Genomic DNA, 141528 nt, shown 5'->3' with positions numbered 1-141528 from the left:
CATGCGTTGGTCCCGAGAACGTTTCGCCCGAAATATGATTGCTCCCGAAATTCCTGCGCACATCGCAGACCGGAGACGAATGCGCACATGCACTGCATCTGCCCGGTCGGCACTTATCGTAATGATCCCGTGCTGGAAAATGGTTATTCAATGTTAGTGTTTAAGTTTTGCGCTGTTCGCGCAAGAGTTATCCTTTCTCTTCCCGCCACCCACTCCTCGTGTGCTCCTTTCTTTCCACTGCCACGAAATTGCCACACTGCATCTCGCTCCACAGTGACGAAGGTACACATTATAACAAGGGGAAGACCTTTGACGCGGGATTTTATGCTTGTTTTTTTTTTTTGTGTGTGCTGTTATTTGAAACTTTCGACACGCAATCGCGAGATGCCTCGATGGCCGGAGAGGAAAATGAAAAAGACGCAAACGCACAGGTCAGCACACTCTGACCGACCCAATAAAGGAGCAGCAGAGGAAAAAAAGCGCCCGAACGAGAAAGAGTTTGAACGAAAAAGGCTCTCGCACACGATGAAGAGAAAGAGAGAGAAGAGAGAGAGATAGAGAAAGAGAGAGCTAACAACAGTAAGAGCAAAAAAAAAAGCAGAACACCCTTAGGAAACGGAACAATTTCCTTTCACCTTCATGTCGGTAAACCAACATACCGTGGCAGCAAGTTAGCTTTCGTTCTGTTCCCCTTCTGTGACCACCACATACACACTTCACTAGCAGAGTAGTATGAAAGGGTCCGGGAGGCATTGGTCAGTCCCTGCTGTTCGGTGGAGTTACACAAAAAAAAATACAGAAAACAAAAAACCACTACCTACCGGACTGTTAGACACTCCTCATCCGATCCGGGCGGGGGGCCCTCAATGAGGAGATGATGTGCCAGCCCCGGGCGGGTGGGGTGTCTTTCCATCTTGTCGGCCACTTTTGGGAGCAGAACGAAACCACCGAAAAGCCCGCGATCGCTACGAGCGAGGTATCATCCCTGAGCGTTTGATTCATCAAACGTTCAGCGCAAATCTGGCCGGGCGCGCGAGAGCTTTTTTTTTTTTGTGTGTTTGTTACCGAGGTGAATGGTAGTAGTGGTGGTCGCTGCTTTTGCTGTGCGTTCCCGCGCGCAGTTCGCGCTCTTATTACGCGGGGTCTTGCGCGTCTTTGTTGTGTATTTGAAGTTTCATCTCTTACTGTTTGCCATTCCTGCGAGGGGGCTGTTTTTTTTCTTCTTGTCGGAAACACTGAATTCCTTAATTTGCCGCTAATTTTTGTTTCTCTGCCAGCCTTTCACACTCTTCGCTAGCTGCCGCGCAGCCGCCACTGCTTTTCCCCTCTGCTTGGGGCGTTTGTACGCTCCTCCGGTTTGCTGATATTTACGCGTTTTACTCTTCAGTCCTGCTGTAGCGATTTTGAGACTGTCTGCTTTCGTCGCATACAGGCGCAGTGATTCGCGTTAGCGCAAATTCGGATGTAGTGAACAGCACAGCAACACAGGGCGACAGGGTAACAGTTTTTACAGAAATATGCAAAGTTTCGATACACTATCGGTAACAAGGGTGTTGAGATACAGAGTTTTCCGAATCAAATTCCAATGTTTATAGCATTTTTCATTGCTTGCGAGATGTTTTTCGACAGCTGTCAAATGTTGTTATTGTATCACAAAGATTTTTCAGTACTTCCACATGATTTTCAATGGCTCAAGCTGGCTTGAGTTGGACAGTTCTTTGTATTGTGTTGAAAATCATGTGTAAAACTGAAATTTTACTATGTCGCAAATACACCATTTGACAGCTGTCGAAAAACATCTTGGAGGCGGTGAATAATTACAGGATTTTCCAAGTCACTTTCGATTGAACATATAGTTTAACATGATTGCAAAAAGTTACTGATCCACATCGCTCTGATATAGTCATTTCCTTCATAATATTTTTTAATTTCCTCAGCATGATTTTCAACACTTCAACTGTCAACATATGATGCGATCTAGCTTCAAACTCCGGTGAAAAAACGATGGCAGCAGCCCATTGAAGTGTTGAAAATAATGATGAAGAAATTAAAAGTTATTGTGATGAAAATGAAATGTCCGATCGATGTGGAATAACATTTTGCACGCGGTGAGTAACAATGTTTACATTCGAAACTGACTTGGAAAACTCTGTAGTGATATGCACATTCGAAAGTGACTCGGAAACTCCAAGTGACTTGGAAAATATTGTTTTATTCCTTCACCATGATTTTCAACATTTCAACAGTCAACGGATTATGAGATCCAGCTCAAACTCCGGCAAAAAAACGATGGCAATAGACCGTTGAAGTGTTGAAAATCATACTGAAGAAATTAAAATATATATTGTGATGGTAATGTCGTATCAAAGTGATGTGGAATAACATTTTGCACGTGACGAAAAAAAAAGTTCACATTTGAAAGCGACTTGGAAAACCCTGTACATTATTTAATTCATCGGATTTTTTCATGAAATATATTTAAAAAAAAATCCTTCTTATAAATTGGGAAATTATCTCCCAAGATGGGGCCGGCCCAGTAATACATTCATCAACATCGCACGATGTAACAAATCCTGCCGATAAAGGATTCAAATCAAGTATCGATGTAAAGCGTCCCATGCGCGCAAAACTTACAGGGTTCCTCTAGCCAGCTCAATATCGGAAAGGAACAATTTAATCGCTTAAAATACATTTCAACAATTAAAGTGGAAACTCTTATGATCTGTCATTAGTTGATCGATATACGCACGACATTCATTTGACAATGTTGAATAGGGATCTTACGGATTGGAAATGAAGCTTACAGTGTTGAGCTGATTAGAAAAACACTACAACTAAAAGCGTTAAGAAAAAAGATACTCAAAAAGATACTTGGCGGTGGCATGACTTGTTGCTGGAGCCAAAAGGACGAGGTGGAAAAAGAAAACCTCTTGCCTGGTATTTGGCCGACTACCCAGTGTGTACTCCTGCCCTGTAAGACAGTCGCTTATGTTTGGGCCAATGGGCTGTAACAAACACGCTTGATGAAAGAAGGTTGCCCGCTCGTTGCCTCTCGAAATCGCCCCAGCCCTGTTTACCGTGCACCGTGTGTACTGTCTACTACCCCATACCGAATATGTTATCGTTGTACCTGTGTATGCATATTGTCTTGTATTCGCGAAATGCACAGTTTAGCAAATTGAGTGCTTTCACACATGCACACACCTTCGCAAGTCCCCCTACCCATCCGCACGCTGTTGGTTGTGATGTTTATGCTTTTAATGTCGCAAATAAATTAAAGGCTCCCCAAGTGACCCCCCCCCCCAACCCCCCTCAACGGCCGACCTGCCTGGCTGCACCACAAGCACAATGCATCGCGCGCTCTGTAAGCGACGAACGTTTTCAAGTAAGCAGCCAAGAGCATCACACACCACACCACTGCTTAACATGACAATGAATTATTTCCTTCTCTAGGAAAGTAACGGTGAAACGCAGCGTCGCGAGATGACATTACATTCCGCGCATACCGCGCTCTCGTGGCGTTTATCATTCCTCGAGCTTGGAGCTGATGAAATTTGCAAAAAAAAAGAAAAGAAATGAAAAAAAAACATCCGCAAATAAAGACTCGGTCCTCACAGGAAGCATAATATGTTTTGTTGTTGTTGTTGTTGTTGTTGTTGTTGTTGTTGGCAAAGACAAAAAAACCGTATGTCCGCACACAGGGCACGGGTTTGGAGCGAGGCGGAGGCTGTGTTGGGGTCGGGGAGCGAGACGAAACTGACACAGCTGAGCTTTCCCTTTGCGCGGTACCTTTCCGCGGAGCAGAATGCTGTGTACATTGGCCGTTTGCCGGTTTCGATGTTCTAGCCCGAAGAGAGAAAGGCCTGCAGTCAACCGCAAGAAGATGCATTACCCCACCACCACCACCCCCGTCAGCACCGTGTCAGCCGCGCATGCTGCGTCAAGCGGGGCCAAGCAAATACGATACAAACATTCGACAACTTTCAAAACAGGTCGACGCATTTGGTAAAATGGTGGTATGTGTGTTATGTTATTGATTTTTCCCTCCCATGTCTCCGGCTTGTTCTTTTTCTTGTGCTTTCTCTTCTTCTTCTTCTTCCTCTTCTTCTTCTACTTCTTCCTCTTCTTTGATGACCCTGTTCCCTGTTCCAGCCCTGCACACACGTGCAACGTTATGCGCGTTCCCTTACTAAATCTCCATGTTCCCGTCCCGTCGTGCTGCATCTGCACCGTAGTTACGGAGGATTGGTAGCGATGGAAGGGCGGAGGGGGAGGTGGGGAGGTAGTTGGTAGGAGTTCGCGATTGGTGCGAAGACGCTGGCCGCTGGCCCGCCGCTCCCCACCGCCATTGAAGCTGACCGAACCCGAAACAGGAAGTGAGTTATTTATTGATTGAAACAGAAGAAGTGGAAGAAGAAGCTTTTTCCCTTTTTTTTATTTTGGAACGATTGGGAGGGTAAGGGGTGAAAAAAGTTTAAGCGTGCGCTTTAACGAGCCTGCCAAGGCGCAGGGCGTAAGGCGCAGGGAAAGTGGTGGAAAGTATATACACAAAGATACGGGGAAGCCTACGGGAAACCGGCCGCGCACCGCGTGTTATTGGCCTCTCCGCTCCCTTGCCGTCATTTTTTTTTTACAATCAACGTCACGGGCAGGCCGCCCATCGGGCTCATCGATCGATAGGGCCCGGGCATTGATAGAACGATCGTTTGACACCCGCGGGCCCCGTGCAATAAAAAAAAAAAAACAAACCTCGAGGGCAACCCGAGGATGGGATGCAAAGGGACGCTTCGAACCGGGCCAAGGGTTCGGCCATAGCCATCCATTCGAACCGACAGTTTGCTCTTGTGCAAAGTTTCGCATGAAAAGAAAAGAAAAAAGAGAGAGAGAGAGAGAGAGAGAGAGAGATAAAAGCTATGACATTCCTTGGATTGGGTCAAACAAAATGATGACACCAGCACTCTAGCACTGGCACTGGCTATGCAACACATACAGTCACGTACATACACACACACAATGTCCACAATGCGCCAGCGATCGCCAGGGATTAATACAGCTCGTCCTCCAGCGTTCGTTTCGAGCTCGAGCTTTCCCCTTAACCTTACCCGCGGGAATGCCATTTGCCCAGGGCCGGGGCCAGTACGCGCAGATGACTTAGCAACAGTGCGCACAAAAGGCACACGGGAGCACTGGCTCCGTGCCATACCATCTATCCTACCCCACGTGGCCTTTCCTTCTCCCCATCCCTCCATCCCGCCCCCAACCAGATGCAACACACTTGCCGGGTCGTGCTGGTTACTTTTCTTTTCCGCCTTTTCCCTCATTTATGTGTCACATATACACACACACACAGACACAGACGCCGGTCACAAAAAGGAAAACCGTGCCAGAGTTCCTGCGCTGCTATGTGCGCTGCCTTCCGTGCGACCCATCCGGTGGCGTATTGCGCGTATTGACCCTTGCCGGCCAATGGGGCGACGAAAGTGGGTTAAGGTCTGGATGACAATCGGCGGCCACTCGGCGATTTAATGGCTCGCGGGGTCCACTCGCGACTCGACCTGTACCCGTCCGCTTAGGGGGGGCATCAAACGCCCCCGCGCGCTGCCAAACCGCGGTGATCCGCCTGACCCGATGTCACGCGACGCAAACAACACATACGTGCGCCGACTCATTTTGTGGAATTTCTCGTTCGCTTGGCATCCAATTAAAAAAAAAAAAAAAAAAAAACAACCAGGCAGCGAAAGAATCGGTTGAAGAAAGCCACACAAACAAAAAAACATATGTACGAAGGTTTCCCGCTTCTTTGCGTACTTTGCCACCCTTCCCTGCCCTGTACGGCCCTGTGCGGATTCCGTGGCGTAGGGGCAAACGGGGTAAAATGAGCACCATTATTTCACAGCAAGGATTGTTGGCACGATATAGGTCACATGTAATTTGACAGGCGAATTGGAATATTTACAATTATTTACAAACATCGAGCTGTCATGTCCCATGAGCACGAATAGGTAGAAAGAATCGCAGCAGATGACGCCACAGTACAACAACAGATAAGATAAAAATATGAGACATATATATATATGACCAAGATTAGGGCTAATTAGGATAAAGTTCAGCAGCGGTCACTGAAAGGGTCAACCAAGTTCATTGCCAAACAGCTGATCTGGAACAGGGCGCCATCGCGAAACGCAGTTAGTTGCAAATTAGAACGCGGAAAGAAAGCACCAATTTTAAAACTGCTTGAATAAACAACAGTTTTAAAATTATCTTAACCATTTGCGACTCAGCTAATCGAGTGCTACACACGTAGCAACAAGGATAAATTGTAAGGCTCAAAATGTATTCATTGTAGTGTACAATGAATACCGTGTAAGTTTTAAAACACGTAATAAAAAAAATAACCAAGAAAAATACAAAATAAGATTCCGTAGCATATTGATATAGTTTTTATCACTTCGAAAATAAGCTTTAAGCAATCTCACAGGGATGCTTGGAAGTTTTGCATGATGTATTTTTAACACTAAGTTTACGGAACCCGTCAATTTGACGAAATTGAAATAATAAAAATACCTTTTGTTTAATCTTGATTTATTCTTTTCGTAAATTTATCATAATATATTATGAGTTTGTAGCATTTGTTTTATTTTCATAGATTTTCAAATACATATGTGGCATACCTATCTCTATAGAAACCGTCATATTGACGGGTGGGTAGATTATATTTAGTTTGTTTAGTTAAGTTGTAACATTTTTTAATCAAAAGTAAATGTAGGAATGAAAGAGCACTATAAACCACTTATAATTATAAAAAATCTCGATAAATGTTTAAAATAAAGTGGCCTCAAACATAATTGAAAAAATAACAACTATTACAATAAATTAGCAGTGTGCAGATTTAAAACCAACAAATGTGAAACGATTCATTATTTTTATAAAATAGGGGTTTTTATGATTTTAACCAATCTAAGTATTTTTATCCACCCGTCAAATTGACGTGTGTCCGTAGATATAGGTATAGAAGAGACGGCCGTAAACCTAATGTTAAATATATGGTATTTCTATACAATTTGTTTGGAAGAAAGCAAGGCAATTGAATGCTTATTTTTTAAAAACAACAAACAACATAAAAATGTTTTACGTGGAGCAAAATAGGTGAGGCTATGGTGTAGTATTTGTCGGCACAATAATGCTAACAGGCGCAGCTTGAAAAGAATCGATTTCGTCGATTGAATCGTGTAAAAAAGGGTTGTATTTTTAATAAAACATTTTTGGAAAAATTTAAATGGCTTTCCTGAACAGCAAAACAAAAGAAAGGAAGAGAATACATTGCACGAAACGAATCCAAAGACTTTGAACATAACCTTTTTCTTCTTCTATCTTGTCGAGAAAGGTTATATCCTCCTATGTTCGTTCAAACCTATGTTTGTAACTCCCATATTTAGAGGCTTACTTCCTCATTTAAAGACGCCCACTATCGAGAGTCATATGTCTGAACATAACCTAAGCGCTGTTGCTGTTGTGGCAATATACCCTAGTGTTTTGACGTTTCACGTTTTGTTTACGTATCAAAGCCCATATAGTATACATATAGCATGCATGCCTAAGGAATTGACGATTGAAAGTAGGTAGAAGAAGTCTCGGTTTGAAAGTTCTCTCGTTCGGTACGTTTGTTAGCATTTTGTAACGGATGCTGCATCCGATTCATGAATTTTGGAGTATAATAAGTAAAAATAGTCGCCTAATTAACACCCCGTTCACTTCAAACTTGTGTGCGTGCGTATAGAAATGAACGAGGCAACTGTCAAATCCAGGATCTTTGTATTAGTGCAAAAAAGTGATATGCATCGACCTGTATCCTACATAGCCTTCGTTACATATGCCTATTTTGTTCCGCGTGTCAAAATAGCATCACGTTGATATTTCAACTATTTTTACACTTTTTTATATGTTTTCGTTACTTTCAGAATATTTTGCAATTTTAATCCATAGATAAATGATGGAACCATGTAATAATGTAAGAATAATTGTGTTCTGTGGAAAATTTAAAGGAATATTCATTAAACCGCTTAACATGCTCATTTTGCCCCGCGTACCCCTATCAACCACATGTTGCTTGTAGCGCGCTGGGCTACGAACGATTCGCTCAAACAGACCGCTACCGCGTTGGGGTTGAATGATTCTTTCCGTCAAACGCAAGGGGGATGGTGGGAGCGATAGAGGAGGTTTTGAGGAGTCTGCACAGATTCATCCAGAATATCGGCTAAACCGACTGATTTCACGCTAGGCGAAGCACGGCCTGCCAGCAAGACGTTTGCTGGGGAGATTTTTCTTTTTTGCCAAAACGCAAACAAACCCAAACATCACCCCCTCCCGGTTGCTTTTAGGCCGTCCTCTAAGGCCGCCCTGGCTTCTTCCTGACATGGCCGGATCGTTCCAGGAATGCCCGGATTGTCGTTTTGGAGTTAATTTCCCTCCAAACGCTGGATTCGGGCGAAAAGGGGTCCCGCAAAGCGATCGGCTCCATCTTCAAAAGCCATTCCGATTTAAGAAAGCAAAAAAACGTCTTGTCCAAACACAGACGGGCAAACTTGTCAGCCGGATTAAATTAAATATGAAACGTTCCCAGCCGAGTCCCCCAACCGCTCCCGGTGCAACTAATTAAACCCGATACATAAACATTGACGACGCCTCAAGCTCGTACTCGGACGGGCGGGCCGATGGGATGCCGCCTGATCAGTGATCGGTCCTCGGTCGGTAAGAGCAGCAGCATTGTACCGCTATATTTGCTCATCTTCATTCACTTGGCGATGCGTGTACTTGGCAGCCAGCGCAGGGCAGGCCAGCCGGGGCACCTTGTATCGTGGCGCTCGTATCGGTTGATCGGTGTCCCGAATGGCGTCTCTGTCGCCAATCGCCGTCATCGCTCGATCTTCCTGCCCGTCCAAAACGATTTAGATTCGGTTGGGAACGGGGCGCGAGAAAACGGGTCGGTTGCGGTACTGGGATGTGAAGGGGACGCGTGCTTTCAAAACATATCATGTTCATTCGACACACTTGTATGCGTATGCTGTGTTTGCTGCCATTATAAGAAGCGACTGGATTAAGCGATCGATTTGATGCCCCTTGGACAGGGCAGGGACTTGCCAGGCGCTTTGCTGGAGATTATACGTTACAAATGCACCTCTCTGGGGGTGGTGCCTTTTGGGCTCGTCCAGGCGGCATTGTGCCATTTAGGAATACTTTCCGTCTGGATGACCTTGTCGGATGGTGTAGCTGCCACGGAAAGGAAATATAATGATGCCGCCCTAAATACCATTCAAAACCCCATTTTCTGCTGCATGCTATTTATAGCACACACACACAAAGACACGCTGTACTGGCCTGATTTTTTTCTTACAAATTATTTACTCTTCAAATGTCTGACAGGTTTCTGTGGCGCCGTGACACGTGCATTTGACCCCGTACCAGTGGCAAAATGTCACGCTTGCACCATTACGACAGGACAACAGTGATTTAGCCGAGTAGTTCACTAGCGTTTGCAGGGGCCGTGACACTTGGTAGTGAGCCGTAAAGCAAAAAAAAAAAACGCATTTGCCCTGGAACTCCCATACCATCGTGTCGCTCGTGTCGGGCTGGACGGCCAGTTGGAGCCGGGGGCCGTAAGTAACGGGAATCGATCGATCCGTTCGTTCGTTTGTCCGCTCGTTAAGGTCGTTCGTTCTCATCCGTTTGCATCGATTCCGGGAGACGCCTGATCCGATCAGATCCGATCCGTTGCCCATTCCGTTCGTCACGTAATTAACTACGGCTCGATCGTAGCAACTGGGCGTTGCTTTTCTTTGCTTTTTGGAGGTGGCTGATGGGAGTGGTTGGGGGAGAAACAAGTAAAATGATGCACCACGATGATACCAGCCGAGAAATTCCGCCTGGCCGCTGGCCGGTTTTAATAGTTTAAGCATTTCGGAAGACAGCCCTCCCCCTCTGCTGCTCCATTTTAGGCGTAAATCCTACGTATGTGCGTGGCGTTTCGGTCGCCTATTTGGAACACATTTTCGTGGCTTCCTGTCGGGAAGATAGAGTTTTTATGTTGTCCATTACGCTGTGCGTCAGTTGTTTGTTGCAACGCAAACTAGGTCCATGGCAGTGAGGTCCGAATAGGAACGCATAACACTAAATCATCACTACACGTGACACTGGTTCGGTGTTTCATTCATTCGTTTAATTTGAATTATGTTTTAATGTTCGTCGCGCTTTTCTCAGCAGGTTGGCTTCGTCTTTTGCTATCTGCACTATAACATTCAATGATTGTTTTGCTTTTAAACTTTTTGCGTTAATAACCTTTCTTTTTCCTTTTTGTTTTTGTATTGTTAAAAGCCCTAAATTTCCTCAATTGACATTCATCAGCAGCTCTCTTAGCTAGTCAGAAATTAATCTCCTTTTAACGACAATTATGATAATGTGAGTGCGCGTGTCTTTGTGTATGGACGGGTGTTCCCGAAATAGACTTGATTTGTCCTGGTTTACGGTTACCCGCAGAACCTGTTTGGAGGCTGTCCCATCTTGAACTATATCTAACCGTATAACACCTCTCACCCAACCCCATCCCCTTAACCGTTTCCCGATGATACTGATGCTGCTGATGCTGCTGCGGTGGAATCTTCTCTGGTGCGCATCACGCTGGAAAAAGCGCATCTGCAAGCTATTTTTAGACTGGAGCACACATTTGAAATTCCAGGGCGCCGCCGCCACCGCCAGCCCCCCCTCTAGGGATTCGAACAAGGGTGCAGGATGCAGAATACGACGATGCGCGCGCGCACGCGCAATCAGGGTGACAGCCGACACGGCAACCCTTTACTTCGACACACGCTAGCACACGGAAAGGGTAAGCTTTTCTGCTTTCCCTTGGCGTTCGATTTGACAAAGCGGCTTTGCTTCCCCGGTGGCCCTGCCCGATTGGCATTTCGCTTTTACGTCTCGCTGGTTTTTTGGTACAAATGGTAAGCGGGTGACAGAAAAGTTATGTGATTGGGAGCTGATCGAATAGGAAACGGTAAGTTTTTTGTTCGCTCCTTCCACCTCGCTTCGCCGACTTGCAATCATGGTAAAGATGCATCTTAATTCTTTGGTCTGTTTTCACTATTAAACTTTGCAGACAGTGGGAACTTGCTTCACTTGGAAATAACACTAGATACGTCAAGTGTTTTAAGTTTTATTTTTTAGTATATTTGGAATTCAAAACATAGTTCAAATAAAAACACAGTGAAACGCCGCAGTTTGATCCATTCCAGTGCCTTACTCATTGTGTGGGAGACTCTTTTCCGTTTAATTTGAATGAAAAGTGAAATAATACGATCCCGGCTCGAAAATGTGCTGGTATAAACGCATATATGCATCTGTAAACTGGAACATGTCTTCATAATGTTTGCAATCAGTAGATCGTGTGTTGTTCAAATTTTAGTATCGAAACGCAAAAAAAACACTCATCATTATATCACACACTACTGCACAATTATACTGCCCTTCTTCTTCTGGCAATAGTTTTCTATTTTACGATTCTTAGTATCGAATCTCATTTGCTAGAGGGATAATGAAAATTGAAGGAAATGCTGATCGTTAAGAGAGGATGTGTGAAGTATATCGATCTGACTGTTATGTGGAAAAGTCGTTATAAGTTTCACTCGTTGTGAGGGGCTCCACTGTATTATTCTCTCGTATTCTACAATTGGGCCGGTCTGGTGCTACAGTCGTTAACTCGTACGACTTAACAACATGTCCATCATGCGTTCAAGCTCCGAATAGAACGTGCCCCCATACGTAGGACTGACTATCCTGCTATGGTAAATAATAAGTCACTGAAAGCCGAGCCCACAAGTGGTACAGCTAGGCCTTAACCGACAACGGTTGTTATGCCCAAAGAAGAAGAAGAATTCTACAATTACTTTTTCTTTATGCGATAGTTTTGAAAAAAAAAACTATAAGAATATTTATCGAATATCTGTTACATAGTTATTTTGCTTGATTTAAACTCTGTTTCGTGTTTGATTTGTAGGTATTCTTTTATTGAGTATTGCTGATAGGATATGACACCCCCACATTACACTCCTGAGGCAGGCCAAGACCGCAAAGCGGTTGTAGCGCCGGATAAGTAAGTAAGTAAGTATATAGACATGTTCAGCGAGTTGTAGATTCGTTCAGGCATATAATAGACTCTTTCAGCGAGATATAGAATTGTTCGGATGTAGGCGTAGACATGTTCGGTTATACTGTAGAGCTGTCACTTTCGTTCCCCTTGGACTGCAAGTTGGATCATTCTCATCAGAAGGTAAACAAACGGTTTTCGAAAAAATTTCCTTTTTCAATTAATTTATATATTCAACAGCTTGGAGAATGATTATTAGCTACTTTTAGGACTTTTAAGAATGAAAAATTGAACCCTGCGGCACAGTGTGTAAACAAAACAAATGACAGCTCTACAGAATCGCTGAACATGTCAACGCCTACTTCCGAACAATTCTATATCTCGCTGAAAGAGTCTATTATATGCCTGAACGAATCTACAACTCGCTGAACATGTCTATATAATCCTCGAAAACCCTGTATCACTACACTCACATCCAACTGCACATATATAAAGTGAGCAAGATGAATTGTGGAATCTGCCTGGAGCTCACTACTGGTGTCCCGTTTGTATGTGATGGTGGCTGCGCACAACACTTTCATCCGTCCTGCATTGGCCTCTCAAGTGAATCCTTACGTGACTTATGAAGATTTTCCCAGTTAAAATGGTTTTGCAAGAATTGCGAAAAGACATCAACTTCACTTATCATCAAGGAACTAACATCAACAATCACGGATTCCCTGGCACTAATGAAAGTCGAACTAATTAAAGAGTTACCTTTTACGGAGAAAAGGGTTGTTGCCCCAACTAATATCCGTGCCTTAGAGTCAACACGCACACAGTTATACGAAGGCACTCATCTCGGACAACACTCACACATGCAACGGGAAATACTCGATAATCGCAACAGACCACTACTGCGAGGCACTAACACTGATGATAATGGTATTAAGATAAAAACCGTGGCTAATCCTGAACCTCGTTTTTGGCTATTTTTTACCAACATCAGTCCTGATGTGACTCCCGACGATATGGCAAATTGGGTTAAATCTAAGCTCAATACAAACGATATACTTGTTCGCCGGTTAACCAAGTATGATGCGGATCTGAGCCGACTAACATTCGTTTCCTTCAAAGTTGGCATCCTATCAACTTTGAAGAATGTGGCTCTGTCTCAAAATACTTGGCCAGCTGAAGTTGCGTTTCGTGAATTTACCGATTACCGTTCGCAACGGGAGTTTCAGTTCCCATACCAACCACACGCATTGCACCAACATCAACAGCAACCACCGGCTCCACAGTCGCCGCCACTAATCGACGCACAATCACCAATACTCACCTCATCGCCCCCGCAGCTTTCGTCCCCATCACCACCAGCATCCCTGTCACTGCCTTACAACCTACGCAGCCAAACCAACAACCCACCATAGACGAACATTTTGCTGCAACGTCTATAACAATACTTACATCAACGCCTGCAACAATACCAACAACAACAACAATAGTAACAACAGCAACTACAACAACAGCTACTACAATTAATTCAACAACATCAATATCAACAGCAGCAGCAGTATGTGCAATGCCTGCCTTTCCGTCTACATCGACTGTTATGGTCCCGTCTACTATTGCTCCCTTTCTCGGTCATACGCAACATTTAACAACACTCAATATTTACTATCAAAACATCTCTCGCTCTATCTTCATCGGTGCAATCTACATACCCCCTTCTCTCGCCAAAAAAACCAAAATACGCTCAGTGCACTTGATGCAACGATCGATAGTATAGTGACGAGGATGAACATGATCAAAACATGATCGTATGCTGCTTTTGGGAGACTTTAATCGAGCTGATATTTCTTGGATACACGACACAATACATCAGTATTTTCGTGCACAAGTTTCCCCTACATCCGTTGAAGCGTTTTTCGACATTATTCGTTTTTATAACTTGCGTCAGCTCAGTGGCATTTTAAATATTCTTTCTACTACTCTCCTCATGATAACTACGCGTCTCAGGTCAGTGTTCCTTCATTAGCGGCTTCTCCTCTATTACCTGAAGATCAGCATCACCCAGCATTAGAATTGTGTACTTCTATTAATCACACATCCGTTAATCAGTTGTCGACTCATGTTAGGAGTAATACAGGGAACCTCTATTGCTCATATAATTTTAGAAAGTGTGATTTTCAAAAACTTAATAATTTGCTGTTAGATACCGATTGGTCACGTGTGCACTCGGCACCTTCGATGAACGAAGCGGTCTCTATTTTCACATAGCTAGTGTCTTCAGCTTTCCCATTGTGCTGTCCTTTACGTAAAGCCCCTTCTTTTCCTCCCTGGTCCAATTCAATCCTTAAATCCATGAAACGTGATAAGCAGCGCTACTTACGCGACTATCGGGAATACCGTAATCCACACACTAAACGATTGTTCAAATATGCAGCAACGGCGTATCGCATTTATAATCGGACCCGTTATAAGTCCTACATTGCTTTCTTGCAATACCGATTTACTTTTCACCCAATACAGTTCTAACTAATCGACCACTGCTGTGAATTGATAATTGATAATATAGATGCTGCAGACTTGCTTTCCCAACTTAGTTGGTATGTTCCTTTCAGGTGTTTAAGAAATCGGACTGCTCTTGCAATACCTTTCCGCAATACAGCGTTTGGCATTAACGACCCGTGGCTAATTTGTTTGCGTCAATTCAATGAACATTACCGGGATTTAAATTTCTAATTTTATGTTCCGGCTCTTTGTTATTTTTTCTAATTATGTCTTTTTTATTCTTAAAATTCTTTTTTGTTTTAAATATTTTCTTCTTATCTGCTGCTTATTTTCCTTTCACTATGGATTTCCATTCTGTTACATCCTTTTCTATTTCCCCTTAGTTTAATTAAGTTACAGTTAGTTTAGTACCAATAGGGCCAACTAGGTTTTTAAGCAATTATATGTTCAACCCCTGAGGCAGACATATTGAAACTAATAAATGAAATGAAATGAAATAATAACTTTCACAGATCTTCGATGTAGTACAACAATTCCGTGGTTAGTTTTGCCAAGTGCTTGGCAAGCATCAATTCGGTCTATTTCATGTTCATAGAGCTAGTTTCGCCGACCCATACTTAAACTGAATGGCAAAAATTAATAAACAACAATGGCAAATTTTTAATAGCTACTAGATTTAATCGATAGGCACATAGTTTACTGCGATAAGAATACGATAAAATAATAGATGAAGCTGTAATTTTAAAACACTAATTTTAAGATTTTTTGTTATCAATAATAAATTATGTAAATACTATAATATTTTTTGAAATTTCAAAGAGAATGAATTATATTCTTAAAATTATTATATTATTAATACATTCAAAAACATATGTTTCGTGTTTTGCAAAACTATTCATACATTAGTACAACCATAAATTCACAAAATTAGGTGCGATTATGATTTAGAAACGTAATGTAGTATTAAAAAGAAAAACGTCTATAAGCATTACTGAGTCAAAACAGAAAAGCAAATATTCCAGTAATATGTCACCTCGGGTGAATATGTTCCCTTTCTGCTCAATTTTGTGCAAAATACATTTTAACGAGCTTACAATCAGTCTCATTTTACCAGCTTTGACACGATGACGGACAGCACGCCACGCCGCACGCTTGGTGCACTTGAAACTTCAACAACATCAATATCAATATCAAATATCAATCAATATATTAATGCGATTCTTTACCTATTTGCGCAAGGGCAGCTCCTCGATCGGAAAAAAAACATATGACCGCTGGTTCGCGAAAACGCTAGCTACTAATGCTACTACTACTATTACTACTGCTACTACTACTACTACTACTACTAGTGCCAGTGAGCATGCAGAGACAGCAGACAAGCGCACTCCATTCTTCCGTAATGAGAGGCTGCCCCGCATCTACGCAACTTGCTCTTGAGACCTGCAAGAGTGGAACAGCTTCGCGCCGTGCGCAGCTCGCCCGAACCCGAACGCCAAGACCGAGCCCGACCGACAGGCATAGCACGGCACCACACACAAACGCACATGCACACGGTCATGGCCACGGTCGGTTCGAAACAGCCTCCAAGCCCCACCCCCTCCGTCCGTCCGGTCAGCGGTCATGCAGCCGGAGAGATTCCGTTATAATTATTCCAATATATGTAAACCCCTGGTTCGTGCCAGCGTTTGCGAGTGTGTGCGGGGTGGATATTTTGCTAGGATTTGCTTTTACCTTTTACCTGTGCATCGCGTTGCTGCTTGTGTTTTGGGGCAGCCTCTGGTTCGTTACTGCGCGTTGCCGTCAGCAACGGCCCGGTTTTTGGCAGGCTGGCTGCCGGAGGCTACCCCAAACGGTACCTCCGAAAATGCCAAAATGCCACGCCAAAATCCCGCGACCGTGGCCAATGCCAATGCGTGTCCTGCAGGCAATCAACGGCAACATGGTCGCCGGACCATTTCACCACACAGCCGCAACCGCGGCTGAAGGTCATGCCGCAAAAAGGGGGTCGCATACGCGCTTTTCTTTTGCCGGAGGCGCCAAAATAACGCACATTGCTTTCTTCAGATATTTTTGGATTGTTTGAATCCACACAAATCACTGTGCGCTCGCTTCGATACTGTGCGGGTGTAGGCCTGCGTAACTTATGCTTAGGGGCAACGTGCCGTAGCGTTTCCATCGATTTAGCCCCTTCTGTAGATGTGTCCCCGCTGCCGGCCACTGACTCAGCGCAATCTGCCCGGGGTTGTGCTGCGTGCAGCGAACGACCAGCATTCTCCACTCTTCTAGTATGCCCTGCCAGATTGCCTCATCTTCCTCCCCGCTTCCTCTCACCTCTTGCTATGGAAACGATCCGGTCTGGAGCTGGTCGCGGTGCGGTAGATAGCGCTGGGCGATCATTGCCTTTATTTTGCTTGATGTTGTTCTACGCTTCTTGTTTGCGCTGGATCGTGTGTCTGCCATCTTCCTGTTTTTTTTTTTGTTGCCTATACTTCCCCCCATCAACCTTCTCCTCCTCACACGCCGCAATCTCCTAGTTCACCCTAGCTACGGTCTTCGCCCGTTTCGACTTTGCGCCATTTTCTAATGATACTGATCACCCAGCCTGTTCGCTAGCATGATCCCAGGCCCCGGGAATAATCCGCATGAGTGGCTCTGAATCTATGTACCGTATTTTTGCGTGCCGAGCCAGACTCGCATACCGCAGTCGGATCTTCGAAGCCCCCAAGGTTCTCGCTGCTGCTGCTGCTTGAAACGAGAATAGTGCAAAGTAGAAAAGCAGATGGAAAACAAAACTAAACCCTTAGCAAAACAACACACCCGATAGAATGTATTACAGTGGCAAACAGTAGCGGTGGGTAAAAATATAATTTAAAAAAATGTACGTAGTTTGAAACTGCGCATCTCCTATCACACATAAAGAAGACAATTATTTCCAACAAAAAGTTGTGTCTTTCAGCCTTGGGGACGCTTACATCCAATGCACATATCAGTGGCGAATACTTACGTCCGTTGTCGGCTATCATTTTGAGCGGCCTGCAGCATGTCGCAAATGATCGTGACCTTGTGGTACGTTGATTGCTCCCCGGATATGTTGCGTAATGCCACGCAATGCCGGTTGGCGGACGAATATATCCTCGGGTCGCGATAGTTCAAACTTCATCAAGGAGGAAAAGAGTCTTCAGTTCGAACACTCTGTGCCCTCTGTCCTAATACTCACGAATGGACAAGCTGTTGATCATTATTTGATGTGATCTACTAGACCATGGACGAGCAACCCTTTCGAGCTGCAGGTCACATTTATAAACAAATCATCTTGGCGGAATATACGGCAAAAAAATCTGTGCAAGAAATGATGATGAAATTTGAGCAAATGATGAATGAGTCAGTAATATATGCTGACACTATACAAGTATGCTAGCGTCTCATTGTTAGAAAACATTAGTACCACAACTTCTAAGTTCTAATTCGTTGCATTTACCGGGACAGCGTGATCGCTGAACAAAAAAAAAATATCTTAAAATCTTTTTTGAATCGACTGTCTTATCTCTGCTTGTTGCAGTTTTAACCAAATACAATATGTATATCCATACCATCCACCAGGCTGTGTCTTTCTAAATGTTGTCAGAAATATGAATTAACCTTGTTGTGTTTATTCAGAAAAGAATATGATCCATCCAACATGACATACCATGTTATGTTATCTCAAACAAAATGAGACATACTGCACACATTTGCGCTATCGTGGAACGAGTCTGTAATTTCACCCGAATATCCAAATACAAATATTTGACCATTGTTTGAAATAGAGTTTATTTTGTTAAGACACTTCACAGCCTCGCGATTTTTAAAAAATAGACATAACAAAGGCAAATCAGACGAAGGCGCGAGACCGTGAGCGGTTTCGGACACTCCTGAGGCAGGCCAAGACCGCAAAGCGGTTGTAGCGCCGGATAAGTAAGGCATAACAATTGTCACCCATTTGTATATCTTTTTTTGACTAAACATTTAACAACACATGTTTAAAAAATGATGTTTGATCGTCAGTTTGACCAAGTTGGTACTTTTGGCAAAATTGTTACAAATTGTATTTTTCATTAAATAACAATTCTTAGATTTGCTCCATTTTGTCCAAACTGGTGGTTTGAAACGAATAATCAATTATGTTACCCTTATCATTACTATCTACATAAATAGCATTTCAATTGAGAGGTGGCTACACGGATAACGACCGCCTTAAACTGAATTTGGTCATTTGTGACGTAAAAGGAGGTCACGCATACATGCTAAAATACGGTACAATACAGCATGCAAACCAAGGAATGTAGAATAATGAAATAAATATGAATAAATGATATATTTCTTATAAGAATCCTCTTGCGATCACTGCTCGGACAAAACTATGATGTAGTTAAAATGTAAACAGTCATTTTTAATTTTATTTTTCACTGCATAGGTTACTTCTAAAAAGCAAAATAAAAACGTAAATCAGTAGTGTAGTTGGTCGGGAGAGCTATACTATACAAACATACTTTAAATAAAAAATGTTGGATCCACATTATTTATTACAATTTTGAATTGAACTGACTTGAACTTTGACATGAATTTTAAAATTCTGCAGATCGCATAGATGAAAATCTCCGGACTGAATGTCTCCTGTGAAGTTCAGTTTGCTTGTTCCTGACGGTACTTCTTCCCTCTAAATTTCTGTTGTAGATTTTGGACTCAACAATGCGTCGTACTTACATCAAATGTGCATAAAAACCCAACAAACGCCTACGAATCGGATATGCTGATTCTGCATCGGTCATCGGGGATTGCAATCTCTGGAATGCCGCAAGTTTATAAATATTAAACCGCAGCGCCGAACGACCGATCGGTGACGTGTTGCCCTCGCACAGTTGATTCACCCGTGCCAACTCTAAAGCAGGTTCCAGTGGCGCTGGGAAAAGACCAACCCAAGACTCTACCTTGTCTGGATATTCCCCAACGCCGCGCTCTGCTCAGTGATCGTTGAGTCACCCCAACGCGGCACGCAAAGGTATATCTGGCACGAATCTTTCAATGTCAGCCCGACAACCCTCACCTTGGATTATTGCCCAGGAGCCCGGCCCCGCAAGGATGTTTTGGAATTTCCTAGGAGGCAAAGATGGACCTCAACGAAGGCTTGCTACAACGCTCTCAATTTGAGATGTGTTTTTGGAAATCATGAGTGACCTCCGGGCAGCGTCATCGATTGAACTTAATTGAGCGTCATCACTCGACGTTGAAAGAGATTTTTAATAGCGATATTTTCTCCGATATCTCTAGGAGATGTTGGTGAATTTGGAAGTAACTTAAGACCGAAACGATCGTACTAGTAGATCAAACAAGGGCAATCGATTCCTGGCCACATGACGTGGGAAATTGCTCTCGCGAACCCCCGTGCGGTGTCTGACCTCATTTCTAAAGACAACTGACAGAGTGTACTATACCCTGGGCGACCTTTCCGCCCAAACCTCAATGTCGAACAAACATACAGTAAAAGAAGTCCACAGTCCGCGCACGAATTACGCAACGTTTCTCGGGGTGGCGACAGGCCCACTCCACCGACCCCGTCCCATTCGCCCTCATCTGCACAAATGTGAAAAGGGAAAAATAGCAAACTGGACCCGCTGGGAATAGCATTCCCGGAAAATTACTGCGCCAATCCAAGGTGCTCTAGCGAGGCCGTGCTTGAGGGTTTCTTGTGGACATGTTCGGCATAAACGATCCTCCGATGGTATTGGATGTTAGTGGTAGATGTGCTCACATACCCCTTTCCTCCCATTACGTTACACTCCTTCGCTCCCTGCCACCTGCCCCTCCACCACCAACTAGGTTGTATTCAAACAACAAGAGCAAAAAGGAAAGCACTAGCCAAGATCGCGACGCGGCTGTGTCACCTTGGCATCGGTACATTCCCGTTAGTGTAGGACCGAAAACCTTACCTTTACAACCTGATCAGAATATTAAGCCCAGCAGATCTCATCCGCATGGCATCACTACACCTTTCTCGTTGCGCTGCTCTCCCTTTCTCTCCTTCACGGTAGCTCTCTTTCGCTACGTTCTGCCGTTATGTTTCTTTTCTTCCGCTTTTCCAACCTTGTCCACATCTTTTTCCACCCCGGTTTTGAAGTTCGTTTCTCGCGGGTTTTTTTTTCTTTCTCATTTTCTTGTCTTCACTTCACGCGTCTCTTGTGCGATTCTCCTCTCGCTAAGCCAAGTTTAGGGGAGCGATTCTACAGAGCGAAAACGAAACTATCATCCAAACCATCCTTTCGAACAGAGAGCAAAACGCATGCGAGATGCGATCCGGCTTTTCCGACGCAGAGGGCATGGTCAAAGAATACCTGCAACGACTACAAGCTTCCTTTGTGCTGAAGGTTGCTAGTTTTTTAATGTTTGCTTTAATGTTTGTCCTTGAATTTAAAAAAAAAGTATTTTTGAATAGTATTTGCTACAAATCGAACAAATCGTAGCAAAACTTTAGCAACAGCTGAAGTTCCATTTTCCATTTTCGATCCATTCCGTGCCACAGAAGCTTCGGCGAGAGGGAGGATCGTACGCGATCGCACGAAGCTCCAGCTTGAAGCCTCCTTCGTGTATGCAACGCGACAAATCGCATTAATAAGAGTTTGTTAAAATTAGCTATTAAGAAGGATTCCGATTGCCCCCTTCGCGTAAACCTCGGTCGGTTTTCTCGCTCATGCTCTCCACACCACCCCTCCCAACCACCATCACCATCGCAATCGTTCGCTCTCTAATGCGATAATTCTTGCTACGCGCGTTGCTACGATTCTCTCTCGCCGGCCACGGACAAAGGCCCACACGTCTCCATCCCCCGAGTGGCGAGCTTCATCCAGCCATCAGCAGCTACCGTGCGGCAGCGGCACGACCTCTCACGGTACGGTTTTTTGCCGGATTCTCACCGGTCGCCGCGCGATGCTTCTTGTTGCTCTCAGGTTGGCCCATGTTGGGCGAAAAGCGAAGAGGTGTCGTCTTCCCGATCGTCTGCTCCCCCCAAAAAAGCAAAAAAAAAAATACGAAAAAAATGAAAGAAAACACACAAGAAAAGAGATGCCGCTACTAATCTGACGGGCGCTCGGGCGAAGATGAGCGGTTCCAGCCAGACAGAGAAAGCAAGGCATCGGCAAAAGGGCCAAGCAGACGGACGGACGGACCGAACCGGCACTCAGCACATCTATCGTGCACGTACGGCCGTCCCCTACCCCTCACTCTGTCTCCTTCCCTTAACATCAGCTCCAAGAGAGGAGAGAGAGAGAGAGAAAGAGAGAGCAGATAGAGATAGAGAGCGAGACAGCAGCACCAGTGTTCGGGAGAATCGGTGCGATTTTTGCCCTTTTTTTGTTGTTGTTGTTGTTCATACAAAGTTACTCGCCGTCTTCGTCGTCGTCACCTGTGCTGAGCGAGCGCGTCACTCACGTCAGCTTGGCCTGCGAGACCCCACAGCATAGGGCGCATGATGGGGTAGGACAAGGGGAACAGTGTAGGGAAGGATTTCGAATATCTCGCCAGTTGGAGCGTTTTCGCGGATGGGTTAGGGGGGGGGGGGGGGGAGGGGGGTGTGGAAGTAGAGACGGTGGCGAGCGCGAACTGGAGCGGAGGGTTTGGGAACGGTGCGTGTAGAGCATCTTTTGCAAGCCGCTGGAGGGGGTGGAAGCGCAGGGAAGGGGCGGGAAGGAGCGGTATGGTGGCGCTGTTAAGTTTCTGCTCTTTTAAGAGGACGCAACCAGCGTCGATGGCAATAGTACAAGAGAACACCTCGGCGAGACAGGAGCTTTCCAGAAGACACCCGTCCCGTGGTACCTGACGGGAAAGCGCTGCGGCAAACAAAGTCGAGAATCGGTACGGTTTATGCGGGTGAGGAGGCGCTACGAGGGAGGGATTTGAAGGGGAGGAGAGAGGGAGGGTGAGGGAGGGAGTAGAAATTCGTGACTGATTCGTCCGACGGTGCATTTGTGTCCCCGCGTGCGGTGCGTGCAAAGTGCGTGAGCAGGATTTTGGTCTTTAGGACACTTCGCGTTCGTCGCCATCCACCAGGCCTCGCCTCGACAACCAAACGGCTCCACTTTCCAACAACTTCAGTGCTTCAGTTTTTGGCCCCCCCCCCCCCCCCTTCGTTGTTGTGTTCTTGTGCCAGAGCTCAATCGTGTTACGCTAAAACGGCTCAAAGTGTGGCAGGACGCGTTTGCTGTATGTGTGTCCTGGTAAAAGGAAAAAAAAACAAAAACAACCCGCAGCATCCTTCCCAAGTGCGTGCATGTTTATGCGTGAGTGTGTGTGTGTGCGTGTGTGTGTGTGTGTGTGTGCGTATGTGTGCACGAGTCATCCTGAGAAGTGACATTGCAATTGCATCAAGTGACCCTTTGGAAGATTGTCTAGACGTTAGTTTTCCTTGCTTGTATGTGTGTGTGTGTCTGTGGGAAGTTTAGGAACAAAAAGGTTTACTTTGTTGAATAAGCTAGTTTTTGGTTTTGGCGAATCAATCAGATCACACACACACACACACAAACGCAAAAAAAAAGTTCGCTTCAGGCGACGAAACTTCAAAAAATTGTGAACTTGTGTGCTCAAATTAGTTGGAAGAACAAAATAGCCGTGAATAGAGAAAAAAAACTCCTGCTTCACCTCTCAACGAACCTGCTGCTGGCGTCACCGGACGCCAAGGACTCACGCCACATACACACACACTCATATGCACACCAGCACCAGGAGACTACCGGGTTTGCTGCTGCCCCAAAAACATCGACGATCAAACTTATTCCGTGCCGGTAACTGCTACGGTTCTGTGCTACGGTCCTCCCAGCGACGCGTGACGTGTGTGTGTGTGTGTGTGATTAGCTGTGATCATTGGCCACTTCTTGGGCGAAACCTGTGGCAGCTGGGTCATTCGGACAGACAAGTGATTTTTTTTTGAGACAATAGGCTTTAACAATCAAAAAAACAATGTTTGCCAAAAATGGTGCGCACTCTCTGTGCCACCGCACAGATTTGTTGATCGTAGTATCTCAGTTCAATCTAAATCTCTGTGCTTTTTTAACATAATTTTCAATTTTGTGTCACATCTATTTGCCCGCGGCAAAAATGCCGGCTTGTCCAGTGGACGATTGGGCCGCACCGGGTGACGCGCTTTTTTCCGCAGCACCCCATTTGGAGGTGTTTTTTCCGGCTTTTGCCTACCACCCGCACACAGGTCATCGACTCTCTTTCGGCTCTCAGCGGAAGAGAGTTGTGATGTGCGTGTGCCCCTAACCGAACGCCGTACGAGCTCTGCTTCCCGTCCGAGCATCTCTCATGCATCTTTTATGTTCCATTTTAATCTTTACCTGGCACACGTTCTTTGTTTTTGGTTTTTGCAAGACCAAGTCTGGCACCCTTGCCGGTCCGGAAAATTTGGTGCAAATTGGTACGGCTTTCTCGGCGGGGATTTCATTCTTCCTTTTTTTTTTGCTGCAAAGAGTATTTGTGAATCGCCTAACTCTCTTTCTCTCGCAATTAGACTGTTCTGTTTGCGCCTTTTTTCCGAGCAATTTGAGAGAAGGAAACCGCCTATCGGCCGAAGGATCAAACGTCACGGGGTGCGGGAAAAGAGTCCGGCGTCGTCCTAGCAACGGCTGCACTCATTGGAGATTGGTGAGTGCGCGCGACAGAGAAGAGTGTAGGGATGCAAGCGTGCGGCCTTTTGGCGTAGCGGTTGCAAGTGTTGCCGGTGGTAGCGCAGCTGAAGCGGACACGTGCCATACGTCGTGCCGTTGAAACCGTGACGCTGGAGAAGCTGGCCAACTAGCACAGAAATGTAGCACGGCGACGGTGGCGGGAAGCACAGCACCGGGGCAGGGACTCAAGTGGACGCTCCAGAGCGCATGTTCGCAACGCTGGACCGTTTCGTAAGCAAACAGACACACGGGACTGTGTGTGAACAAAATGCTTGGTTTGTGGAAACACTTGTAGGATACGACTGGAAGTAGGTTTCAAATGGAGGCAGGTTGAGCATACACACACACACACACAAACTATGCAATCTTTGATTGGGGTGCTGAAATCAAAGAAAAAGCAACAAACAAGTAGGGAAAAAGGGAACAGGCGCAAAGAAAGGCGAACAGTAGTAGAAGAAGCTGGGAAGCTATGCAGGGAAATATCTGCGAGCAGCATCCCGCACAGGCGGAACCTAGAATGCAAGTGCTGAGGCCAATCAAGCTACCCCTTCGGTGGTGGTGCGCGTCCGGTCCGCCCAGTGAGATGAGCGGCGGATGAGATGCTTGCGGAGCGTGAGATGAGAGCTACCCCGAGTGATGCGAGAGCGACATCGAATGTGGAGTCGGTGGATCTCCCCCGTCCGACCACTCACGGAAGCTGCACTCACGACGAGTTAACTCGGGGTTTTGTTATCTCTCTCAGTCTCTGTCTCCTCATTTCTAACCGTTTGTTTTACGACCAGAGCTCGAAGAAACATCACCAGAAAATGTCCATCAAATTTGGACTAAATTGTACGAGATGTGTGGTTAGAAAACAAAATTAACTAGAAATCGCTATCATAACTCCCGGTGATGACAAAAGCGAAATAGGAACGTAATCCCCGACCCCTCACACTGGCCGCACTCTGCCGCGGAGCAAAGCCAAAGGAAACGAGAGCGCAAACGTCCTCGAAGGAAAAATTGATGAGGAAAAAGCGCGGCGTGAGCGGGAAAATGAGTGACCGCGAGTGCACCAATTGGAGAGTGAGCGTGCGAGCGGCCGACACGAGCGAAGAGCAAACGAGATGTCGAGAATTTAACTCAGGGGGGAGTTTTGGGGGGAGGCTGTGCGTCCGGTGGCGTGGCCGCGGAGGATGGGAGTAGGACAAAGGGGGGGGGGGGGGGGGGCAGGAAGGAATCAGAATCGCGGCAAAAGGTACACACCGTTTTTGGGGGGATGGAGACTACGGGCAGCGGAGGCTTTCTGTGCCGGTGATGCGCTGCCGTCCGCTTAGTTGGTACGTGAACGCCTCGACGGACGGTTGGGCATCACAGACAGCGCATCTTCGCCCGGGGCTAGCGTGTGTGGCCGGAAGAGAACGAACCCGAGAGAAGGACAGACTTCGTGTAGTGTATGTGTCGGACAGAAAGAGTAGTGAGAGAAGAGTGAGGTAAGGGATGCTGGTTGCAGCTGGGGATGGAGAGCAAAAGAGCAAGAGAAAGAGAAAGAGAGAGAGAGAACGATAGTAGTGTACGGCAGCAAGAAAAACGGCATTGGCACAGAATCGCTAGGGCAGGCAGCTTCGCATCGAGGTGTCCTCCGTGGCTCTAGGAATTGGCCAGCCAGATTCAGTCTGTTTTGTGTGGTCGGTGTGGCCAGTCGTAGGCCAGCTTAGCAAACGCTTTTGCCGGAAACCCCCAGCCAGTGGCCAAGTGTGGCCAGCCTGTGTTTAACTGTAAGCTGTTAGAAGTTGAGCTGTTATTTTTGGGATTTTTTTTTTTGTTTTTTGATTTTTTCTGCAAAAGAGGGTTTGTTGTCTGGTGATCCGTGACTCCTTGATAGACCATCGAAGTGTAGAAACTGTCCGTCGTGCCAGGCCTGCCGATCGCCACCGTCAGGGTCCAGGTCCCAATGGTTAACGCTGCGCGCAATGACGTGACCTGAGCAAAGGTGTTCATCTTAACGCAGTTCAATCTTGCAAGTGTTTCCTTCCGGCCTTTTTTTTTTGCAAATGCAAGCAAGTGCGTGCGCGGTTATCTAGCAAACAAAGCGTAAAAAAAGCGGAAGCCTTCTATCCAGCAGCTCAGTTTTACCAGTGTGCCTTGTGTGTGCGATTGCGAACGGAACTTCTTCCGCTTCTTCAACCAACAAGTGGTGTGGTAACAGCGTTTTGCTTGCACATAGAAATGAGGCGACCGCTTTTTTTTTCGACGGACCACCTAAAACAGGCCTGCTGGCCGCGACCTGGCCCCGACGTCTTCAATCAAACCCGATGCTCCGATGCGCTGCGCTTTTTAGCCGAGCGAGATCCGCTTTATTGTTTGGCTGCACCTTGCCACGCGCCACTCTTCTACCAACCTGCTGCCAATCGTTGAAACGATTCTTAAACAAGCTTGCAATGCTAAATCCATCGCCTCAGGACTGGGAAGGGGGTAGCAATGTTAAATGTGTTTTTTTTTATGAAATTACTGTGAGGTCGTTTTTATTACTTAGTATTGAGCGCAATGTGTTACTTAGCATGTTTTAAGTTTTTTTTTAAATATTTTTATTTTTTAGCATCACTCCCACGCTGTTACAATTTTTAATTTAATTTTGTGTTTTTAACGTTTTTTTCTCTTCTTCTTCTTCTTGTTCTTTCACATCTTACGTTCATCAATCCTGCGTGCCGCGAATCTGCCCGAACCGATCTGTATCTATGTGTGTGTGTATGTGTGTCTTGATGGGCGTGTGTTGATGTGTCCTTTGTGTGCGAATGTGTGCTTCAAAATCGGCGCTCGATCGTCGCCTTGCGCTCGATTCCTGCAGCCGTTCGACTTTACGGAAACGCAATTCCTTCAGCCCGCTTACAACACCGGGAAAGGGCACGAACGAACACACGTAAACACACGCACATACACACCTGCACGCAATCAACCCCGTCCTGCCGCGGACGCACCAGCAGCGGTGGATCTGGACAGGAGCTAACAGGGTCGGGCGGAGGCGCCGTGGCCAGCGCGCGCGCGCACGAGGAGCGAACCGATCAGCGATCAAATCCCGTGGAGAGCAAAGCGCGCTCACTCTTGACCGGAGCGGAAACCCCAAAAGGACCAAATTTACCAAGACGAGGTGAGTTTTTTTTTAATTATTTCAATTTAATTGAGCATTTTGCCTTTTTCTTGCTATTTGTATTTTGCTTCCGTGTGTTTGTGTGAGCGTGTGCGAGGTCATAGCGAGAGGGTACTGGAATCCGAGGATACTCTTCCAAAACCATCTTGTCCTAGTCCTACGGTCGCTTTCGAGCCATACGTACCCACGACCGGGCCGCCAAAGTATGCTAATTGCGGCTGCGTAAGAGAACCCCTTTTGCGCAAAACATGCCCCCAAACGGGATGCACGGTCTCGACGCAGGCCAGAAACCTTGAGAATCCCTCGTTGCGGCCGCGTTTGTGCGAACCCCCCCGTTTGCGCAGCCTTCTATCAAATTCAATTTTCTATCGCCTCATCTCGCTCGCCTGGTTCGCCGTTACTGGTTCTCCCCTTTTTTTCTCTCGTTCGCGCGCGGCCATCGCACTTCTGGTCGCTGGACTCGTTGTCTTACGAGAAAAGTGGTGAGAAACGACCGATCTCCCCTTTCCACCTCCCCCCGTCCATGAGGCGAAAGATGCGCGCAGTCGAAACTGACTTCCCAATTACTTCCCGTCCCCACCGGCCCACTGGGCCATCGCATCGGCGCGAGGCCCGTGGCGCTCTGGAGTCATACACCGATCCCTTCCGCCTTTTCTCCTCTCCCCAAACACACACACACACACACGGTACAGACCGCTAGTTTAGCTTCATTCTCGACTATCCACCGCCCCATCCCATCCTCAACCCTGCTGTCGAGCGCAAAGCGTGCGGATCGAATCTGCGATGCGATCGGGTTCATTTTCCTCCGTTGCGGAGGCACTCGCGCCGCACACGGGGTTTTCTTTTGGACTACTTGCTTTTCGTCACCGTCTTGCTTCCCTGCTCTTGTTTCCCTGTTTCCATTTTCGAGCTCTCTTCCGAGCACCAGGCCCCGGTCCGCCCCTTACCCTTACTTTTCCCATGTGTCTATGTGTGTGAGGCTGCCCGTGTTTTTTCCCCTCCCTCTTTCCACCTCATTCTTTTCGTTTTCCTTTCTTTTTGTTTCATCAAATTTGCTTGCCGTTCCCGTTTGCCGTTTTTGGTTTTCCTCGCATTTCGTAGCATTTTGTTCGAAGTTGTAGTTTTTTCCCTTTTTTTTTGTTTTGCTCTTAGTTAACCGTAATCTTGGTTTTGTTCCTCGCATTTCTATCCCCCTTCCCCTCCCCACTGTTCCCTCGCCCTTTCCCCTTCATTATTGAAAAGGTTTTTATTAGCCACTCGCTCCCGCCCCTCAGCTCCATGTTGCTGTTTTCAGCGATTGCCATCGGTAATTCTGGCAATTGTGGGGGTGAGGGGAAACGGGAGGATGATGGTAGTAGAGGGATGGGAGGGAAGGGTGGTGATTGGATTTTGTTTTTGTACTGCCATTTCGTAGGGCTCTGTTTTACCACCTCCCGCCCCCCAAACTGCCCCTCCCAACTATACATCCCGGTTGGTTTCTTTGTACACACACACACACACACACACACACGTTTTTCTTCCTCGGCTTCTCGCCTGCTTATCGCACCGTTCGCGTTGCGCCATCGCTTGGCCTGACCATCCAGGCCGGTCCCGCGGCCGCTCACGCGCTCCGTGGCGCGAGCTGGCGGAAACTTGCTAATCAAATGTGTGAAATGGTTTTAACGGATCATTCACCTGGATTCTCTGGAAATGTCTTAGCGGTCGGGTTCCCCGTCTCCCTTGCGGCCCCTTTCCGTACACGGCCAATGTGTGTATGTGTGTGTGTGTGTGTGTGAGGAAAGGCAAGCAAAAGCAAGCAGTGCACGGTTGTTCTCCTGCTGCTGGCGGTCGTTCGCTTCCCCCTAATTATACAAGGGTTACAGTTTCGGTTAATGCTTCGGTGTGCGTAAGCCTACGCTGCGGGAGACTTCGTCGCTTCCACCGGATACGAACCGGTTGCGCTGCGCACCGTGAAGTAGCGTCCGTGTGTTCGTTGCAAATTCTGTGCTACAAAGTGCAATGAAAGCCTTTGGAGCCGAGATCAAGAACGTTTGAAATGAAGAATTTTTCTCTCTCTCTCTCTCTCTCTCTCTCTCTCTCTCTCTCTCTCTCTCTTAATTCCAAAGTGCGAGATAAAAGTACTAGGAGATGGAAAAGGTCAGTTCTTTTTTTTTTTGCACCAAAATAAAAACACACCATTCGCAACATCAAAACATTGAACACTTCCACGGAAGTAGCTACTGCTTGCTGTACAGCAAACGTCCAAACGCCCGATACTCCGTTTCGCCAGCGTGAAGCCGTTCTGTAGCCGTTGGAATGGTTTGGACGTTGTGTTTTCGTTTGTTTTCGTCTTTCCCAAAAAGGTCGCTTCCATGGGAAAATTTGAACCTGCATCCCCCGACGCTGGCACAAAATTGCACGCACCCGGGCAAGCAAAATAATAAAATATAAAATACAACCCCTCTTCTCCCCTCTGCAACAAGCAACACTTGGAAGCGCCACGGTCCACAGGGCTGTTTCGTGCATTAAAAATTAAAATCGCTTCTCCCAACACTGGCCGCAAGATGCGCCGGCATTCAAGCTGCCCGTGATCTCGCGATTGTGACGGGGCTCGAGCTGTTCGTGTGGACCATGGAATTGCGTGCCCACCTTAAAACAGAGGGCATCATCATCAACGGGCGTTCCGTTTTTGTTGTTGTTGTTGTGCTTTTTGCTTTTTATGTCTCATCACCACGGGCAAAGCGCCGTCCTGAACGGGGAGCACGCGACACGAGCCACGGTCAACGGTGAATGCCGCGGTCAAGGCGGCAAGCCTCGCCTATCTTGGGCGAGTGATTTCCCACCGGGTATCTTTCTTTCTTTGTGCCGCCTGGCCAGGGCCTAGAATGGCCGGATGGGGCTAGGGCGAATTATTAACAAACAAAAGCAGACGGGCAAACCTAATGGTTCGCTCTTACTGACCGACAGATGCGCAAGGGCGTCCGTGTTTCGCCAATGTCCTTCGGGCAAAAAAAAAACAACATTGTGTGCGTGTATGTTTACAGTTCTCTCTTGTGGAAACATTTGGTGCCACAATGATTTTGTTCTTATAGATCGGAATACTGCTACTACCAGCAAGCGACGAACCTCTGATATTGGGCCATCACTAACAACTGTGTATGACTTTGCGTGCAATATCTGATCCAGAACCAATTAGTTCGAGTGTTTGTGTTTAAAGCAGCTACCTTATCCTTTTATTACCACAACCGGTGATAAACGAGCCCAGCGACAGGCTGGAACGGGAAACGTAATAATAATCGTGCTCAATTAAGATGACAAATCAATTGTTCGCCTTGTCCGCGTAATGGTTTGGTCGTGTTATTCCTGCTGTCCAATTTTTAATGCTGTCAATAACTGCTCGCCTCACGGTGAGCCGGTCGCAGCAAAAGAATGTTCTGACACAAATGAAACAACGCAAAGTGGACACGCGTAAAAGACACGAATTAACACAAATGAGCCTTCCTTTCGGCCGGTCCAGCCTGTCCAGCCTCGACTTATTGCGCTTTATTAACCATGATTCCGGTTCACGCCGCCTGACAGCGTGCTCGTGGGAAACCGTGTGAGCGACGTAGATGTATAAATATAACCGGGTAGGAGGAATCTGAAATCAAACCCGGTGACACCGTTAGGCGCCAGTTTGGCTGCCAACGAGCACAGCGGCACAGCGCGCGCACGAGAGAGTGAGTGTTGAAGCTAGCAACAGAAAGAGAGAGAAACAGAGAGGAAGGTTCAGATCCGAACCGACAAGCGCAGTGGGTGAGCGGAACACAGCGGAAGGACATGCACCTTCATCACCCAAGGGTTGACAGGTTATTGTGGAAGACACACACACAGGTGTCAGACGCTGCCGAGGCGTTGGCGTCGATTACTTTTGCCGTGGTGTGGCACAATCAATGAATCCCGCGCTGCATACTGATGAGTGGCGGGTGCCTGCGTTCAACACGCGTTACGGAGGCAGGAGAGCTGAACGCAGATCTTCCACCCTGAAGATGGTGCCCAGGCACAGCATCTTCCTAGGTGTATGCTCAGCCAGAAAAGAAAACCGGAAATATACGCGCTTCGCACTCATAGTGATCCCGTGTAAATTATGCTACATGAGATCTACTTATCGGTCTTATCGTAGGAGAACGAAGCAGACTGCCTTTGCAGTTCTGGTATTGGTAAATAGCGTTCTATTTACCAATAGCCGAAGAGCAGCTTGGTGATGTATTGGATATACGTGGTGGCAAGAGCCGTACGGGATCGATTCTAATCCGGTTTCTTGGTAAAGCAAGTTCAGCAAGCGTGTCTGCATAGGTCATTACACCATGGAAAAAGAAACAAAAACTCCTCTCTTTCTCTCTCTCTCTCTCTCGTTCTCGACAAGAAACGATGAGCTTTTTACGATTGCACATAGGAAGAAGACTCTCAAAAATCAACGGGTGAAGAGAAAGATGATGAACCAAAAAAAAAACTCGCAGAACATAACCACCGTGTCACCGTTATTTTCGACCATCCAGACCTGTTCCACCGATATCTTTGCTTTCACTTACCCACACGGCATATATGGGCATAGATTCTAGATACACATACACACAAAGGTAAGTCAAGTCTAAAGACACGATGTTAACAGCTTCTCAACCGTGTCCGATGGCTCGAACCAGAGTTCCACCCCGAAGAAGAGATCGTATCTCGTGCGAACAATCCCCTTTTAAAACGAACCTATTACCGATGCGATGACCACTTCGAGACGGGACAGGTTCATTTATTTTGTTTTTGTGTATGTTTTTTTTTTTTTGCTAAATAACATTCAATCTCACCTACATTCGGAAATCTTGTTCCTGGCGGAACTTGTTTCGGATTTTCGGATACGAGCGCGCGAAGGTGGAACCGAACGCCGGTTTCTAGGTCAATCGAACAGAGCCAGTGCTAAATTCTGCCGTCTTCTGTGCCATATGCATATAATTTACTATGCTTCCGTTGCTGTTTTTGTTGTTGTTGTTGATGCTTTTTTGTTTGTTGATATGCGAAGATTTCATTCATTCCGGTGAGGACGACCACTCATTTTTGACGCCCACCGCTTTGCGCCTCGTCGAGCTCTGATGTCGATCAGCAGCTAAACGATTTTAGCATGCGGGAAGTTTGACTGTACGTGTGTGTGTGTGTGTGTGTGTGTGTGTGTGTTTGTGCTCAAACATTGAGACGCTGGACGATTTAGTCGTCACCAAACAGTGTCACCGCTCATATACGAACCCATCGTAAGCTCGTAGGCCCGCTTCACACCGCAGATGCAGCAGCGGTAGCAATTTATTTATTAAACCATTCACGTCACTTGATTCTGGCGAGTGAGGTGGTGGCGGTGCGGGACGCAGTTTTGCACTAGAAATAGTGCAAACAGCGACAAACGACAGCCTAGACGGCCTTCTCCAAAACGCTCCCCGTTGCCCATGCTGCCTGGGCACAGCGTACGACGAGTGATGAGATGATCGCTTTGACCAGCGATGATGATGATGATGATCTCGCGCATCTCCATATAGCCGGTACGTGATCTTACCAAATAGTCGGTCCTCCCCCGCAGCAAACCAAGCGGGCATCTCCGCAGTTGACGGATCAGGCATCGGATGCAAGTTGTTTGCCAAGGTCTCGACAATTTCACTCGAATGACCCCTGGTCGCACCTTGCCCTAGACGCAGTTCCGCTGCTCCCGCGAGCGTGTAACATTTCGTCTCCAGCTCGCCTAGGCCAGATGTATCGGAACGAGAAAATTGTTACCATTTACGAAAAGTCTCTACCGTTCTTATGTAACATTTTGAATGATCAGCTCCATGTTCAATGCACACTTGAAAATCTCCAAAATAAGAGGTGAAAAAAAACGCAGGAAACAAGAGGCCCAACATTGGAGCGAAAATGGGACGCCCGGAAACGGTGACCCGTTTTCGAAAAAAACACACACCAGCTAAAAAGACAAAAAGGCATTGAACTCTTCGGCATGTGGACATGACCAGGTATGTCCCGTAAGATGAAATAAAATTCCAAACCAGCCCAATCGCCTCTACACAGTTAGATTGGGATACGGGAAGCTACAGTCCATCTTTGTGCTTGAGGCTGATGCTTTCGGATCTCATAGTGAGTTAGGCAATTTCAAGGTACCCTATTCATATAAACCTTTGCCTGGATTTTGAAAGGATGTCTTACACTATATCCCAGCCTCTTGCAAACAGATTAATGAAGTGAAGCTAAGCTGGAGCGCTTTAGATTAAAAGCCTGCCAGGACTGGACAAGTGCTTTGGGCGAGTTGGCGACATGTCAGCTAATAAAACATCACAACGCACTTTCCTGATCAGCTACTACTACTACCTACTTTTCTTCCGGTGACCTACTGGATCGCTTTATTCCATTCCATTCCATGTTTGCTGTGACAGCCAACTCGAATGCCCTCAGGCATTTACAAACATCCTTGCACTAAATGCGTTGCATGCGCAAGTGCACATGAGTGAACGCGGTATCGGTGAGACCACTTACACCCCTCCTTCCTAGCCCATTTCTTCTACACGTCTGTGTTTACGGGTCTCTGACATACATTCGGTGATAAACAGTCCAGTGATACAAAGCCCAGGTCCAGAGAACGAATATCCAGCGACAGTTTCGTTGCCTTATCCCACCATTTCTTTGCACTGCGTGCACGTGTGGTATGGCACAACCAAACCGAAAAGAAAAGGCAGTAGAGGAAGAAGATCACAAAAACGTCTCACCATGACAGGGTGGAAAAGCCTCTGTCCCCTAATGGTCCCGGCGCATCAATACGGGGCTTACACCGCGAACGTATCGTTTGCGTCCTGTGCGCTGACTGATCCCACCCATTACCGGTGCATTGCATTGTGGGCCTGATGTAATGTTTGCTTTCCTCACCCAGCGCCCCAGAAGGTGGAATGTCTTGGGATCAGCTTCGCGACAGTGGGTACCCAGATCAATATTGGGGTTGGAGCGATGGGGCGCAGTGACAGCCACGTAAGTATGCTAACATTCTCTCCCGGGAAGCGCACAATCTAGGTTGCGTAGATTGTGGTCAAACTCCGGAGGAACTGAGGTAGAGCACTGGTATAAAATCTACCCTACCTTCGTACCGTGCTGCAAGCTTGGAACAAACCGTGTATGAGTAATGTACACTCTAGAGCTGATGGCTTGCTCCTCTTTCCCTTCGTACACCTTCTACGGCGGGCTGTTCGCGGGCGATATCCATCCGGTCCGGTTGCTGCGACCGACCCATCGATACCGTTATTGGCTCGATCTTGGCTCTATAGCCGGACACAGTTTTGCTTCCTCGGTGCATTTGGATGTTTTGGAGCTCTCTGTGGTAGCTCGCTATGATCTCCGACTCACATGATGCGTTGCGAAGACTTTCTCAAAAGTCTTCCAGGAGTTGGTCGGAAAAATACGAGTGAAAACTGCCAGTATGCCAGTAGTAAGCAATAGTTTCTACGTCCCTGAGTTGGGACGCTAGTGTGGGAGCACACACTACTCTTGCTGCTAAATAGTTGTGCGTCTCCGTCACCGTTCCGCCTTTGCCCGCCAACAGTACATCCGAAGGTCCCCGTAGGTATTCCAAGTGGCACACCGAGAGTCGAACCTCGGCGAAAATTAGGTTATGTAGCAAATCGGAACTTTTGCGTCGCAACCACGCTGGCACGCAGTGGAACGGGGTTGAGTGGAAACTTACATTACCAGAACGAACACATAGGATCGACAGCATTAGAAACGAGAAGTAGCAAAGAAAAAGCCACGAAACGTTACACGAAATAACAGACTCCAGGAAACCGGGGGAAAAAGGCAAAGGCTCATGTTCGCTCTTTCTTCTGGTACGCCGCTGCTTTCAAGTTCAGCTTCTTCCCCTGTGTATTGTATCATTCCTCGGGCGCAGACCAGCCCGAGCAGTACCAGCGATGGTCCAGTCAGGCTTCATCCTCTGGGATGGAGTTTTTGCTCCACACCTCTGCCTGCTGGTACCTCTTACTGCGGCGTACGCATCCATACGATTGATGCATGGGACGTGTGTCTTCTTTTCCGATTTTCTTCCTTCTCCACTGCTTGGAGATCGAAGATGTATCGAATGCTGCTGCTGCTGCACGTTGCCTATTATAAGAGAAGGAAAAAAACCAGGCCCATTCCAGCAAGACGTTTGGAAATCGCGCGGGCGAGGAGCGCGCTGGCAAACGAAAACATCCCCCCAGGGGGACGAGGAGGGGGATGGAGCAACAATAAGAAAGTAAATAACTGCCGACTGCGGACCGCGCCAGTTCCCAAACGAGCGAGCGCGAAGTAGGATGTGAGTGTGCACTGTTCGGCCAGTCACGACCGCAAGCGATGGTCGATGGTCGAAGAGAAACCCCGATTGCCCGATCGAATACCCTCGGCATGTGAGCGTCGGTTCAACGCCGGGGTCTCTTGCCTGTTCGCTGACCTCTTTTCCCCGTGGAAGTGGGTGCAAAACGGAAAGCAAAGCAGGGACGGACGGCTGGGTGGGTCATTCTGAAGAAGGCGAAAAGTCGATTCGTGCCTACCAGGCAAAGGTATGCGCGAACGTACAAACCCAGGAGTCACCCAGATCGAACATGTCTTATAACCTCCTCTTTGTTGGGGGGGGGGGGGGGGGGGATGGTTGGGGGATGAAGATGACTGTGTGACAGGTAGTAGTGGTGAAGAAAGGTTGAAATCGAGTCCATAAGAGTGACTCGGAGAAGGAGGAGGTCAGGAATGTGTTCGCTCGGAGCGTCCCGCGGAGGCTCTATGGACAATTGCTGAACCTTACGAGATGGAATAATGGTGGAGAGTGAGTTAGAGGAAGCTGACCCGGAAATAGCGCACTTCGAACGGATTTCCGTATATGCCCTCGACCAGTCTCAACACATATTCCCATGCTTTTCGGGCCAAATCACCCAGCCAGATCAGGACCGGCGAGAGAAAGCTGCCTTCGGGGCGTTTCGGGATGACCCCGAAGGCAGCCAAAACCTGGAGCAGCGAGCAGTTTCGATCCGTGGTATGACCGCGAGGGTAAAGGCGCTGGCTCTAACGCTCCAAAAGATCGTGAGATCTTTCGTTTGCTCTTGTTGGGAAATGCTGTTGCTGATCAGGGAAGATGCTGTACTCTGGAAGGTTTGCCGGAGTTGATATTTTTCTCTCTGAATGACTAGGCTGTGTATCGCGGGCTAGATACGACAACCCAATTTGTCACTGCGAACTCGCTCGGCACCGCTACTTTCCCGAACCAATTATCGAGCAGGACCTGGGTGACAGGCGCAGATAGCCTGGGGTCTAACGGAGAGGAGGTCCAACTGTTAAATCTATCTTTAATGTCCTGCTCGGTTAGCTTGCAGTGGTCCCAGTCCCCCTTATTCATTTTCTTCCCTTTCTGTCAAGCAGCTCACGTTCTTGCCGCTTACCAGATAGGGAAAGTAACGAGGATAGATGAAGATTAGGGCCGCACAACTATGGTGAGAAGTAGGCCACGAAACTCATCATTGGTCATTGGAGCAAGGCATTATTAGCTGTTCTCGGACAGGCAAAGCCCATCGGTAAACTGTTGTCATCTTGACGATTTGCTGATTTGATGTACGGTACGGAAGATCTGCAGTCGCCGATGTCGGCACTCCGGGGAATTAAGAGCAGCAATCATTTCGATGCTCCACTTGTTAGTCATGCGATTGTGATTAACCTTTTTCGCTCGATACCAAAGTGAGATTGGCCTAATGCTTATATCTCAAGGTTCGAAGGATGGAGTTTGAATATCTTCAAATGGAGCAAATTTCAGAGCCAGAACGCATACATATGAACAAGATGTTAAGCTGAAACGTTTGCAGATGCTATGTAAAATAGAGTTATTTCATCATTTATAGCAGACGATTGTCGTCACATACACCAGTGGATATGATTGAGCAATGCCTGGTAAAATGGGCCTTTAGCAGCAAACTTCACCGCGCATTGAAAAACACTTGAAAGAAGAGCATATCTACCCCGCGCTATCAGGAAGCTGAGCACGTGCTGCAACCTGCTGGACACTTCAAACCCCAAACTTCAACTCACCTAGAAAAGAAGCAAGTCTTCAGCCCCGACATGCCTCTCTCTCTCATCACGTTGCCCCCAAAAATACGATACCGACGCCAAACTACCGCCAAGAGCATGGTGGCAACCGGTTCGGCTCAAGTGGTTGTAATGATGCGTCAGTAACACTATTACTCTATATCGAACACTTCTCCGCTTCATTAGGTGAAGTTGTGTGTCGTTTTTTTTCTTCTATTCGGCTTTAATCGTGAAGTGTGCACACAAATACACTCGCGGCCCGGAAGATTAGCACCGCCTGGCTGGGCCGGGCAGAAGTTGTAGTTGTTTGGGGCGGGAAATTGAGAAATTGGGCGCATGGCGTAAATAGCGGGCGCTCAATCGCAGGAAATTAAAGCAGAACAACATCTGGTTTAACGCAAGGTAGTTGGCAGAAATTAGCTTCAAATCACATACGCGCACATCCGAACCAGCGAAGAAGAAGGCTCCAGGGGAAGAAGGCTCCACAAGACCTGATCCAATTTGAACAACTTTGGTGCAAGAGAGCGCGCATGTAAGGATGGTTCGTTCATATATCTCAAGTGGTAAGTGATAAGTTTAAAAGGGTACTTCTTCGTATTGGCAGATGTTTCAGCGATTTCGTAACGCGTACAGCCATGCTGAATGGGCGCGAATCTATTCTTCAGCGACTAGGCACGCCTCCTATAAAGCAACGGTCCTAGGTTGAGACAATCGGGAAAACCTCTAGATAACCCCAATAGTTTCAGCTTGGACACAAGTCTCGGCTACTCGAAACCGAGTTCAATCAATTGATGCAGTTCGTCGCCTAGCGGCTGCAAATGAACGCGCACCGTCTCTTCCGTCTCGCTACAGCATGAATTGGCAAAAGTTTTCGATCTGAAACATCGTCCAATTGCGCTAGCGTAGAAGAGTTCTTCGCTCAAGTAGCACTATGGTTGCAACCGCTTCAACTAGATTGGTGTTTGCTCGCTGGCTTGCTGTTGTTGAGGTACGATGCTCCTCCCGACTAATGACTGGCGGTTGCTCTCCGCAACCTCACACCGCGAGCACGCACGCACTGCTAAGACGATCCGAATGAGGAAGAGGATGAAGCAGAGGAGAGCCAAATGATGATAATGATAATGTTCGATAGTTATTTTGACTTTCCGGGTTTTGGGTGCGAAGCTAGGAAGATTTGGTGGATGATCAGCGTGATCTGCTGTTTCGAGATTTATTTCGAGACGCTGCTACTGGTGCGTAGTAGCGCCGCTCACTTTGGCCGCTCATCATAACGCTCGCTGGCCTTGCATTATATTCCCTTCCCACCCCGAAAAGGTTGGGCATTTTTTCGTATTGAGTTTGTGTTAGTTAGCGTGTGCTTTTTTTCCTTAATTCTCCCACTTGTACCGCTCAATTTGCCACCCATCGGTCATCGTTCGTTCTCCGGTTCGGGGCGGAAGCGTCACCTTAGCAACACATGGGCGGCCAACGTGGCTTCCCGTGAGCCCCGAAAAATACAAACACACGAGAAAAAAGTCGTGTATTATAACGAAAAGAGTCGTCTATTCGTCAAGTATTACAATAACAGAAAGTCAATCAATTTATAGTTTCGATCAGAAATTTAATTTTAGAAAAAATCAAACTTCTCACAATGTTCAATAATCAATAGGAGCGAATTACCAATTTTTGGGACATTTTCTCAGCATTTTATCGAACGTCCCCCAATGTACTCTTCCCAACCTTCTGTAGACACACACATACACTACAATACGCACACATGACGCAATGCATGTAGCGTCCAGCCAGACGGCCCAGAAAACGGCAACGCGACCAGTTCCGACGCCCACGCCAATCACGCGCTCAGCAGCAGCGTTATTAGTTCCGGTCCCGGATGGGGAACCGCAAGTTAATGACAAGAAACTAGGCCGCTCCGTGAGTGTCGGTCTCGCGCCGTCCCGCCTGCCTAGGCTCTCAATTGAAAACGGTCAATTTGTAGCCGAAAATGTTCGACCGTGATGCCACAGGCCCATCGGGTAAAATCTTTTATTACCTATCATAAACGATGCGTCTAGATGTCGCGGCCAGATTCCCAAGTTCACCAAGTTGGCCCATAAACACGGTGCTAGTGCCGGTGGTGGTGTTGTCTGTTGTCTCAGGCGCAGCATCAAGAACGGAAGCAATAACGGTGATTAGATGATTGCCTGGCATATGCATACCATCTAGTCCGGGACTCGGGTTGGAGTTTTGGCTTGCACACCGACACCGGATTGCCTATCCCACACCAGCTTACTGGTTCAGGTTTAGCAACACACACCGAGAGCGCTGCTGGGGAGACATGTGATTCATTTCTTTATGCAAAAACATCTACCAAGCAAGCGCGGTCTAGTAGCAGCAGCAACCGTGCATTATTGCGTACTGTGGTGATAGTGATAATAATACAAGCCATTGCTGACAGCATAAAATTGAGAATGACACAAGGCATGTTGATGTCAAACAAAACAAAACATACGCCCTCAAACAAACAAGAAGAAATAGGGATCCACAATGACTGCCAGTGGCCACCAACCGAATCCTTGTGCCCAAAAGAGCCATCCAAAGGCGCAGGCGAAAAAAAAAACAAAAATCCACACGTCATCCGTGGAATGATAATGTTTGCGCTTACCGAAAAACTCACACACAAAAATCGGCAAGCGTTCGAGGCAAGCTCCGGTTGGGCATACATTAAACCGAAATCGATTCCGAGTCCCCAAAAAGCCTTTTGCCAGCAGCCTCGCGTGTGTGTGCTGCATACCTAACGAAGGCGCAAACACACACACATTTTGCGCACTCGTGGGACACGCAATGGTGGCGGTAGTTTTTGTGACAACCATCATACCCGTACCCATCCCACCGCCACCATTTTGCTCCCACGAGCGCGGCTTCGATTGGGCGAGACGCGCTAAAAATGCACAAAATATGGCGTTCCCGCGTGTGCAAAAAAGAAGGCTACTACACTCACTCCATTCTCAAAATAATCCCTAATGTGTGTATTTGTGTGAGTGCGTGGATGTGCGAGCACGCATATACAAAATATTATCCCGACTAACGATTCCCGCGCCTTCGGTGATGCTCCAATATTGGAATTACGCTTTCTTTTCTTTTTTTTCTGGTACCTTTTTTCCAATGACACGCTTTTATGGTATTTTTTTAAATCCTCCCCATTTTGCTCATAAAACACGGCCGAGGAGATTTGCAGGACGTGCCGAATTGTGCCGGGTGCCTGGGCAGCCTGTTAACGATCGTGTCGTGCCCCAAGTGGACCAACCTTGCATCGCCCGAAAGCCCCCGCACATTTCCGCGGGGTTGCGCCATAGCACGTACAGACGCGGCACAGAAGTGTCTTTGCTACTTCGCTCAATAACCTTACAGCCCCTCGAGCGCTCGGTAATGTGTAACACCCCTTTTTCATCGGGATCGGATAATTCTGGTTCCTTTCCAGTGGTGCCAGTACAGAACGGCATAGGAACTGGCATTTTGAACGGTAGAACAAAGAAACATGCCGTTTGGAGTTGGTTGACTGCCACAAATTGCAATGATGGGTATACTTCATGATGGGTTTGTTAGTACAAGATAACAGGTTTCAAAAAGAAATAAAACACAGTTCTTGGTTTTCTAATAGGTCTAAGCCACTGCAAAGTCAGTTCAGGGAATGAGCCCCTCACATGCAAAAAATATATCAGCATCTATCAGCATATTCCCCTTTACTTTATAATGTAAATTAAAGAAAAGACATTTCGAGATGCTATACACTGAGTAGCGCATCCCTCACACACGTCAGCCCGTTGCTTGGCAGGGCTTTAAAGCCTTTACCAGCAGCACCCGTTGGTAGAAGTAGACGGCAGCAAGGATACTGGTGACATAATCTCGCTCGCGTGGTATCGTGCTTTTCGAGCCGGCCCATCTTCAAGAGGGTTCTCTGGAGAGCCGCGCCATATCCGGGGAAGATGACATTGGACCGTTTGGAAGTTGCTTGCACGAGCACCAGCACGATGAGGACGTGTTTTGTTTCAATCCTAACCCCAACCCACCCTCACAGTCGCCCGGTGTGCGATTGTGCACGATCAGGCACGAACCATTTTTGCGACCTTCGCGCGGCACTCTAAACGCCGCGTGCAAAGTGTGCAAAGTGTGCACAAACCGTCGCTATGACGTCGCCATCTCATTTAATCCCACTGCTGGTAATGTCTCCTACCCCCTTCCCGTCTTTCCGGATGGCATTAAGATTATGCACACAAGAGAAGCTGATGGAATTTGAAGAACTCTGTACGAGATTTTCACAGTGAATTAACATTCCCTGATGTTGCCAACTTGGGACTTGCGGTAAACACTGAAATACAATTGCAAGCTAATCACCCTCACACGCTCATAATAAAGGCAAGTTTGGCGTAAATTTGGTAAAAATGCTACATTGACGAGGCCCTCAACCGAACCATAATCGATACGACCACGTCTAATTTGATGTTAAGTCGCAGTATGATGGCTAGTTTTTCGTGAAAAAGATTGCCCAATTATCCAAATTACTGACCTAAGATCACATTATTGGGGTAATTAATTTAGCACAGCTCGAACCACAGGCCGACCCTTCGAAATCACTTTTTTCGCTCAACGACAATCCGATTGCTCTGCACTGTCTTCAACAGGCAGGTGCCCCCCCAAACAATGAAAATCAACAACAACCAACTGCTTCTCACACTGCCGTTTGCTAAGTCTAACCACATTAATGCAAACGCTCGTAGGACATGCTGAAAATCTGTCTGTCCCTCAATGCAGGTGCTCATGGTTTCTTGAACGACCTTAGCGCAGAGCGAAACCACGACGACTCTTCTTACCGGATGTCGAACGGGTGGCGAGAACTCAATCAGTATGTCTTGGTTCTTTAGCCTCGTTGCTTATGGTTACTTTTTTGCGGGTCTTGAAAGTTGCAGTTGTAAAACATTCTTGAGGTACGTTCGGTTCTTCCAAATCGATCCCTAGTGCTTGTAGAATTGTAGGTGATTTTATTCATTTTTCTGTGTAAAAATGCTCTTTATAGAAACGAATGAGTTTATCTTTTTCAATTGTTTGTTTTTTCTTTTCAAGATAGTTCAAAAGACTAGGAGGCATAGTTTGAAACGCATAGCTGAGATCTTCCTACATTAACTAATTAACACAGTTGAATAGGTATTCAAGCCCCCCAAGCGTCCCAAATATCCAAAAGTAAAAGTTCAATGAACCTGCTATTCCTTTCACGGATAAGAAACTGGTTCAGATTCTGGTTCACCAATCTTTGCCGCACTTGCCAAAGTAATTGCTGCTGCTTTGTGTTGGTAATGCAAACACGTGACATCAATCATCGATTTACAAACTCGTTCAAATGCCCACCATCTTCCCACCATTCGTTCTGTGGTCAGCAGCTACCCCCTTTCCGTTGTGCGGAAAGTACGCGACCGCACCTTGGGAAAGTACCAGTGGCACGTCCAAATTGCCGGCTTCCAATTAGCTCACCACTGCGTGTATGTGTGGTGGGCCAGTTCTTTCCCAGGCACAGAAGATAGCGTACGCACACAAACACGCATGCACATCAATTTCTTGTGTGGTGCCTCTTCTTGGCAATCGGAAAATCGCCAGCCAAGGCCAGCTCGGAAGGTAGAAGCAAAGGCTTACGGTTTCCCAGCGTAACATATACACACACACACGGGGGCAGGGCAGCGCTAGCCCCAAGGCGGCCAATGGACTGCCGGAAAGTGCCGTTAAATGTTAGTATTTAGTTACCGGTGCAGACCGGAGAACCCTCCCCCCTGACGTTCGTATGTGATGCTTAAAACTCGATCCACATCATCATCAGCTCTAACGGTGCACGAGAAGTCACGAGACGTCCACGCCGATATTCACACCCCTTTCGCGGTAGGGCGGGGAGGGAGCCCGGTTGTTCATGCTATGTTGTTGTTTTTTATTCCTTTCTTTTTTGCACAGTGTCTGTTGCTCTATAATCGCCGATCGCATCATAGATACCGATCATAGATGGAGGCAGGGTTTCCAGCACGAGATGTTTTGTTTGAAAAGATTATCTTTCCCACCCCATACCAAAACTGCATCAGAAAATGAGCATCAAAACTACATACATTAAAACGTTGCTAGAATCTTTCACACAAAAGTCACATTAAATCATTGAGCAAACAGCAGCAAACTGCAGCAAAAACCAGCAAACACCCCTATCTGCAGCGCATAATGTTTGCACGGCACGACCTGACCTACACTGCACGCGGAATTCACGGACACGGAGTCCATTGGCTTGAATCGCACTTACCCAAAGTCGGCCCATCTCGGCAACAATCTTGACCGTGAATCCATCCAGCTATCTCTCTCTCTCTCTCTCAATCGCCTGGCGCAAACGACTTTCACCTTGCGTGTAAGTCAGCACTGGAATTTGCATCCCCCGAAACGGTTTGCACTTTTCCGCAGCAGTCGCAAACCAGCAAAACTGGCCGCAGTCAAACCGGGAAGGTAAAAGGCACGCAGGAAAACGAAGCAACAGCAAACAAAAAGCACCTCTCACAGTTCGAACCAGTTTTTACCGTAATTCCGGACCTCTCGGCCTCTCGGTTGTTTGTGCGGAGCCTTTCCTCGTCCAGCGAAACGATGGTTTGGCTGGCGTCATCCCTCGTCAAGCGCTAAATTCCTCCCGGCTGAACTACTTGCGTCGTTACGTGACAAACATTCGCTACTCCACTTTCCGGGCGCGTTATTTAATTGCGGAAACAATCCGGACGCGATAAACCGTAGATCTGTTGGCCTGGTTAGGCCAGGCCGTTCGATTTGGGTTCAACATTCCCTGGGTTCAAGGCAGTATTTCCCTTGAAAAAAAAAAACGAATCACTGAATTTTGTTCCATTTTAATAGTTGCAAAATGTTGTACCGCACATTTTCGAAACCCATTTCATGACACATTCTTTTGTGTTTTGTGTGTCTTTCGGGTTGCCGTTTTGTTTGCTTCTTCACAGTTATTCGTAGCAGAGAAAGCGGCCTGCCTGCGTGCTACCGCGGGAATTAGAAGATGCTTGGTTTTTTTTATTGTTGAAAACTGTGTGCTGCACAATTTGTGCTACTTTTCCACTTCCTTTCTTTCTCTCTCTCTCTCTCTCTCTCTCTCTCTCTCTCTCTCTCTCTCTCTCTCTCTCTCTCTCTCTCTCTCTCTCTCGTACTCTTTCTCACTTACTCGTGCACATGTTTATGTTGATGGCGGTTTGGCATTTCGCTTTGCAGCGACCACTGGCAGTGCTTCTGATTTCAACAAATCCTAGTAGACCTCAATGTAGTCTTGCTTATTTTCTAATGATTTTTTTTTTGTTGTGCTCGTTTTTTCTTCTCTTTCCCACAGCCCGTCATTGCATCCGCCGGCAAGCAAAAATAACAGCCCAAAACGCTCAGCATGATTATTAGGAGTTCGGGCCTGTTCGGGCTCGACCAACACACGATGGCGTACTTACTAGTGGCACTAGCACTGACGCTGATACCGGCAGCACACAGCGGTAAGTAACAGCGATTGCAGAGGTACAATGTTGTCATTTCTGAGGGGCGGCAAGATGCGAACCAACAAAAGAAAAATTTGTAAATACATCATCAACGGCGGTGCGCAATCAGCGAAGCACATTTATCGGCCAATGACTAGGGAATATTTGCGCCGGCAAGCTCATAACTCACGATTGCTGCTCGGCAATGGGGGAAACTGGCTGGGATAAAACGATTTGTTGTCTATCCCGTGCAGACAGCAATGACGTGAACAGAAGGAGTGCGTGTGATGCCTTTTGACGCATCACCGACTGGCTTTTTGTGGTACCATTTGTACCTCAGCTTGCCAAAACAAAGCAGACCAGCAAAAAGTACACACGTACAAGACATGTTTCGACCACCACCCTCTAAGATGACAAATGACACTCGCTTTAATGAAAACGTGTCCCGCTCGTCGGCTGCTGCCAACCCCGGCCGTCCCTGTGATTGTGCATTATTTTTCGGACATGGTGGCTGATGGCGTAGCAATTAGCTAGACAAACCGCACGGGTTTGTCGCCCGTCTTCTTGCTCTGCTCTGGGCTGGTGGTACTTCCCCTTCTTGCCAAAGGTGAAGGCGAAGGCAAGAACAAGTTTCAGTGTGTCGCTGGATGTTGCCCGCCCGTCCTTTCACCCTTCGCAAACGAGCGCGTCCCGTGTGTTTGCAGCAGTCCGTAATGATGCTGCAGCTAAAGATGCGTATCTATGTGTCTGTGTGTATGTGGGAAGGCGCATGGGCGAAGCGTGTGTGTGCGTATTAAAAGGGGGAAATCGAATATTTTCATAACGGTACCGGCAGGCAGGAGGATCACCACACCGGCCCACGCCGTGCGGAGGAGAGAAAGGTCCGCGCATCTGAAATTGCCAACGCAACCGTCCGTCCGTCCGTCTTCCGTCCGGCGTCCCGTCCAGCCGCATCTGTGGTATGTGTGTGTGTGTGTGTACTGTGAGATGTTCAGCATTCTTGCCCGGGGAACGGAACTCAATTTAGTTTGGGTAAGCCCAACCACGTGCACGTGCCAGCGCGCGCGATAAGATCGGCACATGACGCATGGAATCGCCCAGCCCAACACGTCGCCGCCGATGGTCAAGCAGCAGGTCCGGCTTTGGCAAACATAGCATACACGCACAGAGCCTATTAAAATTATCGGTATGTTCATCTCGACACACTTCAGTGCAGAATAAAGACAAATCCTGCGTGGCAGTGGTAGGCATACTTCTTGTGGCGACCCACACATACACACACACACACACACTTCTCTGTTTGTTTTGGAAACGTTCAGCCGAAAGGTGCTAAATAAACTTGAACCCTCTGGGAACCTCCGCCCATTTCTTATCCCATCCCGATCCAACAAAATCTCCATCATTTCACCTCCTCTCCTCTCCTTTTACGCAGCCCAGAGCGTGCTACTTCGGCTCGGCCCGGGTCGCGTAAGATCTCTTTAATCCTTAATTTCTTAATTAATGTCACCGCATCGCCACCCTCCGGCTTTTTTCTCCCCTGGGCTACAAACTCCTCATAAACGTACATATAGATTGGCTCATCAAAGCGGCATGCCGAAACCCCTGGATTGTGCACACGACTGACGCGAGCACGTGTGATTCTCGGTGACGGTGCTCCAGGGGGTTGAAAGATGCACTTCGCTGCCTTCGCTCTCCCTCGCAGACGGAAATATTCAACGTTCGTCACATTTACGGGTATAACGGCACATTCTTTTTCTTTTTTTTTTTTGGGGTAGAAGCTTGGGACATTCCAGCATGCGATGCTGTTACCGGTTTGTTTTTTGTTCGAACGGCTGAACCTGAGCCGTCCTGACACAGCGAGCTAAATCAATACCGAAATGCACCATAAATGTCGATGCCCCCCAAAACTGAAAACCGACCGGGCTGGTAAATAAAGCGGACCTGCTGGAAAGAAATGCTGGGAAGAGGGTAGGGGTGTTACTGGGGAAACTAACAGATGACACTCACAAACAAGTGTGTCACACACATAGATAGCTCGTGGACAGTCCCATTTTTCACCCGAGCCGGACAATTGATGCATAACTTTTGGGTTGCCTCTCAGTACACGAGAGAATGAGGAAAGCCATGCTTGCTTGCCGTAATTGATGGATTTTAATCCTAAAATCGTTTAGTACAGTCTCAGGCTGATATTTTTGCCTTTGATTTAACAAAAAAAGTTAAGATAAACAATTCAGAATCACATACATAATAAAACATGACTACCTTTAATTTGCAATAAGCCGACCCATCAATCAAACATGCTTTCTCTGCCGCGTTGCGTAGGTAGCAATGCCATTTCCGATTGCAAGTATCGATCGTTATTTAGTCGAATGTCATCCAAAATCTCGTCAGTACCCAAAGGCCTTGTCACTTGAGGAAATTGGTACATTAGGCATGCGACTCGCCGTGCGACACGCTTGCCAACTTTGCTGTGACCGCAGAAGTAGAAAAGCAACGCGTATTACGAATAATTGGGTGAGAGAAATGGCACGGAGACGAGAAGGAATCCGGCGTAACGAGGTATTGTACATTAATATTTATGAAACCGTACGATGTTGCGGCGGTGGAATATGATTCCGCTTCCGCTTGGTGCGTGGAATGGACGCGGAAGAAAGATTGCAATGCAAACGTCAATCTGATTTCTGGATGAAAATATCACACGTTTCTGTAGGAGTGTCAGGCGTCACAATCTGGTACCAGGGTCGAGGGAAAAGGTCGTACATGAGAAGTGAGAAGCGAGAGTACTCTGTCGCCTGCCGGAAGACGGCCGAAGACCGTGGCTTTGGTTTTGGGGCGGCAACCATCGGGTTGAGCTTGATCTGTTTCCACAAAACCGTCGACTAAATACAGTCTAGCAATGATTGATTGATAATCTGCCTTGATAATCTGCTCAAGTACACCATCATACAATACAGGTGCAAACCTGGCAAAGTGAGCACTGAAACATGTGAGCCCTAGGGGCGCATTATGCACTGCAAACTTCCGACAGATTGGACGAAAGTGTGCCAGATCCAGCCGACAATTATGGAAGGCTTCAGTCGGACCTCAAGAGCGGGTGAATGACAGCAAGGTCGCCACCATTCCAGATAGGTTTCAAACTAAATCCAAACAATAATAACGCACACTATTGGATGATTGGGTAACGCTAGTAACGCAGCAAAAGTCAAATCGTTTTTACGCCACAGAATCTTACGTTTCAAGACCAAACTGCTCAAACACATTTAATTATTAACTATTTCAAATCGTTCGTATGTTTTACTTTAGCCCCGATGTACGAAAGTGATCAAACAGAGCTGGAAAATTATGGCGAATCTACCGGGTGTTACTACAACTACAACCATTACGGCGAAGGCGACCGCATCATGACGAACGAACCCTGCCTGAACTGTACCTGCCACGACCGCATGCTCATGTGCTATCTGCGCGTCTGCCCGTTCACGAAGGCGATCGGTCAGGACTGCACGATTGAAAAACGGGAGGATCAGTGCTGCCCGGTCATCACCTGCCCGGAGGTGGAGGTGCAGCTCGTCGACCACCAAACGACGGCCAGCCCGTCCAGTGCGCTCGGTGCCACCGCCGGCAGCGAGGTCGGTTCGCTCGACCAGTACGGTTGCTCGATCAATGGACGCTTCTATCCGGAGGGAGCTCAGGTACGCTGTTGCGCGAAGATCCTAGACGAACGTGCAAGTAGCTGACGCCTTTGCTTTTCATTTTCTGTATCCAGGTGCCATCAAACCCACAAAAGCCGTGCGAACTGTGTTACTGTATTCGCAACATGACGACCTGTGTGATGCAGGAGTGTACGTTGCACATCGATGGCTGCCAGCCAATCTACAACAAGGGTGTCTGCTGTCCGGTGAAATACGATTGTGGTAAGTGTTGGGATGGACCTAGCTTGATCTACTTGCTGACAACAGCTGAAATGAGATCCAACCCTAAACCAACCTATGCTCAACCTTTACAGATCACGACAAGGATTCGACCCTGATGTTGGAGGACGAACATACTACTACGGTGCGTCCGACGCCCGGCTTCATTCTCACGACCACCGTCTCGCCGGCTGTATCTACGGACTGTGTGCACAACGGAGAAACGTATGCGGATGGTGCACTGATCATGACGGACAAGCCGTGCGAACACTGCTACTGCATGCGAGGCGATATTGTGTGCGCTGTTCAGGAGTGTGGAACGCCGCTGGAGAACGAGGGCAAAAACTGTACCGCACTGCCACCAGCAGCCGGACAGTGCTGTCCGGATAAGTACATCTGCGACGGAAGTGCAGCCGCACCGATGACGACTACAGTGCCAGCGGTTACAACTGCCGCGGACGACGTTGAAGAGCAAGAACAGGAACAGGAACAGGTAGCACAGTCGTTTGATAAGGCTCAACCTGAGCAGGATGAGCAGCAGTCTGAGGCGACGCTAACGACCACAGCAGCTAGCGTGGAGCGCACCACAATGCCACAGCATGATGACGTTGTGCCAGTTGAGAAGGAAGAGATTGACAGCGAGGATGATCAGCAAGAACAGGAACATGTGGTACCACAGTTCGAGGACGTTCAGACCGACGATAGCCACGAGGAAGCCGACGACGATGATGCTCAGGTACCGGAGAAGGTTGATGATGAGCAGGTAGCGACAACGGCACGCCCATCCTTGAGCGAAGCGCCCGAAGCTGAAAGCGATCACATTCCTGGCCATGTGGGATCACACGAAAGTGAGGAAGACAAACAGCAGGAAGCCACAACCGTGGCTGACCTTGACGCTCCATTGACAACCATGCGCCCAGCAGTGCAATCGACTACGGTGTTGGCGGAACAAGAAAGCACAACAAGCCACGCTGACGTTGATGCAGAGGAGCACGATGTTACTGGCACGACTGTTGCACCCACCAAGGATGAACAGGCACCGGAAGCCGATGCAGTGTCGTTCGAGGAGGAAGAGGACGAGGCACCGGTGACGACAAAACCAGCTTTCGATGAAATTGCCGCACCTGAGGCTGAGGCGACGACCGTTTCGCGTGACGAAACCGTTGAGCAGACGATGACGACCGCTCTCCCATCGCAGCAGGTACCGCTGACAAGTGCGGATGAGAAGGAGAACGAGATCGATGATCATCACGACCAGACAAATGCAGTTGAGCATGATGATGGTGCTAGTGCAGACATCCCTGAAGAACAGAAGGAAGAAGACGAACAGTTCGAGCAGGAAGAGCAACAGGAAGCTGCCACCACACCAGTTGTGCCAGTGCGCGATGAAGTGCCCAGCGAACAGGACCAGCAGACGTACCAGCCATCGGAGCCAGAGGTGTCGGTACCAGAGCAAGACAGGCCGGCAGTAGTTAGCGCAGATAAGAAGGAGCCAGCACAAAAAGCTGACGATGAGCCGCAGGTGCCTGTCGAGCAGGACTTTGTCGAGCTGCCACCGGCAGTCGTCGTGACTGAGCTGCCACCGGTCCCAACTACGTCGGACGAACCTTCCACCACGGAGCAAACGCCTGAACCACCCAAGGATGAGATACTGCCGAACATGCCGCTCGAGGCCGACTCGCACGTCCTATCCGACTCTATGACGACCGAGCACGCGCCGACCTTTGGCGATCGCAAGGAGGACGACGCACAGGAGCAGGAGCAGCACCCTGTGCAGGGTGGAGCCGATCTGGACGAGCCAGTGGAAATGAACACAATCATTCCGCTCGATGCGGAGGAGGACCAGAAGGTTGAGCACCCTAAGGAGGAGGACCAGAAGATCGACGAACAGGATGAACAGGATGAGCAGGTACAGGAACAAGCGCAGGATGTCGTACCGGACACACACGCTGACGATGACGACCAGCCACAGAGCGGCGAAGAGCAGGAAGTCGTGACACCTGTAAGCGATGATGCACAACCGGAACCAGCGGCACCGGTCGAAAAGGTTGGCGAAGACGATGAGCAGCAGACCGTACACGAAAGTCCGGACCAACTGTTCCCGGAGTCGATTCCTGGCGAGGGAGACTGTCTGATCGATGGAGTCACGTACGAGAACGGAGCCAGCGTGCCAGCTAGCGGTAAATGTCAGGTCGCTTGCCACTGCTCCAACAGTATCGTGCACTGCGAGATGGTACGGTGCGATGCTGCTCCTAGCGCAGACTGCACGCCGAAGAGCACGTTGCCGGGTGAATGTTGCCCATCGTACAGCTGCCCCAAGGAGGCGTCCACAACGGTGAGCTCTGCCTCAGTTGAGTCGACTGAAGCTTCTACGGAAAGCGATGCTGAAAGTGAGGAGGAACAGGTGTCGGCTGATGTCAGCGCATCCGACTCGGGCGCTTCCAACGTCGAATCCGCCGAAGCAACAACCAAAGCACCTGCCAGTGATTCGCAATCACTGTCCACCGATGAGGAGGACGATGATGATGTATCGGATAAGCCATCGGAAGCTGAGAGCGATAGCGCTGGGGCCGATTTGGATGATGAGGTGTTCAAGCCCTACCGGCCAACTGAGCCTTCACACGGTGAAACGCACATTAACTTCTTCGCCGGCAACCGGCCAACGACTGCAGACTATCACGATGAAATTATCCTGAGCACGGCAGCTCCGACCAAGGTACAGGTGGTGGTCAGCACGCAGGATGACGATGTAGCACAAGAAGATCCAGTAAAGATGGAGCAACAAGAACAGGATGCCGCGCCCGCAACTACACAAGCTAGCGTAACGGAATCTGCGCTCCAGGAAGAGGGTACTACGTTGCGCACTGCAGAGCGTGGCCCCGAGTCTGACGAAAGTGTGGCAGCAGAGCAAGATGATCAGGAGGAAGTAACCACGGCCAAGACATTCGCTGAGGAGACTGGAACGACGCTTGCCTCGGTCGTAAAACCTGAGGAGGACAGCGTAGTCGAAGAGGGACAGCGAGGAGAGGATGATGCCAAGCCCGAAGACACTACTAGTGGCGTGGAAACCGATCAACAAGATAAGCGTGTAACGACCGTTGTCGCCGATGAGGTAGAAGATGATAAGGAGCAAGCAACTACGGTTAGCACGATTAGCAGCGATAAGCAACAGGAAGTTAGTAAGGCCGATGATGAAGTAACAACATCTAGCTCGGTCGCAGAAGATACGCCGGTGTCGGTCGAACAGGATGAGAAGCTGGAACAGCCAGCACCAACGACAGTTCGCACTGTGGAAGCCGACGAAGACACAGCAGTTGCGCAGGAACAAGATCAACCGCAAAGCTCTGATGATCAGGCGGAGGACGATGATGAACCTTCCAGTACGACAGTCCGTGCCGATAAGCCATCCTCAGTGGAGCAAGACGAAGAGGGCCCGGCCCAAGAAGCAACGACAGCTCGTGTCACTGAGACAGCTACGGAACAGGAGGAATCAGTTACGGAATTCGAAACTAAGCGTAAAACGATTCAAACGACAGTTGCACCTACAACGGTTTCAGAGCAGCAGGACGATCTTGAAAAGACTGAAACCACAACGCAGCCAGCTGCTTCTGCTGCTGCTGCTGACGAGCTCCAAGAAGAGGAACACCAGGAGGTGAAACTAACTGATGAACCGGAATTAAATGAAGATGATGCTCAAGAGTCTACGGCAGCAACCACCTCACGGCCAACCAGTCAGGAGGAAGCTTCGACACAGTATGACCATGTGCCGGACAGCACACACAAGCCAAGCGAAGCGCACGATGACGAACAGCCAGGCACCACCGTGTCGTCCGTAACCAGTGAGAAGGAATCCGACGTACCTGTCGCCGTGACTGTCCAGGCAGCCATGGAGCAGGAAGATGATGAAGATGCCAGCAAGACGACCGAAGCGACAGCAGCACATAGCACCACAGCTTCATCAAATGCCGTCGATGATGCAATTATCTACCGCGTCGACGAGGAAGAAGATAACAAACCGATCGTGAAACCAACGCTGGAAGAAGAAGTTTCAACATCGCATGCTGTGCAACCAACGCATGATGAGGTGAAGCCTGTTGAGGATGCAGCGAAGCCACAAGCAGTTGATGCGCAGGAAACGGACGATGACAATTTGATCAGCCCAGTCGGTGGGGAGCCGGAACAGGACGGTGGTTTCCATTTCCCGCAAGAGGATGATGAGGAACAGGAGGAACCAATCTTCAAGCCGACGCTGGACGATACTGAACAGCATGCTGCGGTGCCATTGCCTGCTGAAATTCCTCAGGAAACGGTCCCTCTAGAGCCGGTGGATCAGATCAAGGAGCAAGAGGATGCTGAACAGGGCACTACTCCACGGGCGGAGCAAGAAACCATGGCTCCAAGCACCTCTAAACCGGAGCTGCCGGAACAGGAACGCGAACGGGTAACGCCAGCGATCCGAGATGACGAACAGAAAGACAACGAAATCGAGGCAGACATCCAGCCCGTTGCTGTGCCGGAAAAGAAGCCTGAACCGGTGCCAATGTACGACGAAATTGAAGAAACAGAGCAGCAAACGGTTGCTCCCACCAAACAAGAACCGGTACCAACAACGGTTGCACAGGAGCAAGAGAGCAAGGTACAGCCGACTACGGAGGCAGCTGGAAATGATGAGGTATCGCCTGTGGAGCAGGACAAACCTGAGGCCGATAGTGAACCAGAGCAACCAGCGCCGGTAACGCAATCCAGTCCAGTTGATACAACACCAGCGATCGTACAGGACATTGAGCAGGAACAGGATGAACAGGAACATGACACAGAACCAGAGCAGGTGCATTCCGATGACATTCTCTCAACGACAGTCCGCGTTGCTGTAGCAAACAGCGCAGAGGATGAGGAACATGACGAGGAACATCTCATTACGACGCCCGCCGCTGTGCAGGCTGAACAAGATGAGAAGCAGCAGACGACTCCAGCGATTGCGGCCAGCGACTCTGACGTAACGCAAGTGGAGGAAGAACATCCGGATGTACAGCACGCTGATAAGGTTGGTGAAGATGAGGAGCCGGAGTATGATGTGCCGGTTGCCACTACGCCACAGGTGTTTGTTAAGCCAGTTAGCACGGACGATGAACAGCAAGTTGAGCAGGTTGAGCAGGATTCGGACTCGGACGCGCAGAGTGTTTCTGAACACGCTACCACGCAGGCTGCTACTTTCGATGACAGTGAGCAAACTACAACGGCAGATGTTGCCGACGACAGCAAGACGGTTGCTCCAGTAGCTACGGAACAGCAAACTACAGCTGCACCGGTGCAGGATGGCGAGAAAGAAGATAGTGAAAAGCCAGTATTCAGTGACGATGCCAGCGCTCCTGCTGCTGACGATGATGAGAGTCAGGAAGAAGGTAGCGAACAACAAACACATACACCTTCGAAGGTCCCAGTAGCACAGGCAGCTGATGATGTGTCGGAGGATTCAATGTACCCAACCGAACCAGTGCCTGCTACCAATGTGGCCGATGTTACCGAAGCTGTACTGCAAGATTCTCAGGAAGACGAGCAGGTCGAGCACGATGATGACGAACAGCAGACACGTACGACTCTACCACCACAGGTAACGCAAGACGAGAAATATCAGCCGCAGCCACAGGAAGCGGACGCCATCGCTAAACCAACTGAGCCTGAACAGGAAGCGCCAATGGAGGATGAGGTCGAGTTCGAGCCTGAGCAGGAAAAACAAACGACGGCTGCACCACAGGCTGTGGAGGAGCACGACCAGCACACGACGTTGCCATCGACTTTGAGCAGCGCTAGCCTGGATGAGGAGGTCAAACCTGAAGCAGATAAGGAAGAAGACACCATGGACGAAAAGGTTCACGTCACTACAGCACGCGTTCCAGCAATGGAAACTGACGATAAGCACGAGGACCAACCCGAAGCCGATCTGCCCGAACCCTCGATCGGTGATGCCGATGAGGATGATTCGTACTCAACCACGTTCGCTACACCAGAACGAACGGGACTCGATGACGCTGAGCAGGACACGAAACCAGTGGAGAAAGAGACGGCTGAAAGCAACACCACGGTCCAGCCACCTAGCCCAGTGTACGACGAGGCGATCGAGCCAGAGGCAGACTCTCAGCATAAGGACGCACCATCCAGTACAGCACTTCCAGTAACGACTGCTGCACCTTTGGAAGAGGATGAAGTGCAAGATAATGACAAGGACGGCAAGGCAACGACGGTACAGCCTGCGTTGATGAGTGAAGAGGACCGTCAGCCATCTACCACGGCGGCCTCAGTCCAGGCCGAACCAGAGCGTGATCTTCCCAGCGAAGGTACGGTCGTCAGTGATGCGCAGGACGAAGAGCAGACGGATGAGGCCACCACACCGGCGAGTGTGCCGGAGAGTGACGAAAAGGTTCAGCCAACGGTATCATCGACCACCGGACTGCCGGTCGCCTTCGACGCGGTGGAAGTTGGAGCTACCTCGGAAGAAGAACACGATGACGCAGAACAGCCACAGACGGACGATCTAAACGCGGATGATGAATCATCCGAGGAGGCAGAATCGTTGGCTGCAGTGACGACGCCACGTGCACCAGAAAAGGTTTCCACCACAACCGAACCAGCCAGCACCCCCGTGAAGGAGGTGTCCGCAGAGGAGCTCACTCCCAAGCCTGAAGTGTACACGACGGTCGCCGCCGAGTCGGACTCGCAGGTCACCGAGCAGCCAACCACTGTGCAGCAGGAAGCGGAACAGACGTCGACCGAAGTGACGGCCGCGCACGCCGACACCACAACTGCCTCCAAACCGTCGCAGGATGAGATTCAAACTACTGCTGCCGCGGTTGATGTGATCAATCGTGACGAGGAACAGCACCACTCGGAAGCTCCGGAAGAGGTTGTTTCGCAGGAGCCGGCAGTGACGACCACGTCGACAGCTGCTACCACCGCTCAACCGGTGGCAGCGGAGACAGACGGACCTGTACGAGAGTCATCGCAGCCAACAACGACGACGCAAGAAGATCTCGCATCATCTACCGTAGCCGCACCGGTTGCGGCACAGGACGACAAGCTGGACGAGAAGGTGGACGAACAAGCCGTCGTGCCCGCCGTTCCCGAGAAGCCACAGCCGGTCAGTGATGACAGCGAAGAGCAGCAGGAAGCAGTAAAGCCAACCTTCACCGAGGACGAACATGACGACCAGCAGAAGGTGCAGGAGCCTGAAGTCGTTGGAGTGAGCGAGGAAAGCAGCAGCCTGGCGAAACCGACGCAGCAGCCGGAAACGGTCGGGCCGTCGTACGGTGCGCCTGGTCAGCACTACGACACCGGCTACGGCCATATGCCGCCCCACTACCCGCCGTCCTCGTACGAGGATGACTACGGAGAGGAGGAGGACCCGGCCGCGTTCGGGCCGGGCACCTGCCGCTACGGTGGCAAGCTGTACGTGTCCGCCCAGCAGATCCCGCGCGACGATCCGTGCGACTTCTGCTTCTGCTTCCGCAGCGACATCATCTGCCTGCAGCAGTCGTGTCCGCCGCCGATCAGCGGCTGTAACGAGGAGCCGATTGCCGGATTCTGCTGCCCGCGGTACGAATGCCCGGTGTCGATGGCGACCGTGCTGAACGTGACGACCAGCACGACCACCACGACCACCACGCTGCCGCCGCATTTCTTGTCCCACGCGTACAAGGGGCACGTACAGAAGCGCGGCTGCCAGATACAGGGCAAGCCGTACAACGTCGGCGAAACCGTGGCGTCCGCGTCCGGTCCGTGCATGCGCTGCACGTAAGTATTCCCCGAACTGCTTCCACCATACCCGTTTACCGCGCAACACGCCTACTAAACCTACCTTTCTTTTTTGCTCTCCTTGTCCTGCGTTCAGGTGCGGAGGCGACGGCCAGATGCAGTGCGAACCGAAGGCCTGCAGCCCCGAGCCGATGCTGCAGCAGATGATTGCGGTGGCGGCCGCCAGAAGGAGATGAGCGGAAACGCCGGCCCCGCAGGACCGGATTCTAGAGGACTCTTGAACGCGTGCTACGCTCGTCCGAGCGCGCATGGACCGCGCACTACAGCGTATGAGTAGAACAGTAAGATCGGTAGACAGATACGGAATATAGCGAGAGAGAGAGAGAGAGAGAGAGAGAGAAAGAGAAAGAGAGAGTGGCGCTAACGGGACGCACGATATTAGGAGCTAAGTAACCCTAAATAAGGACTGAGATGGGTGGCAAACGGACGCACACACTTTACACAACACTAGCTGATAGTAGGACGACGGTACGCGACGACGTTTTTTTTCAGGGTAGATCATTACGGCTGTAGGAATGACAAACAAACACACACACACACACATGTACACACTAGCGCACAAGACCGATAACCGATACAAGCGCCATACAATGCGGTCAAGAACGGTACACGTCCATTGCTTCCTGTTTCCGATTTTCCGGTAAATGTTTTTAGATCTTTCTTTTTTCTTTTATTATCGCATTCCCCTTTTCCCCTTTTTTGATGCGGTACCGTTCCTGTCCCGCCTCAATAACTCGATCGTCGATCGAACGACTCACGGACACGAGTGACTCACGAACCAGGACGTTGATACCGATGTGCCAACCAGCCGGGCCCAACATCTGCCAGACAGACGGGCCCAGAGTGCGCATCTTCCCAATCCCGTTTTACCAAATTCAAACCCATCGCCCATTGCTTGCGTGGCAGGTATGGCCCGAAGGTGCTTGACACGAGGTCTTTTCAAACGCTCGACTGTTACCAAGCTGTGCGCAAACGTCGATGCAATCGCGTCGACTCCACCACCTTTGGGCAGCGCACAAAGCAGCAAATCCACACACAAACACACACGCACGAAGGCACGCACACAGTACGCCTTCGCCTTACAGGGGCAGTTGTGTGGGTGCTATTTTCCTTTTTTTTCTCTGTTCATTGAGTAGGTTTTGGTCTCCTTGCAAATCAACGTTCAGCGCCCAGAGCCCGATGATTGACCGGTCGTAGTGTTGACGAGGGCCGGCAGCCCGATGGTTATTTGCACTCCCTCGGACGCTCGGCCCGGCGAACTTTTCGAACATTCACTGCGCAGTGATTACTGTGTGTGAGGAACAGAGGTTCCTTCCCCGTGCACTGTAGTTCGAAAACGACCGCTTGTACGATCGCTTGAACATTTGGCAATAGACATGGCGCCGTTTTACGTTTTTTTTTCGGAAGCAAATTTGTTTAGTTTCCTGTTTTCAGTTTTTTGTTTCGTTCCGTCTTTCAAGGAGAAAAATACCGATTCGTACACCCCAGTTCTAGAATGTCGACTGTATGGTAGTTGAAGCAGGAGCTACAATCCAAACATTCCACATTCTTAAAAATGTTACTCGATCTATCAGATGGGGTACCCTTAAACAAAGCTGTTTCTACACAGCATGAAGGATATTGTGTTTTGTTTAAATGAAGTGTTTGTGTGTATGCGTGTGGAAGTGTGTGTTTCTGCGTGTGCGTGTGTGCGTGTAACGGACGTCAATGGCGAAAGTTCGACGTCGCTGTACCTTCTCCTAATAGATTTCCTTTTTCCTCACCTGAAATTCGCATTAGTACAGTAGCAAGTGGCTCGTTAACGTAGTTTGGAGTGTACTTGTGTCTTTCTACTTCGTTTTGCTACAATTAGCTCTAATTTCGGATCACTCTAAGTGCTTTCACATAGCTCGAGCATAGTTTTGTCTCACTCACCAGTTACAAAAAAAACAAAAACAAAAACGAAACCCCGACAGTGCTTTCTTATATTTTTTGTTTGTTCGTGTGTGTTGCTAACGACCAGCAACGCTTGCGATAATGGTATAGCTATTTTTAATATTATTGTTAAATTTGTATTTGTATTACTGCTACGATTATCTTTTTATCACTGTATATTTTGCCATAACTTTAACGAAAACTCCCCTCCCCCCAGCATAAAGCACTGTAAACGTTAGGGGTACATTCGTCTGTCAAAACGTATGGCACGCGGATTGCCAGCACACAAGCAAAGCAAGAACCAAGTGCGGCTGTAAAAATGATCCACAAGAACAAAATTTACGCATAACACAACGTTCAGGAGTAGTAGACGGGATCAGGTGTCTAACATGTAGAGGAAAAGCTTGCATTGAGTTTGGCACGGGAGTCGTTGAGTCCCATTTTCTTTTGAGTTTTTTTTTTTAATGTCCCATTGCAACAACTTCGGTGCATCTAGTTCTAACAGCAAACCCTACAATCGTCGAAAAAGTTAGTCAACACACACATCCACTCATACACACACGCACACAGTTACAAAAACCAACCAACCCCCTCCCCTCGCCCCTCTCGCCCAGTTAAACTCAGGCAGGGCCATCGCCAACTATATCAGACTCACCCTCAACTACCTGAATACAACCATAACATAACCAATTTGATGCTGCAGATGCAAGCTCAAACACTTTTAATCCCCCCCTGGACCACCTAATCGGAAACGAAAATGGAAAATGGATGGAGAAACAACACGAACAAAACAGCAAGAGAGATAAGAAAGCAAAAGTTAAGGAAAAGCATTTATCAGCCGCTGGCACACGTGGGGCCCGTGCAACGTTAACGCAGGGGAGCGCGTGACAGCGGTAGCGAGATTCGCGAAATTTGAAACCTGAAACAAGGGGGCTGAAAAACAAGAGGAAAAGGAACAGCAAACCGCGATCCAGACAGGCGCAATTTCTAAGACGTACGAGAGCATCTCAGTGTGCGATGAACCCGAGCGACAGCGCGTACGCTCGCCCGAGTTGTTTTCCCGTCCCTGCTTCCCCAGGGGGAGCACACTTCCAGCAGCACCATCGCACCTCCCTTTCTTAGCGGTCTAATTTATTCCGGGTATCCCTCAAGGTATCCCCCAATTATGTTTCCATTACCAAAATTGCACAATTTGCAATGAAAGGGGAGAGTGTTGTGCCTGCTGCTGCTGGGACACATAAACACCGGGGGAAGCACGGAAAACAGCTCGTCCTAGCTGCCTAGGGGTGTATGCGGCCGGCGACCGATGGCGCTCTTGCTCCGGTTCATCCACTGACACCAACCGTTCAGCCGATCGGGCTTGAGCGGATAGGCAGGTTAGCCTAGTAGAGTAGGAAAGTAGTATTTTTTTTAATTATTATTATTACACTGATAGCTGATCTGGGGTGATCTGCCACGCGAAGCGCTACCCCTCCCCCGCCCGAACAATCTCTGTTCCAAGCTGGTCGGAAAGTGAGTGAAGAGCCGGAAGAAGAAGAAGAACAAGAAGAAGCAATTAGGAACAGAATGGGGAAAAAGCCCTTCCCCTCAGTAAGCAAGAGAAAAGCTAGGAAAACCCGTTGAGAGCTAGAGGCGAGCAAACGAGTTTGCACGTAACACCAGCGCGCAGGGGTTTTAAGGTACGACTGCTGGGGCTGGGATGTGGAGTAAAACACGGGTAAGCACATCCGGCCAGAACATATTATAATAGCAGTAAGTGAAATAACGAGCGGGAGAAAGGGATAGTGAAAGAAAGAAACGAATGAAGGAGGGCGTGTGTGTGAGAGAGAAACAGAGAAAGAGAGAGAAAGAGAGAGAGAGAGCGAGAGAGAGAGAGAGAGAAACAGAAACAGAAGAGAGCGAGGGAAAAGAAATTGAAAGATGCAAAAGGAAAAAAATAAACAGATAATTCAGGATATTTTTAAGTGTCCTTTTATACTGAAATAAAATTTTTACGTAAAAGCTAGCAGACAATGTTGTCCTACATGCGAAGGAATGGAATCATACCTGAGATGAAAAGGTAAATCGAAAGGGTTGTGGGATTTTACTGAATCAAATTTGCTTGTTGAGGTTTCATTTGTATATTTCTTTCGTTCGTCGAATATTGGGTCAAATCGTTTAGTAAATATCGAGTTCAAACAGATCATTTCAGGTCGATCCTTGCTTTCGCTGTACCCAAGCACCACAAATGGCGCCTAAAGGACGGGTTTATTGGAAGTAGTGAAGTCAACCAGCTTGGTGTACGGTTAGAAACAGAATGAATTGTATTTCATACCAAAACTTATAACTACACAAATTCATAGGTTACTATGATTAAATTACTCATAACCCAAATACGGCTTACTATAATTCCAATACTCCTCCTTAAGCCGATTGTTGTGTAATTCCCATAGATCGTCGATTACGTTCTTGTTTGATTCGTTGTAATGCTTTTGTAAGACCATCTGCAACTTGTTCTTCAGTGTTAATGTAATGGAGATTCACAACATTTCGATCCAAAGCATCCCTGATGTAATGATGTCTTATATCGATATGCTTCGTTCGTGGTGTATATCCTCCATTTTTTGCAATACAGATAGTGCTCTGATTATCACAAAATATCTGAATCGATTGCTTCTTACCAAATTGTTCTAACAATCCTTTCCACCACGATGCTTCTTGTACCGCTGCTGACAATGCCATGTATTCCGCCTCGCAGGTTGATAATGCAACAGTTGGTTGTCGTTTGCAACACCATGACACCGCTCCTCCTTGCATCAAGAAAATATATCCACTGGTGGATTTCCTATCTTCTGTATCAGCGGCCCAATCAGCATCTGAATATCCAGTTATTTGTTCGTTACCTTTTCTGTAATATTTGAGTTTCATCGATGCCGTTCCTCTTAGATATCGCATAAGATGTTTTACAGCTTGCCAGTGACGCGATCCAGGATTATTGTTGTATCGGCTCAGCTGATTAACTGCAAACAGGATATCTGGTCTGGTGCATTGAGCTAGGTACATCAGGCAACCTACAGCCTCTTGAAAAGGCACCGCTGACATCTCTTCCTTTTCTTCTTCTGTCTGTGGCGACATTTCCTTAGTTAGCTTTATGGAAGAGTTCATAGGAGTAGCAACAGCTTTGCAGTCTTGCATTTTGAACCGGGTTAGGATAGTTTCTATGTAGGCTTCCTGGTCAAGTGCAATTCCGTCATTTAAATAATTCACACGAATCCCTAAACAATGTTTAGCTGGTCCCAAATCCTTCATCCGGAACATGCTGCTCAATTTCGTCTTCAGCTGATTCTTCATTTCTTCATTATTACTAAAAATCATTAAATCGTCCACATAAATGGCTACAAACAGCATATTTCCATTGCCATTATAGAAATATAAACATGGATCATACTTCGATTGTTCCAAACCCAGTTGTTTCAGTGCTGCATCTAGCTTCGTATTCCAGACACGACTTGATTGTTTTAGTCCGTACAACGCTTTGTTCAATCGACATACCATGTTTTGCTTGCCAGGCTGCTCAAAACACGGTGGTTGCTCCATGTATATCTCCTCTTCCAAATCTCCTTGTAGAAAAGCAGTTATCGCATCCATCTGATCCACCAAGAGATTATTTCTGGCCGCTAGTGCAAATAAATATCTCAGGGAACTATGACGAACTACGGGTGAATATGTTTCGTTATAATCTACCCCCTTTCGCTGAGAATATCCCTTTATCACCAAGCGCGCCTTGTAGCGGTTGACTTTTCCAGCCGCATCGTGTTTTGTTTTAAACACCCATTTACATTTGATTGCTTTCCTACCTTCTGGAAGAGTTGTCAATCTCCATGTGCTGTTGTCAATCAACGCTTGATATTCTTCTTGCATCGCTACTTTCCAACGTTCTGAATCGCTACGCGACATTGCATCCTGGTGTGTGATTGGATCCTCGCTTGAATTGTTGCTCATGATCTTTGAACTGGTAACATTGCTGAAAAGACCAGAGCCATGTGGGATTATAGAATCATTATACCTCTCTGGGACTTTACGCGTCCGACTGCTTCGCCTCAGGATTTGCGATTGAGTTGGTATAACGAGAGGTTCGCTGTTCACAGCTGCATCATTATCGACCACTGTTTCGTCAAATTCGTTAGTAGTTCCATCGGTATCTTCAGAAGTTTCATTGTTCGCGTCCGTGAAGTATTCGCTGTCGCTGTCCTCGTCCTCATTTTCACTCAAAACTGCCTCCATTTGTGATGTAGCGTTCGGTGAAAGAGAAACTGTCTCTTCATGTTCAAGGAGAATCATATGCCTTCTGCTTGATTTTTCTTGGATAGGAACAGCAACACCTTCATTAATGAAATTTACTTCACGACTGACTGTTACTTTCTTCGATCTGATGTTGTACAATCTATACCCTTTGGTAAACTCATCGAAACCGGTCAGAATGCACTCTTCTGATTTAGCGTCCCACTTCTTGCGATATTGCTTCGGAATAAATTTCATCGCTCTAGTACCAAAGATCCGAATATGGGACAAGTTAGGTTTCTTACCAGACCACGCTTCCTGCGGAGTAACATTATGGCCTTTGGTTGGAGAACGATTCAGAAGGTACACAGCAGCAGCCACAGCTTCCGCCCAAAAACTTTTAGAAAGTTTCGCCATGTGTAACATGCACCTTGCACGCTCCACAATCGACCTATTCGCTCGTTCGGCCATGCCATTCTGTTCCGGAGTGTATGCGTTGGATGTTTGATGAACAATGCCGTGCTTCTTTAAGTAGTTTGTGAACCCTGTGTTGACATATTCTTTTCCATTGTCTGTTCTGAGTACCTTCAATTTTCGTCCAGATTGCCGTTCTACCATCTTGTGAAAATCCTGGAAAATTTTGTTTACCTCAGCTTCCGACTTGGATTTCAAGAAATATGTCCACATCCGGCGTGATTTGTCATCCACAAATACAATATAATATCGGCTTCCTCCTAGAGATTTGACTTCCATCGGCCCGCAAATGTCAGAATGAACCAATTCGAGTATTTCAGCCGCCCGCGATCCTATCTTGCTAAAAGGATGACGGCTATGTTTGCCCATTGGACATTCTTTGCAATCGGCCATGGTATCTCCAACAATATTGACGCCAGTCACTATTCCATTTGCAAGGCTTCGGACACCGTTGATGTTAAGATGGCCCATCCTTTGATGCCATAGTTCCAAGCTCCCTGTTGAAGAAACTGTCAACGCGGTTTTCTCACCTTCTTTACGTTCGTCAAGCTTGAACAGATCGTTGTCATGGCTACCAGTAGCAATGATATCGCCGTTTCGGTTAACCACTTCGCATCCTTCATTGGTGAACGTAACGGAGTAGCCTTTTTTCACAATTTGATTTACCGATAAAAGGTTCACGGATAGATTCGGGATTAGCTGCACGTCATCAACGGGAATTTCACCTTTTTGGCACGAAGGCTTCAAAACGCAGGATCCCTTCGCGGTGATTTGCATGTTCTCCCCGTTGGCTGCTACCACAGTTCCACTAGATGTTTTCGCATGCATCAAAAAATCGCTATTGTTCGTCATGTGGACACTTGCTCCGGAATCGAAATACCATTTTCCGTATTCCTTCGATCCACACGTAGAAAGCACTACACAGAACGAATCGTTTCCCTTCGTGCTGTAGCAATCCTTCGCTATATGGCCAAATTTCGAACATTTTCGACATTTCGGTCCCTTAGCTGTATTCGATTTTTTAGTTTGCTTACCAGCATTAACGTGCTTCGTCCTTGCCGCAAACGCAGGTTCAACTGATGTGGTAGGAACCTCTTGTAGAAGTTTCGTTTTAATGATGTCCCCAGTGATGACAATACCGGAGTTTTCAAGGGCCATGATCATTGGGCGATACTGTTCTGTTAATCCAGCCAGTAATAGATTTCCGACCCACTCCTCTGAAATCGGGAAACCAATTCCATTCAGTTGATGCGCCGTTGATACAATACGATTAACATAATCCGACATAGAATCGCATGATTCTAGATCTGTCTTGATTAATTTATGCAACAATCCGACTCGTCTTGTGAGGCCAGAGTCATCGAAAGCCTTTTCTAGTTTGGACCAAACTTCTTTTGCTGTTGTCGCTTCCTTCACATGAACGTAGTTCACTGGTTCAAGAAGTAAGATGATTTTCGCTCGTGCCTTTCGATCCTTTGCTGTATCGACGGATTCGTAGCTTCCATCGTCGTTTTTCTTTGGCTTTACTGCACACCAGAGATCTTCAAGTTCCAGGAACGTTTGCACGGCAAACTTCCATGTTTCCCAATTTTCTCTCCCGATGAGTCGTTCTATGCCAGGAAGACTTGATGTTGAAATGCTACTACCTGCAGCGCTTGAGGATCCAGTGGAGTTCGGGTTCATCTTAAAACTTCTTCGGAATAACGGCGAAAAGATTCTGCTTCAATCACTGTACGCTTCTGGGTTCTGGGCCCATAACCTATTGGAAGTAGTGAAGTCAACCAGCTTGGTGTACGGTTAGAAACAGAATGAATTGTATTTCATACCAAAACTTATAACTACACAAATTCATAGGTTACTATGATTAAATTACTCATAACCCAAATACGGCTTACTATAATTCCAATAGGGTTTAAGAGACCAAAGCTTTCCATCCAAGCGAAGGATAAGCAGCGTCCAATCGAAGTACGGAACGACCATATGTTCTACACTTTGAGTGCACTACCTTTTTTGTTTATGTTTCCTTACGGTCCAAGCAATACATTTTGTGTAGCAATTGCCCCCAGGAAAGTGTAATTGAATACAAATAAAGGGTGATTAAAATAATTACTTTTTATTTTTGTTTGGATCAAAAATTAGCTTTGAAAACTCACATTGTAGCTGAAATGTATGTGGCTACACTATATTGATCGAATCAATTGTTATTTTGCGTTTTTATATTTTAAATTTTTGATAATTTATCCGTAATTATCTGTTATAATATATTAATATTTAAAGTCAGCAATTGCTGACTATCATGTATGATAGCCATAGCACCCCAGGAAACGTAGCTGGCTATCATATAGGAAAGCCACGGCACTCAAGGTGTTAAAAAGAAAGAAAAACAAATCACTGGTCGGTCGAATGTATTGAGCGAAGCTTTTCATTACCCTAAAGTTTTGCTGTTGAGATCGATATCAGATTGATGTTATGGATCGATGGAATAATAATAGCTACATGATTTCTTTACAGAGTAAACTTCCACGAATGTTAAACCAACACAAAAAAGATATGTGCATCAAATATCTTATTCCAGAGGTCTCCAAGCCCCGTGCGGCATTCGCGACCCACATTTGCAATGATTGTGCAAACGATAAAATAAACAAGTCTTTTATTTAAAAAATAGTATTTACACGTATTTTATTGATGTTGCTTACTATTGGCTATGAGAATGTAACACTCTTTACTTCGCCGTGTTTTGCGAGCATTATTCTTACCAATTCTCTCAGATGCACCTAACGCTCTAGATTGCGTTCTCCCCTTTCCTATTCGTTGCTAGAGTGAATGCGCCTCGCGAACTGAAAAGTTTGGAGACAGGACGAAAAGCGAACTGAAAGCTACGGGCCTTAAACGTTTGCATATGGCATGGTGAAATCCTAACAGACTACGTTTAGCAAACGGTAAACAACTGTAGCATTTTGCCAAAAGCTTTTAACTGGTGGCTTCCTCTGTTGGTAAATATCCAGTGGAGTTTTCATCGCTTTGAAAACTTTCACCTCTGTATTGTTAGTGGACTTCGCATCGAAAATATGCATGGTAAACGATTGTTGCCGGTCTGGTGGTACAGTCGTCAACTCGTACGACTTAACAACATGCCCGTCATGGGTTCAAGCCCTGAATGAACCGTGCCTCATACCAACAACTGTCTATCCTGCTATGGTAATTAATAAATCACAGAAAGCCAAGCCCACTAGTGGTACAGATCCTTCTTAGGTCTTATCCGGCACTACAACCGCCTTGCGGTCTTGGCCTGCCTTAGGAGTGTCCGAAACCGCTCACGGTCTCGCGCCTTCGTCTGCCAGTCCGTTATCACGGCCTTAATGGCGGACGCCGCCACGCCATCTTGCCACCTCAGTTTGGGCCTACCACGCCTCCTCTGTCCTTGTGGACGGCCTAAGAAGATTTTACGGGCTGGGTCGTCCGTTTCCATGCGTACAACAAGGCCAGCCCACCGGAGCCTGGCGAGCTTAATACGCTGCACGAGTGGTTCAGACTAGTGTTGGGCATGAATCTGAATGAATCTTTGAAATAATTCAATGAATCCGAATATTGAATCTCTAAAGTATCATGAATCTCTAAAGATTCATGAATCTCAAGGGATTCATAAATCTTTAAAATTTCATAGATGTTGAGCTTTTTATTATTCTTCTTCTTGGCGTAACAACCTACGTGGTCATGCCAGCCTATACAGACTTTCAAGACTTCTTGGCAATACCACGCAGCTGGATAGTTTTGCTACTGGGAGACGGTCCATGTGAAACTTGAACCCACCACGGACATGTTTAAGGTGGTATTTTGATTTTTTTAATTCACCTTCATTAAGGTACACCGGTGGACAAAAAGATAGGAAAAAAAATTGTTGTGTGTTTTTTTGCGTGCAATAGGTGTGTCATCGCCAACAGTTGTTGTTGTTGTTAGTATGGTTTAGAGAGGCTTTGGCTCCTGCGGAGTTCGTTGGCCTCTTATCGCCAACAGATCGAGGCGTATGTTGTTGTTAGTATGGTTTAGAGAGGCTTTGGCTCCTGCGGAGTTCTTTCGCCTAACGTTCGAGGCGTACTGAATTTGCAATCGCTGTTTGTTTGCCTTTTATACTCGCATTTGTGGTGCACTACTTATCTGAGTTTTGAGTAATGGCAGCGTTTTTCGGTAGTATAAAACGAGATCCAAACCGTGTTGCGCTTCATTCTTCATTCAGTGGTAAAGGTGAAAGTTTGCGATTTGAAAATTCCACAAGTTCATCATGGGTCGCGGAAAGCACTGCACTCCAGAGGAACGGAAACATATTCAGGGTTTGTATCGTGAGAACGTGCCTATCAAAACCATCTGCAAGGCGTTCGGCCGTTCGCGGACGTTTGTGGACAACGCCATTCGTAGCGAGGCTACGGGTAAATCCACAGGTCGTCCGCGAAAAACAACGGCTGACGTTGACGCGCAGATGGTTGAGATAATCAGGGCGGACCCTTTCAAAACTTGCAATCGTATTAAGCAGGAGCTTAGATTGCAAGTTTCGGCGAAAACGGTGTCGCGCCGTTTACACGCCGGTGGGTTCTGTGCCCGGAAACCACGAAAGGTTCGTAAGCTAATGCCACACCACGTAGAAGCGCGCATTCGGTTTGCCGAAGAGCATTTAGCTGCATCCATCTTTTGGTGGAGCAAAATAATTTTTTCGGATGAGTCCAGAATCAATCTGGATGGTTCGGACGGCACTAAATACGTCTGACGCCTTCCTAAACAGGCGTATCATCCAAAAAATACTATAAAAACCCTAAAGCACGGAGGCGGCCACGTAATGGTGTGGGGTTGCTTCTCCTGGCACGGCCCGGGTCCTTTGTTCCGTATCAAAGGGACACTGAACTCGGAAGGGTATAGAAACATACTACGTCGTAAGATGTTGCCAAACGCCCGACAAAAATTCGGAGACGAAGAGCATTACACCTTTCAGCACGATAACGACTCAAAGCATACATCGCGATTAGTTAAATGTTTTTTGGCAAACGAGGATGTGCAAGTTCTACCGTGGCCTGCGTTTAGTCCAGACCTCAACCCGATTGAGAATCTGTGGTCAACTCTCAAGCGTCAGCTTAAGAACAAGCATGCACGTTCGGCCGATTCGCTATGGAGACGCTGCAAGGCTATGTGGAAACGCATAGACAGAAGCGAATACCGTAACCTCATCGGCGATATGGCCCTACGCTGTGAGGAAGTGATAGCGAATAACAGTCAACACATTGACCGTTAGAATATGTTTCCGCTCTGTGGAACACCGCAACACCACCTCCCAACAACCACTTAAACAGTCCTTTTCAGGGCTACCAAATATTTCCGACAAGAACTATGTTTTTCGGTCACAGAAAAAAGTTCCTATTTTTATGTCCACCAGTGTACATGCTGGGCGGATCAGTTCATTAAGATTCATAAATCCCTGGAGATATAAAAATTTTAATGGAATTTGTGAATATTCTAGATTCAAGAATCTTTGAAGAAAAAATAGAACGTGGATGAAACAGAATGCCAGAAAAAAGCCAGCAAAATAAAGATGAGTTAATAGAATGCAGCAGCATTTATTTGAGGATATCAATCAAATATCGGAGTCTTTTTTTATTATTTTATTTATTTATTTTTCATTGTACATATATTTGATTTTTCAGTCGTTTGAGCTAAAGCTAAAGCACTGTTGCTTGGAAGCAGCCAATAACAATGGTGACAAAAAAAACTATATTTGGTGATCAAAACTACTCCCAACCTTACATTGCATGTTACGATTTAATCGCCATTCAAGTTTTGGGTAAAAGTCAAGCTCCGTTCTCTTCGTTACGTTGGCGTTACGCGCGTAACACCTGTGAGCTGCTAACCCAAGCAGCAAATTTGGCTGTACGCTTGTTATAATCGTCAGTAATAGGCAAACTATTTTTTGAGTGTTTTGAGTCAATTTTTCCATTTCCATCAATCTTTTCCATTTCCATGAACCTGAATCTATGCCACTTACGCCAGCTCTAATTTGAACCACAGGTATGAATGTTTCGTCATTGTTTCGGAGGTAAACTGTTTAGATCTTCTGATAAAGGCGAAGAAAATAATAAACCCAAACACAATCGGTTATTCGTTTCATGTTTCTTTATAAACTGATAAACTGATTTCAGTACTTGTAGCATGCCGTTTGAAAAACGATTTAATGACATATGGCAACCATATTGGAAGCAAGTGCGACTGAGCTTGTGCAGTGTCACCAGCACTTTTGCAGACGTGTTGATCTCACGCAGATCTATGTGCTCCGCGATTACAACACCTTATATCGCTCAGCTCACACTTGCCCCTTGCTGTATTTGTTCAGACTGTTACTTTGTTACTACTCTGCCAAAACATCTGCCGATCCTTTCTCGTGCGCTTTCTCTTTCTCTTTCTCTTTCTATCCACAGATTTGACCCTGTGCTCATAGGTGATGAATGAATAGTGCAGATTCACTGTGGCTAGACGTTCCCGCTGACCTAATCGCGCAGAACAGTAGGCAACGCGCGTATCGGGATAACTATTGGCGCGATTAAAGCAGAATCGTGTCCCTGAAATGCTCCGGGCAGCTCGTCGCTGCAAAGGTACGGTGCTTGGGAAGCATATTTAACAAACATTAAGACATTATTTTGGTATTGCACAATCCGGAAGCGGATTCGTTCCCTCTAGCGGGGGCGGTACGGATAGGGGGATAGGGAAGGGGTGAAAGAATTGCAGCGCATGGCGATAGCCGTTAGACAGCGGAGGGTGAAAAAGGAAATGAGCTCAGTGCTCACCGGGCCGGCTAGTGGCCAGAGCCGTGACCGACGCCATAGTGATAACCATCGTTGGTGACCGAGCCGGACGCGACGGAAGCCGAGCTGGCACCCGAAAAGCTAACTGGGTTGTTCTGCAGCGGGAGCAGCTGTATCGGTTCTGGGCGCGGGGCAGGCGCACTGTAGACTGGCGGTGGTGGTGGTGGTGGTGGCGGCGGTGGCGGCGGTGCACTGTACACGGGCGGCTGGTAGGCGGGGGCTGGCGGGGGTGCACTGTAGACGGGGGCGGGTGGGGGCGCACTGTAAACGGGGGCGGGAGGAGGCGCTTGATACACCGGTGCTGGTGGGACGTAGGCGGGCTGTGGCGGTGGTGGCGGCGGTGGGGCAGGTGCGTACTGTACTGCTGGCGGGCCGTAGACTGGACGGGGCGGCGGCGGCGGTGGTGGTGCGTGATAGGCCTGGGCCGGCGGACCGTACACTGGACGCGGCGGTGGTGGCGGAGGCGGTGGAGGTGCGTGATGCACTGGCGGAGGGGGTCCGTAGACTGGGCGCGGCGGTGGTGGCGGAGGAGGTGCGTGATGCACTGGCGGAGGAGGTCCATACACTGGGCGCGGCGGAGGCGGAGGTGGCGGTGGTGGGGCGTGATGCACTGGTGGCGGAGGGCCGTACGATTGCTGGGGCGGCGGTCCGTACACTGGACGTGGTGGCGGTGGCGGAGGTGGCGGCGGTGCGTGATGCACTGGTGGCGGAGGGCCGTAAGACTGCGGGGGCGGTGGGCCGTACGATTGCGGGGGCGGCGGTCCGTACACCGGGGCTGGCGGTGGTCCGTAGGCCGGAGGTGGCGGCGGCGGCGGCGGAGCGTGATGTACCGGCGGTGGGCCGTAGACGGGCCGAGGAGGTGGCGGTGGACCGTGATGCTTCTCCTTTTCGAACAGCCCGTCAAACAGCCCGCTCAAGTCGAAGTCCTTCTTTTTGAACAGTTGGTCGAAAGTGGCTGATGTGCACACCGTGAGTGCACACAGTACTAAAAGGACCTGCCGAAACAGAGAGAGAAGAACGAGCTTAGCCGTTAGGGATCGATCTTGATTCAGCTAGCACGAAAGAGTTTCTGTTGTGTTTGGAAACCTATTTGTTATGAGCAACTTTGCAACTAATAGTAATGTCAATCAATGATTGTAGACAACATTGTATATCCTAAATATCCTAGTCCTAAATAAGTTGGGAAGCTTATCATTCCTATCGCAATGGTGATTGCATGCCAATTTTGAGCATCAACAAGAATAAATTTGCAAGTTGGATATTACATGCTAACACTCCTCCTCCTAGTAGACACGTTTGATCTTCCTCTTTCCCCAGCTTATATGTGTTTCCACCTCGTCTTCTTCGTGTGACTACACTTAACTAGCGTTATTTCAAAGATTAAAAGAAGTAAGTGGAGATTTGGGATGCTCCAACGAAACTGAATAATATCACATCGGTCCTTATTGCGTAGAAATGATTCTGATGGGAATCAAACAGTATCCTGCCTTTACAGGAGTCAGCGCGTCTACCATTAAACCAATCGACCCATCCCGATCTAGTTGCGCTATATCCCTACAAGACTCGAGTCATATAGTCAGGTATAGGTATCAGCCCTGTCTTAAATGGTGTTTCACAGCTTCCTAGCGAGCCTTTTTTGTTGTGTGTAACACGTGCATGCGCTGGGCTTTGAATGATGGCAGAAAATTGATCGATGTTGGTGATGCAGATGATGCTTTGTCTACGACGGTGCTGATAGACAATCGTAAGACACTGGTAAACCACAAGCACGGATTCGACAATGTCCTTCAACTGACTGAGTTAGTCCATTTCTGCACATGAAGCACACAAGCACACGCAACGAGAGAGTTACACAGGTGTTTGCCGCAACAAACCACAAAAACCAACTTAAATTGTTCCTAACATCCAGGCACTGTATATTCTTTATCCGTTGCACACCGATGCACACAAGCGTCCCAACCAAATCCCAACCAACTGGCCTGTGGCCCGAAGCACCGCCACAACTAACCTTCATTGTTGGCTGCGTGTTGTTTGTGATCCACGAGACACTGCCAAACTGATAATTGGTAACGCATCTGCGCTCAATTTTATACCATTCCGCCCCGGTACGCGTGCGCGCTCCACCCGTGCAGTGGTTCGGACGCCAAAGCCAAACAACAATAGGCTTTGGGGCCGGTGTGCGATCGTTTTTGGTGGGGGCCACCGTACCCAAACCGACCACGGGTGTGTGAGCGCGCCCGGTCGCAGCATCTTCAGCAGCTCGGCCGGGTGGGGTGGAAAGTTTCAGCTCGGCCACTCGGCATTGTGTAACGCACCAGTAAACTGTCTTCCCGGATGGGGTGTGATTTGCCTTTTGCGTCTGCACCAGTCGAGCCAGCGATCAACGCGATCTATCGACACAAAAACACATTTTGTTTCTTTGTGGACGAGGGTTAGGAAGGGCGGGGGAGAGGAAAGGGCAGAGAAAGATGCTAGCAGTATCCCCATACCGTACGCGCTAGCCTGAAGCAACCCCTGTCGATTAAGAGTCGTCCGAGTTGAATGATCGGGATCGGGTGAAGGATGCGATTTACATCACTCAAAAAAACCCTGTTTTAAATATTATAAACAATGCTCTTATGTTTCTAAGAATTTGCAAGGAATGAAAACGATATGTGGAGTACTAGATAAAAGTTACAGGACGGAACAAATGTGTTTTATGCAGATATGTGTAATTTCTCTCTTATGAAAATGCATACACTCCAACGACACATCCTTTAGGTTGCTGCCGGTTATGAAACCACCTTACCAAACCGCACTTCATACCACTTATCTTGCCGCATCCACCGTCCTGCTCTCAGGTGGCCGTGATGCAGTGCATCTTTAAACATCATCCTTTTCTATCTGCCTGAAAAAAAAACCCGGAGAGCCTACTCCCTAATGTATGTCCGCCGTTGTTATGTATGCCAATGAATATTTTGTCATCTTTCTTTCCTCTTCAAGCGATAAAGAGGAGAGTGTTGGAGTGAGGGACGGGAGGACAACCTTTGCAGCAGGAATGTTGGCTTGGCCGTCCGTCCCTCGATCACCTCGGATGACGTCGAACGTTGGCCACTAGCGGATCCTCTACTCCTACCTAAGGCCGGGCACTATCTTCACACCAACACGGTGGCCGCCCCTTTCGGGTCCGCAGCCCACAGCACGAGCAGACCGAAGACGAATTTCAGATTTGATTACTTAATAGCCGGTTATCGAATGGCTATAGCTTTGTTGAACTTTATGCGAACTGGTTCATTAAGGAAAAAAACAACATCAAGTGCAAAGCATCTGGTGCTTCGTCTTACTCCCGTCCCCATTCTCTTTCTCTCCGGTATGCAAACACAAACGGAAGACGAACCCACCGCCGCAACAACCCGGAGACAATCGGCTATGTCAATTTGGGGGTTTTAATTATTCATCTACCTACAAACAAGTGCATGATGTTGCGCATGATCTTTAAATCCGACGCATACATATTTACTATTTGCTCGCATAACAATCAATGTGGGGGAATCGAACACGTCCAGCCTTGCAGGAGCCGGCGCGTTAGGCCATGAGGCCAGAGGTCCCCAAACTTTTTTGAGTTCGCGGGCCGCATTGCTTCGCAAATAACGTTGTTGAGGGTCATATTGACGCTACTTTCAGCTGTTGGGTGAACGTTTAAATCTCGTTTTGATACTAATATAAAAACTCTATGTATCAAATTTGTACAGATTTATATTATTGAAGTTTGTTTTTGGATTTAAAAAAAGAGTCAAAAAGTCAAAAATGTCGATAGAAATAGTCAAAATTATTTGTTTTTATTTTAATCCTTCTAAAGTAACTGTGCACGCATTATAAACAACGCATTATAAACATTCCAGGGACGTAATTGTCCACGGACCGTAGTTTGGAGGCGCCTTCAGCAAGCAATCTGGACGTTCCGCCTGATGTATGTACGGATGACCCCCCGAGATAGGACCGTATTTGGAACCGAAAAAATGTCCCAAAGCAAGGCGTAAGTTAAAATAGTCGTATGTTGAATATCTGTGAATATAAAGGGAATAACCGAAGTTGGATCTATGATATCGTGTATTTTATTTAAAACAATGTTCGATAATGTATTAATTTTACTCTAAAAGCCATTTACACGATATAGATATTGAAGATCGGATAGTTGGGGAATCTCAATGACAACTTTAAACCGTCAAAATCAAATTGTCGTAACTCGGGGGACGCCTGTACTATGTTACTTTTATTCATGATATTGTATTTTCACGTTCTTGGCAAGCCATATCGCTACCGAAAACTCGAAAACCTTTGCATTTGCGGCTCGGTTCAGGTTGCACTAATTTATTTGCGTTCTTTTGTTATAATCGATTTGTCCATATGTACTTGGAAATTCAACATCCTAGAGAAAAAAAGAGAGTGAATACAATAATAGCATTTGACCTCTAATCTTCGAATGGCTATTGGCCGACAAACTTAGGCAACGCGACTGAGGCGTTGGGAGCTAATAGGCCACAACCACTGCACCTAGATTGCTGCAGTGAGTGCAATATTTGCGCACGATCCCATGTCTGCATGAAGTAATGTTTACTCGGTTACTACTCTACTGAGCTGTGGTACCTTACTAGCAGCTCAACCAGAGAAAAGTGTTCCGAAAATAAGTTCATAGCTTCAAGTTCATGCATCCGTGGTAGCACGCTTCAAAGCCATCGCTTCACCTTGGTGACCGACTGTACCCAGCAGCTTTCCCGGCCTAATACTCGGCTCAGACAAATTTGAATGCGGCTGGCCTCAACGGACACCACTTTCTAGCGGTATTCTGTTTCTGTTTAATTGGAAGCACTCAAATCAACGCACGTTGATTGGGCTAATCATCCTTAAACAAAGCCAGTCGCTTATTAATATTACAGGTCGATTTAGAGTGCTCATCTCTCACGCAAACAACTATTTAATTAGCGATCTCGGACGATTTGTTGTTGAGTTTGGTCAACTGGTAGCTCTCTCCTTGTGACAAACACAGGACAGCTCTTGCGGTGGCACAACAGGACACACGTGCGAAATCTTGTGCGCGACGCATCTGCTACCTGGCGTTACACCGAAGTTTGACGTGCCGAAATCGAAAACGGCGGCAGTCTTTGGCCAGGACTAATGAGGCTACGATTTGAATAAATTTCTCTTTCGATCATTTCGTAACCTATTGCATGCCTCCAAAACTTCCAAACACTACTCGCCGTTCGAGATAGCAAAAGTCAAAACCGGATTTGGAACGGGTTCGTCACACATTTCGGCCCTCGACAGGGGTGGATCGAGCGATATGATTACTAGGGTCCGTGTGGCTTCGTTGAAAGATGATCATTCCAGTGTGCTAATACTAATACCTGCACGATCGGGATCGTTGTTTTAGGGCTCAGCTCTGATGAACTTTATTTATTAAACAAAACATCTTCTTAAAAGTGCTTATAGCTTCAGAAATTTCTTGATAGTGCAATCGAAACAAAATAAGCCGTACAATAAATTGAACTACAACATGAAAGTAGAAATCATAATGCCATTGGAATGTTACATCTCTCTGACCAATCACAGTTTGATTTAATTAAAAGAGGAAGAAAAAAGCAAACAGGTAATTGCAAATATTCTTGTGATTGTTCTTTATGCAACAGGTCACCCAGTGCCGTTCGCCTCGATGGGGCACACACATAATATAACACATCAAAATGGTTTGATACATCGATGAGAAAAGGAATTGGTGTTAGGCAATGCGCAATTCAACACAAAACCAAGCCCCCTCGCCTCCGATTCGTCCCCCTTCCCTGCCCGCTTCCTCTACCCTCATCCGCTCGACCGTCAACCCCCCCCATCACTCTGGGAACCACGCACAGGGATGGGTAACAAGATGCGCGAACATCTCAACATCTGATCGAATCGAAGATGAAACCAGCATGAAAAGAGCACGTCGCACGGTGGGGCAGCTGCAAGATGGAATTTTTGGAACCAGAAAGCGTGTTACCGTGTAGTATCGCATTATGCAACAACGACGTGCGGGGCGCGAGAGCGAGCAGGCGCTGAAATGGATGTAGCCGGCGAGATGCGGTGAAATTACTATGTTACACGAGGTGCACTTGAAACACATATCTGTCCAAAACCGTTGTCTCTCTCACGATCGTCCTACCCTATCCGGTAATTGTTCGAACGGTTCGAGTGCGATGGCTGCGAAGTGTTTTAAATGTTGAAGAAGCACAAGGGAGCGCGCGCATAGATGAGGTCGCGTGGATACTCGCGGCCAGCGAAGGATCGGGCACCGGTACATGAACGCTTCCGGGCGACAGGTTGCTGAGCATTACATCCGTCCCACGACCACGGGTGTTGTATGATTGTATAAGCTACCTTGCCCTGCAAAGGACTAGAGCCAAGGACGAGCTGTTTGCTCCCCAAACCGACGCTAGGATGACGCGATCGGCTGAACGCACGAATCGTTAGCAAATACAGCTCGGCGCAAATATTGTCATTGAGCTAATGGCTATTTATTCCAATCGCAGCTTTAGATCGAGTCTGTAGTTTTATAATGTATATTTCATTCAAAGCTATCCTTTTTATTTTTACAAAGCTGCGGTTATAGAAAGATTAAAGGTGATTTTTATTAGTTTTTGTTACTTGTCTCTTTGAATATTAACCACTGAACAATCCAGTTTGGACGAAACTTCAAGAGCGAAACTTGTTTTTTCCTCTCTTCCGTAACATTTCGTATTTAAATTTCTTTTCAAGGCGGAAACGATCCACCACATCGGGACTGACCTTTAGAGGAATTTACATTGGCTTGGGGGTTGAGATCGCGACATGTGGAACGGATACGAAAATGATAGCAATAGCAAAAAAAATTGAGCAATTTTTTATTGAGTAGTGTACCAGCACCACTTCAAATAAAAATAATAAACAATTCACAATTGTTTTCAAAGCTATTGCTTTGTATTGTTGTGTTGCGTCTATATGAATCAGTTCGTATTTATACGAACACAAAGTACTGTTTTTTATCCTAGTCGGGTGGTCGACCGGGTAAAGATGCTGATACATTAATGAAGCCGGATACGGATCGATTCCCAGTCCCTACTCTACTGGGAATAAAGTTAATTGATCAATTCATTATCCACATAAATCGTAATGATTATTATTAAAATCAAAACGTTTCGCTCATCAGTAATTAGTGTACACCACCACAACAACAAACTGATGATTCCTTTACGCACAAAAATATCCTCTAATCGGCCCCCCTCATGTGGGTGACGCGATATGTATGATGCACTAATGTAGTCGCATTTGCGATATGTTGAAATCGGTGTACCACTCTTACCTGGGGAAAGCAAACAACGCGCGCGCCCGGTCATGCGCCAAGAAAAAAAATCTCTGCTCTTGGACAACCTTTTACTACCTTGGTAGCATCTTGAACGGGGGGGTCGATGAGTGTAATGATTTTTTTTTTCTTCTTTTCGCTGCCTCCCTCAACTTCACCTGGTTTACCGTGCTAATGTCAATAACGGTCCTTTGATAGCGCGAAGGCAAGTTAGTTCGCGCCCGACCGATGCCTAACCTTGGCACATACGCGTCAACGTTAGGCAATCGGACCAACCTCCACCCGCTCTCTCCCTCTCTTTCTTTCAATCTTTTTCTTTCTCTTTCTCTCTCTCTCTCTTTCTCTCTCTCTCTCTCGCACTCTCTCTCTTTCTTTCTTTATTTCTCTCTTTCGCTCTCGCTCTCTCTTTCTCCCTTTTCGCCAGTCTCTTAGCATACCCCGCAAGAAGCCAAACGGCGCGCGATATGTTTAACCAAACCATTGGACGATCATTGATGCACGCTTATGTCACGGGACTGTGACGCTTTCGTCAGTCGAACCGTCCGTTCCGTCGAATGGCCTGCCCGCTCTACCGGGCCCAGCAATCACGCCGCGCAACGACCCTGGAACCGCCAGGGTTGTAAAGAGGTGCGTCCAGTTGTTGCGACCGCTGCTGTGACTTATTGGCTTGGCGCGGGGGCAAACGGGCGTCCACCTTTTGCCGTTTGCATGCCGGTCTGGAAGTGCGTACAGTGCCAAAAACACTTGACGTGGCCCTGCCGAGACGTTGGGAGTTTAATCAGCATTGTTTATTGTCTCCAAGTATCAATATTTGTGTGTTATTAGCATACATCCCTGAGCAGCAGCAGCAGCAGCAATCACATAGCAGCTGTGGAACAATTTGATTTGTCAAAGCATTTTATCAAAATATTCAAACATACAATGGAAACATCAACCTCCTCCTCCTTAAGCTAGCAAATGCTATTCGTATTATCAAGCCCAGTAATGCGCCATAGCAGCATAAACTCACAAAACAAAAGAAGCTCAGTTCGCTCCACTCATCCCTGGCATGCGGGACAGGAAGGGCGTATTATACGCGGTTTATTATTATTATTATTATTTTGAGTAGCGCTGGGAAGCATTACATCGAACGTTTGAAGCCTGATTACGCAACTGACCAATCCCCGGACAGGGAGTATGTGCCGGTGAATGAATTCCCCGAGCATAGCGAAAACAAAAAGACAGCTAATAATGTTGCTTCGGGATGGTCCCAAGCCACGCCGAAGAGACGCTGGGGGATGGGATCGGAGGGAAGCATATTTGTCGTTTTATCGATCGAATCGCAGAACCAGACGAGTGATAGAAATAGTAAAACAGTTTCCCACGTGCTGATTGTCGTTGCGCAAGCAACGGATTTTCCTGCGCGCGCAGCCAGATTCAACCCGATGATTAAGGTTTAATATATTTGTAATTGCTTTAATTATATCAAAAAGTCTCTCGGCTGTTCACCATCGTCCAGCAGTGCAGCAGGCTTTCGTGTGGGACGCAATAATGCACACGAAAACAGCACGCAAGGCAGGCTCGTCAATCCTTATTATCTTACAGTAAACAGGCTAAATGTGGCATAAAACATAGTGCATGCTGTTGCAACAGTGTGGCAAACTTTCGCTGGTCCCAACAAGGTTGCAGTGGTCCCACCCTGAGACCCCGAGCGGTTCTTAAACAATACGAACAATCAGCGAACAGTCAGCGGTTGCTTTGTTAGTCGGTGTTAAACTTTTTACCCACATTGTATGTTGCACTTTACCGGTTTGTTGCGTTTTGTTTGGCTTCCTTCGTACTTCCTTACCTACGTTACTTTTAAAAATCATTTCCCTTTTTGTATTAACGTACTTTTAATAAGAAATGTATTAAGTAAAGATTGAAATCTACTCAAAAACTGTTATTTAACATTTAATTTAAAATAATATAACCTAATTTATATATGATTTAACATAATTGGAAAATATACTAATATTCATTGAATGTTATCGTATAATTTTATTTTATTTTATTTTTTCTAATATTCCCAATAAATGTTTTTTCCAACGGCAAACTTATCAGCCGCCGTAAACCCCCCGAGGTGCCGTGGCAATTCAACGCCGCGTCAATAAACAATAGATCAGACGAGCGCTTCCAGTGACCGGTGACGCAACCTCGACCATCTTCCGGCGGCATTCGATGATCCTACACACCACGCTCTTACATGTGACCTTTAGGTATGGCCGATTTACAAACTGCCATGATTATGTATTGACCCGTTCCGTGTGCTGTGAAAAGAGTGATCACCTGCTTTTACTTCGTCTTGTTATCGCGTAACAGCATAGACAGTCATGCGTGGTGCGTAGCGATTGTATGCCCATTCCTTGTTTCGGAGGCACGACTCAAATTGTCCTGCGACGAGCTGCTTGATCCTGGAGTCCATGTGTATTTGTATGGGCCCACTAAGCGTATTAAAATAGAAGCACTCTCGGAAAAGCAGTTGGCCTATCAATACGGCCTAGAAAGGTCACGTTCGCGTGAGGGTCGATCGCTGCTCAACATATTGCCAGTTATGAACGGCATGGGCGAATGAGTTGAAGATGAACAGGATAAAATCAACACCGCGACGGGGGTGTCATCAAAAGATGACTGTGTACTTGATCACTTGCTAATGATGATTTACACTAAACTGATCTGGTTTTGAGCAGCAACAGCATATAGTATCAAAAACGAAAAATAAAAATGTATCGTTGTACAAAAGAAAACATAATAAATTATTGTAAAAAAAAATCAGACACAAGCAAATACCGATCACCTAAAGCCAACAAATATTCTGTGTGTTCTGTGTTTTTAAATACCTGCTAAAGACGAACTGACGTTATACAAGCCGCCCAGTATGTGCGTGTATGGTTTTATACAACTAGAAAAAAAAGATAGACATGTTCTGGTTTATGTTTGTGATATTAGCACTAGAGATGAATTTAAGAATCGAAAGATTATGTTTTTCTTCTTTTTATCTCTTATTTGGCAACAAAAACACAGCACTCTGTCGTAGTCGGTCAAGGCCTGTGTTTTTGTCCTCCAAAAAACCACTTTATGGGTTGTAGTAGCAGTGGTAGTAGTAGTAGTAGTAGCTCCTTATCTGTAAAGCAGCGATTTTCAACCGGTGGGGAATTCCTCACACAGGAGGTTTGATTATTTGAATTGAATTTTTATTATTTTTGGGGGTAGTTTTCGATCAAAATTTTGCTAAATACTATGAATTGCGACGCTCTCCCCCGCTCATGAAATTGTAAGGGGGGAATGAAATCCAACATGTACCCTGCATGGGGGGAAATGCTTCGAAAAGGTTGAAAACCACTGCTGTAAACTGAATGGTGTGAGCCTCACAAATAATTCAGGTTCTTCGGAATCGATTCTCTGTCACGCACGAGATTCAAGTCTATGGTGGCGACAAGATAACTTATTTGGTCGTTCGGCTTGACTACTATACCACAGGGCTCTGACCCAAAAACTCATCCATTGAAGTACTATCGTATCATCGCGCAAAGCCCAAACGTTCCTAGTATGAACCCATTCACGAACTTAACCTAATTAGAAAGGGATTTACGCACCTTCACCTTCAATCCGATAAGCCCCAATAGTAATTGATATTAAGACTAATGTTAGTTAATACAAAAAATACAAATTCTAAAAAAATCTATTTAAAGCGGTATCCTCATGCTTTATTGGCGAGCCACTCGACTGTAGCTGACTTGCGGATCGATCTGTACTCCCTTGGACGTTTTATACCCTCCACTGGACGTCACATCCTTCTTGAGCCGTTTCTCGTCAAAGTTATCGCGCTGCAGCAGCTTCTGCAGCACCTGCTGAACCTCGGGAAACGAAAGTGGCTCCACATCCGGTGACTGCAACTGATACGTGACCACATTACTGGACAGTCGATTTGGAACAATGGCCACACTGCTCAGTACGGGCTGCGCGTTCGCTTTCCCGGACTCGTCACTGCTTCCATCGCGCGTATTTGCTGTTGCGGGTTTCGTATCTCCACCGGCAATGGATAGGTCAGTATTATCGCCAAACCGCAGGCCTACAGTTTGAACGTCATCTACGGGCACGTTTAGCGTTTGATCGCCATCTAGCGAAAGGCCTTCAGTTTCATCCACATTTACAGGTAGATCTACAGTTTGATCAACATCCACCGCCGAGCCTACATTAAATACGCTTGCACCCGCCAAACTTACAGTTTGGCCATCAGCTACCGGCAGTCCTAAAGACTGATCGTTTGCTTCCGGTAGGTCTACAGCTACTAGGCTTGCATCCGCCAGGCCCACAGTTTGATCGTCAGTTTCTGGCACGCTTACTGTTTGATCGCTATTTACCGACACGAGTATCGTACCTGCGTTATCGGCCGGTAAGCCTGCTGTTTCTTCGATTCGCACGGGCAACTCAATATTTTCGCCTGCCGAATCCGGTAACACTATAAGATTGGCTCCACCGCTGACTGATGGGGGCAACTCTTGGATAACTTCTGCAGTGTCGTCTTGGATATCTTCGGATACAGTAATTGGCTGTTGTACCTCTTCTACAACCGTACCCAATAATGGTTCACTTTCCTGAATTCTGGAGGATAGGGTTTCCGTATTCGCGGTTCGTCCGTGACTTTGCGCAGTGAACACCGGTAAAGGTGCTGCATCGTTTATAGGAACGATTTCCGCTGGTAGCTCAATGTGTCTACCTTCCGACTTTAGCACCTCTATTACATTGGTCACGGTGCCCATCCGGAACCCGACGGATGGTATAACTTCTACGTTTCTGGAGTTTCCATTCGATTCTACTGCTGGCAAAGCCTGCTGGTTGGAGTTACTATTCAACCGTATTGATCCGAATGCCGGCAATGCCTGCTGATTAGAGTTGCCATTGAAGCTTACTGCTTCGAAAGCAGGCAATGCCTGCTGGGTGGAGCTGCCAGCGAAACTTGCTGCTTGGGACACAGCCGTTGCCTGCTGGTGGGAGCTGCCAGCGAAATTCACTGCATGGGAGACAGGCAACGGCTGCTGGTGCGAGCTGCCGGCATTACTTGCTGCCTGGTAGGCAGGCAACGGCTGCTGGTGCGAGCTGCCGGCGTAACTTGCTGCCTGATAGTCAGGCTGCTGGTAGGCCACGGGTGCCACGGTGTGTACCGGTTCCGGATACGTCGCCGGCACCGGAGCAGTGTTCACGCTGGTTGGCTGATAATAGTAGTACGGCGCAGGTTGATAGTAATAGTTGTAGGCGTAGCCATACGGATACTGCGGTTGCTGCACTGCCGGGGGATGATGGACGTACACTTTTTTCTTCTTCTTGAAGAAGAACCCGGTCGTTATGTTAATCACCAAAAACACTACTAGCAACACTTTAAGGATCTAGAGCAGAGGCGAATAAGGGAAGAAAGTAAACGAAACAACCAAAAACCGTACATGAAAACACCAGCTGTAGTCATTTCGTTGCAAAAATTGCTAAACACATGCGGTTCACTATTTTCGTTAAAAAAATTTACACAAACTACACACTTTACCTGCATTGCCACTACAGTAAATCCCAACGCAACCGGAGCTAAAAACGAACTGAAAGCGAAAATGTGCAAGAAATGTCGTTTTATATCGAATATGCGGGATTTCACTCTTGTGTGTTAATAATTTATGCCGGCGAATCTCTTCCTAATCTGCATCTTTTTAACGAATTCTTTCGTAGTGTTTCTTTTGCTTCTTTTTTCCTACCTTAGCAAGCCTAGCGAAGGATGCGTAGGAAAAGAAAAGACGTACCGTCGATAGTAAAGCTGCTCATACATATTAGAGAAATCTGTGTGATCCTACGCTTGCCAGCCTTGGCGAGCGATCCAGCATCGGATTAAATAAGCGTCGATAATATTGACCCGCTCTGTTTAGAAAATGGTGCTAAATGAGGCAAAAGCGCTTAACAGTTTGTAAAACACGAAACAGACTATTTCCAACAGCAGCGGTACCACATGACCCAGGTGAAGAACCTGCGTAGGAGCCTTGGCCAAAAAGCAGGACCAAACGTCAGTTTAAAAATAGATACGAAGGTGGAATTCATAAGTTAACCTTATGGCAAGGGCAAGCACGTATCCATCGGTCGATATCAATCGTTGCGCAAGTGGTAGGGAGATCCTAGGGCGATCGTTAATGGACACATCAATGTAGGTGACAGGCCGATACGATGCCTACTACGATCCGATCGTATCCCAAGAACCAGTGCTTTCAAGTAATTTATGGGAGCTATTCATGCGTATTTTTCCGTATTTAAAATATTCTAGAAGTTTTATCCCACCGATGGAATAGTGGGGCCCTTCCTTCCCAGCAAAAATTGTGCAAACCAAACCTGTGACCTGGAGTATCCGAATAGGCTCATCATTGTCAGCGCAAACGAGTTTGGGTTTTACTATCTACTTTCGATTCGAATTAAAATTCATGATATTTAGCTTTTTTTTGGAATTTTTTATTCGCTTTTTGAGTGGAATCCAAAAAACACATGCTCTTCGAGGTGAATCGGATTCAACGTTATGGTAACGTTATGGCGAGGAGCGATCCACTCCCTCACGTGCCTCTTGTTCCGCTTAGTTAACAGATTCAAGGATATGTGTGTGTGTGTGTGTCTGTTCAAGTGTGTTTTCAGGAAGATGCTGAACTTTCGCGGATGTTATCTCTTTTTCGTCTATAATACCGCATGATTTCACATAGCCTGTATAATCATATCCAAGCAAGCGAGAAAGAGGGATAGCGTAGGAAGAGGCTGCGTTGACAAAATGTTAGCTAATTTTTAAATTACACAGCCACCCAGTCGGAGATGAAAATACAATTCCAGAACGATCTACCTTTTTTTTAACTATTTCATATCGAGCAGTCACACCTTTACGCTACTTCTCACCGACACCAAATGTATTAACTGGTTTTCATTGTTTTGAAAATTTACATAAAAAAGATTCCCGGCCTTGTAAAATTTGAAATAAGGTCTCTCTATGATGTAGTCTCTTCAAGATCAAGTTTTTGACGGTCGCGTCTTATTTCATACAACTCTTCTAGATGGAAGACAAAGGCGGAGTAAAAAATATGGAGAGAATTTATTTAAATTTATTTATCGCTGTATTTATAAAATTGGTTAAACTTAACACTTGTGCTGGACGATTCATATCCGAAAAAGGATCCCGGAATAGGAATAGGACACGGCTTAAAAACGATTATTAAGAAGGCATACTGACGTGGCGTTTTTAGTTATGCTGCCATAGAAAAATATTTCAAAGACAAAAATTTAATTTCCTACCAGCGGGTAAGTATTGTCTTACGTTTTGTTTAGGACAATAAAAACAACCATATTATGTGTAATATTCCATTCTTTTACCTGATTCGAGTTGAGACGAGAAATTTGACTCGATTGCTCTTTTAAACATGCTTGGTGTTTTAGAAATCTCTTGCGGAAAATCAATTGAGACGAACAGCAGGCGTCAAATCGGCAGACAAACTGCCGGAGATGATTTCAAAAATTTGAACTCTAGTAAAATGATAAGAAATTTCATATGAAATAGATAAACGAAATAAATCATCATTTCTTATATTATTTCATAAAATTATCTATTTTTTCATTCTGGTGGATAAAATTAGCTTTTTCTATAAAATTTAAATTTAAATGGTAGTTTTGATGAATCTTAAAATAAACAAGTATTTTAGTTTCCATCGCAGAAAACTGCACAAGTTTACTTAAAAACTTCCAAAATATCGCTTTCGATTCATTTCTCGCTTGCTTTGTGATGTCGAGAATGACGGGCATGAAATCGACTTTACAATCGAAAGACACGCAGTAGACGCTCACATGGACTGATTAGTACGACTGTATCCGTGATCGCGAACGGACGTATTATCAAGCTTTCTCCTAGTGTAGTGTATCACTACCCGTGAAGCCGAAAGAAGAAGAAGAAGTTATAGCACTTCGTGCAAAATTGCGCTTACTAAAGATAACCTGGTCATAAGCACATCTAAAAGCATTATTGGACTATAATGTCTATCTACACCTGGGTTCCCTGTAGCAGGCACAAGAGTGCGTAGAAAGGAACCGTGTGAAAATGGGAAGGATATTGCTCAGCAGCGGATCTAACGGTAGGCGGACTAGGCGGTTAGGGGCCCCGTAAATCGCTAGTCTGTTCACTTTCATACATACTGCATACTACAGAGTACTAGCGACAAGGGCCCCGGAAGGATGTACGTTGGGGCCCTGACGCTGGCGATTCATTTGCACCCCACCCCCGCTAACATTTACCATTTACAGGGGGCCTCAACTCGTCTTACCGCCCAGGGCCCCCGATACCCTAAATCCGTCACTGATATTGCTTCATTACACATATGTCATCCAGCTGGTCGATAGAAGAACGGAAGTCAAGGTGTATGACCTTTTGTATTACATTTCGAATGAAATATTGCGAGAGGAGATGTCGAAATACGGCATAGTATTTGATATCAAGCAACTGTGCTATCCAAACAGCTCCGGACTGTTAGCAAGAAAGCTTACTGGCATTCGTTCGGTGTGCATGACACGTTAGAAGTCAATCCCATCATATTTGCATGTCGAGGGAGAAATGAGAAATGTTTCGTATCCCGGTCAAACAAAAACCTGCCGACACTGTCTTCAACGCATACACCACCGTGTATCATGAGCAAAAAATCGACAGGATTTGTCTGTCACACAATCGTACGCTTCGTCGTAGAAATCCGCAAGGAAAGAAACCAAAGCTGCGGAGCATGGAATAGATACAGCCATGGCCACGATTGCTAAAGTTTACACACACACACACCTCAACCGATAGCCGTACCATCTAATGCGGACGATCAAGCGATAGCGTCGACCTCAGCTGTCTGTACGGTATCGCTTGATACATACATCGATGCGGAAGAGGAACTGATGCAGAAGCGCAATTGTGGGGATGACACGCTTAACAAAGATGCGTCAGGTTTCAAAGCCCCGCTTGCGCCGATTTTATTTTATCGTCTCTTCCCGCTACTGAACTGAAACGTCGCACTGATGATGAAATTGAAAGTGATGATTAAAACTCATCCCAGGGCTCGACAACCAGGCGCAAACCAGGTCGTCCATGCAAACAAACAAAGGTATTGTTAATATCTCTCTATTTTTCTTACCCTTCTTTTTCATTTCCTTCTGTCCATTCAATGATACGTGTCTTAAAATTGTAAAAGCTTAACAATGGCTAATTGAAATGAAATAAGTATTAGTATTGGTTCAGTCCATCTAAATACAATATCTAATAAGACTAAACTTGACGCGTTACAGACTTTTATACATTCAACTGACCTAGATGTTATTTTTCTTTAACAAGTATACATTCCTGACATGACAATCCCTGGCTTTAACGTACTGGCAAACGTCAAGACATGAGACGAACAGCGATTGCATTACGCGAACGCCTAAAATATTCTCAGGTCAAGCGAAGTATGGACTCACACCTTATCCGCGTTCGACTTGAAAACGAGAACCCGTGATTCTTGCAGGAGATTTAAACAGCATTTTGCAACTGAAGGACATGGCCGGTGGGGGGAATGCTAGTTTTGCACTACAAAATGTGGTGAACAACATAGCACTCTGTGATAGTTGGGAAGTACTCAGGGGAAATACTGTGGAGTTTTCTTATATTACACATGGTTCGGCATCTCATATTGATCGTTGCTATGTTTCTTCAACACTTAGGACAAAACTCAGGACAACACACCTACATATAGTCGCCTTCTCTGATCACAAAGCTCTAACGGTAAGAATGAACCTTCCGATATCGGCCACCCATCGCACTAGTAGCTACTGGCAATTGTGAACACACATATTGTTACATGAAGTGATAGAAGAGTTTGATAACAGATGCGAGGGTTGGACTAGACAGCGGAGAAATTACGATTCTTGGATAGCATGGTGGATAGAGCTCGCCAAGCCAAAGATTTGGTTTTTTTGCGTTGGCAGACCAATGAAAAATATCGTAATTTCCGTCTGAATCACGGAATACTTAGTGGACAATTTAAAGTAGCGTATGATCGTTATCTGCAAAATCCCAAAGAACTTGACAAAAATTAACCAAATTAAAGCAAAAATGCTACAAAGATGCTTCTTTTTCCACTCGAGTCAACGAAACCTTCCTCGACGGAGAAACTATCTCCTCTATCCAGCTGTAAGAGCGAATAAGGAAAACAAACAGGATTAGTAAGCTACAAACAAATGAGGGGGTGAATCTCGTATCGGAGGAGGAGATCACTAACTATATACACAGACACTACAAGGACTTTCTTGAATGAAAAGGAAACTCTTTCTTCAAGTTATGTTTTCAATGCAATCAAAACATCGGCTTCTCGGAAGTATCCTGGTCCGGACGGAATCACAAAGAAATTTTATATTCGCACATTTCATCTCATAGGTCGCGAAGTGACTTTTGTAATAAATGAAGCCCTCCAAGGAAATGTTCCAGTGTCCTTTGTCGATGGCGTCATAGTTCTGGTGCGAAAAAGGGGAGGAACGTGTCGTCTCTCCTCTCTACGCACTGTTTCTCTGTTTTTGATCGCGTTGACAGAGGATTTTTATGGACAACGATTGTTTCTTTGGGGTTTAATCCTCCACTGGTTGAACTTTTAAGATTTATTGGCAATCATTTCTTTTCTCTAATACTAGTAAATGGACAGCTTCCTTTCCCCATGAAACGGTCTGTGCGTCAAGGCGACCCTCTGTCGATGCACCTTTTTCCCTCTACCTATACTCGCTCATAACCAGATTAGAAAGTGTGTAGCATATCTTCTAAACAGAACTTATTATAAACCACACTATCAGCTATTGTAACACACTTCGGAAAGCCAAATCACACTATTACAACAAATTCATTATATTACATCAGCAAATCAATCCACACCATAGCAACATATGCAGACCATACCGTCCATAGAAAAAAAAACCATTGAGACACATTTATCGAAAACAACCGAAACGAGCAACATAAGCAATTCAAGCGTTACTGCAGCAAAGTGGACAAACAGAGAACGCATAACAACTTATTGCTAAAAGTGCAATGTAGGCAAAGATCGACGAACGCACCCGTTCTTTGGCTAGAACAGTTTATACTTTCCAGAACCTTCGTAAAAACACTAAAAGCGCAGCATAGGCACATAATTACAGACACCTCAATCAGATACAATGTATAAATTGCACCTCATATCAATAACCTTCAATTGGGACAAACCCACATTCCAAAACCAAAGGTACGAAACCCACTGTATAAATAAAACCAATTCCGACCGTGGCAAGTCAGATTCGTTCGGACTGCCAAGATAGGACGTTACGCTTCCTAATACTTCGCCTTGCAACTTATTTCAAGAGTTTAGTTATGTCCCCCTACCTAAGGTAAGGTTTCTAAACTCCAACGTTTCCAGTAAGGGAAACCTCCTAAAGGTTTCTATGATCGCCTGGACGATCAAGTGTTGAAAAGTCCGCTCGATCGATGTTTTATTCCACCTCGGCTCATGTCAGTAAAAACTGACTTACCACGACGTTGATCGATTTACTCGAGGTACAGTTGTACGATCATCACATTACAAGTGTATGCTCAGTGGCGGATTAAGGGTATCGGGGGCCCTAGGCGGTAAGACGTGTTGAGGCCCCCTGTAAATGGTAAATGGTGTTTTAGGGGGAGAGGGGGTACTGGCACTGAACTTGCTGTAGGGAGATTGAACAGTAAACTTGAAATGCTGTTGGGGGGGCCTACGATAATCAGTCACAGACTTTAAATTTTTTTGTGGGGAGGAGGGTGCAAATGATGCGGCAGCCTCGGGGCCCCAACGTCCATCCTTCCGGGGGCCCTTATCGCTACTCTGTCCATACGGCATACATGTAATACATACGGCATACTAAGGACTAGCGATCTACGGAGCCCCTACATCGGTGGGGTCCCAGGCGACCGCCTAGTCCGCCTACCGTTAGATCCGCCACTGTGTATGCTGCAATCGGGATGATCTGAAATATGCATATGCTGATGATATCTCGGTGGTGTCAATATCCCTTCCCAAAATCGAGTGAGTGACGGCTTTGATTGATGCTTGTGGGATGTGCTCGGGAGCAAAGCTTAATCTAGAAAAGACGGTGGCCATAGACATTGGACTGATCACTATTGCTAATCGTATAGTATCCCATGGCTACGAACAGAAGAACGATCGCGATTCTTGGGAATCTCGTTCTCTAACAATATACGGGTTACAATGACAGACAATGGGACATCATCATTGCAAAATTCCGGCAGCTGGTATGGATGCATCGAGTGAGATGCCCGAATCTATACCAGAAAGTATCACTCCTCAACATCTTTGTTCTTCCGAAACTTAGGTTTGTGTGCGGTGCCCTCGAGGCAAACATAGAAATCGTATCCAGGGCCATGAGAGCATTTCTATGGAATGGTTCCGGAGGATTTCGCATTCCACTGGAACAGTTGGTTCTTCCGAGAAATCGTGGGCTAAATCTACATCTTCCTTCGGCTAAACCAAAATCACTGCTTTCAAGCCGTTATGTTATCCAACAGAGATCTCTTCGAGTCGGAACGCAGCATATCATACACGTGGGAAACCCACCCAACATCCAACTATCCTTGCTTAAAAATAGTAATTCTACAATTAGCTTACATACCAGAATTAACGATAACTATCATTTCAGCAAAATCTATCTACCTAACACACATCAAAAGACTACCTGAAACGAAAATAGTAACAGAGCAACCGACGCTAAACTGGAGGAAGATTTGGTACAACATTGGCAGTCGTCAACTGACATCGCTGCAGAGATCGATGTTTTACCTTTTGGTCCACAATAAAATGCAGCATGGACAGCTTTTGCAACGAATACAGCGATCGTCTGCCACATGCCAGTTTTGCATGCAAGACGAAACACTGGAGCACACTGGAGTTTGCGTTGTGCATTAGAGTGTCTCCAGCTTGGCGTTTGTTGACAAAAGCCTTCGACAAAAATTCTGCCAGGCATCACCCTATCATTCCTATCCTTCCGTTTTCCTGAACTATGTAACATAGGCTGGTATTATTGAATCCGTTCGTAGCGGCGGCGTACGTCCCGACACTCATTTTCCTAACGTACTAGATGGTTGCTACAGTTATTCACCGCGGCGTTGTAGGAGCGGGCTCAAGAAATGTGTTGCCATCCCTAGAATTTCATGTGAGCGCCGTACGTTCCCGCTACGAACGGATTCAATAATACCAGCCATAGTATCGAGTAAGCGGATTCCCATCCTACGTTTGTTCGCTAACAATGTCAATGTCAACAATGATGTGATTGGTCTAGAAATCCTTAAGTTTTCAATGTAATGCACTGTTTCCACAGCAGTACAATTACTTCATTTTTCACGGAAAAAATGTAAAATTGTAAGTAGTGGGCACTTTATTTTGCCGGCCACTGTATTTACAAGACCAAAATTTAATTTCCTTGTCTTGTCTTAGGTTTTTTAGGATAATAAAAACAACCATATTACGTGTAATATTCCAGTCTTTTACCCGATTATAATCGAGACGACAAATTTGACTCGATTGATCTTTTAATCATGCTTGTTGTTTTAGAAGGCTCTTAGGGAAAACCAATTGAGACCACTGGACTGGACTACTGGACATATTTCTATAGAAACCTCAAACCCATTATAGTTTCGTTTCAAAGTAAATCGTTTTTCCTTAGCAGTATAGCTGATTGCAATAATAGAATAAGCCTGATTGTTTCATACTGTGAGTAATGTTAGTAAAAATGATACTAGTAGATAGTATGACACGCATAATTACAAAATTATTACAGGAATAGGCAATCGTAATAGAATGAAATGAGCATGATAAATGTAATTACGCATTCTCGAGACAAGGGCAAACAAAACCCTATTAATGCCGATAAAGGCTTAGTAGAGGAAACAAAAATAGAGGAAACTACCATGTACATTTGCTGTTTTCTTGAATGACGGAGTGATTTTATTGTAGATATCTATTGTTCATATACGTTACGTTTTACGTGCCTACAAGACCGCGCCGAAAATATATAAATATTTATAGTTTGTTAGTCACAAACAATCAAACTGGAATTGGCATGGAATTTAGCTCAACCTGCTTATCTGTAACGGTCAATTACAACCAACAGTTCCTAACACCTGCTACACCTTGATGAATGTTTATTCCCATTAACCATTTCCCATTTCACGCACAATCTGCATCTTTCCCTCTCTCTGTCCCTCTCTGTCCCTCTCTCTCTCTCTCTCTCTCTCTCTCTCTCTCTCTCTGTATCACTATCTGTCGGTCGTGAATGATTTGCTACGGCTGGGAAAGAAACTAATTGCAATGATCCACTACACCTTGATTTATTGGTTTACGCTAGAATAACATTCTCCTACCCTGAAATAACCGTATAGGAAGCAAAATAGCTGCATTGCTGCACCCGTAGACCATGCATTCGATACAAATCGTAAGGAAAGGTTAGGAGTTGATTATTGATTCATTTGCATCATCTGAAGCCCCATTCGTCTAAATTTGAATTTTCCTACTGGCAGCAGGCATGATCATTCTTTTAGATGAACCCATTTTGTTTTAACTACGCAGGACTACAATCAATTTTACGTGCCTGTGATTTCTGTGCATCTTTCCCGCGAAAGGTACTGCAAAACAAATTTAAAAAAAGAACAAAAATCAACGAATATAATAAATTAATAAATAAATCAAAGCACACGCGCAAATGAATATAAACCTACCGTTCCTACGCACCCGTAACATGCAAATGTATAAATGTAAAAGCCGGTCATCCGTTGCCCCTCTGTTGTTCCGCTTGCCGTGCGGCATCCGCACGCTGCCGCCGTGCCGTGCTCACACGATGGTGTAGTACATGCTCACGTCGCGCATGGCCAGTTCTTCGCCAGCGGTTAGAGGCCCCTGCCGGCAAGCTACTTTTTTGACAGCAGCTTCGGCCGGTCGACGAAATCGCTGCGATGCTTGACGAAGAACCGATGGGTAAACAGTACCATCACGCCCCAGCCGAGCAGCAGGACACCCGTTTTAAAGCTAAACTCGGTCGGGTATAGCATGATGACAAAGAACATCGCTATTTCAAACAGCACCGTGGCCATAATCTGCAGAACATGAGCGAAGGATGGAAGTGGCTAGGTTAGTGCGTGGCATGGGAAGATGTATCGGTCTAGTACATTACCATTCGCTTGCGCCAGTCGACCGTGGGATCGGAGACACTGAGCGGCGAGGGAAACTCCAAACCTTCCCCGTTCCGTACGCGGTACATGCCCAGGAACAGCTCGATGCTGTCCTGCCGGAAGCCGTCGCTAAAGTTGTTCTTAACGTAGCGCGTAAGCGAGTTAAGCCCGTCGCGCAGCAGCCCTTTGAACGTGCGCTTGCCGGTGCGCGTGAAGTCCGTCTTCAGCGCACCGGTGCCAGAGTACTGCAGTGAGATGAGGTCTGCGTTATCTGCCCACACCTGTAATAAAAACAGAGCAAATTGCATTCCAATTTTATATGAAACACTAGCCACTAGCACCATCAACCTACCGCTTTGAAGACCGCCTCGAACTGGGAGTTGGGATCGATGTGCTTCTCGCCGAACTTGAAAATGCCGAGCCGTTCCAGCGCCTGCTCGAGGCTGCGCTTCGCAATCAGGCTCTGCACAACGTTCGTCCGGTCCAGACAGTCGATGCAGTTGGTGCGGAACACACCCTTCTGGACGGAGTACACCTGGCCGACGTGGTTGGTGTGATAAAAGCCGAACTTGTCCTGCTCGTGGGTGATGCGGTTCATCAGCAGGCTCAGCCGGTCGTACCGCATCTTTTTGCACTCCTTGTGGAAGTCGAACGAGACGTAGTGCAGCTGCGTGTTGCCGACCCCGGACACGGTCGCATCGTACGCTTTCTCCAGCACCTCTTCCGCGCCCTTGTGGTCGATCAGGTTGATTAGGCACTGCGCACCGTACAGCTTGCACTGGTCGTCGAAGTGGCGCGAGCAGGCGACCAGATGGTCCCGCCCGATCAGCAACTGTGGCCGCGGTTTGTACTGCAAGTTCGGCGTCTGGTGCCAAAACAGGGGAATGCTGCCGCGCGTCTGCACGAACGACACCCGATCCTGTCCGGTGACGAGGATCTGCTCCGTCTCGACGTAGTTGGCCACCTCGCCATTCTGGTTAATGCCGCGGCAGAACAGCCGGGTGCCGGCGTGCTGTACCGAGCGGCGTGAGATCAGTATCCAGCTGAGAGCATGCCCGTTCACCGTTACATCGTTGATGGAAACAACTGCACCGATAGCAGGGGAGGGAGGGAAGGGAGGGAGAGAGAGAGAGAAAGAGAGTGAGAGAGAATGAGAGAGAAAGGTTAATGTTTACAGTAGTGATGGGAAAAATGAAGTTTTCGTCGGAATCGATTGGGGCTAGCTCCGAAGTTTTGCTGGAATCGATTCCGGAATTGGCTCCGCAATCATAATCGGTTCCGGAATCAAAATCGGTTCTGAAATTGAAATCGATTTAGGAATCCAAATCGGCTCCAGAATCGGAATTGGCTCGGAAATCGGAACCGGCTTCGAAATCGAAGTCGGTTTCGGCATCTCCTTAAGAATAGGCATTTCCAAGAATAGGTCCAACGATGCTACGTATAGATAGCCGCAAAGAATGCTTCTGCTTGCTTCTGAAACTTCTTGTTTCTCTGACTCTCAAGAACAAGAACTGTTTCTCATTCCGGAGCTAATTCCAATTATAGGGACATTTTTTATTCCGTTACCCTAGCAAATTGCGATTCCCAGTTGGATTCCGATTCCGTAGCCGATTTCGATTCCGGGGCCAATTCTGATTCCGGGAACGACACCGCTATCGACTCCACAATCGACACCAGAATCGACTCCGGAATCGGCTCCGGAATCGGCTCTGAAATTGGAATCGGCTCCGGTATCGGCTCTGAAATTGAAATCGGCTTCAGAATCGGAATTAGCTCTTAAATCAGAATCGGCTTCGAAATCGGAGTCGGTTTTGACATCTTCATAAGAATAGACGTGTGGGTCCTATGATGCTACGTATTGATAGCCGCAAAGAATCCTAATCTACTGGTAAACGATCCATTCTCATGGAGATTCCCGGACTAATTTTACTTCTGAACTTCTTGTTTCTCTTATTCTCAAGAACAAGCACTGATTCTCATACCGGAGCCTATTCAGGAGTCAATTCTGATACCGTTACCGAAGTAAATTGTGATTCCCAGTTCGATTCCGATTCCGAAACCGATACTAATTCCGGAATCGATTCCGGAATCGACGCCGTAATCGATTGAACTCGACTCCGAAATCGACTCCAAAATTGGAATTCCAGCATCGAAATAGGCTCTGGAATTGATTCCGAACACGGAGGTAACAGGGAAACAGGTAGGTCCGACCACTACTAGTTTACAATGTACGGGAAAAGGCATGATGCCACCGGGTGTACTCACAGCCATGTATGATGGGTAGAACGTAGCGCACCAGCAGTGGAAAGTTCTCCAGCAGCCCAACGTTCCACACGAAGCGCTTGTCGCTCTGCCCGTAAAGGCCAACATTGTCCCCGACCTTCGGATTGCTCCCGATGCGCTGCATCGTGTTGGTAAGGTCGTAGCCGTACGAAAAGTAGAAGAAGGGTGTGTCCAGCACCTGCCGCATCATGGCCAGATAGGTCTCGTTCTGTTCCTTCTGGCTCTCGCTCAGGTGCGTCAGCGTCGGCGTGAGCGGTATCAGATCGGAACCAGCCATCTGCCACACCGGCTCGTTGTTGATAAGGCCGACGAAAATGCGATGCGTTACCACGACCAGATGCAGCCCGCTGATTAGCCGCACCATGCCGAGCACTCCGCAGATTTTCCGCAGCTCGTAACCATGGATCGGTAACCGCTCCTTGCTGTCCACGGCTGCAGAGAGGTGGTAGGAAGAGAGGATAAGGTTACAAAACAAATCTGCACCGGCTGGAACAGGGACTACTAAACGCACTGTGCAGCGAAACTGCTCCATCTGGCCGTTCGATGATGACGAACTGTTCCGACTCGGAGGGCTCGATGTAGAGCCGGTCCGGCGTGATGTAGCTGAAACGGTAAGGCACGGTTACAACGGAATGAACGAGATAAACAAACAGCTCAACATCGTTTACGGATCAGATGTTTTTTTTTCACATTCCCCCACAACATCCATATCCAACACAACGCCGGATGGGCGAAAAAAGGGTAAACATTTTACACTCTTGCGACGGGTTGGTGCGATGGCAAGCGTTGGGTGGACACTGGATGACAAATTGTACCGAATAAAAGTGCATTTTACTTACAAATTCATATCATCGAAGATTCGTGCATCCATCTTTACCATTATCGTACGACTACTGGGCGAGGAAAATAGATGACGTCTGTCGAGAAAACAAGACACGACATAAATATGGGACCGCGTACGCTTAGGCAATGGTCCTGCATGCGGCTGTCCGGCAAGCAGCAATCTGACAGTTGATACAACACGTACGGGGGAAAGTCGCATCCGACTAGCTAAAAGTAGCCCAGTTCTGCAGAAGGAATGAAACGAGAGATTTGGTTCTGCCAACGTGTATATTATTGCATACATTTCCTTTGTGAGTACGCCATTAAATGTGTGAAGATGTTAATCTATTCAAAGTAAACAATCGAACATTATTTTTTAAGTGCACTTTGAATTGTTCACGCGAAAATGTAGAACTAAGCTGATCTACTACCCAAATAGCCAGCTCGAATTCCATAGCTGATTTGGGGCTGTTTAACGATAAATCTTTCCGATGTCGAACTTTGTGGGTGATTAAGGGCGGTGGCAAGGTTTTTTCGCAAGCGATTTTATCGGACGGCCTGACAAATTTTTATATGGGATTTGACAGATAACGTCGGACCAAGGATAATGTATTTAGAAGGTTGATTTTTATCGGTTTTGCTGGGCGACATTGTGGGGGACATCTGTCACTCTCTGCACACAAATTTCATTACCCCGCACCAGCCCTCCCCGATGTTTATACCGTAGCCCCCGGAAGAGAAATGTCAAGTCGAGAAATGTCATTTTGCTCTGAACAACTTCACCTTGTCATTTATAACACGTTGCGTCGGACGACGAAATCGCACGTCCGACGTTATCTGTCAAATTCCATATAAATCTCGTCCCATAAAATCGCATCCGATCAGCGTTGCCACCGCCCTAAGAGATGAAACGGTACTTGGTGGAACCATACAGCTTTTTAACAAGCACACTCTTTGGAACTTTGCGGCTGATTAGTACTATCTTTAGGGTTGACGATGGAACTTTAAGGCTTTTTAAGAATGTGTGCCGAACTTGGTGGAACTTTATAGCTTTTTCATGCATGACATCAGTACAAGGTAAGTATTGTCAAAGTATCAAAGACAGACCCCGTCAATGATTTCATTGCTACTGTACAAATTAGATAAGTTAATTCAAGAAATTATTTTGAGTGAAGTGATTGTGATTGTACAGTAAATTGTCTTAAATTTTGTGTAATTCATGAATGTTTAAATGTAAAATGTAAAAGTACAGTCATTATCCGATATACGCTATCGCACGGGACCGAGCGCAATAGCGTATCTCGAGTTTTCGCGTATAGCGGATTCCTATGGAAAAATAGTTTACACTACCGGTTCAAGGGTTGAAATATAGCGTCACTGAGTTTTGCATTGAAGTTTTTTGTTATAAAACAGGTATCTTTTGCACAAATTTAATGCAAAATGCATTAAGAACACTGAGGAAATTCAAAAAGAGGATAAAATATTTCAAATATTTAAAATATTTGCAAAAAACAAATGGAGCTGTCAAATTTAGAGGAATCGCGTACTGCGAATTCGCGTATATCGAGTATCGCGTACTGCAGATAATTGCTGTAATGGAAAAGATTTAAAAATAAACTTATGTACTTTAACAAAACAAATATTGTTGTCAATTGATTGCCTCAAAATAAAACAAAAAGCAAAATAATCCCCGGCACCGTGGCATAAGGAAGCTACTTAGGCGCTATTTAGTAGGACCACCTGGAACTTTGATGCTGATATAGCCTTCTAACTATCCGAGAAAAACTCTATATGAATGGTCTGTGGATCTTGGGAATATAGCGCTGGTTTTCGATGTTTAGATATGCCTCTGTTTAGACATGCCAATCGCCAGAAGCGAACCTATCGAACTCTTTTCAAAATGATATGGAGTTGAGGGAACGATGGATTCGATGAATAAGTTTTCCATCACTTGCGGGTCTTCAGTAGCTCAGTTTCGAAATGTTCGAGAGGGCTAATGTAAACACACGGATAAGTTGCGTTGATAAATTTCACTCCGCGTAGATCAAAGTAGCTCAGTTCACTCAAATCATCTACTTGTACAGTGGAGCGCCGTTTATCCGAGCTTATCGGGACTCAACCTCACCCGGATACTCGAATAACACAAATTATGAGTCATAGAGTGTATTTTATCACAAATTCCATTTTTTTAAATTTGTATTACGTTTTGGTAAAACATAGCCAGTTTTCATTAACCTCATCATCATTTACTTCATGTTTTTCCAAATAGAATACAGTCATTATCCGATATACGCTATCATACGGGACCGAGCGCTATAGCGTATTTCGAGTTTTCGCGTATAGCGGATTCCTATGGAAAAATAGTTTGCACTACCAGTCCGAGAGTTGAAAAATATCGCCACAGAGTTTTGCATTAACGTTTTTTGTTGTAAAACAGGTATCTTTTGCACAAATTTAATGCGAAATGCTAAAAGAACATTAAGGAAATTCAAAAAGAGGATAAAATATTTCAAAGAATTAAAATATTTGCAAAAAACACATGGAGCTGTCAAATTTAGAACAATCGCGTACAGCGGAAAATTGCTGTACAGGCGGTCCCCGAGATACATGGTTAATGGGGACCGAAAACGGCCGCAAAATACCGCGTATCTCGAATTTCCGCGTAAGTCGGAACTCGTGATTTTTAGCCAAAATATCAATAATTTTCGTATAATTTTGAAAGTAGGGGGCGGTTTTAGTCACTTTATGAATTATTTGATATGATTATGACGGAATATAACAGTTTTAAACGTTTTGAAATAGTTTTTAACATTCGATCAAAACGGAAATTATTTAGCAATTTACAATTGATGTGTCAAATCAGTACAATTTGTTCAAAGAACTGTCAAATTTAGAAATCCGCGTATCTCCGAATCCGCGTATAAGAGGTACCGTGCATCTCGGGGACCGCCTGTATTTGAAAAGTGCCATGAATTATTATGATTTTGTTAATTACGATTTTGTTAAGACAGTATGCTTTGATAACCGTTATTTCAAATATCGTCCGCAATGTCATCTTTGTATTGAACGATCATTTCTCAACATCACGGATAAACGGACAGCCGAATATAAGGTACCCGTATAAACGACGCTCCACTCAACTGGTTCGACTCGACTGGTTCGGATTAAGCAGAAATATCGTGCGAGACAAGCAGCTTTGTTTACAATATTGAACTACTTTTGAATCGCGAGAGACGTTTTCCCTCTATGTCTATTTGAACGGTTATTCAATGCCGGAAAGAAATCTCTCGCCAGAAATATCGGAAAAAGTTCCACAACTTGGTGAACGTGTACACGTAATCTCATCTTATGAAACGCACGACGTGTAGATGTGCATTATGGTCTGCATTGGAAATGTGTCAATTTGTGAATGTTTTTGTATTTCTGGCTGTTTTTTTTATTTTAATTATTAAATTCACCACTTACCTGCAATATAACGTATTTTAAGGAATAAAAAGATCATTTATCGCATCTTTTTTTATTTTCTTGCAACTCAAACACGATTGCAGCAATGCACACCGGTCACATTGTCTTTTAATGGGGCTTGACAGCTCTACCGAGCTCTGCGTTTGCGCGTTTTTGAAATTTTGCCCAGCAAGCTTTTCCTCATGGTGCCAGACCACAACATAACAACACCCACTGTAATCACCTCGCATTGCCGGTGTCAGAGCATATTATGCTAACTCCGTGCAGTGTCAAAATAAATACAAGAAACTTACCTGCTACTGCAAAACCCCATCGAACGTTCAATGGTCGGCCAATAATTTGCTGTTTATATTAAAATAAGCTAGGAAAGGTAATTGTAGTGTGCGACTGCATGCTGTATGTGCGGAATTATGTAAGAATCTGTAATGTTGATTATTTTTCGCTGCAAACGTTTTAGCAAGACAGCCGCAAAGGGAAGAACTACTGCTACTCGAACCGCTAAGCTGCCACTTGCCGAACCATGATACTGAAAATGACCATCCCAAACACCGTGTGGTATCAAACCCGCTCGATAGTGTCATCGGTCACAGCAAACACAGCCGCCGCCGCCGCGATGGATCGCGTGCCGAAGGTGGTGGAATTCCGCACTCCGGAACAAACCGTAGCAAATCACACGCGCGCCACGCTCGGCCGCTACTACACCGTGCCGGGCGACGTGCGCAAGAAGATCTTTGCGCACGGCGGGCTGCCGAAAAGCTTCGAGCGTCAAATCAAAACGTTCAACGAGTGCTCGCTGATGGTGCGCCGGCCGGCCGTCGAGATCATGGAGTACCTGCAGCGGACGGATTTCGCCCGCCCGGTGAACCGGTTCGTCCTGCATGGCGAGGACGGCGTGGGCAAATCGCTCGTGCTAGCGCACCTGCTGCACTACGGCTTCCAGCAGCAGTACGTGCTGATACACGTGCCCTGGGTGCCGAACTGGATGAAGCGCGCGAAGGAGATTGCGAACTCGGCCTCGCACGAGGGCTCGATCGATCTGCCGCTGGATGGTGCGGCCTGGCTGGTGCACTTCAAGAGCCAGAACGGGCCGCTCATCAAAAGCCTGGGCCTGACGGTGAGCCGCGAGTACGTGTGGACGAAGCGTGAAACTACGCCGGCCGGTGCACCGCTGATGGAGCTCGTCGAGCACGGTATCAACCGGGCGAAGTTTTCCTGCGACACGATCGCTGCGTTGGTGGAGGAGCTGAAGCAGCATGCGAGTGCGGGTCGCGCCCGGGCCATGGTAGTGATCGACGGGTACAATGCATTCTTCCAGCCTCACACGCGCTTGCTGACGGAAGCCAAGGCACGCATCACGCCGGACCAGATCACGCTCACCAAACCGTTCCTGAGCATCACGCGCAACGACTGGACGAACGGCGTGTGCGTGGTCACCGTCGACCAGATGGTGAAAGAGTTCAAGGACACGGCAGCCGGCCGGCAAAGCAGTGCTGTGGCGGGGCCGGCCCAGGTACAAGAGCCCTCCCTCGCGCTGCTGGAGTCGCGCGAGTGTTTTGAGCATCTCGACCCGTTCGTGCCGGTCAGCGTGGTCGGTTACGATGACGCTGAGTACTACAGCTGCATCCAGTACTACCTGGAGCGCAAATGGATACAGACGAATGAGCCCGGGTTTGAGGAGGAGCTTAAACTGCTCAGCTGCCAAAACCCGTACCAGCTGATGCAGCTGTGTGCATCGTTGTAGGGCGGGGTGGAAGGTGTAAAGTAGAATTGTTATCCAAAAAAACGAATAAACAAGACCTACAGTGCGTAAATACGTGAAACAATGTTGAATTGTGTGATCCTTCTTACCGCTCTAACGGTTTGGCCCCAATGGTTCCTTGGAATCGGACCACCTGTGATGGGTAAATATTGATAAATTGCAATAAAAGATACCAATAATGCTTCGAAATTACTCCATCTATATTTTGGAAACAGTTTTAAACCGATAGGTGCAACCGTCTAAGCGGACTGCACGACCCACACGCTGACCCACGACAATATTTCACGGAACAACGAGTGAAGAGCATTTCAATTCTTTTGATTAGAAGTTCAGAAATCGAATATTCGTTCCAGAATGTACAATGATGCTTATGTCAGTAAAAAAATACATGTATCGCGGCATGTATGTATAACAACCATCCCTGTTGCATTTATTAACATTTTAAAAAATAATTAAATTTTAATTTTACAAAGTTTAAACAATTGTTACAATTCCACTTTATCCTCACTGCTGTTTTCAAATGAATAGTCAATTATACCATCCTCTACATTATCTGCTTAAAATTGCATTGCATTACAGTTGACAAGTTACTACCAGTGTACAGTGACCTAAAATACGGTAGTTTAAGTGCAGTAAAGAGGTAGGAAGGTTTGTGTAATAATAATATTCTCCTATCTTTCGATGCAATTTCCAAAACAAAATAAAAACCTACGTAACAATAATTGAACTGAATCACCAAAAATTTGTTACATAAATATTTAAAACCGAATAATTGTTGCCTAAAACTACGGTACAAAAAATACCCCAAACTACATATTGTGTTCTAGATACCATATGCAAATCTATTGGCTAGGCGATTGATCCTCAGTGAAATGAATTACTAATTTGATTTTCTAGTTTTCATCAGCTAAATTAGTTTGTTTTGCTACCCAAAAGTTTAAATAAAATAAAACAAAATCTAAAAAAAATGTTATAATTCAAATTACGGACAGCTTCAAACTCCGGATAATCATGATATTTTTATTTACTTTCTATAAATTTTGTCTTTGGTCATGCTGCTTTTAAATTTTTAGATATTTGCCATGATGAACTAGAATAAATTAAAAGTATTTCAGACCTCTAGTAGGCCCCGATGTCATGATAAATAAATATTTGCTGTCAGTCTGTTCACCACCAGAGGCATTCTTAGCAGTTTTGGCGCCAGTGTAATATCTTCGATATTTTCTGTAAAATTGGTCCATATGCATTAAAGTACATCGGAATCTATTGTAAAAGTAGTTATCATCATGAAAAGATTTTTTTTAAATATTGTGCTCTGATTTTTACTAAAACACGTATTCAATTCTGTCCAAGATAGAAGCAAGATGTTTTACTTTGTTTTGCAAAACAAATTTTTAGACAGTTTTGGACTTCTTCTATTTCTCGATATCGAGGCGAGTCCAGAAACTTGTTTCGATTGCTTTTTGAAATAGGTATGCTTATTGTTACAGAAGTTTGCTAGGGAAAATCCATCGAGGTGGGAAACCGAAATCGCAGTAGGCGTGAAATTGTCTGTCCAACTCTCGGAGATGCATTTAAAATACGTTAACAGAATTTGAATGTGAGCAAAAAAATAAGGAATTTCCTAAAAGATAATCAAAAGAAATAATTGAAAAATAATTGCTTACTTAACACATTTTTATGGAAACCTTGAAACCGCTAACGGAAGTGAGATAGTTTAGCTGCATAGTAAATCTGATTTCCTTGGCAATATCCATCACGACGTCGAGACATCTCGATTGCAAAAATAGAATAGGCCTGAATGATAATAAAGATACAGTGGCAATAATAAACAACAATATTTGAAGATAGCTGTGCACGCAAACCTCGATGTCAATTTGACCGTCATCTTGTTGATCCAGAATTGGTTGATCCAGAACACAAACACTGATCATCAGAATTGGGTGTTCGGAACTTAAAATACGTTAAAAACAAAAAAGCTGTAGTGTATGTGTAAAAGTGAAGATTATTGATTAAATTTCGTGACTGTCTGGAATGCGAATCAAAACGTCCGTAATTATTACTATTTTATTAGTTAATCGTCAACGGACCATATGGCCTATTCAAGATAAATAACAGTACAAAAAAAATACATAGCAAAATCAAAATTTTTATCACAGTTCACTGTGGCCACGGCAGAAGCCGGAGACGTTCTTTGAAGCACTGAGTTGAAATGTTAAAGTCGAAGCAGTGCGAAACAGTGTTGAATACAACTGACATTGTATTGTATTGTATTGTTTTTTATTGCGGAAGAAATTGGCCGAGCGGAATGGCTTTATTACCCTATAACTTAAATCTAGCGAATCATAGCTTATAAATAATCGAACAAATACATAACATAACGCACATTACAATAAGCAGCTTTGTTAAAAATGAGTCGCGTGATGCCAGTCAAAACTATCGTAATCAGCGTTAAATTTCAGAGCCATCCCAGTTATTTGATCATTTTCACTATCAGCTCGTCTAGACAGTTGAATTCTAAGAAGTCGATTATTGCGAAAAGTTCTAGAGGATACATTTATGTTAATTATTGCTAGCAGTTCGGGCGCATCAGTCTCACCTATAATTAGCTTAGACCTAAATTTCAACTGTGCTACTTCACGTCTCCTTTCAAGCGTCTCTAAGCCAAATAGCAAACACCTAGTTTCATGAGAAGGGACGAGGATCTACAAAAAGGGTCATGCGGTACATAGGGTCAAACTTACCAGCGATGGAGCGAGGCTACACGACCCGTAGAGTTTCTCTAGACCTAAGTGGTCGGGATGGTGCGTAGATATCGATGCGATGCAAGAAAGGCGATGAGTCGGTAGAGCCGTTTAGCAGACCAGTGATAAAAGCGCACTGTGCATTGCGTCTTCTAACCTAGGACCTAGAAGGCGGCACCGCGCAGCATACGGAGGAAGATTATTGCACTCCTGTCAGGGAAGTAGGCTTAGGGCATATCGCGTGTGCTTTCGATGAATCGCCTCTAGACGAGCAATTGAAGAAGCAGTAGTCGTGCACCAGACTACGCACGAATATTGCAGAACCGATCGAACGATACAACGTCATCGATATGCTGTTTAAAATTCAAACTTGAGTCTAAAAGAACGCACCGGTCTTTGGCATAATTTTTGTCGATAAACTGCAGTGCCGTCTATGAAGTAGGTAGCAGTGATTGGGCTCCTGCATCGACAAAAAGACACACGTAAGCATTTCTCGATGATAATAATAATATGTAATATGAAACATGAAGAATATCGAAACTGTCTAGAATATGAAAGAAAATATCACTAAATTTCGGCCAATCAAATTTGAAATAGTAAGAAATTATCCCATGCCAAAAATGTCCTAATTATTGTTGTCTTTATTTCGAAGCAATACAGTACGATTTAATATGTTCCAAACTATTATCAAACAATATTCTATTAAGCCACGCTAATGGTATCCGTGGTTTTTGACCTCTGATATCGGGCGTTTTGTTTTATGGTGAAATCTCTGTAAGACGTCATATCTGCAGCAATATTGATTGTATTTTTAAGATGAACATTTTCAGAGTCTCTTCATATGCCATACATTTTGCCTCTCTAAGATGAGTTCTTTAAGCAGCATATGCAATTTGCCTGTCCAGATTCGCTTAGGTCTGCAGTCGGCCCACTTTACGTAAAAATTGTAAGCCAAATGTTTAAACCAAGAGAAAAAATGTGTGAAAGTTCAATAAAATATATGAACTGTTAAGAGCCGCACATTGCCGATCGCTTAGGTGAATTTACACAAAATATGTTTTTAGCGGTCAAACAGGCCATATTTTCACAGTTGCCGTGTTGGATATTCCATAGCAAACCGTTGTTTTTCCCCCCAACATAAATATCGCTCTAAGCTCTCCAAACTACGACCCGCGGGCGCTCGAGAGCTTGTAATACTGTCTGCTAAGTAATAACACTGAGGACTTCAAAAGGGTTAAAATTAATAGTTTTTTTTCCTCCAATTTTTTAAACCAAAATTGAACTTCACCGATTAGCTAAAGGTAACGTCAAAATGGCTCTCAACAACATTATTTTTACTATGCAATGTAAAGAGACCCCTGCCCTATACTACAGAACCTTTGACTGACTGTAATTTGTAAAAATTATCTAAATTCTGTAATGATTTAGCAAGGATAAGTGAAAAATCAGGGCATGAGAACATCTTACAAAAATAAGGCCAGTCAATTCCTTTCACTCTTCGTGAAATAACCCTTTTCCGTTCAAAGTTGATAGAACTTTCAGAGCCTTCTTCTTCTTCTATATATGGCTTAACGTCATACGCGAACATGCCGGCCTATATAGGCTTTCGAGACTAAATTCATTGCCACGCAGCCGGATATTGTCAATCCATGCAACGGGAGGACCATTTCAGGCTTAAACCCACGACGGACATGTTATTGAGTCATTCGAGTTGACGACTGTACCACGGGACTGCCCCAACCTACCCAACCTTCAGAACCTAAGGATGATAAAACCTACCATTTATGATATAATTCGAATGCAACTACTACTTGACGTGCAATGGGCAGAATTGTGTCGAATTTTGCAAAGAGTAAGACAGACTTAATAAGTACAAAAAACACTTCAAACACCACTGTTTTACTGTCATACACATTTATTCTAATCCTTTGACTGCCCGTAATTATAGCGGCATTACATTAGGGTATTACCAGTTTTGTTTTATTTTCCGCCGTGTCACAATTGCTTGAGGCATGTTTATTATTATCCGATTGTTCTTGTTTCTGTTTCCACTCACAATTTTACCTTACGGCACCCTTTGGTGCGAAAAAAACGTTCACGATGCAACAACAACAACACACACTTACACGCTGCCTTTAAAGTTGAGAGCATGTTCATTATTTGAGTAGAGTTAGTTACTAATTTTGATGGATTTAATGGGCGCGTAGAATGATGCTTAATTTAAAACAAACAAACGAAAGAAACATATAATGAAACAAAAGATTTTTTAAATCGCCTATCGTTGCTGTTGGTTTATCACAATTCCAAAATAATTGTTTTCCAAAAATTTCCACACCGTTTATGAGTGAATCGAATAATACAGGGTTTTTTTTGTCAGGGGTTTTCATAATTTAGGGACACTTGCTTGACTCTTTCTTAAAGGGGAAGGTGGACTTTATGTGGCGGGCAGCTGACTCTACGGCATCCTTTTTGGACAAGCTCATTGGGAATCCTATAGGAATTGCCATGTGTCTATTCAAAGTAGGTGCTGCCCTATAGTCCAATTTCCATCTCGCACAAAGTTCACTTCCAGCGAGCCCAGTTCAGCTTCTGAACCCCTAGGAAGGTGTTGATACCGCTCACATGCAGCATGCCACTTCTTTGCCCACGCGTGTGCTAACTTCGTTTCATCGGGACGCTTTTCTATCACCCTTCTTTCCCTTTCTTACATTTATCTAATTGTGCGTGCGACAATTTAGTGTTATTTTAATATACAATGTTCGTTGTATACGCTATCCACTGTAGCCATTCGACACGTATGTGTGTGTATATGTGTGTGTGTGTGTTTTTTTTCTGTCGTAACCCCTTAAGTAAGATAGAAGTTTGCTAGCAAAAAGAGGGAACCGCTGTTTGCCCACCCTGTCGCACTTAGCCAATTGATTATACTAATACATATACTGGCAACTGTTGCCGTTTACGAAACGTGATTTGTGGGTAGTTTGAGCGCCAATTGATAAGCATTAAGGCACTGTTAGTTAAATAAAACCGTGAGCAATATACTTTTTGTGATCTTTACCCGTGGCAGACATGGAAAGGAGGTGTGGTGAGTGCAAACTATTAGAAGCATTATGCCGTTCGCAATAAACACGAAAAACAAATACACAGCAGTAAGTATGAAACCTGGATACGTCACGGAGTAAAAACCTCATGTTATCAATGGCTCCGGAACAACAAACAAGAAAAAAAAACACGAGACGATACCAATTCCGATATCCTATTGGCGATAGCGAGAGGATGAGCTAAAATTGATTGCACAAATAACAAATGTTTGATTAAGTTACCGCTTTCCCCACCATGTAATACAAATTAATCAGTCAAAATGGACAAATGTAAATGAACGAATGAGCCGAAAGTCTATAGTAAAACTCATGCATGTGTGTCACTCAATTCTTGACTCGTGAATTTTAGCGAGTGACACCGTTAATAGGTTGATTTTACGATTTTACCTCATTTCGATAAAAAAAGATCAAAAGATTTTAAGCGAATTTGTGCCGTTGCGAAACACAATACCACGGACTGCTGTCTTGAATGTTACCGTAACGCGATCACATTTCATCTCCGAACACGGTTGGCGGGTTGCGTGCGTCTGTCGAAGGGCCAAACCCGGCCGGCAGCCGCCTCACGTTCTATTGCGATATGTTAAGGAGCCCGCCGAACATCTCCTTGCTTCTCCTTTTTTTTTTACGACCGCCTGGGTAGTGTTACAGCTCCCGCACGCCAGTGCCGTAGTTAGCGCCGCCAGCTTTGTTCAGATGCGCCTTGAACATTTCCAAATCGAGATCGACGCTCGTTTCCACCTGCAGCTCGACGGCAAAGTTCTAAAAGCGGAAAGCACAGAAAGAGGGAAGGGTATAGCAAGCAGAACGTTTTTTTAAAATTTCGCTCCCCCTCCGTCCCGGGTGCAACCTCCCCCACTTACGTTGATCACATCCTTGATGATCGATTTGTCGGTGGACATTTTGGCGCGCTGCATCACACCGACCTCCGGCCCGATCCAGGTGAGGAACAGGAACTTGCTGCGCTTCGACATCTCGTCCCCCATCTGTATCCGGATGTAGCCGAACGCCCGCTCGTCGTCGTGAAACTGGGCGCAAAACTCCTGGAAACCCTGCCCCTTGGCCGAGCACACGATTTTCAGCCCGTCAAACTTGAACACGGCCCACTCGTGGTCGCTCATATTGGAGCGTACGTCCTCGTACGCTTCGCGAATTGCATCCTTATCTAGCGAGGTGGGCAATGCCATCTAAAAAAAAACAGGAAAGAAAGATAAAGCGGAAAAGAGATTGAGCAATATGTTGGCTGTTATCGCTGCAACACTGCGGCCGATGATATCAATGCCCTTATAAGGTTGTACCATTGTCGGGGGCTTAGCTCCCTCATTGCTACATTACTTCTTTTGTGATTTCGTAATACAGGGGTTTTTACTTGATTTTACAAGCGTAGTAACGCTGAATGCAACTGCAGCTTTTGACAACACAAGCGCATCAGTTATTTTCGGAAGTCATTGAAGCAATCATTTAACTAGCGTCTATAAACGTTTTTAATGTAATGCACACGCACGAAAATTGAAAGCACAGAGTTAGGTAAAGTGTTTGTCACTTTGTAATTGTAAACATAAAAAAAGGATTTTATAATTTTTCTCTAAAATTTAGAATATTTTAGAAGAAAGAAACTTGTAAATTACCAAATCAGAATCCGTTCAGACACATGGAGTTGAATACTTGCTTGAATCCGCAACACTGGAGTTGTGATATTATGTACCGCGCTTGCGATATCAAGTGCGAAGGTTGTCTTAAGCATGACAACATTCTAAAAACAACTGATGCGCTTGTTCCGTCAAATGCTGCAGTTGCGTTCAAGTAAAATGCCCTGTAATGTATATTATACAGGGGTTTGCAAGTCACTTTCGAATGTAAAAGTATTTACCACATCCAAAATGTTTTTCAACAGCTGCCAAATACTGTGTTTGCTTCAAAATTAAACTTTAGTTCTAAAAACATGATTTTCAACACACAACAAAGAACTGCCAAACTCAATCCAGCTTGAAGCGTGTTGAAAATCATGCTGATGAAATTAAAAAAAAATGTTTTGATGGAAATGAAATGTCAGATGGATGAGGATTAACATCTTGCTCGCGGTAAATAAAAATGTTTAAATTTGAAACTGACTTGGAAAACTCTGTAAGACATTTATTCATTCGAGAATTGTAACACGTAATTAAGTCGCCATGCTAAAGCGCTCAAATAAAGCCAGCCCAAATAGAATTAGATAAAATCGGCATTCATCGCTCAAACAGCACACTACATTAGTCATTTATTTATGATCTCAGAAAACAGCCCAGTTTAGCCACGCATCGGTTCGCTGATAGTGGTAGCGCGATAGGGAATCATGGCATGAGTCATGGGACCGCAAATACAAATACGATTGGAACAGCAGTTCACCGCTGGCTGAGTCACCATCTTGGCCGCATTCCTTCAGCCCCCGGGGCTCAATAATTTCTGTTCTATTTCGTCCCAAAATCAGCGCCATGCAAAAGTGCAAAGAATAAACGGTGGCTTGCACGGCGTGTGTTGCAAGAAAACAGCGCATGCACAAAAAACACATTCGACGCCTTTTCCGCCGGCCCGGCATCGTCGTCAGTGACGTGTCCGCGGCACATCGCGTCATCGCACCGCCAAGCAACCGGCGACAGATGGTGCCTCCTACCGAAAATTTGTTTGATGCCTTTGCCTTTGCTTTAAAGTATTTTTGCTTTCCCAGCACAGCCGAATCTCAACTGTGAATAGCCGGTTAGGGTTGCGAGGAGCCAAAGTGCTGTGTGCTCCCACCCTCTCGGCATAAACCGAACACAGAGCAATCTTTATCGTGCGTTTCGCGTTTTCGCCGCCGTGTATGACTCAGTGCGCAGTCACTAACACACAGCCGCATGACGAGTGCATTCCTGGCTGCGGTTTTATGACACACAAGTGTGCTGCATGCATTAGCGCTGGTTGTTGATGCATCTTCGCTCCGGCTGAACTGAGCGGACTTGGCGTAGTGTTGCCATTTCTTTCCCCCTCAGCCCACTCCAAGTCACACCATGTTCCATGTTTTTTTTTCTCTCTCTCTCCTGGAATTGGCTTGAAAACACTGTCAAAATAATGCATTTTTGTTGTTGTTGTTTTGTGCGCTCCGGGTGCAATATAAGTAACACTTCATCGACACTTTGGCGCTGGCTAACAGCTGCCTCTCCATCGGCTCTCCATGAAACGATGACCATTTAAGGCGTTGGTGCAACTCGGCTCGCCAACACACACACACACAAACACTCATCGCTCAAAGGCTGTCCAAATAATGTTTCGTCTATGTCCCCCCGCTCTGCCTTGCATTTTATTTTCACCCTTATTTTAATCTCCCGTTTAACTGTATCTCCTCCTCCTGCACTGTGCGTGAAAGTAACCTGGCGGAGGTTTGCTTCTTCTTACAATCGCTGCGTGCTTCGTAGCACCCGCCAAGCGCGCCGGTGATATGTGAGTTGACCATTTTTGTCTTCCCTCCAATGCATCCAACACGGCCAGAGATTGTCCGGTTCGTTTGCTGTTTTTTGTTTTGTGTGTCAGGGCCATCATCTACCGACGCGGGCTTGCGCTGCCGTTATGGACTGTGTGTACCCCCACCAATCTATGCTCCATACACACACACACACACACACACGCAGCCAGACAGGCACACACCTACAGTACAAAAGACTCCACCAGCCTTGACCCTCTGAGTTTGTCAGCCGCACGCGGGTTGGCGGGCTGTATGCTCTAGCCCCAGACACTAATTGCCCGACTATTGGTGACGCATCCATACACACAATCGGCAGCAACAAAAAAAAAACATGTCTTGATTTGAGCCAAGAAATATAAAAATTGCACTCGTGATTCATCGTGACACGCTCCTGCGGGAACAGGCAAGGCCGGGGTTTCTTTTTTTCTTTTCTTTCTATAAATACCACTTGCAATCGCTAAAATTTTGTCAAAAAATTGTTTCGCTCGGCACAGATGGTGTGATTTCACAATTACAAAAAAAAAACCCCCCTCGGGAGCGAGCCAACAGATTTTTGCCCCGGCTTATTTTACACCCGGTCGTCCGGGCAAAAGCGCAGCAAAACCCGCGCGCGAGTCCAGTAAGAAAAGCACACACACACACACGCGAAAAAAAGTACCGCATTTGGGCAATCTTCCAATGTGCTGCGCACAGGGGTAGGTAGTAAAAAATATTACTCACTGGTCCGGAGAGTCTTGCGGAACGTGCTTTCCTTGGGAGGTTGTGGCTTTCTCCCCCCCCCCCCCCCCCCCCCCCGCCGGAAGGTTATTGGCGCGGGCCACCAACCAGAAGCAGCAGCGGAAATCGGCCCAGGGAATGGACGATAACATATAAAGATCGATTGATTAAACCCGTAAAGCGCTCAAGCCTGACCCCTGCCGGGCTGTATAAAAGATCCGTTGTGCGCAGAGTTCCTTCACTCGCTCTCTTCTCTAACGCGCGATGTAGTTTTAAGTTTGGCTGTTTTAATTATCCCACAATGTAAGTGGTTCGTAACGCACCAACTAGCGCAACGCATTCGGTAAAATATTGACCTTAACCGCAAAGACCCTCTTCCCCCCCCCCCCCCCCCCCCATAAAAAAGCTACGGTTGGGTGAAAATGAAGCCAAGAACATTCGCCGTACGGAAAAAATAAAATACTTCAAACTTGTTTTTAAAGCAGCAAGGTTTAATTTTCTTATATGACATAACTGCACCGGTGCGCTGGCAAACTATTAGCGGCAAAAGTTTGAAGTTGATGTTGGGCTCAGTTCTGCAAAATGTCATGATCATCACGAGATGTTCACCAGCGAAAGCAATCAACATATCCGTGGTAGCTTAATGCTCATTGCTGATAGTCAATAAAAGTGCGTCATGACTACTCAGTACTCTGACTGACAAGCTGAACTTAATGCCGGCGCAGGCATAATCATGATTTTTTTTCTGACCAGAGCTGCCAAATGCCACTGTTTCAGTCACCAAGACTCATGACTGAAACGAAGCTCAAATATGCTCACGTACACAACTGAGATGATCAGAGGTAAGACTCAAACGGTTGGTGGATCAATCACATGCTTGATGACATTTTGTTTAGCACCCAACTCTTGATCACTCACTCGGTCATGACGTTTTCTGGCTGTGATAATCATGACATTTTTGGAATATACTTGGCGTATGGTCCCAAGGAGCAAGCTTTAACGCTCTGTTTGACCCGACAGACAATCAAAGCAGACTCGCACGCACCGCATTCCTCCCATGACTATCGTGATTATCACCGACTGAAAATGTCGCGACCAAGTGACTGACCAAGAGTTGGTTGCACACAATCTCACCAAGCATATCATTATCGCATCAACTGTTCTGAGTCTCACCTCTGATCATCACAGAAGAGCTCGTGCCGCTGATATGATTTTGTCATGATTATGTCAGTTACATTTTGCAGAACTGATCACAGTAAAAAAAAACGTCATGACAAAGTGACCGACCAGCCGTTGGTCACAAAAATGTCACAAAGCATGCATTAATCACACCAATCGTGTTGAATATCACCCCTGATCATCACAATTAAGTACGTGACGCAGAATTGAATTTGTTTCAGACACAATCGTTTTATGACATTGACAGTGACATTCTGCAGCCCTGGTTGGGCTAATCAATTAGTGCACCGAGCGTGTGTTGCTGTCTTGCGACTGGTTCCACGCGAAATATCCGCGCGAGAGAGATTAAATTGTACAGCGAAATGAAAATAAACAATTAAACGCACACATTCCTCAAACGACGACGTCCCTCGGAGGCAAACAACGGCAAAAGCACACAGAAAAAAAAAACCGTGCAGCAAATTTCCAGCTTTCCCGCTGCACTCACACACGCGCGTGTGTGCATGTGTTTTCAATTCGCATTTTAAGCGTTTTTGTGTTGTTGTTGCGTTTTTTTGTTGTATATTCGGTTTCTTTTTCTTTTTCCTCCGTTTTTTTAAATGTGTTTCCCTTTTTCTTTCTATTTTCTCGTCGTTTCGCTTAGCTTGTGCTCTATATTTTCCGAAGCACAGTTAACCCTATCCTTTTGCTCACCCATCGTTCCCACATCGGGCGGAGTTTCCAAAATCTCTTTACATTTCGGAACGAAACCAACCAAATAAAAAAAAAAAACATGGACCCTTCTCCTACTGCTGTGAGTGACGGGAAAGAGAAATTAGGGGTGGGGAGGAGGGGGTGAGGAGGCGAATTCAGTAAAAGGTGAAATTATCCTCCACACCCTCCATGTACAGCAAACAGCCACGCGATCGCACCAAAGCACACACACTTGGGGATGGGATGCAGCGGCAGCTTTCGGGCCGAAAGCAATGAAATTAGGAGAAGTGGAAGGGGGGGGGGGGGGTGAAGGCGTGGGCGTGCTATCGCTGCTATGTTTGTGTTATTTCATCCCCCGTTTCAAGCAAGCCATTGGCCCCAATTAGGCATCTAAAATGGAACGGAACGGAGAAAAAAAATCCACCCCACCCGGCCGGCCGGTCCCGCCGATCGCCAACATTGGAAGCCAAAAGATGCTACTTCCCAAAACGGGGATGCCCATCTTCTTCGTGTTGATGGTTTCACACACACACGAGATGCTTAAAATTCAGCATATTTATTTCTTTTTTTCGGGAAAGCCCTTTGCATTTCGATTAAACACACACACACACACACCCGTGTTCGGCATACACGTGGGTGTTGTATGGATTAAATGAATTATTTTGAAACTCCTATATACCCCTTTTTACCGTTTTGGAGGCTTCAAATATTTTTTTTTTCGACGCAACGTGTTATGACGTCATTATCTACCTTCGCTGGTGCAGTTTTTCAATCAGTTCATGCGACACAGGAAACTCCTTTGTGAATGGTGTGAATGTCAAAACTAAGTAGTTCGTAGTTGTGGGACACTTCCTTGTCTCTTTCCGATTGGAAGTGAAGTTCCCATGTTAGAAATTGGACTCTATGATGCGCGTTGGAAATTCCTGTTGGATTCGTCAAACAAGGGTGCTATAAAGTCCAATTCCCATTACATTAAGTTCATTTCCTGTAAGAAAGAGTCAATAAAGTGTCCCACAGCTATGAGCACTCCTGGATAACCCTGTAATGCCACACAGATGAAGCAGTTTTTGTTTTCTTATCTGCTCAATGAATGTTTTTCATCTTAAAATCAAAATTTGTTTCTAGGAAAGCAGCAACCCTCGTTTTTGTGTGTACATTTTTCGCCAACGATGTGCCAGCTTCACCCAAAGAAAGGCGAAGGATTTTAAGGATACAAATTTTCTCCAGTTTCATGTTCTATTTTCCCGATCGATCTCATATCCCAAAAAATTGCATCCAATCTGTACCAAACCGAACCGAAATTGCATTGCATAACTGTAAGCAACACGTGTCAGTGTCAGTGATTTCGTTAATTTTCGATTTTCTTCGTCTTATTCTTCCTCTTCTTCTTGTTAATCACTACAGTTACAGAAACTGGTCGAAGGCGTTCCAAAAAGCGGGATAAATGTGGAACAAACCAGAGGAAACCATCATTTACCCGTACATATTGGTAAAACAGGTCGTTCGCACCCGAACAAGACCCGGGGGCGCGAGGGGATGGGGGTTGGCGATGCATCTGGGGCTTGCTGGTGGTTTCGCTGGGCACACTGTTGTTGAAGAACCCGTTTTCTTCGGCGATGCCTTTTTACCTTTTTTTGAAGCCGCCAAGCCCTGCGGGCATTTCGCGCGGCCACACACACACACACACACATACACACGCGGCGTTGCACCGTCCATGTCCCGGTGGTGTGTGTGTTTTTGAACGGTCTTTCGAATGTGCACCTGCTTTCAACGGATTTTTTTGTTGTGTGTGATACTTGTGATACTTTGCAGGCGCGTGACGAGTGATTTCAATGATTTGCAAATTCAGTTCAAATAAATAGCACGAAAGTTGCACCCTGCAGCAGCACTTTCTCCGTGATTTATTTGGACTGTTTGAAAAAAAAACCCCCACGGTAGTTGGGGCCATTGGGGATGAAGGGGATTTATCGTTGAGATTTCCATGAACGGACAGCGGCTCGGCGGTCTATTGGAGAGACGATCCGGGCTACCCGCTACAAGACAATTCGTCCATTCGGCAATTGTCGTTCACCCCACTACCCCCAACCCCCCCCCCCCCCCCCCGCCCAACCCAAGAACTTTGAGTGTGTGTGTGTGAGGCGCGACCATATCCGGTAAGAATGAGAGAAGCGGAGGCGCCCGTATAGCGAACCGGCATTGACCCGCGGAACGTAGGTCGTAACGCGCCCCAAGAAGAAGAGGAAGAAGAAGAAGAAGAAAAGAACACTTGCCAAGATACACACACAGACACACTTGTGACTTACCTTGCGAGGCTTGCTCTCGGCCATTTGCTCTACTTCAACCGAGTCGGACATCCTGCTGATGCGGTGGAGATGCTGTTTCTCTCGTTGAGCAAACGTTTGATAGTGGGTATTCCAAGGGTGCGGGTGTGTGCGTGTTTGTGCTGATAATTGAGCCACGCAACTTTGCTTGACCTTTTTTCTAAGTTGACAAAGCCGTGGGCCGCTGTAAAACCTTCCGCCAGATTCAATTTACTCAAACTAGCACCAGTGCTTCCCTACGTTCTTCGCCTTCAGCATCAATAATGCACAAGGACACACTCAATACAACAACAACAACAAAAAAACAACACACGCACACACAAGACGAACAATGCTGGAACGCGGCACACGGGAGGATAATGCAACGCGACGGTTTGCCGGCGAGCGAGCTTCACACGGTTTGCAGGGCAACGAATTCCAGCCAAGACTGAGATGGTTTAAGCGTGCGCAATAATTGTACAAACATTTTTACACGTGCAGTGTGTGCGGCTGGAAAGCTTCGGGTCCGTTCGACGAACGCGAGCGAAAGAGACGACCGTCGGTAGCGCACGCTGTTGGTCTGCTGTTTGGTGTCTCGTTTGTGCGCCGCTCCGTTAGCCCGTGCCAGATACGCGCGTGTGAAAGCGTCCGCGAAGGACAGGGCGACCGCGAAGGTATAGCTGTCTCTTTTCTTGCGATGGGTTTCTCCGACGCGCGTTGTACTGTTTCCGCACTTTGGAGCCCGCCATCTTTGGCTGGATTTGACAAACCGAGGTGCCGGTGATTGACGCACAATTGTGAGCTATTTTTCTATGCACGCAATGGTTTTTTTTTAAGAAATCATTTTTTTCATAATGCCAATGCTTTATTTTTTTAATGTATGCTGCACTGTTTTTTGCCATCGAACCTTTCCATACGACAATGTTTATCTCTAGCAGCTCAGTTGTCAGCTTTGTCAGCAATAAAAACAAAACCTGTTGCTTATCTTTTTTTTGCGTAACCGCGGTGCAGATTAAAGCAAGCGGCCGTCCCCTGTTGCTTCTTGGAATACATTGCAAGCAGTAGGTAGTGGTGATGATTTGTTGGAGTATTTGGGGGTCCAGCAACTTGAACTTGAAACCCCAACTAGCTCGTTTTGGGGGCAGGGTGCAGAAAAGGCAGGTGCTGCTTAACTTTAAACGTTGCAAACATTTAAAGAAATGCAATTTATTGTGCGCAATTTAGTAAGCGGTTAGTCTATTACATTCAATGATCCCTTTTTCCCGCTTTCCAGCTAGCTTCAATTGCCACCATGTCCCGTAGTGTTAAACTTTATTATGACCTCATGTCGCAACCGTCGAGGGCGCTTTACATATTCTTATCGACCAACAAGATCCCCTTTGACCGGTGCCCGATAGCGCTGCGAAAAAGTGAGTATGCGGGTGATAATCTTTGCGTTATCTTTTTTTTTTTTTTTAATTTTAATGTTCCCGTGTTTGGCTCCTCCCCCGAACAGTGCAGCACAAGACGGACGAATACCGCCGGCAGGTGAATCGGTACGGCAAGGTGCCCTGCATCGTGGACGGCAGCTTCCGGCTAGCCGAGAGCGTCGCCATCTACCGGTACCTGTGCCGAGAGTTTCCGACCGACGGCCACTGGTACCCGAGCGACACGGTGCGCCAGGCACGCGTCGACGAGTACCTTTCCTGGCAGCACCTAAACCTGCGCGCCGACGTGTCGCTGTACTTTTTCCACGTGTGGCTAAACCCGCTGTTGGGCAAGGAGCCGGACGCCGGCAAGACGGAACGGTTGCGCCGGCGGCTGGACGGTGTGCTGAACTTTTTCGACCAGGAGCTGCTGTCGGCCGGTAGCGGGCAGGCGTTTCTGGCGGGCGATCGCATCAGCATTGCCGACCTATCGGCCGCTTGCGAGATTGAGCAGGCGAAAATAGCCGGGTACGATCCGTGTGAGGGCCGGCCGGCACTGGCCAGCTGGCTGACGGCGGTGCGGGAGCGAACCAATCCGTACTACGACGAGGCGCACAAATACGTTTATCGGCTTTCGCCGGACCACATCGTAACGCCGGTCGTTGCGGAAGATGAGTGAATGTTTCGTTCTTTTTGTTGCTACTGTTGCCTAGGTAAAATAAAGATTTTCGATTTCTAAAACCACAAAAATATTAAATATTCAGCGTTTCAAGGTGGTAGAAAACAAACCGCCCTTGAATGTTACAGTAATTTACCCGTTTGATTGCAATCACATTTAGCACATGTACCAGTTATTTTTGAATAAGTTGCATAGAAGTAGAATAAGTAGCGGTGGGAGCTCGGAATCAAACCTACCCAATTTCGATTCCTTGTTCGGAATCAATTCCTGTGGCGATTCCGGAATTGACTCCGAATCCAGAATCGATTCGGAAATCAGAATAGACCTTGGGAATCGCAATTTACTTCGGAAACGTGATCAGAAATGACTCCGGGATTGGAATTATCTTGAGAATGAGAATAAGTTCTTGGATTGAAATAAGAAGTTTCAAAAGGGAAATCAGTCCGGGAATCTCCATGAAAATGGATCGTTAACTAGTGAAATTTTGACATACGTATCATCATTGGACCCAAACGCCTATTCTTATGGAGATGCCGAAACCGACTCCGATTTCGAAGCAGATCCTGATTTTTCGATTCTGGAACCGTTGCCGGAGCATATTTCGATTCCGGAACCAATTTCGGAGTTGACTCTGAATCCAAAATCGATTCCGGAATCGACCTGGGAATCACAATTTGCTCCGGTAATGGAATCAGAATTGATTCTATAGTTGGAAATAGCTCCGGAATGAGAATCAGTTCTTGAATGGAAATATGAAGTTTCAGCAGGAACATCAGTCCGGGAATCTCCATGAATTTGAATTTGATTTTGAAGAACAAATGAATTTTGATTCTTGGCGGTTACCAATCATTGGAACCAAATGTCTATTCCTAACGAGATGCCGAAACCGACTCCGATTTCGAAGCCAAATCTGATTTCGGAGCCAATTCCGATTTCGGAATCGATTTCGGAAATTGATTCCGGAATCGATTCCAGACAACTTCGGAGCTAGCCGGAATCGAATCTGACAAAAACTTTATTTTTCCCATCACTAGTTTTAAAGCGTAAAAAATAGACAAATGTAGATTCTTCACAAATATAAAGCTGATACTTTGAGTATGATCGAGCAAGTAACGAACATAAAAAAAAACTTTACAACAATCGAGGAACATTATTTAATCATTTACAAAGGGTTTGAGTCGGTGTAAACAGTTCTTACGCGAAATTAGAAAAAAACACGTACAAAAACGGGTTTCCCCATTTTAGCGACTAAATAACCCTTCGATCGCCGCTACATCTTTTGCACACTCTTTTGTAAGCACTTCTATTTGCTTATCAGGCTTTATCAGCACATCGTCCTCAATGCGCAAACCCGTGCCACGAAATTCGACCGGAACGTCGAAATTGTGTTTAGAGATGTAAATACCTGCAAGAAGCGTATTGATGAATGGTTAGAAGAGGGCGAAAACGAGTAGCTACAACGATTTACCTGGCTCGACGGTGCACACCATCCCTGGCATTAGGCGAATGTTGCGCGATATCAACGGCGTGTCGTGCACATCCATGCCCAGATAGTGCGACACATGGTGGGGGCAAAACTTGTAGGCCGCCCTGGAGCGCTCCAGGCCCGACAGTGACTCCGGTATGAGCTTGATTTCCTGCAAGTATTTGCCGATCTTCGAGCACATCGTATCGAACAGCTGGTCGAGCGTTTCGCCGCCCGCCTGCTGCAAACAGTCGAGCAGTTCCCGCTGCACCTGCAGCAGCACCTCGTACAGTACTCGCTGCGGATCGCTAAACCTGCCCTCGACGGGCCACGTGCGGGTAATGTCGCTGGTGTACCCGTGATACTCGCAGCCGGCGTCCAGCAGCAGCAGCTCACCGGCCCTGACAATTTGATTGTTGTTGATGTAGTGTATCACCGTCGCGTTGGAGCCGCCCGCGACCACCGGCGGGTAGGCCAGGAAGTTGGCACCAGCGACCCGGGTGTAGTAATCCACGTTGGCGAACACTTGATGCTCACTGATGCCGGGAAAGCTGTGCTGCATCGTCCGGTTGATGGCTTTGGATGCGATTTCACACGTTTTGCCCATCAGCGCACACTCGCTGGCCGACTTCACTAGTCGGAGGCTTTGTATCGCTTCGGTCGGTGGCTTTGGTTGCGTCTGGTTCGTCACGTCTTTTACTATCTTTGAAACGTCCTGTAAATCCGACGCCGCTGCGTCGTACCACAGCACCGCGTTGGGATGGGCGAAACCATGCTTGGTGAGGTATTCCTTTAAGCTATTGACATCCAGCGCCTCCTCCACACCGAACACGTCCACGGCGGCCTGCACGCCCGTCCTGGGGCCGTCCCACATTTCCGCATGCTTGTCTTTGGGGCGCACGAACAGTGTGCTTTTGCAGTTGCTACTCGCGTCAATTTCCAGCACCAGCACACTGTCCGGCTCCTGGCAGCCGCTCAGGTACAGGAAGTCGGTGTTCTGCCGAAAGACGTATGGAATCTTGTGGCTCATGTACTTTTTGTTCGCCGACGGGATGACCACCTACAAAACAAGGGCGATACGTTTATTCTTTGCACATCGTTGCACAGCACAGCCGACGTACTTACGATGTGATTCGTTGCCGTGCCGGTTTGGAGCCCGTGATGATCTCGCAACGCGTGGAGCAGCCGTTTTCGCCTCTCCTGCACCTCTTCAAGCCGTATTCCGGTTAGCACCTCGCCAGACCCTATTAAATGTGGATGCGTCTGGTGCACCGGCTGCCCGAACGTTGCATTCTGGAAGGCGGCCTGTCTGCCCGGCTTGCCGGCTGCGAGAATTACATTGGTCTTGTGGTAATCGGCGCACCATCGAGCTGTTTAGGGGGGTTGAAAATAACGTTAGCGTGCGGCCAGCCTTGCGTCGGAGCGACGGTTATAATTTATTTACCTTTTTTTACCAACAAACTAGAACGCCGGGCTGGATTTAAAAGGAAAGATTTGGTGAAAACAAACATCGCGAACTGTAGGGGCCGTTCCTAGAATGACAGGGTATTGTTATGTCTACACCGGCGTGACAAAGTCGCAAGTCCCCAACGAACAAGATACGCTTTCAATCTGATCGGCTAATTGACAGCTGCACGTACGAGAGATCGTGCCTCGTGATTGAAACGCAATTTGTTTAAAAAATCATATTATTTTGTTAATTTATACTCTTCTGATAGTAGAATCGGTTTAGATGAGCGTATTGCTTTGACCTGACATTAATGAGTAAATTAAATGAATTATTTTGTTAGGGGCAATTAAATTTACAATTTAAGGCCGAAAATACATAAACTGGAATTTTTCTAGCGCGTATTTATGGCTGCTATCAAACTTATGAACAACTTATCAACTGCAACTTTTCCAAACTGTCACATCCATATCCAAGATCCACAACTCCACTGAACGACCACTAAACGCCATCTAAGGCTGGAAATAGACTTTTCATCGCGGTACCGTGAAAATCGCGTATGACTTGAGTGTCAATTAGAGTAGAACGTCGATTATCCATTTGCAGCGATAGCCAAGTAGGCAACCAGTTTGTTGTGCAGCTTTGTAGTGTCTAGTGGTATTTTAGAAATAAATTTTTGTTCATGAACGATTGTTAAACCTATAGTTTTTGAGTAAAATAATATTCTACTAACGATTAATCGATTGATTCAAGGTGAATTAATCATAAAATTAGTGGATTTTATAATTTTATACGAATTTGACATTTCTTGGACCATTATCCGTGCAAATCGATTAACCGGCAACCGTCCGGTCCCGAGCTACCCGGATTATCGACGTTCTACTGTATGTTATAAAATCTGACAGATAGGCGAGATAATCGCGGTTCGTGTATGGAACCAGCCGAGGTCTGGTGACGATTGAATGTGCCAAGAAGAAATAATTTTTATCAATTTGCGAATCAAATTATTTATTTCACATAGTTTATGCAAAATTAAATACAAAACTCATTTCTCGACACGAGTTTTCACACAAATCCGCCAGAAAAAGTATAAATAATCGGTTCGCGCTACCGCGAAAATCTCAGCAATACCGAAGTTGGGTATCTCTGCAAAACAGCAGGCGCGATTGGAGGCGCGGAAGATTTGACAGCTCTACTGTTATACAACTGTTATAAACAAGGCGCGAATTTCGCGGTACCGCGACGATCTCGGTTCGTCTATTTCCAGCCTAAAAGGTTCAAGCTCTCATCCTTAACGGAATATAAAAAGACTTCGTTTAGCAGACGACAAACGATTCATGCATTCTAAAAATTGCAAAAAAAGCTCGTGGTGCCATCTTTTGATGGACTAGCCACACAGCGGAGCTTTCTTCGGTTTGAGAGCTTTCTCATTCCCATTTCTTCATTTGGTATGACATCGGTACGATTTTTCGTTAGGGCGGTGGCAACGCTTTTTCGCATGCGATTTTATCGGACGGCCTGTCAAATTTTTATATGGGATTTGACAGATAACGCCGGACGACGAAATCGCACGTCCGACGTTATCTGTCAAATCCCATATAAATCTCGTCCGATAAAATCGCATCCGATCAGCGTTGCCACCGCCCTAAATACAAACAAAACACATCTCGTGGAAATCTGTTCAAATTAAAACTTCCACTACATTTTTTTAATTCCAGCATGCCTGCAAAAGGCCAACATTGCCTCGTAGTGTTTCCATGCGAGGATTTTAATTATTTCCATCTGCAAATGCACCGACGATGGAATGCTACAAAAATACGTGTGAACTCACGCGGTGGCAACAACGTCATACAGTCGGATTTTGATGTTTGGGAATGCTGTTAAACACAAACATGCGTGCATGTACAAATTAACGTCAGCTGGAGCGACAAAGACAGCTAAAAAAGCTAGAAAGAGACCCCTGTGCGTCATTTCGATGCGGTGCATGATATCTTTTTGATATGGTAAGCGATGATTAACGTTTGGTGCAAGCAGAAGAGAAAAAACAGCGCACTTCAAAGCAACAGAGACCAGACACCTTTGGTTTTGTGGCAGTGTGGTAATTATGGTATTTAGCAACGGTGACTGAAATTGTTGAAAATTAGTGCCTACGAAAGCGGGCAAAATGTAAAAACTGTGTGCCGTTCAAACGTCGGGAAAATACACAAACACTCAACACTAGGAGCGTTGCTGAAAGGTCCATACATCAGTTTTCGCACAGGTAGTGTGGGAGAAATTGCTTGCTCTACATGCGTACGGAAAAAGTAGCCTAATCTATAACCTCTATTTATGCAATATACAGATACAGGCAGCTAGGCGCAGCACAGTGCCCGCGCAACAATGTTCCTCGGGTGGTACAATTCCATCCGGCGTTTCCTCCACTGGGGACCATTAACTGCAATCGGTAAGACTGCGGCAAAACAGTGTTTCCACTTCAACGCGACGTTGCTCTACTGGCGCATTAACGCAATGCTGATGGTTATCCGTTGCAGGAATTATACAATCGATTACAGTGATGACCATTTACATGAACAGCATGTGGTGGCCCTCGCACACTTCCCTGTGGGCGCTCATCAACCAGACAGTATTTGTGCTGCTGTCCCTCGGCACCGGGTTTTACTTCGTGATGGCCTCGCTAACCGGGCCGGGCTATTTGCGGCTCAAATGGCGACCGGCCCATCACTCAGCGGACGAGCAGTTGCAGTTTTGCATCGTGTGCGGAGGGTACAAGGCGCCGCGTTCGCACCACTGCCGGAAGTGTGATCGGTGCGTGATCAAGATGGATCACCACTGCCCGTGGATCAACAACTGCGTCGGTTGGGCCAACCATGGCTACTTTACCGCCTTTCTAGCGTTCGCCGTGCTCGGCTGCATCCACGGTACGGTGATATTGGGCTCCTCGCTGTACGTGGGCCTGTATCGCGACTGGTACGTATATTACGGCCAGCTCTCGAAAGTGAACGTGAAGCTAACGGTTTCGAGTCTGGTGCTGTGCGTGTTCAACATCGGGCTGGCCATCGGGGTCGTACTCACGGTGGGCGCCTTGTTAGTGTACCAGGTGCGATCCATCCTGAACAACCGGACCGCCATCGAGGATTGGATTGTGGAGAAGGCGCGGTTTAGAGCGGAACGCAACGAGCAGACCTTCGTGTATCCTTACGATCTGGGCCGATGGAGCAACGTGAAGCAGGTCATCAACTTTACCTGCCGGCCAGTCGGTAACGGGTACGAATGGCCCGTCGTCGAAGGATGCGACCAGTACACGCTAACGGTACGTTGCCGAGCGACAATGTTGGTCACCCGCGCGCTTTAATTTGCACCATCCATTACTCTCATTCTGCAGCGTGAACAATTAGCACAAAAAGAGGAAAAACGGGCACGAACACGGACGTACACCATTGTTCGACCGGCGACGGGAAGCTGGTTTCCACTGTTTTCGCAAGGACCGTCGGTGTGCCTTTCGCCTCCGCTTACCGATGAGCCACGAATTAAGCTTGAGGTTGATGACATCGTTCGTGTTACCAGATGGAGAAAGTAAGTATTGGAGATGAATCAAAATAGTAAAAAAATATTCAAGCTTATTGCACTCTCAAACTTCATGCGAGTTGTGAAATTTTACCAGATTGCTCTTTGAAAGTTTTATTTTATCTTTAACGAGATGCTGGGATTTTTGGAGCGACAGATATTTGGAGGAGTCAACTTATTCCCAAGCACACACAAAGGTTTCTGCATTGCCATGTACGTTCTAGTATGCGTAACTGGCAATACAAAACCAAAACGGCCAAAGATACAACCTTGTCCATTTCCTGATTCTGTTTCCCATAATGCCCATTTGTGAGTAATTCTTGACCCTGTTTCGGTCCTATTTCCCATCTGAATATGCAGTCCATGCGGGGTTTGGAACCATGGCAGGCATGTTGATCGGCCCGTTTCCACTACACATGCTTATATTCAAACTTCCATGGAGAATAACACATAATATCGCCATATCGCGTTAATCCACACTGAGTGACTAAACTACTACTTCACAATGTATAGGTGGCTTTAGACCTTGCGTGAAAGTGAACGTGAAATTTTGTTTTGTTTTGCTATATTTCATTGAATATTTATCAGAATATGGCTTATCGCACACCAAAAGAAAGAATATTCAATTTCCCAACTATCTAGACTATAAAACAAAAACTTTATAAATTAAATTTATTTCCTTGTGATACCCCGCTGACCATTATTTTTTTTTTCGCCGTGAACAAAGCAGGGAATCTTTAAGCAATTAGGCCTTCTCGGACCGTTCCTCCTGAATAAAGAAGCAAGGAATCTCAAGGAAATGCATTTAATTTTTTTTATATATTTTGTAGTATAAATAGTTGGGGAATTGTATGAATTGTATGAATGAATCTTTGAAATGATTCAATGAATCTGAATTTCTGTTGGAAAGATTCATGAATCTCATTAGATTCATATATCTCGAAAGATTTACAAATCTCAAGGGACTCATAAATCTCCAAAGAATCATAGATCTTGAGCTTCTTATTATTATTTTGTTTGGTGTAACAATCTACATGGTCATGTCAGCCTACACAGGCTTTCGAAACATCTTGCCATGTACAACACAGCCGGGCATGTTGTTAAGTCGTGCGAGTTCTTACGAGATTCATGAATCATTCGAGTAAGAGAATTGATGATTTTATAGAGAATCATGTATTTTTAGAGATTCACAAATCTTTGGAGAATCGATTCGAGATTCGAATGAATCTGAACGAAGGATTCATAAAAGCCAACACTGGTCTATTATCCACAGTTTATTATCCACAACTGAACCCTGCTAGCCGGGCTCGTGGTACAGTCGTCAACTCGTACGACTTAACAACATGCCTGTCATGGGTTCAAGCCCCAAATAGCCCGTGCCGCCATACGTAGGACTGACTATCCTGCTATGGGGGAAATAAATTAGTTACTGAAAGCCAAGTCCCACACGTGGTTGCAGGCAGGCCTTGACCGACAACGGTTGTTGAGCCACAAGAAGAAGACGAAGAAGAACCCTGCTGAAGCTGGCTGCTTTTTTGTAACCGTCGTATATAGTCCACTTTGTTTTTCCAAACACCCCCTCTTAGAGCTATCGCAAATCTGTGTTACGTAAAGCCTGCTGAAAAAAAACCTTTCGTAAACTCATCAGCAATTTGGGTTTCGCTTGGAATATATGTATTTGTAGCCACTTGTAGAATGACGACACTCCATGTCGCTACCCCAATCTGCATCTGTAAATCCTATAATTGGCTCCTCTTAATTATGCCAATATGCTAGGAAATAATCCTTTGTACCTTGCAAATACCTTAGTACACGGTGTAGATGTGTCCAGTGGCCATCTGTTGCATCACTCTGGTTTCTAGCGGTCCTATCGACGGTTTGCAATCTTCCATACCAAAAGTCCTTGACGTACTTTAATTGATTAATTTTTAACGTACCTTGTTGTTATGTCGTAATCAATTTTCATTAGAATGAAGTTGGTTATTTCTTGCATATCTTCCATTTCGAATTCGAATTTTCCAGTTGATTTTTTTCCCAAAGAGTTTGATGCCAAAACTATATCATCGACGTATAGGATTAGATACATCTCAGCTTTCGTAGTTTTCCGAGTATACAAACAACTGCCAAACAACTGCTGACCGTGCAAATTCCAGTGTGAACATATAATTGTGGAACATTTCATTGCAGTCTGTTATCAGACATATCAGAACACAAGTTTTCATTGTTGTAAACCCAAAAACTTATTTTCGAAATTACCAAAATATTGTTCTAGATTTATTTTCCGGCGGAGGGTTTGATGTCGAAAACGACTAGCTAGAATCGATTCCTGCATCGACGGAACACGTAGTTATTCCTGGTATTTGACACCAGGAATGACGGTTGAATGATCGAAAAATAAAAATTTGTTTAGTAATAATCAACTTGAACACTCGATTGCAAGAAAGGCATAAGCTTGAATACGTTTTGCTACAAACCAGTAACATTAGATTAGCCACCGTTTCAATTAATATATTTGACGAAGTACAATCTGTTCTCTGAAAGCATTTAAACTTCATTCCTTAAACGCACTTTGACTGTTGAAAGAGACTGGTTTAGAAGAAGAAAATATGAATCAAAATGCCATCTAACATCTATATTAACATAATTTTCCACCGTTTCAGGCACTGGTTGTTTGGCGAAAAACTACAGGAACCAACGAAAAAAACTATTCCGAAGCGGGTTCGCGGTTGGTTTCCTCGGAAATGTGCCGTGGAGTATATCGAGCTTGATGATGACGATGCTGTGGTGAGCGGCGTACCACCAATATACGAACTTGCGAATAAAAAAGACGTTTAAAAACACGCTTGAAATACAAACCATTGGAAGAAGAAACAAGTAAGAGAACATGCCGTCCGTTCCCGAGATATGCGGTGAATGTGTTCCGAAGACATCCGCGTATGGCAAATATCATGGTTTTCTGCAAAAAATACAATTGAAGAGTGGGTAGTTTTGATTCATGACATGTTCATGTAACTTCACTTGTTTCAATATGTTTGTACAAGCAGAGAGTATAATTTTTGGAGCAAACTGATTACTGATTTGACACATGGCCAAAAAACTTAATTCAGAGCATCCGCTTATTTCCAAATCCGCGCATATCGAGAACCGCATTACTCGGGAACAGACTGTATAGTTGCCCTCACAGAGTGCGCACCGTACATTAAGCAACAGACTTGAAAGATAAATATTGTTCTGATGGAAGAAAAGAACAAAAAAAAAACAAATAGGATGCCGTCAACTACATCAAAGAGATACTGTGGTTTGATTTGTTTAATATTTACTGCACACAGGCATAAGTATGTCTGCTGCAAACGGTTCCTTTATTTTCTTTTTTTTTTTGCATTGTTTTCGAACTAGGTTTTAGAAATACATATTTTCTGCTTCAAACGTCGTATTGTATAGTGTTTTCAGAATATGATCGAATTCACGTTGTCGCTTTGCTCATGATTCGGTGAGAGAAACGCTGCATGTCGGCTACACCAAAAATACATATATTTCCCAAATACTTTCCAAGCTTTCATTATCTTCGGTAAGGTTATATCAAATGTAATTCTTCTAAAGCAGTGGTCGGCAAAGTCCGACCCGCAGCAACATTCAATCCGGCCCGCGAAAGGATATGAGCGATTTTGAAAGATGGACAGAAACTATTCAAATTACTGAAGATCCTTAAGTATAACATTTTATACTGTAATGTTTCAACTTTAATTAAAGTACATACTATGATATGATGGACCGTTAAGTATGTTCGAACTCTAGGTCAATATCCCCGTAACATTTGCATAAAAAATGGCGTTTGCAGGAAAAAAATGTCGGCTGGATGTAGAAAACAAACTAGTTGAGATAACTTCTTTACATTTACATTTCTTTCGCAATTGAAATGTGTTTATTTAAGCTTACTTGTACAAATAAATCTAAGACTTTACGAGTTGCCTTTCGTCAGTTATCCGGAACTTTCGCCATGGTGGACGAAGACGTGCGTGTAGGCACTAAGTTCTAGCTTCGATTTTCGTCCAGAAAAATGGATGGGACACATGGAACATATCGAAATATTGCCGAAATTCACCTGAAATAATCACATTGAGTTTTGGCATCATTGTTTGCCGCTGCGAGGCCAGCGGAGGCGATTTCTAATTCCTGATCTGTTGATTCATGTTTCCCAAGTACTATTTCACTTTTTGACGGGTTGCATCAATCTCCCTGCCCCGTCTAACGCAGTAATGTAGCCACTTGTCCCTCTGTCTTCATTTTCAGCTTTTTTTGGCCTCAACAATGAACCTGGGCTTTCTTTCGATGCTTTGATTGTTGCCTAACAGTGCCAAGATGTTGGCTACCAAAAAGGCGGGCTTATACGACGTACACAAACTTCCAAACGGAGTAGATTTTAGACGCTATGGGATGTTGTTTTTGAACGACGTTGGTTTACTTTTTTGGCCATCATGGTTAGAGTTCGAGCGATAGAGATGTCAAATTTTGTTCACTGATTCATGAGATACTACTGTTCAAAGTGCTATTAACGTTTTGTTAGTGCAGCTGAAGAAAACCCCATGATAAACCTATTAACTTGTTCATTTTTGTAATGGAACCGTTATGTAATTTTAACATGTTTTTAACACGTCAATAAGACTTTCGGAATGAAGGAAGTCGGATACGAAATTTTATATAGATAAGATACACTATAGTCTTGTTGCAATACATTTATTTATTTACAAGTTTTGCATGAGGCTTTACGAGAGCATTTGACTTTCGCATACGCAATACATGCAATACAAAGTTTTAAATATAGCAAAATAGGTCTATAAATTTTTCTCGCGACAATATATTTTCTGCTATTGGTGTTTCTTAATTTCACACAAATTAGATGGTTTCACTTTTGTCTATTTTATGGATATTTTCAATCGTATTTGAAAGCAAAAACGAACATTAAAAAAACCCTGTTGTTTTAACGAGAATGACGATTCCACTTTGTTGCTGTTTACGAGTACAGCGATTGTCAAAGTGCTTTTTCATAAGGTATCAGTTATCACTTTATCTGACATGGCATTACTTGTCCATAAAGCATTTGGATAATTGCTGAATGCATGTTTGCTTCGATAATTTGTCAGCCGTTGAGGCTTTTGCATCATCCCCAGAATATCGTCAATATTTTTTGCGGCGTGAGAGGAAGGGGAAATGAAAAAACCTGCACCTGGCCCGCGGCACTCGATCATTTACTAAATTTGGCCCTTGGCCTAAAAAGTTTGCCGACCGCTGTTCTAAAGCATAAAGCCGCCCTGTTGCATAATTTATTTTGTATTTGTAGATGATGTACCTAACGATTGTTTTGTGATGATGTAAGGTGGCAAGCTTTCTAGTCAAGTTTATTTTACTCTACGAATATTTTACTTTCAGTTTAAGTTTCCTAAGGACACTCTTTTGAATTTTTAACTTTTTATACTTTTTTCTCCTCCTTTCTTTCTTATTTTTGAATTTCTTATTCTTTTTGTCCTGCTCCTAATCTAATAGTGTAAAGTAGATAAGTTAGTTTAATTTTAGTTTAAGTTAAGTTAGCGTAACAAAAGGCCCTAGGCCTAGCACCGTTTTTTCTGAAATCCTGGCAAAACCCTCCACAGCGGTGAAAAGCGAGCGTTACGCAAAATCTCGCAAAACAAATGTACACATGAACTTAAAAGAAAACTACCAATAATCATATATGCTGATTCTGATTCTGATTCAGTTTAAGTTTGCGTTTGCAGGATTTGTTGAGAGTTTCCAAGACATATTCATTACCAATAAACGCAGTTTCGGTTTGGTTGGTTCTTAAGAAATTGAATGTTTTTAAAGAGTTAGGTAATTATTTCACTTTTACAAAACAAAAAAAAAACAAAAAAAAAAAAAACAAATTAAAAACTGCTCTTCAACTGGTAGCTACAATCGAATGATTATTTGTTACATTTTGCCCAGTGCTATTAACTGTATCACTGTTTATACTGTACTTTAAATCAAGCTAACTACATAATCGATTCGCTGTAAGACGACTGTGCGATCGTGCAGTTGCGCTTAAAAAATTGCTACAGAAAATTACGTATAATACGAAGATAAGGCGATGGGGCTGGGGTACGTGCACGGGCATTTATAATTTTAATTCTTAAGGTTAGTGATTGAAATTCAGATGCTATCACCTCGTACGCACACTGCTGAAAGACGAATAAACCGGTTTGATATTGCGGTTTAAGGTCAGTCCTCCGTCTTCCACTGTAAAAAAAAGTGGCAAATTATGGTAGGCCGTGTGTTTTTTATATTTCTATTTACCCTGTTCACTAGGAATAGGATTAAGGCAAAATGTACGTTGCGTTCTTTATAAAATACTTCCCATGTTTTCATATGTTGGTACAAGTGGAGGCTTTAATTGAAAGACCATACAAACGTGTGTGTGAGTGTGTTTTGTGTAGGCATGTCGATTAGGGTTGGCGTTCGATTGGCGTGAAAGTGCCACGAGATGCGTTGGATCAATCAGAAGAGTTAACCTTTTCTCTCTGCTACTGCCGCTGCCGCTGTTTGTATATGTGTGTGCTTTTCTGCGTGTGGTTGTTCCACAGTACTGTAAACGCCTTCAGCATATTACATGAAGCACAACACACCGATGATTCGCATATAAATTCCAAGTTCGTCGGCTGTCCGCGGGAGAAGAACCCGTCAAGATCTCGGTGAGTGCGGTCGTGTGCTGTGCTGCTACTGTGTTTGCGGTGGGCTATTATTAGTGTTTGCTCCAAAGTGTTCAATTCCCTCGAGACATGCTGTGTGGTGGTTTGTTGTTGTGTTAATGTTTGATAACCTAAAGCGATTTTTATTTAAATTGAACTGCTATCAAAAATTACCAGAATTATCTGCCCATACACCACCACGATCAGCTTTTACCTATTGACAGTTAAATACAGTGTGCAAATACTTGCAAATACGCTCAATGCTCAAATCAATGAAATTAAACCCTTCAAATCGCTTTCAAAATGTTAGCTCAGCTTAATAAGTATGATGCTAATTTTCTGTATTTTTACTTAAAAGGTTGTTTTGGACATTTCTTAAAGTGCCGTTGCATAACCGTAACGTTAAAAAAAGTGTAAATAATTGAACCGTTGCTACACCAACAAGAGTTACCTAATAGTGATGGGAAAAAATGATGTTTTTGTCGGAATCGATTCGATCGGCTAGCACCAAAGTTTTCTGGAATCGATTACGGATAATAGGTCCGGAATCAGCTTCCGGAATTGATTCTGGAATCGACTCCGGAGTCGGAAATGACTTCGGAATCGGAATCGATTCCGGAATCGAAATCGGCTCTGGCATCGAAATTGTCTCCAGAATCAGAATCGACTTCAAAATCGGAGTTGGTTTCGGCATCTCCATAAGAATAAGCGTTTGGGTTCAATAATGCTTTTGATGTCCGCAAAGAATCCAAATTTACTTGTAAACGATAAATTCTCATGGAGATTCCCGGACTGATTTCGCTTCTGAAACTTCTGATTTCAGTTCAAGAACTGATCCTCGTTCCGGAGCTAATTCAATTTCTGGAGTCAATCCTGATGAGCAAAAAGCGATTCCCAGGTCGTTTCCGAAGTCGGTTCTGATTCCGGAATCGATTCTGGATTCGGAGTCAACTCGAGAATTGGCTCCGGAATTGGTTTCCGGAATTGGCTCAGAAATTGGCTCCAGAATCGGATCCGGAATAGGAATCGGAAACAGAATCGGTTTCGATAGCCGCAAAGAATCAATATTTACTTATAACGATCTATTCTGATTCCAACTGATTCTCATTCCGGAGCTAATTGCATTTCTGGAGTCAATCCTGATTCCATTACCGGGGAAAATTGCGAATCCCAGGTCGTTTCCGATTCCGGAACTGATTCTGATTCTGAAGCCGACTCTGAAATCGATTCCAGCATCGGATTCGACTTCGGAATGGATTCCGAACATGGAGGTCCAATTCCGAGCTCACACCGCTAGTTGCTATTCGAGTTTTACTGTTCTGTTACTTTGTTTGATTTTTACGGTTGTTTAATTCCCGATTGCTTAGGTATGGCGATGGGTCGAAGCTCGATGCTGCTCGCAGTAATTGCTGCAACCATTATAGGAGTGACCGTGGGTGACACGGGAGTGCCGTACAGCGGTTACCGATTGCCCAAATCGATCACTCCCGAGCATTACAATCTGCGCGTCTACACACATCTTGGCGATGAGCGAGGTTTCATATTTTACGGCCAAGTGGCGATGCGGGTAAGCAACCAAAGGAAGCGGACAACAAAAAAGTCTTGGACCTAATAACACGTGTTTGTGTGCGATGGATTTTACAGCTCATTTGCCACGAGGATACGGAGAATATAGTGCTGCACTCGAAAAACCTAACGCTTCCCGAGCAGGGCATCTCGTTGCGCGAACTGGGCTCGGCCGGCCAGCAGAACGGCTCCGCCATAGCGATCAAAAGCGTGCAGTACGCCAAGGAGCATGACTTTGTGATACTGAACGTGGCCACCGTGCTGCGCAAGGGGAACCGCTACGAGCTGGTCGTACCGTTCGAGAGCGCCCTCGGCACCGGCCTGCTCGGCTACTACCGCAGCAGCTACGTCGACAAGGCGAGCAAGCAGAAGATCTGGCTGGCGGTGACACAGTTCGAGCCGACGTACGCCCGCCAAGCGTTCCCGTGCTTCGACGAGCCGGAAATGAAGGCCACCTTCGACATCGCGCTAGCGCACGACGAGCGGTACGTCGCGCTCAGCAACATGCCGGTGAACAGCAGCGCCCCGGTGGACGGTATGCCGGGCTGGGTGATGGACGTGTTCGGCACCACCGTGCCGATGTCGACCTACCTCGTCGCGTACACGGTGAACGATTTCGAGTACCGGGAAGCGATGGCGGCGGAGGAGGGCGACGTGCTGTTTAAAATCTGGGCCCGGCGCGACGCGATCGAGCAGGTGGACTATGCGCGCGAGATCGGCCCGAAAGTAACGCGCTTCTACGAGGACTACTTTCAGCAGAAGTTCCCGCTGCCCAAGATCGACATGATCGCGATACCGGACTTTGCGTCCGGTGCGATGGAAAACTGGGGCCTCATCACGTACCGCGAAACGGCCCTGCTCTACCATCCGAACGTGTCGACGGCGAGCAACAAGCACCGCGTTGCGTCGGTCATTGCGCACGAGCTGGCGCACCAGTGGTTCGGCAATCTCGTCACCATGCGCTGGTGGACCGACCTGTGGCTGAACGAAGGCTTCGCGACGTACGTCGCCAGCCTCGGCGTCGACTATCTGCACCCCGAGTGGCACTCGCTCGAGGAGGAGTCGGTCTCGAACACGCTGGACATTTTCAAGTTCGATGCGCTGCAGTCCAGCCACCCGATCTCGGTGGAGATCGGCCACCCGAACCAGATATCGCAAATCTTCGACGCGATCTCGTACGAGAAGGGCTCGATCGTGATACGCATGATGCACCTGTTCCTGGACGAGGAAACGTTCCGCGACGGCGTCGGCCGGTACCTGCGCCGGCACGCGTACGGCAACGCGGAGCAGGACAACCTGTGGGCGGCCCTGACCGAGGAGGCGCACGCGAACGGCGTACTGCCCGACCACATCGACGTGAAGAAGGTGATGGACTCGTGGACGCTGCAGACGGGCTACCCGATCATCACCGTGACGCGCAACTACGACGCCAACACGGCGGAGGTAACGCAAATGCGCTTCATCTCCTCCGACGTGCGGCCGGACAGCAACGTGACCGACTACTGCTGGTGGATACCGTTGACCTACACTACCGCGAAGCAGATCGACTTTAACGACACGCTGCCGAAAGCGTGGATGGCGTGCAGCGGCGAGCCGAAGGGCTCGCACCAGCAGGAAGCGAAGCTGCTGGAGGATCTGCCCGATGGCGACCAGTGGGTCATCTTCAACGTTGAGCTGGCCGGGCTGTACAAGGTGCGGTACGACAGGCGCAACTATCAGCTGATCATTGCGCAGCTGAACGGGCCCCGGTTCGGCGAGATCGGGCTGCTGAACCGCGCGCAGCTGATCGATGACGCGATGGATCTGGCCTGGACGGGGCAGCAGAATTACGGCATCGCGTTCGCGATGCTGAACTACCTGCGGCAGGAGACGCAATACATCCCGTGGAAGTCTGCACTGACCAACCTGAACAACATCAACCGCATCCTGAAGCGCACGCCACTGTACGGCGTGTTCCGGAGCTACGTGCAGTACATCCTCGAGCCGATCTACGAGCAGCTGGACATCTTCAATGGCAGCCGGGCGACGACCGAACGGCTGGACGGGATCAAGCAGATCACGCTGATTGCTTCCTGGGCCTGCCGGTTCGAGGTCGGCGACTGCGTCAACCGGTCGGTCGAGCTGTTCGCCCGCTGGATGAACGAGAGCAGCCCGGACACGGACAACCCGGTGCCGGTCAATCTCCGCCCGGTGGTGTACTGCAACGCGATCCGCCGGGGCGACGAGGCGCAGTGGCACTTCCTCTGGCTGCGCTACCTGCAGAGCAACGTCGGGGCGGAAAAGATCATGATCATCGGTTCGCTGGCGTGCACGCGCGAGGTGCGGCTCGTCGAGCGCTTCCTGCAGTGGTCGCTTAACAGCACGTCGGGCGTGCGCAAGCAGGACGCCACGATTCTGTTCAGCGGCGTGTCGCGCAACGATGCCGGGTTCGCTGCCGCCAAAAAGTTCTTCCTCGAGCGGGCCGACGACATATACAACTAGTAAGTAACGGACAGCTACCGATGCCGCCGGCGCTAAACGCGTGCGTGAAGCCTCCAGCATTCGAATTACCTACCCGAGTCCGATTCCGTGTTCGGAACCAATTCTGGAGCCGACTCCGATGCTGGAATCGATTCCGATTCCGGAGCCGAATCTGGAGTCGATTCTGCAGCCGATTCCGGAGTTGATTCGATTTCGCGATCGGAGTCGGCTCAGGAATCAGAATTGACTCCAGAACCTATTCTTAACACCTATTCTTAAGGAGATGCCGAAACCAACTCCGAGTACGAGCTAATTCTGATTTCGGAGCCAATTCCGATTCTGGAGCCGATTTCGATTCCAAACCCGATTCTGAATTTCGGAGCCAACACGGGAACCAGATCCGGAGCCGATTCTGGAGTTAACTGCGAATCCGAAATCGAAATCGAAATCGGAATCAGAAACCGAAATCGACCTGGGAATCCCAATTTGCCCCGGTAACGGAATCAGAATTGACTCCAGAAATGGAATTAGCTCGGGAATATTAAGATGTTTCAGAAGCGAAATCAGTCCGGGAATCTCCATGAGAATGTAAATTTGGATTTTATACAGCTTTCAATATGTAGCATCATTCAACCAAAACGCCTATTCTTAAGGAGATTCTGATTCTGAAGCAGATTTCGACTCCGGAACCGATTTCGATTCCGGAGCCGATTCCGATTCCGGATCTAATTTTGATTCCGGAACCAATTCCGGATCCGATTCCATCATCGATTCTGGAAACTAATTCCGAACCTACAGTCCCAAAAATCTTCATTTTCCCCATCACTAGATCAAATACTAACCACACCGTTCCTTTTACTCCGTTACAGCCTGAGCCCGGACACGTCGCGACTGTCGCGCTACATCAAACCGCTCGCGGAGCAAATGTTTTCCAGCGAGGAGCTGCAGGAGCTGACCGATCTGATCGAACAGAAGGCACCGATCTTCGAAAAGGCCAACCAGGGCGTCAAACAGGCACTGGAAACGGCCCAAACGAACAACCGGTGGTCGAAAGTGAACATTGACAAGATGGAACGCCTATTGCCAATGCTTACTACCCGGTCCGTTTCAGTGTTAAGTTTAATCGACGATCTGTAGCAAAGGGGCCCGCGCGGGTGGACGGTGCGCCGATACATTTCCGTAGGCGCCCTTCCCCAGAAGTGTAGTACTTAAAGCATACCCCGTTTACCTTCAGCCCCATCAGCAGTACAATTACACAGTCCTGCCGCAAGAATTTCTCTACATTGAAGAGGGAGTTAAAATATTAAAAAATAACACACGCACATGCTCGGTAGATAGTTAAGTTACTTTAAATATTTTCCTGACTATACCGTCCAGCCTAGGGAGTAGCTGTAGCACGGTCCTCAATTTTTTATAGAAATAAAACTAAAACATTCACAAACACACACACACACACACACACCTGTTGTAGCTGATTGTGACGAAAGACGAAAGCAGTAGTGTTGGGTTTCTTGAATCTTTCGTTCAGGTTCATACATATGAATCTTCAGTGATGAGTGATTCGAATCTCGAGTCGAATATTCAGATTCATGAAATATAAAGATTCATGAATTCTTGGGGATTCACGAATCTTCAAATATTCTTTAAACAATCATGAATCCCCAAGGATTCATGAATTCTTGGGGATTCACGAATCTTCAAATATTCTTTAAACAATCATGAATCCCCAAGGATTCATGAATCTTGAAAGAATCAAGAATCTTCTAAGAATCATGAATCTCCAAGGATTCATGAATCTCTTAATATTCGTGATTCTATAAGATTCATAAATCCATTTAAGTTCATATATCTCCTGAGATTTATGGATCTTTAGAGTTATATGATTTCCAAAATATTGAATTGGCCCGATCCCACCTAAAACTTGTCCGAGTAAATCTTTCGAGATATAAGAATCTTTTTCAAGATTCATGGATCTTTCGAGATTTGAGATTCAAATTGAATGAATCATTACAAAGATCCATCACGTTCATAAATATGAATCACCTGAATTTACCCAACACTAGCAAGCAGCAAAACCTTTCTTTCCATTGCGCTACAGTCTCCATGTTTGATGGTTGGCCTTGACCGACAGACGCGTTATTGCGCTCAGATACGAATCAAGGTTTGCGATTGAGGGTCATCAACGGTCATGCATAAAACAAACGCAAACGATCCCGCTAAGTATGCTTGTTGTAGATGAGAGGAGAAGGGGACGAGAGGACGTTTTATAATATTCATTTTGGCATTGAAACATACAATTTTGTGATTTTAACCATTTCAGCAACTTAAACATTATCTGATGATATTCCAGTAACAAAGTGTTTACAACAGTAAAGCGGTATGCTCTGTTTGTTCTGTTTTGTTTTATTATTCCTCTTTAAATATATTGAACATTACTCAGTTTCTGTTGCTGCTCTAATGCGGTCTCTCATATACCATATATTGTTGAATGATGTTACGGCGCACTACCCCAAACCCTCTATCATCTCTAACATTTCTCTTAGCTTTTACACTGTTGCTTCTTATTTGTCTGTCAATAAGTTAGAAAGCCGATTTTGAACCGGCTTCAGGTTTCACGATCTATCTTCGCCCTAATATAATTACTATATGCGACTCGAATGAGGAGGTCAACTATATTGCCATGCTGCTAAAGTCTAGATCTCTCACGCCACAATTCCGTGGCGCTCACTATCCCCCTGCTCCACGTCGCACGTGATCCATGCAGCAAGCACTGACTATCCCGTGGCGCTGCGTGCGTAGCCAACTTAAACAGGGGAGGGGATGGGGAAGGAGTGGGAGTGGGGGTTGATTTACAATAAGCCAATATAAGGCCGGGCACGACCAGCTAGGTGGTCTTGGCGCCAGGCAGGAAGTATTCCTTGAATAGAAAGAAACGTGTTTAATTTTTAGACTTGCCAGCATACGTGCCTGGAGCCTCGTGCGCGTCAAACTTAAACGGAGATGGTAGCAGATTTGGTCGCCGCCGGGACATGCTTGGTTATTACCTTATGCATTTTGTGTTGATACTGCTGTTGCTGATGCTGCTGCGTGGGCGATGCCGACTGCTCTTTTGGTTGATTATGTTCCTTTCGCTCAATGTCGTAGCGCGCGTAAAACAGCAGGTATGGCGTGGTCACATGGCGCCGGTTCGGTGACAGTATCTCCTCGAACTCGAGCTGCGTCATAATTTTTACCTTGTCATCGTCGCACATGTACCAGGTTAGCTGCTGCTGCTGCTGCTGCTGCCTTGCAACGGTATCGTCCATGAAATTGCCATAACTTAGCTCGCTATTACCTTGATTGTTAATCGACGAGCTGGACAGCAATGAAGAGTGACAGTTGCCGATGGTTGATTGGCTTTCGCCGTTCGCACCATCCAGCTTGTAGCGACTTTGTGCACAGTTCATTTCGCACATTGACCCCGCCACGATAGGCGATAGGTGATGGGGGGCGCTGCCCGGGCCACTGCTGCTGCGCAAACCGTCCCCGATCAGGCCGCCGCCCTCATCGGCGGTCCCGCTTCCGGCGTGAGCGCATCCCGCATGCCGGATGTCATCGGCGAGTATGTTTTTCGCCAGCACGGCACAGCAACCGACGCTCTGGCAATGGAGATCGTGCAGGTTCGACGCTTTGTCGCAAATACTGCGCAGCGGATGATTCGTTTTGCCGTCGCACGGATTGCTCCCGCTGCCCAGCGAACAATCGACCGCGCTGCGCGCCGAGCTGACGCCGTCCATGCTTTGAATGCTGTAAAAGTTATCACTATAGCCGGCCCGCACCGCCTTCTCGATGCAGACGGTGGTGGCGTGCGCGTTCAGCTGCAGGTTTTCGATCCCATTGATGGGGGAGAACCGATTAATAACGTTGTTTTTCAGCTTTTTGCTAATATCACCAGCACTGGAGGCTTTTTTGCTGCCAAACAGCTTTTTTAATTGACCGGAAGCACTCTTGTCGACGCCGCCGCCGTGCCCCTTGCCCGAGATTCCGACGCCTTTGATGCCGTTCGGCACGCCGGCCGCCTGCGCTTCCAGGGAAGAGGCAGCGAGCAGTGCCCTTCGTTGGCGATCCTTAACACAGTTGACGTAGTGCAGCGGGATCTGCAGCGAGCTGGTGTAGGCGATGTAATGTCCGACCGACATGCGCGCACCGACGTGCGTTATCACGCTGTACAGCCGGTACACGTGGCGCTTCTCGCTGTCCGACTTGCCCAGACAGTCGGCGCAGAAGCACTGCAACACGAACGGCGTCGGGATGTAGCTGTTAATTTTTTCCATATCGCCATTGAACCGCTTCAGCTGCAGCACCAGCAGCCGGGGCAGTATATCGAAGGATATCGTACGGCAAGCCTCGGTGTAGCCCGAGCACACTTCGCACCGGTACTTGTTATCACCACGAAAGTATTCCTGCGTTATGCAAGCGTCCTGGCGGGGGAGCAAACGAAAAACATCAACCATTAATTGAGTTTTTTTTTAATCTCAGTTCATATATTTAATGTTGCATGAATGTTTGCTATAATATTGCTTGCTTTGCTATAAAAGTGAACGTGGTGCAAAACAAGCCGAAATACGACGCTTGATGGATCGATTGAATTTCTAATACAGGTGTCCCCCGAGATACGACTGTATTTGGGACCGAAAAAATGTCGCAAAGCAAGGCGTAAGTCGAAAAAGTCGTATGTCGAATATCTATGAATATAAAGTTTATAATCGAAGTTGAAGAGTTGGAATCGTGTATTTTATTTAAAATAATGTTCTATAATGTAATAATTATATTTTAAAAGACGTACACAATATAGATATTCAAGATAGAGTAGTTGTGGAATCTTTGGAAATGTGTGTATAACGGTTATTAGCCTAGAAATTAAAAAAAAAACATCAATTTCTTATCAATGGCAACTTTTAACTGTCAAAATCAAAATCGTCGTATCTGCGAATCGTCGTAACTCGAGGGGGTCGTAACTCGGGGGACGCCTATATGCGTAACAGGGTTTTCCAAGTCACTTTCGAATGTGCACATAATTATTCACTGCTTCCAAGATGTTTTTCAACAGCTGTCAAATGGTGTTTTTCGTCATGATAAAATTTCAGTTTTTACACATAATTTTCAACACAAAAAACTGAAAAACTCAAGCATCAGACATGTTGAAAATCATCCTGAAGAAATTAATGAAAATCATTCTGTTGAAACAAAATATCAAATTGATGTAGATGATCAATCTTCCACGAGATGAACAATAACGTTTACATTCGAAAGTCACTAGGAAAACCTGTATTATAATTTTTAATTTATTCGGCATGATTTTGAATAGATCCAGGCTAGATTGAGTTTGTCAGTTCTTTGTGGTGTGTTGTGAATCATGAGTAAGAACTGAAATTGTATTATGAAGCAAGTACACCATTTGACTGCTGTTGAAAAACATCTTGGAGGCGGTGAATAAGTACAGGGGGTTTCAAGTCACTTCCGATTGTAAACATTGCTGTTCACCGCGTGCAAAATGTTATTCCACATCGATGTAACTTTTCATTTCCGTCACACAGGGGTTTCCGAGTCAATTTAAAATGCAACAATGTTTTTCAACAGCTGTCAAATGTTCTATTTACATCATCATAATTTTTCAGTTCGTCTAAATGATTTTCAACACGCTGGAAGTTGGATTGAGTAGTTTGACAGTTTTTTGTTATGTGTAGAAAATCATGTGTAAGAACTGAAACATTATTGTGATGCGAATACAATGTATGATCGTAGCTGTTGAAAATAAATCTATAGGCAGTGAATAATGATGTGCCCATTCGAATGACTTGAAAACCCCTGTAATAATTTTTAATTTCTTCAGCATGATTTTCAACACTTTAACCTCCGCATCGCAGCACCTCGTCATCGTTTTTACACCGGGGGTTGAAACCGGATCGCATCACCCGCTGACAGGTAAAGTGTTGAAAATCATGTTGAAAAAATTATTATTAATATTATTATAGAAATGAAATATCAGAGTGATGGGAAATAACTTCTTGCACGCGGTAAAAAAAAAAACAATGTTTACATTTAAAAGTGACTTGGAAACCCCTGTAATTACTCGTTGGGAAATTCAATTAACTTTCATTTTGGTTCACAGTTCGTAATACTTGACCACATTTTTTTTAAAGAAATATAACCGCAAAAACAATCATTTTTACATTCCGCACATAAATGAGCCACTAACACCCAGCAACGTACCTGATAAAATTGCTGAGGATTCTTTAGCGCCTCGCTGATCTCGCTGGAAGCGATCGGAATAGCAATGTCGATCATGATTTCCTTTTGCTCGGTTACCGTTTCGCACGACAGGCACCGCGTCCTGGACACGGTAACACCTTCGAAATCTTCGCAAAAGAAGTTTAACCCCAACGTGCGAATCCGTTCTTCGAGCCGTTCCTCCGCCGCGGTCGCACCGTGCCCACCCGTCGTTGTTTCGTGCGGTAAGCTGGCCTTGTCTTTGCCCGCCCCTGCATCGGCACATTTGCTAACGGGCGCCATCGGTTTAACGCTACTGGCCAGCGGCAGCTCCACTGCGGCATTCGCTTTGCTCTCCTTCGCCGCGAAGGACTTGGCATTGCGGAGCGATTCTTTACGCCGCCGGAATATGTTGCGCCCGATGAATTGTGTGCTAGACTTCGTTTCGGTGCTGGCAGTCACCGAGTCAGCACTATCGAACGTGCCCTTAGCGGGCGCAGGCTTTTCTAGGGATGGAAGCGAGCTAAAACGATAAAGAGAAAAAGTTTGTTTAAAAATCGCACAAATAAACGGTTTAAGCTGAACAGCTCCAGGACTGTTTAA

At 46.1% G+C, this 141528-nt stretch overlaps 11 protein-coding genes across 25 annotated transcripts in view; 5 read left to right on the top strand and 6 right to left on the bottom strand.

The window, feature by feature from the left end:
• The first annotated feature begins 22385 nt into the window (after positions 1–22385).
• Positions 22386–60660, top strand: LOC120947340 (microtubule-associated protein futsch). 4 transcript variants are annotated; one of them, XM_040362571.2, is made up of 7 exons: positions 22386–22510; positions 27146–27445; positions 44892–45042; positions 48328–48713; positions 48788–48935; positions 49028–56720; positions 56818–60660. In XM_040362571.2, the coding sequence occupies exons 3-7, from the start codon at positions 44943–44945 to the stop codon at positions 56915–56917; spliced, it is 8427 nt and encodes a 2808-aa protein (XP_040218505.2). In that variant the 5' UTR covers positions 22386–22510; positions 27146–27445; positions 44892–44942; the 3' UTR covers positions 56918–60660. The 4 variants fall into 4 exon arrangements, with proteins under 4 accessions (XP_040218505.2, XP_040218523.2, XP_040218512.2 ...); XM_040362589.2 differs by having other exon boundaries at positions 22393–22525; XM_040362578.2 differs by lacking the exon at positions 22386–22510 and adding an exon at positions 25549–25790.
• An 8864-nt stretch (positions 60661–69524) lies between these two features.
• LOC120957576 (uncharacterized) lies at positions 69525–72786 on the bottom strand. The gene is made up of 2 exons (XM_040379852.2): positions 72237–72786; positions 69525–71223 (listed from the first exon to the last, which is right to left on the bottom strand). The coding sequence occupies exons 1-2, from the start codon at positions 72240–72242 to the stop codon at positions 70219–70221; spliced, it is 1011 nt and encodes a 336-aa protein (XP_040235786.2). The 5' UTR covers positions 72243–72786; the 3' UTR covers positions 69525–70218.
• Positions 72787–81278: 8492 nt separating this feature from the next.
• Positions 81279–83233, bottom strand: LOC120957224 (uncharacterized). Its single transcript, XM_040379312.2, has 2 exons — positions 83137–83233; positions 81279–82984 (listed from the first exon to the last, which is right to left on the bottom strand). Exons 1-2 carry the CDS (start codon positions 83140–83142, stop codon positions 81305–81307), a joined length of 1686 nt encoding a protein of 561 aa, XP_040235246.2. The 5' UTR covers positions 83143–83233; the 3' UTR covers positions 81279–81304.
• Positions 83234–91588: 8355 nt separating this feature from the next.
• Positions 91589–96092, bottom strand: LOC120951951 (phosphatidylinositol-3-phosphatase SAC1). Of its 2 annotated transcripts, none has more exons than XM_040370979.2 (7): positions 95961–96092; positions 95633–95724; positions 95104–95553; positions 93191–93924; positions 92841–93119; positions 92389–92763; positions 91589–92295 (listed from the first exon to the last, which is right to left on the bottom strand). In XM_040370979.2, the coding sequence occupies exons 1-6, from the start codon at positions 95999–96001 to the stop codon at positions 92578–92580; spliced, it is 1782 nt and encodes a 593-aa protein (XP_040226913.2). In that variant the 5' UTR covers positions 96002–96092; the 3' UTR covers positions 91589–92295; positions 92389–92577. The 2 variants fall into 2 exon arrangements, with proteins under 2 accessions (XP_040226913.2, XP_040226921.2); XM_040370987.2 differs by having other exon boundaries at positions 92402–92763.
• Positions 96093–99588: 3496 nt separating this feature from the next.
• Positions 99589–101231, top strand: LOC120949857 (28S ribosomal protein S29, mitochondrial). 2 transcript variants are annotated; one of them, XM_040367548.2, is made up of 2 exons: positions 99589–99778; positions 99870–101231. In XM_040367548.2, the coding sequence occupies exon 2, from the start codon at positions 99929–99931 to the stop codon at positions 101147–101149; it is 1221 nt and encodes a 406-aa protein (XP_040223482.2). In that variant the 5' UTR covers positions 99589–99778; positions 99870–99928; the 3' UTR covers positions 101150–101231. The 2 variants fall into 2 exon arrangements, with proteins under 2 accessions (XP_040223482.2, XP_040223394.2); XM_040367460.2 differs by having other exon boundaries at positions 99866–101231.
• A 4577-nt stretch (positions 101232–105808) lies between these two features.
• On the bottom strand, positions 105809–115922 carry LOC120950277 (coactosin-like protein). Its single transcript, XM_040368226.2, has 3 exons — positions 115374–115922; positions 107870–108193; positions 105809–107768 (listed from the first exon to the last, which is right to left on the bottom strand). Exons 1-3 carry the CDS (start codon positions 115422–115424, stop codon positions 107652–107654), a joined length of 492 nt encoding a protein of 163 aa, XP_040224160.1. The 5' UTR covers positions 115425–115922; the 3' UTR covers positions 105809–107651.
• A 282-nt stretch (positions 115923–116204) lies between these two features.
• On the top strand, positions 116205–117535 carry LOC120949965 (glutathione S-transferase theta-1-like). 6 transcript variants are annotated; one of them, XM_040368099.2, is made up of 3 exons: positions 116205–116431; positions 116648–116779; positions 116866–117535. In XM_040368099.2, exons 2-3 carry the CDS (start codon positions 116662–116664, stop codon positions 117453–117455), a joined length of 708 nt encoding a protein of 235 aa, XP_040224033.1. In that variant the 5' UTR covers positions 116205–116431; positions 116648–116661; the 3' UTR covers positions 117456–117535. The 6 variants fall into 6 exon arrangements, with proteins under 6 accessions (XP_040224033.1, XP_040223945.1, XP_040223778.1 ...); XM_040368011.2 differs by having other exon boundaries at positions 116206–116431; positions 116644–116779; XM_040367844.2 differs by having other exon boundaries at positions 116206–116527.
• Positions 117536–118317: 782 nt separating this feature from the next.
• On the bottom strand, positions 118318–120876 carry LOC120949787 (xaa-Pro aminopeptidase 3). Its single transcript, XM_040367338.2, has 5 exons — positions 120791–120876; positions 120365–120452; positions 120046–120290; positions 118924–119980; positions 118318–118860 (listed from the first exon to the last, which is right to left on the bottom strand). Exons 2-5 carry the CDS (start codon positions 120429–120431, stop codon positions 118697–118699), a joined length of 1533 nt encoding a protein of 510 aa, XP_040223272.2. The 5' UTR covers positions 120432–120452; positions 120791–120876; the 3' UTR covers positions 118318–118696.
• Positions 120877–122320: 1444 nt separating this feature from the next.
• Positions 122321–127892, top strand: LOC120953726 (palmitoyltransferase ZDHHC6). The gene is made up of 5 exons (XM_040373970.2): positions 122321–122627; positions 122709–122810; positions 122899–123677; positions 123750–123940; positions 126592–127892. The coding sequence occupies exons 2-5, from the start codon at positions 122747–122749 to the stop codon at positions 126764–126766; spliced, it is 1209 nt and encodes a 402-aa protein (XP_040229904.1). The 5' UTR covers positions 122321–122627; positions 122709–122746; the 3' UTR covers positions 126767–127892.
• A 1968-nt stretch (positions 127893–129860) lies between these two features.
• On the top strand, positions 129861–136121 carry LOC120953570 (aminopeptidase N-like). Of its 3 annotated transcripts, none has more exons than XM_040373678.2 (4): positions 129861–130753; positions 132018–132217; positions 132295–134696; positions 135546–136121. In XM_040373678.2, exons 1-4 carry the CDS (start codon positions 130741–130743, stop codon positions 135811–135813), a joined length of 2883 nt encoding a protein of 960 aa, XP_040229612.2. In that variant the 5' UTR covers positions 129861–130740; the 3' UTR covers positions 135814–136121. The 3 variants fall into 3 exon arrangements, with proteins under 3 accessions (XP_040229612.2, XP_040229772.2, XP_040229693.2); XM_040373838.2 differs by having other exon boundaries at positions 129862–130653; XM_040373759.2 differs by having other exon boundaries at positions 129862–130692.
• Positions 136122–137059: 938 nt separating this feature from the next.
• The window catches only part of LOC120953421 (uncharacterized), an 8605-nt gene continuing 4136 nt past the window's right edge, over positions 137060–141528 (bottom strand). For 2 of the 3 annotated variants that reach the window (XM_040373367.2, XM_040373454.2), the window contains exons 4-5: positions 140929–141448; positions 137060–139136 (exon numbers count right to left, since the gene is read on the bottom strand). In XM_040373367.2, coding sequence (XP_040229301.2) covers positions 137667–139136; positions 140929–141448 — 1990 coding nt within the window. In that variant the 3' untranslated portion in view covers positions 137060–137666. The remainder of the gene's footprint in view (positions 139137–140928; positions 141449–141528) is intronic. The other variant, XM_040373545.2, reaches the window with a different exon arrangement.

The sequence above is a fragment of the Anopheles coluzzii genome, chromosome X (genome assembly GCF_943734685.1).
Source record: "Anopheles coluzzii chromosome X, AcolN3, whole genome shotgun sequence".
NCBI classification, from domain to species: Eukaryota; Metazoa; Arthropoda; class Insecta; order Diptera; family Culicidae; genus Anopheles; species Anopheles coluzzii.
This window is presented reverse-complemented; position numbering and strand designations above follow the sequence as displayed.

What these genes read in the sequence shown, in the direction of transcription:
- LOC120953726 (XM_040373970.2), top strand. Translation starts at nt 122,747, where the DNA reads ATGTTCCTCGGGTGGTACAATTCCATCCGGCGTTTCCTCCACTGGGGA. An exon ending in GCGACCAGTACACGCTAACG is followed by an intron (nt 123,678 to 123,749) that starts GTACGTTGCCGA and finishes CTCATTCTGCAG; the next exon opens with CGTGAACAATTAGCACAAAA. An exon ending in CGTGTTACCAGATGGAGAAA is followed by an intron (nt 123,941 to 126,591) that starts GTAAGTATTGGA and finishes CCACCGTTTCAG; the next exon opens with GCACTGGTTGTTTGGCGAAA.
- LOC120951951 (XM_040370979.2), bottom strand. Translation starts at nt 96,001, where the DNA reads ATGGTAAAGATGGATGCACGAATCTTCGATGATATGAATTT. An exon ending in TCGAGGCGGTCTTCAAAGCG is followed by an intron (nt 93,120 to 93,190) that starts GTAGGTTGATGG and finishes TTTTTATTACAG; the next exon opens with GTGTGGGCAGATAACGCAGA. An exon ending in TCGACTGGCGCAAGCGAATG is followed by an intron (nt 92,764 to 92,840) that starts GTAATGTACTAG and finishes CATGTTCTGCAG; the next exon opens with ATTATGGCCACGGTGCTGTT.
- LOC120949965 (XM_040367765.2), top strand. Translation starts at nt 116,445, where the DNA reads ATGATTTGTTGGAGTATTTGGGGGTCCAGCAACTTGAACTTGAAACCC. An exon ending in GCAGGGTGCAGAAAAGGCAG is followed by an intron (nt 116,532 to 116,643) that starts GTGCTGCTTAAC and finishes CCCGCTTTCCAG; the next exon opens with CTAGCTTCAATTGCCACCAT. An exon ending in CCCGATAGCGCTGCGAAAAA is followed by an intron (nt 116,780 to 116,865) that starts GTGAGTATGCGG and finishes TCCCCCGAACAG; the next exon opens with TGCAGCACAAGACGGACGAA.
- LOC120950277 (XM_040368226.2), bottom strand. Translation starts at nt 115,424, where the DNA reads ATGTCCGACTCGGTTGAAGTAGAGCAAATGGCCGAGAGCAAGCCTCGC. An exon ending in CCGAGAGCAAGCCTCGCAAG is followed by an intron (nt 108,194 to 115,373) that starts GTAAGTCACAAG and finishes GTTTTTTTTTAG; the next exon opens with ATGGCATTGCCCACCTCGCT. An exon ending in TCATCAAGGATGTGATCAAC is followed by an intron (nt 107,769 to 107,869) that starts GTAAGTGGGGGA and finishes TTCCGCTTTTAG; the next exon opens with AACTTTGCCGTCGAGCTGCA.
- LOC120949787 (XM_040367338.2), bottom strand. Translation starts at nt 120,431, where the DNA reads ATGTTTGTTTTCACCAAATCTTTCCTTTTAAATCCAGCCCGGCGTTCT. An exon ending in TAGTTTGTTGGTAAAAAAAG is followed by an intron (nt 120,291 to 120,364) that starts GTAAATAAATTA and finishes CCCCCTAAACAG; the next exon opens with CTCGATGGTGCGCCGATTAC. An exon ending in GCACGGCAACGAATCACATC is followed by an intron (nt 119,981 to 120,045) that starts GTAAGTACGTCG and finishes CTTGTTTTGTAG; the next exon opens with GTGGTCATCCCGTCGGCGAA.
- LOC120947340 (XM_040362571.2), top strand. Translation starts at nt 44,943, where the DNA reads ATGATTATTAGGAGTTCGGGCCTGTTCGGGCTCGACCAACACACGATG. An exon ending in GATACCGGCAGCACACAGCG is followed by an intron (nt 45,043 to 48,327) that starts GTAAGTAACAGC and finishes GTTTTACTTTAG; the next exon opens with CCCCGATGTACGAAAGTGAT. An exon ending in GGTCCGTGCATGCGCTGCAC is followed by an intron (nt 56,721 to 56,817) that starts GTAAGTATTCCC and finishes TCCTGCGTTCAG; the next exon opens with GTGCGGAGGCGACGGCCAGA.
- LOC120949857 (XM_040367548.2), top strand. Translation starts at nt 99,929, where the DNA reads ATGATACTGAAAATGACCATCCCAAACACCGTGTGGTATCAAACCCGC.
- LOC120953570 (XM_040373678.2), top strand. An exon ending in ACGGCCAAGTGGCGATGCGG is followed by an intron (nt 132,218 to 132,294) that starts GTAAGCAACCAA and finishes TGGATTTTACAG; the next exon opens with CTCATTTGCCACGAGGATAC. An exon ending in GCCGACGACATATACAACTA is followed by an intron (nt 134,697 to 135,545) that starts GTAAGTAACGGA and finishes ACTCCGTTACAG; the next exon opens with CCTGAGCCCGGACACGTCGC.